Source organism: Scyliorhinus torazame, chromosome 4 (assembly GCF_047496885.1).
Source record: "Scyliorhinus torazame isolate Kashiwa2021f chromosome 4, sScyTor2.1, whole genome shotgun sequence".
Classification (NCBI taxonomy): Eukaryota; Metazoa; Chordata; class Chondrichthyes; order Carcharhiniformes; family Scyliorhinidae; genus Scyliorhinus; species Scyliorhinus torazame.
The window spans coordinates 85,223,754-85,367,932 of record NC_092710.1 but is presented as its reverse complement, the minus strand read 5'-3'; positions in this window follow the sequence as shown (position 1 = coordinate 85,367,932).

Below are 144,179 nucleotides of genomic sequence, written 5' to 3'. Positions count from 1 at the left end.
CTCTCACTCACTGTCTCTGTCCCTCACTCACTGTCTCTGTCTCTCACTCACTGTCTCTGTCTCTCACTCACTCACTGTCTCTCACTCACTGTCTCTCACTCACTGTCTCTGTCTCTCACTCACTGTCCCTCCCTCACTGTCTCTCACTCACTGTCTCTCACTCACTGTCTCTCACTCACTGTCTCAGTCTCTCACTCACTGTCTTTGCCTCTTACTCACTGTCTCCGTCTCTCACTCACTGTGTCCGTCTCTCACTCACTGTCTCTGTCTCTCACTCACTGTCTCCGTCTCTCACTCACTGTCTCTGTCTCTAACTGACTGTGTCTGTCACTCACTCACTGTCTCTGTCTCTCACTCACTGTCTCTGTCCCTCACTCACTGTCTCTGTCTCTCACTCACTGTCTCTGTCTCTCACTCACTGTCTCTCACCCACAGTCTCTCACTCACTGTCACTCACTCACTGTCTCTGTCTCACACTCACTGTCTCTCACTCACTGTCTCTCACTCACTGTCTCTCACTCACTGTCTGTCACTCACTGTCTGTCACTCACTGTCTGTCACTCACTGTCTCTCACTCACTGTCTCTCACTCACTGTCTCTCACTCACTCACTGTCTCTCTCTCTCTCACTCACTGTCTCTCTCTCTCACTCACTGTCTCTGTCTCTCACTCACTGTCTCTCACTCACTGTCTCTGTCTCTCACTCACTGTCTCTGTCTCTCACTCACTGCCTCTGTCTCTCACTCACTGTCTCTCTCTCTCACTCACTGTCTCTTTCCCTCACTCACTGTCTCTGTCTCTCACTCACTGTCTCTGTCTCTCACTCACTGTCTCTCACTCACTGACTCTGTCTCTCACTCACTGACTCTGTCCCTCACTCACTGTCTCTGTCTCTCACTCACTGTCTCTCACTCACTGTCTCTCACTCACTGTCTCTGTCTCTCACTCACTGTCTCTCACTCACTGTCTCTGTCTCTCACTCACTGTCTCTGTCTCTCACTCACTGTCTCTCACTCACTGTCTCTGTCTCTCACTCACTGTCTCTGTCTCTCACTCACTGTCTCTGTCTCTCTCTCACTGTCTCTGTCTCTCACTCACTGCCTCTGTCTCTCACTCACTGTCTCTGTCTCTCACTCACTGTCTCGGTCCCTCACTCACTGTCACTGTCTCTCACTCACTGTCTCTCACTCACTGTCTCTCACTCACTGTCTCTCACTCACTGTCTCTCACTCACTGTCTCTCACTCACTGTCTCTGCCTCTCACTCACTGTCTCTGTCTCTCACTCACTGTCTCTGTCTCTCACTCACTGACTCTGTCTCTCACTCACTGTCTCTGTCTCTCACTCACTGTCTCCGTCTCTCACTCACTGTCTCCGTCTCTCACTCACTGTCTCCGTCTCTCACTCACTGTCTCCGTCTCTCACTCACTGTCTCCGTCTCTCACTCACTGTGTCTGTCACTCACTCACTGTCTCTGTCTCTCACTCACTGTGTCTGTCACTCACTCACTGTCTCTGTCTCTCACTCACTGTCTCTGTCTCTCACTCACTGTCTCTGTCTCTCACTCACTGTCTCTGTCTCTCACTCACTGTCTCTGTCTCTCACTCACTGTCTCTCACTCACTGTCTCTGTCTCTCACTCACTGTCTCTGTCTCTCACTCACTGTCGCTGTCTCTCACTCACTGTCGCTGTCTCTCACTCACTGTCTCTCACTCACTGTCTCTGTCTCTCACTCACTGTCTCTCACTCACTGTCACTGTCTCTGTCTCTCACTCACTCTCTCTCACTCACTGTCTCTCACTCACTGTCTCTGTCTCTCACTCACTGTCTCTGTCTCTCACTCACTGTCTCTGACTCACTGTCTCTGTCTCTCACTCACTGTCTCTCACTCACTGTCTCTGTCTCTCACTCACTGTCTCTGTCTCACACTCACTGTCTCTCTCTCACTGTCTCCGTCTCTCACTGTCTCCGTCTCTCACTCACTGTCTCTGTCTCTCACTCACTGTCTCTGTCTCTCACTCACTGTCTCGGTCTCTCACTCACTGTCTCTGCCTCTTACTCACTGTCTCCGTCTCTCACTCACTGTGTCCGTCTCTCACTCACTGTCTCTGTCTCTCACTCACTGTCTCCGTCTCTCACTCACTGTCTCTGTCTCTCACTCACTGTCTCTGTCTCTCACTCACTGTCTCTCACACACTGTCACTCACTCACTGTCTCTAACTGACTGTGTCTGTCACTCACTCACTGTCTCTGTCTCTCACTCAGTGTCTCTGTCCCTCACTCACTGTCTCTGTCTCTCACTCACTGTCTCTGTCTCTCACTCACTGTCTCTCACCCACAGTCTCTCACTCACTGTCACTCACTCACTGTCTCTGTCTCTGTCTCACACTTACTGTCTCTCACTCACTGTCTCTCACTCACTGTCTCTCACTCACTGTCTCTCACTCACTGTCTCTGTCTCTCACTCACTGTCTCTCTCTCTCACTCACTGTCTCTCTCTCTCACTCACTGTCTCTGTCTCTCACTCACTGTCTCTGTCTCTCACTCACTGCCTCTGTCTCTCACTCACTGTCTCTCTCTCTCACTCACTGTCTCTTTCCCTCACTCACTGTCTCTGTCTCTCACTCACTGTCTCTGTCTCTCACTCACTGACTCTGTCTCACACTCACTGTCTCTGTCTTACACTCAGTGTCTCTGTGCCTCACTCACTGTCTCTGTCTCTCACTCACTGTCTCTCACTCACTGTCTCTGTCTCTCTCTCACTGTCTCTGTCTCTCACTCACTGTCTCTCACTCACTGTCTCTGTCTCTCACTCACTGTCTCTGTCTCTAACTCACTGTCTCTGTCTCTCTCTCACAGTCTCTGTCTCTCACTCACTGCCTCTGTCTCTCACTCACTGTCTCTGTCTCTCACTCACTGTCACGGTCCCTCACTCACTGTCTCTGTCTCACACTCACTGTCTCTCACTCACTGTCTCTCACTCACTGTCTCTCACTCACTGTCTCTCACTCACTGTCTCTCACTCACTGTATCTCACTCACTGTCTCTCACTCACTGTCTCTGCCTCTCACTCACTGTCTCTGTCTCTCACTCACTGTCTCTGTCTCTCACTCACTGTCTCTGTCTCTCACTCACTGTCTCTCACTCACTGACTCTGTCTCTCATTCACAGTATCTGTCTCTCATTCACTGTCTCTGTCTCTCACTCACTGTCTCCGTCTCTCACTCACTGTCTCCGTCTCTCACTCACTGTCTCTGTCTCTCACTCACTGTGTCTGTCACTCACTCACTGTCTCTGTCTCTCACTCACTGTCTCTGTCTCTCACTCACTGTCTCTGTCTCTCACTCACTGTCTCTCACTCACTGTCTCTGTCTCTCACTCACTGTCTCTGTCTCTCACTCACTGTCGCTGTCTCTCACTCACTGTCTCTCACTCACTGTCTCTGTCTCTCACTCACTGTCTCTCACTCACTGTCACTGTCTCTGTATCTCACTCACTCTCTCTCACTCACTGTCTCTCACTCACTGTCTCTCACTCACTGTCTCTCACTCTCACTCACTGTCTCTGTCTCTGACTCACTGCCTCTGTCTCTCACTCACTGACTCTCTCTCTCACTCACTGTCTCTGTCTCTCACTCACTGTCTCTCACTCACTGTCTCTGTCTCTCACTCACTGTCTCTGTCTCTCACTCACTGTCTCTGTCTCTCACTCACTGTCTCTCACTCACTGTCTCTGTCTCTCACTCACTGTCTCTGTCTCTCACTCACTGTCTCCGTCTCTCACTGTCTCCGTCTCTCACTCACTGCCTCTGTCTCTCACTCACTGTCTCTGTCTCTCACTCACTGTCTCGGTCCCTCACTCACTGTCTCTGTCTCTCACTCACTGTCTCTGTCTCTCACTCACTGTCTCTGTCTCTCTCTCACTGTCTCTGTCTCTCTCTCACTGTCTCCGTCTCTCACACACTGTCTCTGTCTCTCACTCACTGTCTCTGTCTCTCTCTCACTGTCTCTGTCTCTCTCTCACTGTCTCCGTCTCTCACTCACTGTCTCTCACTCACTGTCTCTGTCTCTCACTCACTGTCTCTCACTCACTGTCTCTCACTCACTGTCTCTGTCTCTCACTCACAGTCTCTCACTCACTGTCTGTCACTCGCTGTCTCTCACTCACTGTCTCTGACTCACTGTCTCTGTCTCTCACTCACTGTCTCCGTCTCTCACTCACTGTCTCTCACTCACTGTCTCCGTCTCTCACTCACTGTCTCTCACTCACTGTCTCTCACTCACTGTCTCTGTCTCTCACTCACTGTCTCTGTCTCTCACTCACTGTGTCTGTCACTCACTGTCTCTGTCTCTCACTCACTGTCACTGTCTCTGTCTCTCACTCACTGTCTCTCACTCACTGTCTCTCACTCACTGTCTCTCACTCACTGTCTCTCACTCACTGTCTCTCACTCACTGTCTCTGTCTCTCACTCACTGTCTCTGTCTCTCACTCACTGTCTCTGTCTCTCACTCACTGCCTCTGTCTCTCACTCACTGACTCTGTCTCTCACTCACTGTCTCTCACTCACTGTCTCTGTCTCTCACTCACTGTCTCTGACTCACACTCACTGTCTCTCACTCACTGTCTCTGTCTCTCACTCACACTCTCTGTCTCTCACTCACTGTCTCTCTCTCACTGTCTCCGTCTCTCACTGTCTCCGTCTCTCACTCACTGTCTCCGTCTCTCACTCACTGTCTCTGTCTCTCACTCACTGTCTCGGTCCCTCACTCACTGTCTCTGTCTCTCACTCACTGTCTCTGTCTCTCACTCACTGTCTCTGTCTCTCACTCACTGTCTCTGTCTCTCTCTCACTGTCTCCGTCCCTCACTCACTGTCTCTCACTCACTGTCTCTGTCTCTCACTCACTGTCTCTCACTCACTGTCTCTCACTCACTGTCTCTGTCTCTCACTCACAGTCTCTCACTCACTGTCTCTCACTCACTGTCTCTCACTCACTGTCTCTCACTCACTGTCTCTGACTCACTGTCTCTGTCTCTCACTCACTGTCTCCGTCTCTCACTCACTGTCTCCGTCTCTCACTCACTGTCTCTCACTCACTGTCTCCGTCTCTCACTCACTGTCTCTGTCTCTCACTCACTGCCTCTCACTCACTGTCTCTGTCTCTCACTCACTGTCTCTGTCTCTCACTCACTGTGTCTGTCACTCACTCACTGCCTCTCACTCACTGTCTCTGTCTCTCACTCACTGTCACTGTCTCTGTCTCTCACTCACTGTCTCTCACTCACTGTCTCTCACTCACTGTCTCTCACTCACTGTCTCTCACTCACTGTCTCTGTCTCTCACTCACTGTCTCTGTCTCTCACTCACTGTCTCTGTCTCTCACTCACTGTCTCTCACTCACTGCCTCTGTCTCTCACTCACTGACTCTGTCTCTCACTCACTGTCTCTCACTCACTGTCTCTCACTCACTGTCTCTGTCTGTCACTCACTGTCTCTGTCTCTCACTCACTGTCTCTGTCTCTCACTCACTGTCTCTCTCTCTCTCGCTCACTGTCTCTGTCTCTCACTCACTGTCTCTGTCTCTCACTCACTGTCTCTGCCTCTTACTCACTGTCTCTGTCTGTCACTCACTGTCTCTGTCTCTCACACACTGTCTCTGTCTCTCACACACTGTCTCTGTCTCTCACTCACTGTCTCTCACTCGCTGTCTCTGTCTCTCACTCACTGTCTCTCCCTCTCACTCACTGTCTCTCCCTCTCACTCACTGTCTCTGTCTCTCACTCACTGTCTCTCACTCACTGTCTCTGTCTCTCACTCACTGTCTCTCACTCACTGCCTCAGTCTCTCACTCACTGTCTCTGTCTCTCACTCACTGTCTCTGTCTCTCACTCACTGTCTCTGTCTCTCACTCACTGTCTCTGTCTCTCACTCACTGTCTCTCACTCACTGTCTCTGTCTCTCACTCACTGTCTCTCACTCACTGCCTCTGTCTCTCACTCACTGTCTCTCACTCACTTTCTCTCACTCACTGTCTCTGTCTCTCACTCACTGTCTCTGTCTCTCACTCACTGTCTCTCACTCACTGTCTCACACTCACTGACTCTCTCTCTCACTCACTGTCTCTGTCTCTCACTCACTGTCTCTGTCTCTCACTCACTGTCTCTGTCTCACACTCACTGACTCCATCTCTCAGTCACTGTCTCTCACTCACTCACTGTCTCTCACTCACTGTCTCTGTCTCTCACTCACTGTCTCTGTCTCTCACTCACTGTCTCTGTCTCTCACTCACTGTCTCTGTCTCTCACTCACTGTCTCTGTCTCTCCCTCACTGTCTCTCTCTCTCACTCACTGCCTCTGTCTCTCACTCACTGTCTCTCTCTCTCACTCACTGTCTCTGTCTCTCTCTCACTGTCTCTGTCTCTCACTCACTGTCTCTCACTCACTGTCTCTCACTCTCTGTCTCTCACTCTCTGCCTCTGTCTCTCACTCACTGTCTCTCTCTCTCACTCACTGACTTTGTCTCTCACTCACTGTCTCTCACTCACTGTCTCTCACTCACTGTCTCTGTCTCTCACTCACTGTCTCTCACTCACTGTCTCTCACTCACTGTCTCTCACTCTCTGTCTCTCACTCTCTGCCTCTGTCTCTCACTCACTGTCTCTCTCTCTCACTCACTGACTTTGTCTCTCACTCACTGTCTCTCACTCACTGTCTCTGTCTCTCACTCACTGTCTCTGTCTCTCACTCACTGTCTCTGTCTCTCACTCACTGTCTCTCTCTCTCACTCACTGTCTCTCTCTCTCACTCACTGTCTCTGTCCCTCACTCACTGTCTCTGTCCCTCGCTCACTGTCTCTGTCTCTCGCTCACTGTCTCTGTCTCTCGCTCACTGTCTCTGTCCCTCGCTCACTGTCTCTGTCTCTCACTCACTGTCTCTGTCCCTCGCTCACTGTCTCTGTCTCTCGCTCACTGTCTCTGTCTCTCGCTCACTGTCTCTGTCCCTCGCTCACTGTCTCTGTCTCTCACTCACTGTCTCTGTCCCTCACTCACTCTCTCTGTCTCTCACTCACTGTCTCTGTCTCTCACTCACTGTCTCTGTCCCTCACTCACTGTCTCTGTCTCTCACTCACTGTCTCTGTCTCTCACTCACTGTCTCTCACTCACTGCCTCTGTCTCTCACTCACTGTCTCTGTCCCTCACTCACTGTCTCTGTCTCTCACTCACTGTCTCTGTCTCTCACTCACTGTCTCTGTCTCTCACTCACTCACTGTCTCTCACTCACTGTCTCTCACTCACTGTCTCTGTCTCTCACTCACTGTCTCTCACTCACTGTCTCTCACTCACTGTCTCTCACTCACTGTCTCTCACTCACTGTCTCAGTCTCTCACTCACTGTCTCTGCCTCTTACTCACTGTCTCCGTCTCTCACTCACTGTGTCCGTCTCTCACTCACTGTCTCTGTCTCTCACTCACTGTCTCCGTCTCTCACTCACTGTCTCTGTCTCTCACTCACTGTCTCTGTCTCTCACTCACTGTCTCTCACTCACTGTCTCTCACACACTGTCACTCACACACTGTCTCTAACTGACTGTGTCTGTCACTCACTCACTGTCTCTGTCTCTCACTCACTGTCTCTGTCCCTCACTCACTGTCTCTGTCTCTCACTCACTGTCTCTGTCTCTCACTCACTTTCTCTCACCCACAGTCTCTCACTCACTGTCACTCACTCACTGTCTCTGTCTCTCACTCACTGTCTCTCACTCACTGTCTCTCACTCACTGTCTCTCACTCACTGTCTCTCACTCACTGTCTCTCACTCACTGTCTCTCTCTCTCACTCACTGTCTCTGTCTCTCACTCACTGTCTCTCACTCACTGTCTCTGTCTCTCACTCACTGTCTCTGTCTCTCACTCACTGCCTCTGTCTCACACTCACTGTCTCTCACTCACTGTCTCCGTCTCTCACTCACTGTCTCTGTCTCTCACTCACTGTCTCTGTCTCTCACTCACTGTCTCTGTCTCTCACTCACTGTCTCTGACTCTCACTCACTGTCTCTGTTTCTCACTCACTGTCTCTCACTCACTGTCTCTCTCTCTCACTCACTGTCTCTTTCCCTCACTCACTGTCTCTGTCTCTCACTCACTGTCTCTGTCTCTCACTCACTGTCTCTCACTCACTGACTCTGTCTCTCACTCACTGTCTCTGTCTCTCACTCACTGTCACTCACTCACTGTCTCTGTCACTCACTCACTGTCTCTCACTCACTGTCTCTGTCTCTCACTCACTGTCTCTGTCTCTCACTCACTGTCTCTCACTCACTGTCTCCGTCTCTCACTCACTGTCTCTGTCTCTCACTCACTGTCTCTGTCTCTCTCTCACTGTCTCGGTCCCTCACTCACTGTCTCTGTCTCACACTCACTGTCTCTCACTCACTGTCTCTCACTCACTGTCTCTCACTCACTGTCTCTCACTCACTGTCTCTCACTCACTGTCTCTGCCTCTCACTCACTGTCTCTCACTCACTGACTCTGTCTCTCACTCACAGTCTCTGTCTCACACTCAGTGTCTCTGTCCCTCACTCACTGTTTCTGTCTCTCACTCACTGTCTCTGTCTCTCACTCACTGTCTCCGTCTCTCACTCACTGTCTCCGTCTCTCACTCACTGTCTCTGTCTCTCACTCACTGTCTCCGTCTCTCACTCACTGTCTCTGTCTCTCACTCACTGTGTCTGTCACTCACTCACTGTCTCTGTCTCTCACTCACTGTCTCCGTCTCTCACTCACTGTCTCTGTCTCTCACTCACTGTCTCTGTCTCTCACTCACTGTCTCTCACCCACAGTCTCTCACTCACTGTCACTCACTCACTGTCTCTGTCTCACACTCACTGTCTCTCACTCACTGTCTCTCACTCACTGTCTCTCACTCACTGTCTCTCACTCACTGTCTCTCACTCACTGTCTCTCACTCACTGTCTCTGTCTCTCACTCACTGTCTCTCTCTCTCACTCACTGTCTCTCTCTCTCACTCACTGTATCTGTCTCTCACTCACTGTCTCTCACTCACTGTCTCTGTCTCTCACTCACTGTCTCTGTCTCTCACTCACTGCCTCTGTCTCTCACTCACTGTCCCTCACTCACTGACTCTGTCTCTCACTCACTGACTCTGTCCCTCACTCACTGTCTCTGTCTCTCACTCACTGTCTCTCACTCACTGTCTCTGTCTCTCACTCACTGTCTCTGTCTCTCACTCACTGTCTCTCACTCACTGTCTCTGTCTCTCACTCACTGTCTCTGTCTCTCACTCACTGTCTCTGTCTCTCTCTCACTGTCTCTGTCTCTCTCTCACTGTCTCTGTCTCACACTCACTGCCTCTGTCTCTCACTCACTGTCTCTCACTCACTGTCTCTCACTCACTGTCTCTCACTCACTGTCTCTCACTCACTGTCTGTCACTCACTGTCTGTCACTCACTGTCTCTCACTCACTGTCTCTGTCTCTCACTCACTGTCTCTGTCTCTCACTCACTGTCTCTGTCTCTCACTCACTGTCTCTCACTCACTGACTCTGTCTCTCACTCACAGTCTCTGTCTCACACTCAGTGTCTCTGTCCCTCACTCACTGTTTCTGTCTCTCACTCACTGTCTCCGTCTCTCACTCACTGTCTCCGTCTCTCACTCACTGTCTCTGTCTCTCACTCACTGTGTCTGTCACTCACTCACTGTCTCTGTCTCTCACTCACTGTCTCTGTCTCTCACTCACTGTCTCTGTCTCTCACTCACTGTCTCTCACTCACTGTCTCTGTCTCTCACTCACTGTCTCTGTCTCTCACTCACCGTCGCTGTCTCTCACTCACTGTCTCTCACTCACTGTCTCTGTATCTCACTCACTGTCTCTCACTCACTGTCACTGTCTCTGTCTCTCACTCACTCTCTCTCACTCACTGTCTCTCACTCACTGTCTCTGTCTCTCACTCACTGTCTCTGTCTCTCACTCACTGTCTCTGACTCACTGTCTCTGTCTCTCACTCACTGTCTCTCACTCACTGTCTCTGTCTCTCACTCACTGTCTCTGTCTCTCACTCACTGTCTCTCTCTCACTGTCTCCGTCTCTCACTGTCTCCGTCTCTCACTCACTGCCTCTGTCTCTCACTCACTGTCTCTGTCTCTCACTCACTGTCTCGGTCCCTCACTCACTGTCTCTGTCTCTCACTCACTGTCTCTGTCTCTCACTCACTGTCTCTGTCTCTCACTCACTGTCTCTGTCTCTCACTCACTGTCTCTCACTCACTGTCTCTCTCTCACTGTCTCCGTCTCTCACTGTCTCCGTCTCTCACTCACTGCCTCTGTCTCTCACTCACTGTCTCTGTCTCTCACTCACTGTCTCGGTCCCTCACTCCCAGTCTCTCACTCACTGTCTCTCACTCACTGTCTCTCACTCACTGTCTCTCACTCACTGTCTCTCACTCACTCACTGTCTCTCACTCACTGTCTCTGTCTCTCACTCACTGTCTCTGTCTCTCACTCACTGCCTCTGTCTCTCACTCACTGTCTTTCTCTCTCACTCACTGTCTCTGTCTCTCTCTCACTGTCTCTGTCTCTCACTCACTGTCTCTCACTCACTGTCTCTCACTCACTGTCTCTCACTCACTGTCTCTCACTCACTGTCTCTCACTCACTGTCTCTCACTCTCTGCCTCTGTCTCTGCCTCTGTCTCTCACTCACTGTCTCTCTCTCTCACTCACTGACTTTGTCTCTCACTCACTGTCTCTGTCTCTCACTCACTGTCTCTCTCTCTCACTCACTGTCTCTGTCCCTCACTCACTCTCTCTGTCTCTCACTCACTGTCTCTGTCTCTCACTCACTGTCTCTGTCCCTCACTCACTGTCTCTGTCTCTCACTCACTGTCTCTGTCTCTCACTCACTGTCTCTCACTCACTGCCTCTGTCTCTCACTCACTGTCTCTGTCCCTCACTCACTGTCTCTGTCTCTCACTCACTGTCTCTGTCTCTCACTCACTCACTGTCTCTCACTCACTGTCTCTCACTCACTGTCTCTGTCTCTCACTCACTGTCCCTCCCTCACTGTCTCTCACTCACTGTCTCTCACTCACTGTCTCTCACTCACTGTCTCAGTCTCTCACTCACTGTCTTTGCCTCTTACTCACTGTCTCCGTCTCTCACTCACTGTGTCCGTCTCTCACTCACTGTCTCTGTCTCTCACTCACTGTCTCCGTCTCTCACTCACTGTCTCTGTCTCTAACTGACTGTGTCTGTCACTCACTCACTGTCTCTGTCTCTCACTCACTGTCTCTGTCCCTCACTCACTGTCTCTGTCTCTCACTCACTGTCTCTGTCTCTCACTCACTGTCTCTCACCCACAGTCTCTCACTCACTGTCACTCACTCACTGTCTCTGTCTCACACTCACTGTCTCTCACTCACTGTCTCTCACTCACTGTCTCTCACTCACTGTCTGTCACTCACTGTCTGTCACTCACTGTCTGTCACTCACTGTCTCTCACTCACTGTCTCTCACTCACTGTCTCTCACTCACTCACTGTCTCTCTCTCTCACTCACTGTCTCTCTCTCTCACTCACTGTCTCTGTCTCTCACTCACTGTCTCTCACTCACTGTCTCTGTCTCTCACTCACTGTCTCTGTCTCTCACTCACTGCCTCTGTCTCTCACTCACTGTCTCTCTCTCTCACTCACTGTCTCTTTCCCTCACTCACTGTCTCTGTCTCTCACTCACTGTCTCTGTCTCTCACTCACTGTCTCTCACTCACTGACTCTGTCTCTCACTCACTGACTCTGTCCCTCACTCACTGTCTCTGTCTCTCACTCACTGTCTCTCACTCACTGTCTCTCACTCACTGTCTCTGTCTCTCACTCACTGTCTCTCACTCACTGTCTCTGTCTCTCACTCACTGTCTCTGTCTCTCACTCACTGTCTCTCACTCACTGTCTCTGTCTCTCACTCACTGTCTCTGTCTCTCACTCACTGTCTCTGTCTCTCTCTCACTGTCTCTGTCTCTCACTCACTGCCTCTGTCTCTCACTCACTGTCTCTGTCTCTCACTCACTGTCTCGGTCCCTCACTCACTGTCACTGTCTCTCACTCACTGTCTCTCACTCACTGTCTCTCACTCACTGTCTCTCACTCACTGTCTCTGCCTCTCACTCATTGTCTCTGTCTCTCACTCACTGTCTCTGTCTCTCACTCACTGACTCTGTCTCTCACTCACTGTCTCTGTCTCTCACTCACTGTCTCCGTCTCTCACTCACTGTCTCCGTCTCTCACTCACTGTCTCCGTCTCTCACTCACTGTCTCCGTCTCTCACTCACTGTCTCCGTCTCTCACTCACTGTGTCTGTCACTCACTCACTGTCTCTGTCTCTCACTCACTGTCTCTGTCTCTCACTCACTGTCTCTGTCTCTCACTCACTGTCTCTCACTCACTGTCTCTGTCTCTCACTCACTGTCTCTGTCTCTCACTCACTGTCGCTGTCTCTCACTCACTGTCGCTGTCTCTCACTCACTGTCTCTCACTCACTGTCTCTGTCTCTCACTCACTGTCTCTCACTCACTGTCACTGTCTCTGTCTCTCACTCACTCTCTCTCACTCACTGTCTCTCACTCACTGTCTCTGTCTCTCACTCACTGTCTCTGTCTCTCACTCACTGTCTCTGACTCACTGTCTCTGTCTCTCACTCACTGTCTCTCACTCACTGTCTCTGTCTCTCACTCACTGTCTCTGTCTCACACTCACTGTCTCTCTCTCACTGTCTCCGTCTCTCACTGTCTCCGTCTCTCACTCACTGTCTCTGTCTCTCACTCACTGTCTCTGTCTCTCACTCACTGTCTCGGTCCCTCACTCACTGTCTCTGTCTCTCACTCACTGTCTCTGTCTCTCACTCACTGTCTCTGTCTCTCTCTCACTGTCTCCATCTCTCATTCACTGTCTCTCACTCACTGTCTCTGTCTCTCACTCACTGTCTCTCACTCACTGTCTCTCACTCACTGTCTCTGTCTCTCACTCCCAGTCTCTCACTCACTGTCTCTCACTCACTGTCTCTCACTCACTGTCTCTGACTCACTGTCTCTGACTCACTGTCTCTGTCTCTGACTCACTGTCTCCGTCTCTCACTCACTGTCTCCGTCTCTCATTCACTATCTCTCACTCACTGTCTCCGTCTCTCACTCACTGTCTCTGTCTCTCACTCACTGTCTCTCACTCACTGTCTCTGTCTCTCACTCACTGTCTCTGTCTCTCACTCACTGTGTCTGTCACTCCCTCACTGTCTCGGTCTCTCACTCACTGTCTCTGTCTCTCACTCACTGTCTCTGTCTCTCACTCAGTGTCTCTCACTCACTGTCTCTGTCTCTCACTCACTGTCTCTGTCTCTCACTCACTGTCACTGTCTCTGTCTCTCACTCACTGTCTCTCACTCACTGACTCTCACTCACTGTCTCTCACTCACTGTCTCTGTCTCTCACTCACTGTCTCTCACTCGTTGTCTCTGTCTCTCACTCACTGTCTCTGTCCCTCACTCACTCTCTCTGTCTCTCACTCACTGTCTCTGTCTCTCACTCACTGTCTCTGTCCCTCACTCACTGTCTCTGTCTCTCACTCACTGTCTCTCACTCACTGTCTCTCACTCACTGCCTCTGTCTCTCACTCACTGTCTCTGTCCCTCACTCACTGTCTCTGTCTCTCACTCACTGTCTCTGTCTCTCACTCACTCACTGTCTCTCACTCACTGTCTCTCACTCACTGTCTCTCACTCACTGTCTCTCACTCACTGTCTCTCACTCACTCACTGTCTCTCACTCACTGTCTCTCACTCACTGTCTCTCACTCACTGTCTCTCACTCACTGTCTCTCACTCACTGTCTCAGTCTCTCACTCACTGTCTCTGCCTCTTACTCACTGTCTCCGTCTCTCACTCACTGTGTCCGTCTCTCACTCACTGTCTCTGTCTCTCACTCACTGTCTCCGTCTCTCACTCACTGTCTCTGTCTCTCACTCACTGTCTCTGTCTCTCACTCACTGTCTCTCACACACTGTCACTCACTCACTGTCTCTAACTGACTGTGTCTGTCACTCACTCACTGTCTCTGTCTCTCACTCAGTGTCTCTGTCCCTCACTCACTGTCTCTGTCTCTCACTCACTGTCTCTGTCTCTCACTCACTGTCTCTCACCCACAGTCTCTCACTCACTGTCACTCACTCACTGTCTCTGTCTCTGTCTCACACTTACTGTCTCTCACTCACTGTCTCTCACTCACTGTCTCTCACTCACTGTCTCTCACTCACTGTCTCTGTCTCTCACTCACTGTCTCTCTCTCTCACTCACTGTCTCTCTCTCTCACTCACTGTCTCTGTCTCTCACTCACTGTCTCTGTCTCTCACTCACTGCCTCTGTCTCTCACTCACTGTCTCTCTCTCTCACTCACTGTCTCTTTCCCTCACTCACTGTCTCTGTCTCTCACTCACTGTCTCTGTCTCTCACTCACTGACTCTGTCTCACACTCACTGTCTCTGTCTTACACTCAGTGTCTCTGTGCCTCACTCACTGTCTCTGTCTCTCACTCACTGTCTCTCACTCACTGTCTCTGTCTCTCTCTCACTGTCTCTGTCTCTCACTCACTGTCTCTAACTCACTGTCTCTGTCTCTCACTCACTGTCTCTGTCTCTAACTCACTGTCTCTGTCTCTCTCTCACAGTCTCTGTCTCTCACTCACTGCCTCTGTCTCTCACTCACTGTCTCTGTCTCTCACTCACTGTCACGGTCCCTCACTCACTGTCTCTGTCTCACACTCACTGTCTCTCACTCACTGTCTCTCACTCACTGTCTCTCACTCACTGTCTCTCACTCACTGTATCTCACTCACTGTATCTCACTCACTGTCTCTCACTCACTGTCTCTGCCTCTCACTCACTGTCTCTGTCTCTCACTCACTGTCTCTGTCTCTCACTCACTGTCTCTGTCTCTCACTCACTGTCTCTCACTCACTGACTCTGTCTCTCATTCACAGTATCTGTCTCTCATTCACTGTCTCTGTCTCTCACTCACTGTCTCCGTCTCTCACTCACTGTCTCCGTCTCTCACTCACTGTCTCTGTCTCTCACTCACTGTGTCTGTCACTCACTCACTGTCTCTGTCTCTCACTCACTGTCTCTGTCTCTCACTCACTGTCTCTGTCTCTCACTCACTGTCTCTCACTCACTGTCTCTGTCTCTCACTCACTGTCTCTGTCTCTCACTCACTGTCGCTGTCTCTCACTCACTGTCTCTCACTCACTGTCTCTGTCTCTCACTCACTGTCTCTCACTCACTGTCACTGTCTCTGTCTCTCACTCACTCTCTCTCACTCACTCTCTCTCACTCACTGTCTCTCACTCACTGTCTCTCACTCACTGTCTCTGTCTCTCACTCACTGTCTCTGTCTCTGACTCACTGCCTCTGTCTCTCACTCACTGACTCTCTCTCTCACTCACTGTCTCTGTCTCTCACTCACTGTCTCTCACTCACTGTCTCTGTCTCTCACTCACTGTCTCTGTCTCTCACTCACTGTCTCTGTCTCTCACTCACTGTCTCTCACTCACTGTCTCTCACTCACTGTCTCTGTCTCTCACTCACTGTCTCTGTCTCTCACTCACTGTCTCCGTCTCTCACTGTCTCCGTCTCTCACTCACTGCCTCTGTCTCTCACTCACTGTCTCTGTCTCTCACTCACTGTCTCGGTCCCTCACTCACTGTCTCTGTCTCTCACTCACTGTCTCTGTCTCTCACTCACTGTCTCTGTCTCTCTCTCACTGTCTCTGTCTCTCTCTCACTGTCTCCGTCTCTCACTCACTGTCTCTCACTCACTGTCTCTGTCTCTCACACACTGTCTCTGTCTCTCACTCACTGTCTCTGTCTCTCTCTCACTGTCTCTGTCTCTCTCTCACTGTCTCTCACTCACTGTCTCTGTCTCTCACTCACTGTCTCTCACTCACTGTCTCTCACTCACTGTCTCTCACTCACTGTCTCTCACTCACTGTCTCTGTCTCTCACTCACAGTCTCTCACTCACTGTCTGTCACTCGCTGTCTCTCACTCACTGTCTCTGACTCACTGTCTCTGTCTCTCACTCACTGTCTCCGTCTCTCACTCACTGTCTCTCACTCACTGTCTCCGTCTCTCACTCACTGTCTCTCACTCACTGTCTCTCACTCACTGTCTCTGTCTCTCACTCACTGTCTCTGTCTCTCACTCACTGTGTCTGTCACTCACTGTCTCTGTCTCTCACTCACTGTCACTGTCTCTGTCTCTCACTCACTGTCTCTCACTCACTGTCTCTCACTCACTGTCTCTCACTCACTGTCTCTCACTCACTGTCTCTGTCTCTCACTCACTGTCTCTGTCTCTCACTCACTGCCTCTGTCTCTCACTCACTGACTCTGTCTCTCACTCACTGTCTCTCACTCACTGTCTCTGTCTCTCACTCACTGTCTCTGACTCACACTCACTGTCTCTCACTCACTGTCTCTGTCTCTCACTCACTGTCTCTGTCTCTCACTCACTGTCTCTCTCTCACTGTCTCCGTCTCTCACTGTCTCCGTCTCTCACTCACTGTCTCCGTCTCTCACTCACTGTCTCTGTCTCTCACTCACTGTCTCGGTCCCTCACTCACTGTCTCTGTCTCTCACTCACTGTCTCTGTCTCTCACTCACTGTCTCTGTCTCTCACTCACTGTCTCTGTCTCTCTCTCACTGTCTCCGTCCCTCATTCACTGTCTCTCACTCACTGTCTCTGTCTCTCACTCACTGTCTCTCACTCACTGTCTCTCACTCACTGTCTCTGTCTCTCACTCACAGTCTCTCACTCACTGTCTCTCACTCACTGTCTCTCACTCACTGTCTCTGACTCACTGTCTCTGTCTCTCACTCACTGTCTCCGTCTCTCACTCACTGTCTCCGTCTCTCACTCACTGTCTCTCACTCACTGTCTCCGTCTCTCACTCACTGTCTCTGTCTCTCACTCACTGCCTCTCACTCACTGTCTCTGTCTCTCACTCACTGTCTCTGTCTCTCACTCACTGTGTCTGTCACTCACTCACTGCCTCTCACTCACTGTCTCTGTCTCTCACTCACTGTCACTGTCTCTGTCTCTCACTCACTGTCTCTCACTCACTGTCTCTCACTCACTGTCTCTCACTCACTGTCTCTCACTCACTGTCTCTGTCTCTCACTCACTGTCTCTGTCTCTCACTCACTGTCTCTGTCTCTCACTCACTGCCTCTGTCTCTCACTCACTGACTCTGTCTCTCACTCACTGTCTCTCACTCACTGTCTCTCACTCACTGTCTCTGTCTGTCACTCACTCTCTCTGTCTCTCACTCACTGTCTCTGTCTCTCACTCACTGTCTCTCTCTCTCTCGCTCACTGTCTCTGTCTCTCACTCACTGTCTCTGTCTCTCACTCACTGTCTCTGCCTCTTACTCACTGTGTCTGTCTGTCACTCACTGTCTCTGTCTCTCACACACTGTCTCTGTCTCTCACACACTGTCTCTGTCTCTCACTCACTGTCTCTCACTCGCTGTCTCTGTCTCTCACTCACTGTCTCTCCCTCTCACTCACTGTCTCTCCCTCTCACTCACTGTCTCTGTCTCTCACTCACTGTCTCTCACTCACTGTCTCTGTCTCTCACTCACTGTCTCTCACTCACTGCCTCAGTCTCTCACTCACTGTCTCTGTCTCTCACTCACTGTCTCTGTCTCTCACTCACTGTCTCTGTCTCTCACTCACTGTCTCTGTCTCTCACTCACTGTCTCTCACTCACTGCCTCTGTCTCTCACTCACTGTCTCTCACTCACTTTCTCTCACTCACTGTCTCTGTCTCTCACTCACTGTCTCTGTCTCTCACTCACTGTCTCTCACTCACTGTCTCACACTCACTGACTCTCTCTCTCACTCACTGTCTCTGTCTCTCACTCACTGTCTCTGTCTCTCACTCACTGTCTCTGTCTCACACTCACTGACTCCATCTCTCAGTCACTGTCTCTCACTCACTCACTGTCTCTCACTCACTGTCTCTGTCTCTCACTCACTGTCTCTGTCTCTCACTCACTGTCTCTGTCTCTCACTCACTGTCTCTGTCTCTCCCTCACTGTCTCTCTCTCTCACTCACTGCCTCTGTCTCTCACTCACTGTCTCTCTCTCTCACTCACTGTCTCTGTCTCTCTCTCACTGTCTCTGTCTCTCACTCACTGTCTCTCACTCACTGTCTCTCACTCTCTGTCTCTCACTCTCTGTCTCTCACTCTCTGCCTCTGTCTCTCACTCACTGTCTCTCTCTCTCACTCACTGACTTTGTCTCTCACTCACTGTCTCTCACTCACTGTCTCTCACTCACTGTCTCTGTCTCTCACTCACTGTCTCTCACTCACTGTCTCTCACTCACTGTCTCTCACTCACTGTCTCTCACTCTCTGTCTCTCACTCTCTGCCTCTGTCTCTCACTCACTGTCTCTCTCTCTCACTCACTGACTTTGTCTCTCACTCACTGTCTCTCACTCACTGTCTCTGTCTCTCACTCACTGTCTCTGTCTCTCACTCACTGTCTCTGTCTCTCACTCACTGTCTCTCTCTCTCACTCACTGTCTCTCTCTCTCACTCACTGTCTCTGTCCCTCACTCACTGTCTCTGTCCCTCGCTCACTGTCTCTGTCTCTCGCTCACTGTCTCTGTCTCTCGCTCACTGTCTCTGTCCCTCGCTCACTGTCTCTGTCTCTCACTCACTGTCGCTGTCTCTCACTCACTGTCTCTGTCTCTCACTCACTGTCTCTGTCCCTCACTCACTCTCTCTGTCTCTCACTCACTGTCTCTGTCTCTCACTCACTGTCTCTGTCCCTCACTCACTGTCTCTGTCTCTCACTCACTGTCTCTGTCTCTCACTCACTGTCTCTCACTCACTGCCTCTGTCTCTCACTCACTGTCTCTGTCCCTCACTCACTGTCTCTGTCTCTCACTCACTGTCTCTGTCTCTCACTCACTGTCTCTGTCTCTCACTCACTCACTGTCTCTCACTCACTGTCTCTCACTCACTGTCTCTCACTCACTGTCTCTGTCTCTCACTCACTGTCTCTCACTCACTGTCTCTCACTCACTGTCTCTCACTCACTGTCTCTCACTCACTGTCTCTCACTCACTGTCTCTCACTCACTGTCTCTCACTCACTGTCTCAGTCTCTCACTCACTGTCTCTGCCTCTTACTCACTGTCTCCGTCTCTCACTCACTGTGTCCGTCTCTCACTCACTGTCTCTGTCTCTCACTCACTGTCTCCGTCTCTCACTCACTGTCTCTGTCTCTCACTCACTGTCTCTGTCTCTCACTCACTGTCTCTCACTCACTGTCTCTCACACACTGTCACTCACACACTGTCTCTAACTGACTGTGTCTGTCACTCACTCACTGTCTCTGTCTCTCACTCACTGTCTCTGTCCCTCACTCACTGTCTCTGTCTCTCACTCACTGTCTCTGTCTCTCACTCACTTTCTCTCACCCACAGTCTCTCACTCACTGTCACTCACTCACTGTCTCTGTCTCTCACTCACTGTCTCTCACTCACTGTCTCTCACTCACTGTCTCTCACTCACTGTCTCTCACTCACTGTCTCTCACTCACTGTCTCTCTCTCTCACTCACTGTCTCTGTCTCTCACTCACTGTCTCTCACTCACTGTCTCTGTCTCTCACTCACTGTCTCTGTCTCTCACTCACTGCCTCTGTCTCTCACTCACTGTCTCTCACTCACTGTCTCCGTCTCTCACTCACTGTCTCTGTCTCTCACTCACTGTCTCTGTCTCTCACTCACTGTCTCTGTCTCTCACTCACTGTCTCTGACTCTCACTCACTGTCTCTGTTTCTCACTCACTGTCTCTCACTCACTGTCTCTCTCTCTCACTCACTGTCTCTTTCCCTCACTCACTGTCTCTGTCTCTCACTCACTGTCTCTGTCTCTCACTCACTGTCTCTCACTCACTGACTCTGTCTCTCACTCACTGTCTCTGTCTCTCACTCACTGTCACTCACTCACTGTCTCTGTCTCTCACTCACTGTCTCTCACTCACTGTCTCTGTCTCTCACTCACTGTCTCTGTCTCTCACTCACTGTCTCTCACTCACTGTCTCCGTCTCTCACTCACTGTCTCTGTCTCTCACTCACTGTCTCTGTCTCTCTCTCACTGTCTCTGTCTCTCACTCACTGCCTCTGTCTCTCACTCACTGTCTCTGTCTCTCACTCACTGTCTCTGTCTCTCACTCACTGTCTCGGTCCCTCACTCACTGTCTCTGTCTCACACTCACTGTCTCTCACTCACTGTCTCTCACTCACTGTCTCTCACTCACTGTCTCTCACTCACTGTCTCTCACTCACTGTCTCTGCCTCTCACTCACTGTCTCTCACTCACTGACTCTGTCTCTCACTCACAGTCTCTGTCTCACACTCAGTGTCTCTGTCCCTCACTCACTGTTTCTGTCTCTCACTCACTGTCTCTGTCTCTCACTCACTGTCTCCGTCTCTCACTCACTGTCTCCGTCTCTCACTCACTGTCTCTGTCTCTCACTCACTGTCTCCGTCTCTCACTCACTGTCTCTGTCTCTCACTCACTGTGTCTGTCACTCACTCACTGTCTCTGTCTCTCACTCACTGTCTCTGTCTCTCACTCACTGTCTCTGTCTCTCACTCACTGTCTCTCACTCACTGTCTCTGTCTCTCACTCACTGTCTCTGTCTCTCACTCACTGTCGCTGTCTCTCACTCACTGTCTCTCACTCACTGTCTCTCACTCACTGTCTCTCACTCACTGTCTCTCACTCACTGTCTCTCACTCACTGTCTCTGTCTCTCACTCACTGTCTCTGTCTCTCACTCACTGACTCTCTCTCTCACTCACTGACTCTCTCTCTCACTCACTGACTCTCTCTCTCACTCACTGTCTCTCACTCACTGTCTCTGTCTCTCACTCACTGTCTCTGTCTCTCACTCACTGTCTCTGTCTCTCACTCACTGCCTCGGTCTCTCACTCACTGTCTCTCTCTCTCACTCACTGTCCCTCACTCACTGTCTCTGTCTCTCACTCACTGTCTCTGTCTCTCACTCACTGTCTCTCTCTCTCGCTCACTGTCTCTGTCTCTCTCTCACTGTCTCTGTCTCTCACTCACTGTCTCTGCCTTTTACTCACTGTCTCTGTCTCTCACTCACTGTCTCTGTCTCTCACACACTGTCTCTGTCTCTCACACACTGTCTCTGTCTCTCACTCACTGTCTCTCACTCTCACTCACTGTCTCTCACTCACTGTCTCTATCTCTCACTCACAGTCTCTGTCTCTCACTCACTGTCTCTCACTCACTGTCTCTGTCTCTCACTCACTGTCTCTCACTCACTGCCTCAGTCTCTCACTCACTGTCTCTGTCTCTCACTCACTGTCTCTGTCTCTCACTCACTGTCTCTGTCTCTCACTCACTGTCTCTCACTCACTGCCTCTGTCTCTCACTCACATGTCTCTGTCTCTCACTCACTGTCTCTGTCTCTCACTCACTCTCTCTGTCTCTCACTCACTGTCTCTCACTCACTGCCTCTGTCTCTCACTCACTGTCTCTCACTCACTTTCTCTCACTCACTGTCTCTGTCTCTCACTCACTGTCTCTGTCTCTCACTCACTGCCTCTGTCTCTCACTCACTGTCTAACACTCACTGACTCTCTCTCTCACTCACTGTCTCTGTCTCTCACTCACTGTATCTGTCTCTCACTCACTGCCTCTGTCTCTCACTCACTGTCTCTGTCTCTCACTCACTGTCTCTGTCTCTCACTCACTGTCTCTCACTCACTGTCTCCGTCTCTCACTCACTGTCTCTGTCTCTCACTCACTGTCTCTGTCTCTCACTCACTGTCTCTGTCTCTCACTCACTGTCGCTGTCTCTCACTCACTGTCTCTCACTCACTGTCTCTGTCTCTCACTCACTGTCTCTCACTCACTGTCACTGTCTCTGTCTCTCACTCACTCTCTCTCACTCACTGTCTCTCACTCACTGTCTCTCACTCACTGTCTCTCACTCACTGTCTCTCACTCACTGTCTCTCACTCACTGTCTCTGTCTCTCACTCACTGTCTCTGTCTCTCACTCACTGACTCTCTCTCTCACTCACTGACTCTCTCTCTCACTCACTGACTCTCTCTCTCACTCACTGTCTCTCACTCACTGTCTCTGTCTCTCACTCACTGTCTCTGTCTCTCACTCACTGTCTCTGTCTCTCACTCACTGTCTCTGTCTCTCACTCACTGCCTCGGTCTCTCACTCACTGTCTCTCTCTCTCACTCACTGTCCCTCACTCACTGTCTCTGTCTCTCACTCACTGTCTCTGTCTCTCACTCACTGTCTCTCTCTCTCGCTCACTGTCTCTGTCTCTCTCTCACTGTCTCTGTCTCTCACTCACTGCCTCTGCCTTTTACTCACTGTCTCTGTCTCTCACTCACTGTCTCTGTCTCTCACACACTGTCTCTGTCTCTCACACACTGTCTCTGTCTCTCACTCACTGTCTCTCACTCTCACTCACTGTCTCTCACTCACTGTCTCTATCTCTCACTCACAGTCTCTGTCTCTCACTCACTGTCTCTCACTCACTGTCTCTGTCTCTCACTCACTGTCTCTCACTCACTGCCTCAGTCTCTCACTCACTGTCTCTGTCTCTCACTCACTGTCTCTGTCTCTCACTCACTGTCTCTGTCTCTCACTCACTGTCTCTCACTCACTGCCTCTGTCTCTCACTCACATGTCTCTGTCTCTCACTCACTGTCTCTGTCTCTCACTCACTGTCTCTGTCTCTCACTCACTGTCTCTCACTCACTGCCTCTGTCTCTCACTCACTGTCTCTCACTCACTTTCTCTCACTCACTGTCTCTGTCTCTCACTCACTGTCTCTGTCTCTCACTCACTGTCTAACACTCACTGACTCTCTCTCTCACTCACTGTCTCTGTCTCTCACTCACTGTATCTGTCTCTCACTCACTGCCTCTGTCTCTCACTCACTGTCTCTGTCTCTCACTCACTGTCTCTATCTCACACTCACTGACTCCATCTCTCACTCACTGTCTCTCACTCACTGTCTCTGTCTCTCACTCACTGTCTCTGTCTCTCACTCACTGTCTCTCACTCACTGTCTCCGTCTCTCACTCACTGTCTCTGTGTCTCTCTCACTGTCTCTGTCTCTCACTCACTGCCTCTGTCTCTCACTCACTGTCTCTGTCTCTCACTCACTGTCTCGGTCCCTCACTCACTGTCTCTGTCTCACACTCACTGTCTCTCACTCACTGTCTCTCACTCACTGTCTCTCACTCACTGTCTCTCACTCACTGTCTCTCACTCACTGTCTCTCACTCACTGTCTCTGCCTCTCACTCACTGTCTCTCACTCACTGACTCTGTCTCTCACTCACAGTCTCTGTCTCACACTCAGTGTCTCTGTCCCTCACTCACTGTTTCTGTCTCTCACTCACTGTCTCTGTCTCTCACTCACTGTCTCCGTCTCTCACTCACTGTCTCCGTCTCTCACTCACTGTCTCTGTCTCTCACTCACTGTCTCCGTCTCTCACTCACTGTCTCTGTCTCTCACTCACTGTGTCTGTCACTCACTCACTGTCTCTGTCTCTCACTCACTGTCTCTGTCTCTCACTCACTGTCTCTGTCTCTCACTCACTGTCTCTCACTCACTGTCTCTGTCTCTCACTCACTGTCTCTGTCTCTCACTCACTGTCGCTGTCTCTCACTCACTGTCTCTCACTCACTGTCTCTGTCTCTCACTCACTGTCTCTCACTCACTGTCACTGTCTCTGTCTCTCACTCACTCTCTCTCACTCACTGTCTCTCACTCACTGTCTCTCACTCACTGTCTCTCACTCACTGTCTCTCACTCACTGTCTCTGTCTCTCACTCACTGTCTCTGTCTCTGACTCACTGACTCTCTCTCTCACTCACTGACTCTCTCTCTCACTCACTGACTCTCTCTCTCACTCACTGTCTCTCACTCACTGTCTCTGTCTCTCACTCACTGTCTCTGTCTCTCACTCACTGTCTCTGTCTCTCACTCACTGCCTCGGTCTCTCACTCACTGTCTCTCTCTCTCACTCACTGTCCCTCACTCACTGTCTCTGTCTCTCACTCACTGTCTCTGTCTCTCACTCACTGTCTCTGTCTCTCACTCACTGTCTCTCTCTCTCGCTCACTGTCTCTGTCTCTCTCTCACTGTCTCTGTCTCTCACTCACTGTCTCTGCCTTTTACTCACTGTCTCTGTCTCTCACTCACTGTCTCTGTCTCTCACACACTGTCTCTGTCTCTCACACACTGTCTCTGTCTCTCACACACTGTCTCTGTCTCTCACTCACTGTCTCTCACTCTCACTCACTGTCTCTCACACACTGTCTCTATCTCTCACTCACAGTCTCTGTCTCTCACTCACTGTCTCTCACTCACTGTCTCTGTCTCTCACTCACTGTCTCTCACTCACTGCCTCAGTCTCTCACTCACTGTCTCTGTCTCTCACTCACTGTCTCTGTCTCTCACTCACTGTCTCTGTCTCTCACTCACTGTCTCTCACTCACTGCCTCTGTCTCTCACTCACATGTCTCTGTCTCTCACTCACTGTCTCTGTCTCTCACTCACTGTCTCTCACTCACTGCCTCTGTCTCTCACTCACTGTCTCTCACTCACTTTCTCTCACTCACTGTCTCTGTCTCTCACTCACTGTCTCTGTCTCTCACTCACTGCCTCTGTCTCTCACTCACTGTCTAACACTCACTGACTCTCTCTCTCACTCACTGTCTCTGTCTCTCACTCACTGTATCTGTCTCTCACTCACTGTCTCTGTCTCTCACTCACTGTCTCTGTCTCTCACTCACTGTCTCTGTCTCACACTCACTGACTCCATCTCTCACTCACTGTCTCTCACTCACTCACTGTCTCTCACTCACTGTCTCTGTCTCTCACTCACTGTCTCTGTCTCTCACTCACTGTCTCTGTCTCTCACTCACTGCCTCTGTCTCTCACTCACTGTCTCTCTCTCTCTCACTCACTGTCTCTGTCCCTCACTCACTGTCTCTGTCTCTCTCTCACTGTCTCTGTCTCTCACTCACTGTCTCTCACTCACTGTCTCTCAATCACTGTCTCTCACTCACTGTCTCTCACTCTCTGCCTCTGTCTCTCACTCACTGTCTCTCACTCACTGTCTTTGTCTCTCACTCACTGTCTCTCACTCACTGTCTTTGTCTCTCACTCACTGTCTCTCACTCACTGTCTCTGTCTCTCACTCACTGTCTCTGTCCCTCACTCACTGCCTCTGTCTCTCACTCACTGTCTCTGTCTCTCACTCACTGTCTCTGTCCTTCACTCACTGCCTCTGTCTCTCACTCACTGTCTCTGTCTCTCACTCACTGTCTCTGTCCCTCACTCACTGTCTCTGTCCCTCACTCACTGTCTCTGTCTCTCGCTCACTGTCTCTGTCTCTCGCTCACTGTCTCTGTCTCTCGCTCACTGTCTATGTCTCTCACTCACTGCCTCTGTCTCTCACTCACTGCCTCTGTCTCTCACTCACTGCCTCTGTCTCTCACTCACTGTCTCTGTCTCTCACTCACTGTCTCTGTCCCTCACTCACAGTCTCTGTCTCTCACTCACTGTCTCTGTCTCTCACTCACTGTCTCTATCCCTCACTCACTGTCTCTGTCTCTCACTCACTGTCTCTGTCTCTCACTCACTGTCTCTCACTCACTGCCTCTGTCTCTCACTCACTGTCTCTGTCCCTCACTCACTGTCTCTGTCTCTCACTCACTGTCTCTGTCTCTCTCTCACTCACTGTCTCTCACTCACTCACTGTCTCTCACTCACTGTCTCTCACTCACTGTCTCTCACTCACTGTCTCTCACTCACTGTCTCAGTCTCTCACTCACTGTCTCTGCCTCTTGCTCACTGTCTCCGTCTCTCACTCACTGTGTCCGTCTCTCACTCACTGTCTCTGTCTCTCACTCACTGTCTCTCACTCACTGTCTCCGTCTCTCACTCACTGTCTCTGTCTCTCACTCACTGTCTCTGTCTCTCACTCACTGTCTCTGTCTCTCACTCACTGTCTCTCACTCACTGTCTCTCACACACTGTCACTCACACACTGTCACTCACTCACTGTCTCTGTCTCTCACTCACCGTCTCTGTCCCTCACTCACTGTCTCTGTCTCTCACTCACTGTCCCTGTCTCTCACTCACTGTCTCTCACCCACAGTCTCTCACTCACTGTCACTCACTCACTGTCTCTGTCTCACACTCACTGTCTCACACTCACTGTCTCTCACTCACTGTCTCTCACTCACTGTCTCTCACTCACTGTCTCTCACTCACTGTCTCTGTCTCTCGCTCACTGTCTCTCACTCACTGTCTCTCACTCACTGTCTCTGTCTCTCACTCACTGTCTCTGTCCCTCACTCACAGTCTCTGTCTCTCACTCACTGTCTCTGTCTCTCACTCACTGTCTCTGTCTCTCACTCACTGTCGCTATCCCTCACTCACTGTCTCTGTCTCTCACTCACTGTCTCTGTCTCTCACTCACTGTCTCTCACTCACTGCCTCTGTCTCTCACTCACTGTCTCTGTCCCTCACTCACTGTCTCTGTCTCTCACTCACTGTCTCTGTCTCTCTTTCACTCACTGTCTCTCACTCACTGTCTCTCACTCACTGTCTCTCACTCACTGTCTCTCACTCACTGTCTCTCACTCACTGTCTCTCACTCACTGTCTCAGTCTCTCACTCACTGTCTCTGCCTCTTGCTCACTGTCTCCGTCTCTCACTCACTGTGTCCGTCTCTCACTCACTGTCTCTGTCTCTCACTCACTGTCTCTCACTCACTGTCTCTGTCTCTCACTCACCGTCTCTGTCCCTCACTCACTGTCTCTGTCTCTCACTCACTGTCCCTGTCTCTCACTCACTGTCTCTCACCCACAGTCTCTCACTCACTGTCACTCACTCACTGTCTCTGTCTCACACTCACTGTCTCACACTCACTGTCTCTCACTCACTGTCTCTCACTCACTGTCTCTCACTCACTGTCTCTGTCTCTCGCTCACTGTCTCTCTCTCTCACTCACTGTCTCTCACTCACTGTCTCTGTCTCTCGCTCACTGTCTCTGTCTCTCACTCACTGTCTCTCACTCACTGTCTCTTTCCCTCACTCACTGTCTCTGTCTCTCACTCACTGTCTCTGTCTCTCACTCACTGTCTCTCACTCACTGACTCTGTCTCTCACTCACTGTCTCTGTCCCTCACTCACTGTCTCTGTCTCTCACTCACTGTCTCTGACTCACTGTCTCTGTCTCTCACTCACTGTCTCTCACTCACTGTCTCTCACTCACTGTCTCTCACTCACTGTCTCTGTCTCTCACTCACTGTCTCTGTCTCTCACTCACTGTCTCTCTCTCACTGTCTCTGTCTTTCTCTCACTGTCTCCGTCTCTCACTCACTGTCTCTCACTCACTGCCTCTGTCTCTCACTCACTGTCTCTGTCTCTCACTCACTGTCTCTGTCTCTCTCTCACTGTCTCCGTCTCTCACTCACTGTCTCTCACTCACTGTCTCTGTCTCTCACTCACTGTCTCTCACTCACTGTCTCTCACTCACTGTCTCTCACTCACTGTCTCAGTCTCTCACTCACAGTCTCTCACTCACAGTCTCTCACTCACTGTCTCTCACTCACTGTCTCTGTCTCTCACTCACTGTCTCTGTCTCTCACTCACTGTCTCCGTCTCTCACTCACTGTCTCCGTCTCTCACTCACTGTCTCTCACTCACTGTCTCCGTCTCTCACTCACTGTCTCTGTCTCTCACTCACTGTCTCTCACTCACTGTCTCTCACTCACTGTCTCTGTCTCTCACTCACTGTCTCTGTCTCTCACTCACTGTGTCTGTCACTCACTCACTGTCTCTGTCTCTCACTCACTGTCTCTCACTCACTGTCTCTGTCTCTCACTCACTATCTCTGTCTCTCACTCACTGTCGCTGTCTCTCACTCACTGTCTCACTCACTGTCTCTGTCTCTCACTCACTGTCTATCACTCACTGTCACTGTCTCTGTCTCTCACTCACTGTCTCTCACTCACTATCTCTGTCTCTCACTCACTGTCTCTGTCTCTCACTCACTGCCTCTGTCTCTCACTCACTGACTCTCTCTCTCACTCACTGTCTCTGTCTCTCACTCACTGTCTCTCACTCACTGTCTCTGTCTGTCACTCACTGTATCTGTCTCTCACTCACTGTCTCTGTCTCTCACTCACTGCCTCTGTCTCTCACTCACTGTCTCTGTCCCTCACACACTGTCTCTGTCTCTCACTCACTGTCTCTCTCTCTCACTCACTGTCTCTCTCTCTCACTCACTGTCCCTCACTCACTGTCTCTGTCTCTCACTCACTGTCTCTGTCTCTCACTCACTGTATCTGTCTTTCACTCACTGTCTCTGTCTCTCACTCACTGTCTCCGTCTCTCACTCACTGTCTCCGTCTCTCACTCACTGTCTCCGTCTCTCACTCACTGTCTCCGTCTCTCACTCACTGTCTCTCACTCACTGTCTCTGTCTCTCACTCACTGTCTCTCACTCACTGTCTCTGTCTCTCACTCACTGTCTCTCACTCACTGTCTCTCACTCACGGTCTCTCACTCACTGTCTCTCACTCACTGTCTCTCACTCACTGTCTCTCACTCCCTGTCTCTCACTCCCTGTCTCTGTCTCTCACTCACTGTCTCTCACTCACTGTCTCTCACTCACTGTCTCTGTCTCTCACTCACTGTCTCTGTCTCTTCCTCACTGTCTCCGTCTCTCTGTCACTGTCTCCGTCTCTCACTCACTGTCTCTGTCTGTCACTCACTGTCTCTCACTCACTGTCTCCGTCTCTCACTCACTGTCTCTCACTCACTGTCTCTGTCCCTCACTCACTGTCTCTGTCTCTCACTCACTGTCTCTGTCTCTCACTCACTGTCTCTCACCCACAGTCTCTCACTCACTGTCACTCACTCACTGTCTCTGTCTCTCACTCACTGTCTCTCACTCACTGTCTCTCACTCACTGTCTCTCACTCACTGTCTCTGTCTCTCACTCACTGTCTCTGTCTCTCACTCACTGTCTCTGTCTCTCACTCACTGCCTCTGTCTCTCACTCACTGTCTCTCTGTCTCACTCACTGTCTCTCTCTCTCACTCACTGTCTCTGTCTCTCACTCACTGTCTCTGTCTCTCACTCACTGTCTCTGTCCCTCACTCACTGTCTCTGTCTCTCACTCACTGTCTCTGACTCACTGTCTCTGTCTCTCACTCACTGTCTCTCACTCACTGTCTCTCACTCACTGTCTCTCACTCACTGTCTCTGTCTCTCACTCACTGTCTCTGTCTCTCTCTCACTGTCTCTGTCTCTCTCTCACTGTCTCCGTCTCTCACTCACTGTCTCTCACTCACTGCCTCTGTCTCTCACTTACTGTCTCTGTCTCTCACTCACTGTCTCTGTCTCTCACTCACTGTCTCTGTCTCTCTCTCACTGTCTCCGTCTCTCACTCACTGTCTCTCACTCACTGTCTCTCACTCACTGTCTCTCACTCATTGTCTCTGTCTCTCACTCACAGTCTCTCACTCACAGTCTCTCACTCACTGTCTCTCACTCACTGTCTCTGTCTCTCACTCACTGTCTCCGTCTCTCACTCACTGTCTCCGTCTCTCACTCACTGTCTCCTTCTCTCACTCACTGTCTCTCACTCACTGTCTCCGTCTCTCACTCACTGTCTCTGTCTCTCACTCACTGTCTCTCACTCACTGTCTCTGTCTCTCACTCACTGTCTCTGTCTCTCACTCACTGTGTCTGTCTCTCACTCACTGTCTCTCACTCACTGTCTCTCACTCACTGTCACTGTCTCTGTCTCTCACTCACTGTCTCTCACTCACTGTCTCTGTCTCTCACTCACTGTCTCTGTCTCTCACTCACTGTCGCTGTCTCTGACTCACTGCCTCTCACTCACTGTCTCTGTCTCTCACTCACTGTCACTGTCTCTGTCTCTCACTCACTGTCTCTCACTCACTGTCTCTGACTCACTGTCTCTCACTCACTGTCTCTCACTCACTCACTGTCTCTCACTCACTGTCTCTGTCTCTCACTCACTGACTCTCTCTCTCACTCACTGGCTCTCACTCACTGTCACTGTCTCTGTCTCTCACTCACTCTCTCTCACTCACTGTCTCTCACTCACTGTCTCTGACTCACTGTCTCTGTCTCTCACTCACTGTCTCCGTCTCTCACTCACTGTCTCCGTCTCTCACTCACTATCTCTCACTCACTGTCTCCGTCTCTCACTCACTGTCTCTGTCTCTCACTCACTGTCTCTCACTCACTGTCTCTGTCTCTCACTCACTGTCTCTGTCTCTCACTCACTGTGTCTGTCACTCACTCACTGTCTCGGTCTCTCACTCACTGTCTCTGTCTCTCACTCACTGTCTCTGTCTCTCACTCACTGTCTCTGTCTCTCACTCACTGTCTCTCACTCACTGTCTCTCACTCACTGTCTCTGTCTCTCACTCACTGTCTCTGTCTCTCACTCACTGTCGCTGTCTCTGACTCACTGCCTCTCACTCACTGTCTCTGTCTCTCACTCACTGTCACTGTCTCTGTCTCTCACTCACTGTCTCTCACTCACTGTCTCTGACTCACTGTCTCTGACTCACTGTCTCTCACTCACTGTCTCTCACTCACTCACTGTCTCTCACTCACTGTCTCTGTCTCTCACTCACTGTCTCTGTCTCTCACTCACTGCCTCTGTCTCTCACTCACTGTCTCTCTCTCTCACTCACTGTCTCTGTCTCTCTCTCACTGTCTCTGTCTCTCACTCACTGTCTCTCACTCACTGTCTCTGTCTCTCACTCACTGTCTCTGTCTCTCTCTCACTGTCTCTGTCTCTCTCTCACTGTCTCTGTCTCTCACTCACTGTCGCTGTCTCTGACTCACTGCCTCTCACTCACTGTCTCTGTCTCTCACTCACTGTCACTGTCTCTGTCTCTCACTCACTGTCTCTCACTCACTGTCTCTGACTCACTGTCTCTCACTCACTGTCTCTCACTCACTCACTGTCTCTCACTCACTGTCTCTGTCTCTCACTCACTGTCTCTGTCTCTCACTCACTGCCTCTGTCTCTCACTCACTGTCTCTCTCTCTCACTCACTGTCTCTGTCTCTCTCTCACTGTCTCTGTCTCTCACTCACTGTCTCTCACTCACTGTCTCTGTCTCTCACTCACTGTCTCTGTCTCTCTCTCACTGTCTCTGTCTCTCTCTCACTGTCTCCGTCTCTCATTCACTGTCTCTCACTCACTGTCTCTGTCTCTCACTCGCTGTCTCTCACTCACTGTCTCTGTCTCTCACTCCCAGTCTCTCACTCCCTGTCTCTCACTCACTGTCTCTCACTCACTGTCTCTGACTCACTGTCTCTCACTCACTGTCTCTCACTCACTCACTGGCTCTCACTCACTGTCTCTGTCTCTCACTCACTGTCTCTGTCTCTCACTCACTGCCTCTGTCTCTCACTCACTGTCTCTCTCTCTCACTCACTGTCTCTGTCTCTCTCTCACTGTCTCTGTCTCTCACTCACTGTCTCTCACTCACTGTCTCTCACTCACTGTCTCTCACTCACTGTCTCTCACTCACTGTCTCTCACTCACTGTCTCTCACTCACTGTCTCTCACTCACTGTCTCTGTCTCTCACTCACTGTCTCTCTCTCTCACTCACTGTCTCTCTCTCTCACTCACTGTCTCTCTCTCTCACTCACTGTCTCTGTCTCTCACTCACTGTCTCTCACTCACTGTCTCTGTCTCTCACTCACTGTCTCTGTCTCTCACTCACTGCCTCTGTCTCTCACTCACTGTCTCTCTCTCTCACTCACTGTCTCTTTCCCTCACTCACGGTCTCTGTCTCTCACTCACTGTCTCTGTCTCTCACTCACTGTCTCTCACTCACTGACTCTGTCTCTCACTCACTGACTCTGTCCCTCACTCACTGTCTCTGTCTCTCACTCACTGTCTCTCACTCACTGTCTCTGTCTCTCACTCACTGTCTCTCACTCACTGTCTCTCACTCACTGTCTCTGTCTCTCACTCACTGTCTCTGTCTCTCACTCACTGTCTCTCACTCACTGTCTCTGTCTCTCACTCACTGTCTCTGTCTCTCACTCACTGTCTCTGTCTCTCTCTCACTGTCTCTGTCTCTCACTCACTGCCTCTGTCTCTCACTCACTGTCTCTGTCTCTCACTCACTGTCTCGGTCCCTCACTCACTGTCACTGTCTCTCACTCACTGTCTCTCACTCACTGTCTCTCACTCACTGTCTCTCACTCACTGTCTCTGCCTCTCACTCACTGTCTCTGTCTCTCACTCACTGTCTCTGTCTCTCACTCACAGTCTCTGTCTCACACTCAGTGTCTATGTCCCTCACTCACTGTTTCTGTCTCTCACTCACTGTCTCTGTCTCTCACTCACTGTCTCCGTCTCTCACTCACTGTCTCCGTCTCTCACTCACTGTCTCCGTCTCTCACTCACTGTCTCCGTCTCTCACTCATTGTGTCTGTCTCTCACTCACTGTCTCTGTCTCTCACTCACTGTCTCTGTCTCTCACTCACTGTCTCTGTCTCTCACTCACTGTCTCTCACTCACTGTCTCTGTCTCTCACTCACTGTCTCTGTCTCTCACTCACTGTCGCTGTCTCTCACTCACTGTCTCTCACTCACTGTCTCTCACTCACTGTCTCTCACTCACTGTCTCTGTCTCTCACTCACTGTCTCTCACTCACTGTCACTGTCTCTGTCTCTCACTCACTCTCTCTCACTCACTGTCTCTCACTCACTGTCTCTGTCTCTCACTCACTGTCTCTGTCTCTCACTCACTGTCTCTGACTCACTGTCTCTGTCTCTCACTCACTGTCTCTCACTCACTGTCTCTGTCTCTCACTCACTGTCTCTGTCTCTCACTCACTGTCTCTCTCTCACTGTCTCCGTCTCTCACTCACTGCCTCTGTCTCTCACTCACTGTCTCTGTCTCTCACTCACTGTCTCGGTCCCTCACTCACTGTCTCTGTCTCTCACTCACTGTCTCTGTCTCTCACTCACTGTCTCTGTCTCTCTCTCACTGTCTCCATCTCTCATTCACTGTCTCTCACTCACTGTCTCTCACTCACTGTCTCTCACTCACTGTCTCTCACTCACTGTCTCTGTCTCTCACTCCCAGTCTCTCACTCACTGTCTCTCACTCACTGTCTCTCACTCACTGTCTCTCACTCACTGTCTCTGACTCACTGTCTCTGTCTCTCACTCACTGTCTCCGTCTCTCACTCACTGTCTCCGTCTCTCACTCACTATCTCTCACTCACTGTCTCCGTCTCTCACTCACTGTCTCTGTCTCTCACTCACTGTCTCTCACTCACTGTCTCTGTCTCTCACTCACTGTCTCTGTCTCTCACTCACTGTGTCTGTCACTCACTCACTGTCTCGGTCTCTCACTCACTGTCTCTGTCTCTCACTCACTGTCTCTGTCTCTCACTCACTGTCTCTGTCTCTCACTCACTGTCTCTCACTCACTGTCTCTCACTCACTGTCTCTCACTCACTGTCTCTGTCTCTCACTCACTGTCTCTGTCTCTCACTCACTGTCGCTGTCTCTGACTCACTGCCTCTCACTCACTGTCTCTGTCTCTCACTCACTGTCACTGTCTCTGTCTCTCACTCACTGTCTCTCACTCACTGACTCTCACTCACTGTCTCTCACTCACTGTCTCTCACTCACTGTCTCTGTCTCTCACTCACTGTCTCTGTCTCTCACTCACTGTCTCTGTCTCTCACTCACTGTCTCTGTCTCTCACTCACTGCCTCTGTCTCTCACTCACTGACTCTGTCTCTCACTCACTGACTCTGTCTCTCACTCACTGTCTCTCACTCACTGTCTCTGTCTGTCACTCACTGTCTCTGTCTCTCACTCACTGTCTCTGTCTCTCACTCACTGTCTCTCTCTCTCTCGCTCACTGTCTCTGTCTCTCACTCACTGTCTCTGTCTCTCACTCACTGTCTCTGTCTCTCACTCACTGTCTCTGCCTCTTACTCACTGTCTCTGTCTCTCACACACTGTCTCTGTCTCTCACACACTGTCTCTGTCTCTCACACACTGTCTCTGTCTCTCACTCACTGTCTCTCACTCGTTGTCTCTGTCTCTCACTCACTGTCTCTGTCCCTCACTCACTCTCTCTGTCTCTCACTCACTGTCTCTGTCTCTCACTCACTGTCTCTGTCCCTCACTCACTGTCTCTGTCTCTCACTCACTGTCTCTCACTCACTGTCTCTCACTCACTGCCTCTGTCTCTCACTCACTGTCTCTGTCCCTCACTCACTGTCTCTGTCTCTCACTCACTGTCTCTGTCTCTCACTCACTCACTGTCTCTCACTCACTGTCTCTCACTCACTGTCTCTCACTCACTGTCTCTCACTCACTGTCTCTGTCTCTCACTCACTGTCTCTCACTCACTGTCTCTCACTCACTGTCTCTCACTCACTGTCTCAGTCTCTCACTCACTGTCTCTGCCTCTTACTCACTGTCTCCGTCTCTCACTCACTGTGTCCGTCTCTCACTCACTGTCTCTGTCTCTCACTCACTGTCTCTGTCTCTCACTCACTGTCTCTGTCTCTCACTCACTGTCTCTCACACACTGTCACTCACACACTGTCTCTAACTGACTGTGTCTGTCACTCACTCACTGTCTCTGTCTCTCACTCACTGTCTCTGTCCCTCACTCACTGTCTCTGTCTCTCACTCACTGTCTCTGTCTCTCACTCACTGTCTCTCACCCACAGTCTCTCACTCACTGTCACTCACTCACTGTCTCTGTCTCTGTCTCACACTTACTGTCTCTCACTCACTGTCTCTCACTCACTGTCTCTCACTCACTGTCTCTGTCTCTCACTCACTGTCTCTCTCTCTCACTCACTGTCTCTCTCTCTCACTCACTGTCTCTCTCTCTCACTCACTGTCTCTGTCTCTCACTCACTGTCTCTCACTCACTGTCTCTGTCTCTCACTCACTGTCTCTGTCTCTCACTCACTGCCTCTGTCTCTCACTCACTGTCTCTCTCTCTCACTCACTGTCTCTTTCTCTCACTCACTGTCTCTGTCTCTCACTCACTGTCTCTGTCTCTCACTCACTGACTCTGTCTCTCACTCACTGACTCTGTCTCTCACTCACTGTCTCTGTCTTACACTCAGTGTCTCTGTCCCTCACTCACTGTCTCTGTCTCTCACTCACTGTCTCTCACTCACTGTCTCTGTCTCTCACTCACTGTCACTGTCTCTGTCTCTCACTCACTGTGTCTGTCACTAACTCACTGTCTCTGTCTCTCTCTCACTGTCTCTGTCTCTCACTCACTGCCTCTGTCTCTCACTCACTGTCACGGTCCCTCACTCACTGTCTCTGTCTCACACTCACTGTCTCTCACTCACTGTCTCTCACTCACTGTCTCTCACTCACTGTCTCTCACTCACTGTATCTCACTCACTGTATCTCACTCACTGTATCTCACTCACTGTCTCTCACTCACTGTCTCTGCCTCTCACTCACTGTCTCTGTCTCTCACTCACTGTCTCTGTCTCTCACTCACTGTCTCTCACTCACTGACTCTGTCTCTCATTCACAGTCTCTGTCTCTCATTCACAGTCTCTGTCTCACACTCAGTGTCTCTGTCCCTCACTCACTGTTTCTGTCTCTCACTCACTGTCTCTGTCTCTCACTCACTGTCTCCGTCTCTCACTCACTGTCTCCGTCTCTCACTCACTGTCTCCGTCTCTCACTCACTGTCTCCGTCTCTCACTCACTGTCTCTGTCTCTCACTCACTGTGTCTGTCACTCACTCACTGTCTCTGTCTCTCACTCACTGTCTCTGTCTCTCACTCACTGTCTCTGTCTCTCACTCACTGTCTCTCACTCACTGTCTCTGTCTCTCACTCACTGTCTCTGTCTCTCACTCACTGTCGCTGTCTCTCACTCACTGTCTCTCACTCACTGTCTCTGTCTCTCACTCACTGTCTCTCACTCACTGTCACTGTCTCTGTCTCTCACTCACTCTCTCTCACTCACTGTCTCTCACTCACTGTCTCTCACTCACTGTCTCTCACTCACTGTCTCTGTCTCTCACTCACTGTCTCTGTCTCTGACTCACTGCCTCTGTCTCTCACTCACTGACTCTCTCTCTCACTCACTGTCTCTGTCTCTCACTCACTGTCTCTCACTCACTGTCTCTGTCTCTCACTCACTGTCTCTGTCTCTCACTCACTGTCTCTGACTCACTGTCTCTGTCTCTCACTCACTGTCTCTCACTCACTGTCTCTCACTCACTGTCTCTCACTCACTGTCTCTCACTCACTGTCTCTCACTCACTGCCTCTCACTCACTGTCTCTCACTCACTGTCTCTCACTCACTGTCTCAGTCTCTCACTCACTGTCTCTGCCTCTTACTCACTGTCTCCGTCTCTCACTCACTGTGTCCGTCTCTCACTCACTGTCTCTGTCTCTCACTCACTGTCTCCGTCTCTCACTCACTGTCTCTGTCTCTCACTCACTGTCTCTGTCTCTCACTCACTGTCTCTCACACACTGTCACTCACACACTGTCTCTAACTGACTGTGTCTGTCACTCACTCACTGTCTCTGTCTCTCACTCACTGTCTCTGTCCCTCACTCACTGTCTCTGTCTCTCACTCACTGTCTCTGTCTCTCACTCACTGTCTCTCACCCACAGTCTCTCACTCACTGTCACTCACTCACTGTCTCTGTCTCTGTCTCACACTTACTGTCTCTCACTCACTGTCTCTCACTCACTGTCTCTCACTCACTGTCTCTCACTCACTGTCTCTCACTCACTGTCTCTGTCTCTCACTCACTGTCTCTCTCTCTCACTCACTGTCTCTCTCTCTCACTCACTGTCTCTCTCTCTCACTCACTGTCTCTGTCTCTCACTCACTGTCTCTCACTCACTGTCTCTGTCTCTCACTCACTGTCTCTGTCTCTCACTCACTGCCTCTGTCTCTCACTCACTGTCTCTTTCTCTCACTCACTGTCTCTGTCTCTCACTCACTGTCTCTGTCTCTCACTCACTGACTCTGTCTCTCACTCACTGTCTCTGTCTTACACTCAGTGTCTCTGTCCCTCACTCACTGTCTCTGTCTCTCACTCACTGTCTCTCACTCACTGTCTCTGTCTCTCACTCACTGTCACTGTCTCTGTCTCTCACTCACTGTCTCTCACTCACTGACTCTCACTCACTGTCTCTCACTCACTGTCTCTGTCTCTCACTCACTGTCTCTGTCTCTAACTCACTGTCTCTGTCTCTCTCTCACTGTCTCTGTCTCTCACTCACTGCCTCTGTCTCTCACTCACTGTCACGGTCCCTCACTCACTGTCTCTGTCTCACACTCACTGTCTCTCACTCACTGTCTCTCACTCACTGTCTCTCACTCACTGTCTCTCACTCACTGTCTCTCACTCACTGTCTCTGCCTCTCACTCACTGTCTCTGTCTCTCACTCACTGTCTCTGTCTCTCACTCACTGTCTCTCACTCACTGACTCTGTCTCTCATTCACAGTCTCTGTCTCTCATTCACTGTCTCCGTCTCTCACTCACTGTCTCCGTCTCTCACTCACTGTCTCTGTCTCTCACTCACTGTCTCCGTCTCTCACTCACTGTCTCTGTCTCTCACTCACTGTCTCTCACTCACTGTCTCTGTCTCTCACTCACTGTCTCTGTCTCTCACTCACTGTCGCTGTCTCTCACTCACTGTCTCTCACTCACTGTCTCTGTCTCTCACTCACTGTCTCTCACTCACTGTCACTGTCTCTGTCTCTCACTCACTCTCTCTCACTCACTGTCTCTCACTCACTGTCTCTCACTCACTGTCTCTCACTCACTGTCTCTGTCTCTCACTCACTGTCTCTGTCTCTGACTCACTGCCTCTGTCTCTCACTCACTGACTCTCTCTCTCACTCACTGTCTCTCACTCACTGTCTCTGTCTCTCACTCACTGTCTCTGTCTCTCACTCACTGTCTCTGACTCACTGTCTCTGTCTCTCACTCACTGTCTCTCACTCACTGTCTCTGTCTCTCACTCACTGTCTCTGTCTCTCACTCACTGTCTCGGTACCTCACTCACTGTCTCTGTCTCTCACTCACTGTCTCTGTCTCTCACTCACTGTCTCTGTCTCTCACTCACTGTCTCTGTCTCTCTCTCACTGTCTCTGTCTCTCTCTCACTGTCTCCGTCTCTCACTCACTGTCTCTCACTCACTGTCTCTGTCTCTCACACACTGTCTCTGTCTCTCACTCACTGTCTCTGTCTCTCACTCACTGTCTCTGTCTCTCTCTCACTGTCTCTGTCTCTCTCTCACTGTCTCCGTCTCTCACTCACTGTCTCTCACTCACTGTCTCTGTCTCTCACTCACTGTCTCTCACTCACTGTCTCTCACTCACTGTCTCTGTCTCTCACTCACAGTCTCTCACTCACTGTCTGTCACTCACTGTCTCTCACTCACTGTCTCTGACTCACTGTCTCTGTCTCTGACTCACTGTCTCTGTCTCTCACTCACTGTCTCCGTCTCTCACTCACTGTCTCTCACTCACTGACTCCGTCTCTCACTCACTGTCTCTCACTCACTGTCTCTCACTCACTGTCTCTCACTCACTGTCTCTGTCTCTCACTCACTGTCTCTGTCTCTCACTCACTGTGTCTGTCACTCACTCACTGTCTCGGTCTCTCACTCACTGTCTCTGTCTCTCACTCACTGTCTCTGTCTCTCACTCACTGTCTCTGTCTCTCACTCACTGTCACTGTCTCTGACTCACTGCCTCTCACTCACTGTCTCTGTCTCTCACTCACTGTCACTGTCTCTGTCTCTCACTCACTGTCTCTCACTCACTGTCTCTGTCTCTCACTCACTGTCTCTGTCTCTCACTCACTGTCTCTGTCTCTCACTCACTGTCTCTGTCTCTCACTCACTGTCTCTGTCTCTCACTCACTGTCTCTCACTCACTGCCTCTGTCTCTCACTCACTGACTCTGTCTCTCACTCACTGTCTCTCACTCACTGTCTCTGTCTCTCACTCACTGTCTCTGACTCACACTCACTGTCTCTCACTCACTGTCTCTGTCTCTCACTCACTGTCTCTGTCTCTCACTCACTGTCTCTCTCTCACTGTCTCCGTCTCTCACTGTCTCCGTCTCTCACTCACTGTCTCCGTCTCTCACTCACTGTCTCTGTCTCTCACTCACTGTCTCGGTCCCTCACTCACTGTCTCTGTCTCTCACTCACTGTCTCTGTCTCTCACTCACTGTCTCTGTCTCTCACTCACTGTCTCTGTCTCTCTCTCACTGTCTCCGTCTCTCACTCACTGTCTCTCACTCACTGTCTCTGTCTCTCACTCACTGTCTCTCACTCACTGTCTCTCACTCACTGTCTCTGTCTCTCACTCACAGTCTCTCACTCACTGTCTCTCACTCACTGTCTCTCACTCACTGTCTCTGTCTCTCACTCACTGTCTCCGTCTCTCACTCACTGTCTCCGTCTCTCACTCACTGTCTCTCACTCACTGTCTCCGTCTCTCACTCACTGTCTCTGTCTCTCACTCACTGTGTCTGTCACTCACTCACTGTCTCTGTCTCTCACTCACTGTCTCTGTCTCTCACTCACTGTCTCTCACTCACTGTCTCTGTCTCTCACTCACTGTCTCTGTCTCTCACTCACTGTCTCTGTCTCTCACTCACTGTCGCTGTCTCTGACTCACTGCCTCTCACTCACTGTCTCTGTCTCTCACTCACTGTCACTGTCTCTGTCTCTCACTCACTGTCTCTCACTCACTGTCTCTCACTCACTGTCTCTGTCTCTCACTCACTGTCTCTGTCTCTCACTCACTGTCTCTGTCTCTCACTCACTGTCTCTGTCTCTCACTCACTGTCTCTGTCTCTCATTCACTGTCTCTGTCTCTCACTCACTGTCTCTGTCTCTCACTCACTGCCTCTGTCTCTCACTCACTGACTCTGTCTCTCACTCACTGTCTCTCACTCACTGTCTCTGTCTGTCACTCACTGTCTCTGTCTCTCACTCACTGTCTCTGTCTCTCACTCACTGTCTCTCTCTCTCTCGCTCACTGTCTCTGTCTCTCACTCACTGTCTCTGTCTCTCACTCACTGTCTCTGCCTCTTACTCACTGTCTCTGTCTGTCACTCACTGTCTCTGTCTCTCACACACTGTCTCTGTCTCTCACACACTGTCTCTGTCTCTCACTCACTGTCTCTCACTCGCTGTCTCTGTCTCTCACTCACTGTCTCTCCCTCTCACTCACTGTCTCTCACTCACTGTCTCTGTCTCTCACTCACTGTCTCTCACTCACTGTCTCTGTCTCTCACTCACTGTCTCTCACTCACTGCCTCAGTCTCTCACTCACTGTCTCTGTCTCTCACTCACTGTCTCTGTCTCTCACTCACTGTCTCTGTCTCTCACTCACTGTCTCTGTCTCTCACTCACTGTCTCTCACTCACTGTCTCTGTCTCCCACTCACTGCCTCTCACTCACTGCCTCTGTCTCTCACTCACTGTCTCTCACTCACTGTCTCTCACTCACTTTCTCTCACTCACTGTCTCTGTCCCTCACTCACTGTCTCTGTCTCTCACTCACTGCCTCTCACTCACTGTCTCTGTCTCTCACTCACTGTCTCTCACTCACTGTCTCACACTCACTGACTCTCTCTCTCACTCACTGTCTCTGTCTCTCACTCACTGTCTCTGTCTCTCACTCACTGTCTCTGTCTCACACTCACTGACTCCATCTCTCAGTCACTGTCTCTCACTCACTCACTGTCTCTCACTCACTCACTGTCTCTCACTCACTGTCTCTGTCTCTCACTCACTGTCTCTGTCTCTCACTCACTGTCTCTGTCTCTCACTCACTGTCTCTGTCTCTCCCTCACTGTCTCTCTCTCTCACTCACTGCCTCTGTCTCTCACTCACTGTCTCTCTCTCTCACTCACTGTCTCTGTCTCTCTCTCACTGTCTCTGTCTCTCACTCACTGTCTCTCACTCACTGTCTCTCACTCACTGTCTCTCACTCACTGTCTCTCACTCACTGTCTCTCACTCACTGTCTCTCACTCACTGTCTCTCACTCTCTGCCTCTGTCTCTCACTCACTGTCTCTCTCTCTCACTCACTGAGTTTGTCTCTCACTCACTGTCTCTCACTCACTGTCTCTGTCTCTCACTCACTGTCTCTGTCCCTCACTCACTGTCTCTGTCTCTCGCTCACTGTCTCTGTCTCTCGCTCACTGTCTCTGTCTCTCGCTCACCGTCTCTGTCTCTCACTCACTGTCTCTGTCTCTCACTCACTGTCTCTGTCCCTCACTCACTCTCTCTGTCTCTCACTCACTGTCTCTGTCTCTCACTCACTGTCTCTGTCCCTCACTCACTGTCTCTGTCTCTCACTCACTGTCTCTGTCTCTCACTCACTGTCTCTCACTCACTGCCTCTGTCTCTCACTCACTGTCTCTGTCCCTCACTCACTGTCTCTGTCTCTCACTCACTGTCTCTGTCTCTCACTCACTGTCTCTGTCTCTCACTCACTCACTTTCTCTCACTCAGTCTCTCACTCACTGTCTCTGTCTCTCACTCACTGTCTCTCACTCACTGTCTCTCACTCACTGTCTCTCACTCACTGTCTCTCACTCACTGTCTCTCACTCACTGTCTCTCACTCACTGTCTCTCACTCACTGTCTCAGTCTCTCACTCACTGTCTCTGCCTCTTACTCACTGTCTCCGTCTCTCACTCACTGTGTCCGTCTCTCACTCACTGTCTCTGTCTCTCACTCACTGTCTCCGTCTCTCACTCACTGTCTCTGTCTCTCACTCACTGTCTCTGTCTCTCACTCACTGTGTCTCACTCACTGTCTCTCACACACTGTCACTCACACACTGTCTCTAACTGACTGTGTCTGTCACTCACTCACTGTCTCTGTCTCTCACTCACTGTCTCTGTCCCTCACTCACTGTCTCTGTCTCTCACTCACTGTCTCTGTCTCTCACTCACTGTCTCTCACCCACAGTCTCTCACTCACTGTCACTCACTCACTGTCTCTGTCTCTCACTCACTGTCTCTCACTCACTGTCTCTCACTCACTGTCTCTCACTCACTGTCTCTCACTCACTGTCTCTCACTCACTGTCTCTCACTCACTGTCTCTCACTCACTGTCTCTCACTCACTGTCTCTGTCTCTCACTCACTGTCTCTCTCTCTCACTCACTGTCTCTCTCTCTCACTCACTGTCTCTGTCTCTCACTCACTGTCTCTCACTCACTGTCTCTCACTCACTGTCTCTGTCTCTCACTCACTGTCTCTGTCTCTCACTCACTGCCTCTGTCTCTCACTCACTGTCTCTCACTCACTGTCTCCGTCTCTCACTCACTGTATCTGTCTCTCACTCACTGTCTCTGTCTCTCACTCACTGTCTCTGTCTCTCACTCACTGTCTCTGTCTCTCACTCACTGTCTCTGTCTCTCACTCACTGTCTCTGTTTCTCACTCACTGTCTCTCACTCACTGTCTCTCTCTCTCACTCACTGTCTCTTTCCCTCACTCACTGTCTCTGTCTCTCACTCACTGTCTCTGTCTCTCACTCACTGTCTCTCACTCACTGACTCTGTCTCTCACTCACTGTCTCTGTCTCACACTCAGTGTCTCTGTCCCTCACTCACTGTCTCTGTCTCTCACTCACTGTCTCTCACTCACTGTCTCTGTCTCTCACTCACTGTCTCTCACTCACTGTCTCTGTCTCTCACTCACTGTCTCTGTCTCTCACTCACTGTCTCTCACTCACTGTCTCTGTCTCTCACTCACTGTCTCTGTCTCTCACTCACTGTCTCTGTCTCTCTCTCACTGTCTCTGTCTCTCACTCACTGCCTCTGTCCCTCACTCACTGTCTCTGTATCTCACTCACTGTCTCTCACTCACTGTCTCTCACTCACTGTCTCTCACTCACTGTCTCTCACTCACTGTCTCTGCCTCTCACTCACTGTCTCTCACTCACTGACTCTGTCTCTCACTCACAGTCTCTGTCTCACACTCAGTGTCTCTGTCCCTCACTCACTGTTTCTGTCTCTCACTCACTGTCTCTGTCTCTCACTCACTGTCTCCGTCTCTCACTCACTGTCTCCGTCTCTCACTCACTGTCTCTGTCTCTCACTCACTGTCTCCGTCTCTCACTCACTGTCTCTGTCTCTCACTCACTGTGTCTGTCACTCACTCACTGTCTCTGTCTCTCACTCACTGTCTCTGTCTCTCACTCACTGTCTCTGTCTCTCACTCACTGTCTCTCACTCACTGTCTCTGTCTCTCACTCATTGTCTCTGTCTCTCACTCACTGTCGCTGTCTCTCACTCACTGTCTCTCACTCACTGTCTCTGTCTCTCACTCACTGTCTCTCACTCACTGTCACTGTCTCTGTCTCTCACTCACTCTCTCTCACTCACTGTCTCTCACTCACTGTCTCTCACTCACTGTCTCTCACTCACTGTCTCTGTCTCTCACTCACTGTCTCTGTCTCTGACTCACTGACTCTCTCTCTCACTCACTGACTCTCTCTCTCACTCACTGACTCTCTCTCTCACTCACTGTCTCTCACTCACTGTCTCTGTCTCTCACTCACTATCTCTGTCTCTCACTCACTGCCTCGGTCTCTCACTCACTGTCTCTCTCTCTCACTCACTGTCCCTCACTCACTGTCTCTGTCTCTCACTCACTGTCTCTGTCTCTCACTCACTGTCTCTCTCTCTCGCTCACTGTCTCTGTCTCTCTCTCACTGTCTCTGTCTCTCACTCACTGTCTCTGTCTCTCACACACTGTCTCTGTCTCTCACACACTGTCTCTGTCTCTCACTCACTGTCTCTCACTCTCACTCACTGTCTCTCACTCACTGTCTCTATCTCTCACTCACAGTCTCTGTCTCTCACTCACTGTCTCTCACTCACTGTCTCTGTCTCTCACTCACTGTCTCTCACTCACTGCCTCAGTCTCTCACTCACTGTCTCTGTCTCTCACTCACTGTCTCTGTCTCTCACTCACTGTCTCTGTCTCTCACTCACTGTCTCTCACTCACTGCCTCTGTCTCTCACTCACATGTCTCTGTCTCTCACTCACTGTCTCTGTCTCTCACTCACTGTCTCTGTCTCTCACTCACTGTCTCTCACTCACTGCCTCTGTCTCTCACTCACTGTCTCTCACTCACTTTCTCTCACTCACTGTCTCTGTCTCTCACTCACTGTCTCTGTCTCTCACTCACTGCCTCTGTCTCTCACTCACTGTCTAACACTCACTGACTCTCTCTCTCACTCACTGTCTCTGTCTCTCACTCACTGTATCAGTCTCTCACTCACTGTCTCTGTCTCTCACTCACTGTCTCTGTCTCTCACTCACTGTCTCTGTCTCACACTCACTGACTCCATCTCTTACTCACTGTCTCTCACTCACTCACTGTCTCTCACTCACTGTCTCTGTCTCTCACTCACTGTCTCTGTCTCTCACTCACTGTCTCTGTCTCTCACTCACTGCCTCTGTCTCTCACTCACTGTCTCTCTCTCTCTCACTCACTGTCTCTGTCCCTCACTCACTGTCTCTGTCTCTCTCTCACTGTCTCTGTCTCTCACTCACTGTCTCTCACTCACTGTCTCTCAATCACTGTCTCTCAATCACTGTCTCTCACTCACTGTCTCTCACTCACTGTCTCTCACTCTCTGCCTCTGTCTCTCACTCACTGTCTCTCACTCACTGTCTCTCACTCACTGTCTTTGTCTCTCACTCACTGTCTCTCACTCACTGTCTCTGTCTCTCACTCACTGTCTCTGTCCCTCACTCACTGCCTCTGTCTCTCACTCACTGTCTCTCACTCACTGTCTCTGTCTCTCACTCACTGTCTCTGTCCCTCACTCACTGCCTCTGTCTCTCACTCACTGTCTCTCACTCACTGTCTCTGTCCCTCACTCACTGTCTCTGTCTCTGACTTACTGTCTCTGTCTCTCACTCACTGTCTCTGTCTCTCACTCACTGTCTCTCACTCACTGACTCTGTCTCTCACTCACTGTCTCTGTCTCACACTCAGTGTCTCTGTCCCTCACTCACTGTCTCTGTCTCTCACTCACTGTCTCTCACTCACTGTCTCTGTCTCTCACTCACTGTCTCTCACTCACTGTCTCTGTCTCTCACTCACTGTCTCTGTCTCTCACTCACTGTCTCTGTCTCTCACTCACTGTCTCTCACTCACTGTCTCTGTCTCTCACTCACTGTCTCTGTCTCTCACTCACTGTCTCTGTCTCTCTCTCACTGTCTCTGTCTCTCACTCACTGCCTCTGTCTCTCACTCACTGTCTCTGTCTCTCACTCACTGTCTCGGTCCCTCACTCACTGTCTCTGTCTCACACTCACTGTCTCTCACTCACTGTCTCTCACTCACTGTCTCTCACTCACTGTCTCTCACTCACTGTCTCTGCCTCTCACTCACTGTCTCTCACTCACTGACTCTGTCTCTCACTCACAGTCTCTGTCTCACACTCAGTGTCTCTGTCCCTCACTCACTGTTTCTGTCTCTCACTCACTGTCTCTGTCTCTCACTCACTTTCTCTCACTCACTGTCTCTGTCTCTCACTCACTGTCTCTGTCTCTCACTCACTGTCTCCGTCTCTCACTCACTGTCTCTGTCTCTCACTCACTGTGTCTGTCACTCACTCACTGTCTCTGTCTCTCACTCACTGTCTCTGTCTCTCACTCACTGTCTCTGTCTCTCACTCACTGTCTCTCACTCACTGTCTCTGTCTCTCACTCATTGTCTCTGTCTCTCACTCACTGTCGCTGTCTCTCACTCACTGTCTCTCACTCACTGTCTCTGTCTCTCACTCACTGTCTCTCACTCACTGTCACTGTCTCTGTCTCTCACTCACTCTCTCTCACTCACTGTCTCTCACTCACTGTCTCTCACTCACTGTCTCTCACTCACTGTCTCTGTCTCTCACTCACTGTCTCTGTCTCTGACTCACTGACTCTCTCTCTCACTCACTGACTCTCTCTCTCACTCACTGACTCTCTCTCTCACTCACTGTCTCTCACTCACTGTCTCTGTCTCTCACTCACTATCTCTGTCTCTCACTCACTGCCTCGGTCTCTCACTCACTGTCTCTCTCTCTCACTCACTGTCCCTCACTCACTGTCTCTGTCTCTCACTCACTGTCTCTGTCTCTCACTCACTGTCTCTCTCTCTCGCTCACTGTCTCTGTCTCTCTCTCACTGTCTCTGTCTCTCACTCACTGTCTCTGTCTCTCACACACTGTCTCTGTCTCTCACACACTGTCTCTGTCTCTCACTCACTGTCTCTCACTCTCACTCACTGTCTCTCACTCTCACTCACTGTCTCTCACTCACTGTCTCTATCTCTCACTCACAGTCTCTGTCTCTCACTCACTGTCTCTCACTCACTGTCTCTCACTCACTGTCTCTGTCTCTCACTCACTGTCTCTCACTCACTGCCTCAGTCTCTCACTCACTGTCTCTGTCTCTCACTCACTGTCTCTGTCTCTCACTCACTGTCTCTGTCTCTCACTCACTGTCTCTCACTCACTGCCTCTGTCTCTCACTCACATGTCTCTGTCTCTCACTCACTGTCTCTGTCTCTCACTCACTGTCTCTGTCTCTCACTCACTGTCTCTCACTCACTGCCTCTGTCTCTCACTCACTGTCTCTCACTCACTTTCTCTCACTCACTGTCTCTGTCTCTCACTCACTGTCTCTGTCTCTCACTCACTGCCTCTGTCTCTCACTCACTGTCTAACACTCACTGACTCTCTCTCTCACTCACTGTCTCTGTCTCTCACTCACTGTATCAGTCTCTCACTCACTGTCTCTGTCTCTCACTCACTGTCTCTGTCTCTCACTCACTGTCTCTGTCTCACACTCACTGACTCCATCTCTTACTCACTGTCTCTCACTCACTCACTGTCTCTCACTCACTGTCTCTGTCTCTCACTCACTGTCTCTGTCTCTCACTCACTGTCTCTGTCTCTCACTCACTGCCTCTGTCTCTCACTCACTGTCTCTCTCTCTCTCACTCACTGTCTCTGTCCCTCACTCACTGTCTCTGTCTCTCTCTCACTGTCTCTGTCTCTCACTCACTGTCTCTCACTCACTGTCTCTCAATCACTGTCTCTCAATCACTGTCTCTCACTCACTGTCTCTCACTCACTGTCTCTCACTCTCTGCCTCTGTCTCTCACTCACTGTCTCTCACTCACTGTCTTTGTCTCTCACTCACTGTCTCTCACTCACTGTCTTTGTCTCTCACTCACTGTCTCTCACTCACTGTCTCTGTCTCTCACTCACTGTCTCTGTCCCTCACTCACTGCCTCTGTCTCTCACTCACTGTCTCTCACTCACTGTCTCTGTCCTTCACTCACTGCCTCTGTCTCTCACTCACTGTCTCTGTCTCTCACTCACTGTCTCTGTCCCTCACTCACTGTCTCTGTCCCTCACTCACTGTCTCTGTCTCTCACTCACTGTCTCTGTCTCTCACTCACTGTCTCTGTCTCTCACTCACTGTCTCTGTCTCTCGCTCACTGTCTCTGTCTCTCACTCACTGTCTCTATCTCTCACTCACAGTCTCTGTCTCTCACTCACTGTCTCTCACTCACTGTCTCTGTCTCTCACTCACTGTCTCTCACTCACTGCCTCAGTCTCTCACTCACTGTCTCTGTCTCTCACTCACTGTCTCTGTCTCTCACTCACTGTCTCTGTCTCTCACTCACTGTCTCTCACTCACTGCCTCTGTCTCTCACTCACATGTCTCTGTCTCTCACTCACTGTCTCTGTCTCTCACTCACTGTCTCTGTCTCTCACTCACTGTCTCTCACTCACTGCCTCTGTCTCTCACTCACTGTCTCTCACTCACTTTCTCTCACTCACTGTCTCTGTCTCTCACTCACTGTCTCTGTCTCTCACTCACTGCCTCTGTCTCTCACTCACTGTCTAACACTCACTGACTCTCTCTCTCACTCACTGTCTCTGTCTCTCACTCACTGTATCAGTCTCTCACTCACTGTCTCTGTCTCTCACTCACTGTCTCTGTCTCTCACTCACTGTCTCTGTCTCACACTCACTGACTCCATCTCTCACTCACTGTCTCTCACTCACTCACTGTCTCTCACTCACTGTCTCTGTCTCTCACTCACTGTCTCTGTCTCTCACTCACTGTCTCTGTCTCTCACTCACTGTCTCTGTCTCTCACTCACTGCCTCTGTCTCTCACTCACTGTCTCTCTCTCTCTCTCACTGTCTCTGTCTCTCACTCACTGTCTCTCACTCACTGTCTCTCAATCACTGTCTCTCACTCACTGTCTCTCACTCACTGTCTCTCACTCACTGTCTCTCACTCTCTGCCTCTCACTCTCTGCCTCTGTCTCTCACTCACTGTCTTTGTCTCTCACTCACTGTCTCTCACTCACTGTCTTTGTCTCTCACTCACTGTCTCTCACTCACTGGTTCTGTCTCTCACTCACTGTCTCTCACTCACTGTCTCCGTCTCTCACTCACTGTCTCTGTCTCTCACTCACTGTCGCTCACTCACTGTCTCCGTCTCTCACTCACTGCCTCTGTCTCTCACTCACTGCCTCTGTCTCTCACTCACTGCCTCTCACTCACTGTCTCTCTCTCTCACTCACTGTCTCGGTCTCTCACTCACTGTCTCTGTCTCTCACTCACTGTCTCTCACTCACTGTCTCTCACTCACTGTCTCTCACTCACAGTCTCTGTCTCTCACTCACTGTCTCTGTCTCTCACTCACTGTCTCTGTCTCTCACTCACTGTCTCCGTCTCTCACTCACTGTCTCTCACTCACCGTCTCCGTCTCTCACTCACTGTCTCTGTCTCTCACTCACTGTCTCTCTCTCTCACTCACTGTCTCTCTCTCTCACTCACTGTCTCTATCTCTCACTCACTGTCTCGGTCTCTCACTCACTGTCTCGGTCTCTCACTCACTGTCTCTGTCTCTCACTCACTGTCTCTGTCTCTCACTCACTGTCTCTCACTCACAGTCTCTGTCTCTCACTCACTGTCTCTGTCTCTCACTCACTGTCTCTATCTCTCACTCACTGTCTCTGTCTCACTGTCTCTGTCCCTCACTCACTGTCTCTGTCTCTCACTCACTGTCTCTGTCTCTCACTCACTGTCTCTGTCTCTCACTCACTGTCTCTCACTCACTGTCTCTGTCTCTCACTCATTGTCTCTGTCTCTCACTCACTGTCGCTGTCTCTCACTCACTGTCTCTCACTCACTGTCTCTGTCTCTCACTCACTGTCTCTCACTCACTGTCACTGTCTCTGTCTCTCACTCACTCTCTCTCACTCACTGTCTCTCACTCACTGTCTCTCACTCACTGTCTCTCACTCACTGTCTCTGTCTCTCACTCACTGTCTCTGTCTCTGACTCACTGACTCTCTCTCTCACTCACTGACTCTCTCTCTCACTCACTGACTCTCTCTCTCACTCACTGTCTCTCACTCACTGTCTCTGTCTCTCACTCACTATCTCTGTCTCTCACTCACTGCCTCGGTCTCTCACTCACTGTCTCTCTCTCTCACTCACTGTCCCTCACTCACTGTCTCTGTCTCTCACTCACTGTCTCTGTCTCTCACTCACTGTCTCTCTCTCTCGCTCACTGTCTCTGTCTCTCTCTCACTGTCTCTGTCTCTCACTCACTGTCTCTGTCTCTCACACACTGTCTCTGTCTCTCACACACTGTCTCTGTCTCTCACTCACTGTCTCTCACTCTCACTCACTGTCTCTCACTCTCACTCACTGTCTCTCACTCACTGTCTCTATCTCTCACTCACAGTCTCTGTCTCTCACTCACTGTCTCTCACTCACTGTCTCTCACTCACTGTCTCTGTCTCTCACTCACTGTCTCTCACTCACTGCCTCAGTCTCTCACTCACTGTCTCTGTCTCTCACTCACTGTCTCTGTCTCTCACTCACTGTCTCTGTCTCTCACTCACTGTCTCTCACTCACTGCCTCTGTCTCTCACTCACATGTCTCTGTCTCTCACTCACTGTCTCTGTCTCTCACTCACTGTCTCTGTCTCTCACTCACTGTCTCTCACTCACTGCCTCTGTCTCTCACTCACTGTCTCTCACTCACTTTCTCTCACTCACTGTCTCTGTCTCTCACTCACTGTCTCTGTCTCTCACTCACTGCCTCTGTCTCTCACTCACTGTCTAACACTCACTGACTCTCTCTCTCACTCACTGTCTCTGTCTCTCACTCACTGTATCAGTCTCTCACTCACTGTCTCTGTCTCTCACTCACTGTCTCTGTCTCTCACTCACTGTCTCTGTCTCACACTCACTGACTCCATCTCTTACTCACTGTCTCTCACTCACTCACTGTCTCTCACTCACTGTCTCTGTCTCTCACTCACTGTCTCTGTCTCTCACTCACTGTCTCTGTCTCTCACTCACTGCCTCTGTCTCTCACTCACTGTCTCTCTCTCTCTCACTCACTGTCTCTGTCCCTCACTCACTGTCTCTGTCTCTCTCTCACTGTCTCTGTCTCTCACTCACTGTCTCTCACTCACTGTCTCTCAATCACTGTCTCTCAATCACTGTCTCTCAATCACTGTCTCTCACTCACTGTCTCTCACTCACTGTCTCTCACTCTCTGCCTCTGTCTCTCACTCACTGTCTCTCACTCACTGTCTTTGTCTCTCACTCACTGTCTCTCACTCACTGTCTTTGTCTCTCACTCACTGTCTCTCACTCACTGTCTCTGTCTCTCACTCACTGTCTCTGTCCCTCACTCACTGCCTCTGTCTCTCACTCACTGTCTCTCACTCACTGTCTCTGTCCTTCACTCACTGCCTCTGTCTCTCACTCACTGTCTCTGTCTCTCACTCACTGTCTCTGTCCCTCACTCACTGTCTCTGTCCCTCACTCACTGTCTCTGTCTCTCACTCACTGTCTCTGTCTCTCACTCACTGTCTCTGTCTCTCACTCACTGTCTCTGTCTCTCGCTCACTGTCTCTGTCTCTCACTCACTGTCTCTATCTCTCACTCACAGTCTCTGTCTCTCACTCACTGTCTCTCACTCACTGTCTCTGTCTCTCACTCACTGTCTCTCACTCACTGCCTCAGTCTCTCACTCACTGTCTCTGTCTCTCACTCACTGTCTCTGTCTCTCACTCACTGTCTCTGTCTCTCACTCACTGTCTCTCACTCACTGCCTCTGTCTCTCACTCACATGTCTCTGTCTCTCACTCACTGTCTCTGTCTCTCACTCACTGTCTCTGTCTCTCACTCACTGTCTCTCACTCACTGCCTCTGTCTCTCACTCACTGTCTCTCACTCACTTTCTCTCACTCACTGTCTCTGTCTCTCACTCACTGTCTCTGTCTCTCACTCACTGCCTCTGTCTCTCACTCACTGTCTAACACTCACTGACTCTCTCTCTCACTCACTGTCTCTGTCTCTCACTCACTGTATCAGTCTCTCACTCACTGTCTCTGTCTCTCACTCACTGTCTCTGTCTCTCACTCACTGTCTCTGTCTCACACTCACTGACTCCATCTCTCACTCACTGTCTCTCACTCACTCACTGTCTCTCACTCACTGTCTCTGTCTCTCACTCACTGTCTCTGTCTCTCACTCACTGTCTCTGTCTCTCACTCACTGTCTCTGTCTCTCACTCACTGCCTCTGTCTCTCACTCACTGTCTCTCTCTCTCTCACTCACTGTCTCTGTCCCTCACTCACTGTCTCTGTCTCTCTCTCACTGTCTCTGTCTCTCACTCACTGTCTCTCACTCACTGTCTCTCAATCACTGTCTCTCACTCACTGTCTCTCACTCACTGTCTCTCACTCACTGTCTCTCACTCTCTGCCTCTCACTCTCTGCCTCTGTCTCTCACTCACTGTCTTTGTCTCTCACTCACTGTCTCTCACTCACTGTCTTTGTCTCTCACTCACTGTCTCTCACTCACTGGTTCTGTCTCTCACTCACTGTCTCTCACTCACTGTCTCCGTCTCTCACTCACTGTCTCTGTCTCTCACTCACTGTCGCTCACTCACTGTCTCCGTCTCTCACTCACTGCCTCTGTCTCTCACTCACTGCCTCTGTCTCTCACTCACTGCCTCTCACTCACTGTCTCTCTCTCTCACTCACTGTCTCGGTCTCTCACTCACTGTCTCTGTCTCTCACTCACTGTCTCTCACTCACTGTCTCTCACTCACTGTCTCTCACTCACAGTCTCTGTCTCTCACTCACTGTCTCTGTCTCTCACTCACTGTCTCTGTCTCTCACTCACTGTCTCCGTCTCTCACTCACTGTCTCTCACTCACCGTCTCCGTCTCTCACTCACTGTCTCTGTCTCTCACTCACTGTCTCTCTCTCTCACTCACTGTCTCTCTCTCTCACTCACTGTCTCTATCTCTCACTCACTGTCTCGGTCTCTCACTCACTGTCTCGGTCTCTCACTCACTGTCTCTGTCTCTCACTCACTGTCTCTGTCTCTCACTCACTGTCTCTCACTCACAGTCTCTGTCTCTCACTCACTGTCTCTGTCTCTCACTCACTGTCTCTATCTCTCACTCACTGTCTCTGTCTCACTGTCTCTGTCCCTCACTCACTGTCTCTGTCTCTCACTCACTGTCTCTGTCTCTCACTCACTGTCTCTGTCCCTCACTCACTGTCTCTGTCCCTCTCTCACTGTCTCTGTCTCTCATTCACTGTCTCTCACTCACTGTCTCTGTCTCTCATTCACTGTCTCTGTCTCTCACTCACTGTCTCTCACTCTCTGTCTCTGTCTCTCACTCACTGTCTCTCACTCACTGTCTCTGTCTCTCACTCACTGCCTCTCACTCACTGTCTCTGTCTCTCACTCACTGTCTCTCACTCACTGTCTCTCACTCACTGTCTCTGTCTCTCACTCACTGTCTCTGTCTCTCACTCACTGTCTCTGTCTCTCACTCACTGTCTCTCACTCACTGCCTCTGTCTCTCACTCACTGTCTCTGTCTCTCACTCACTGTCTCGGTCTCTCACTCACTGTCTCTGTCTCTCACTCACTGTCTCTGTCTCTCACTCACTGTCTCTGTCTCTCACTCACTGTCTCTGTCTCTCACTCACTGTCTCCGTCTCTCACTCACTGTCTCTGTCTCACTGTCTCTGTCCCTCACTCACTGTCTCTGTCTCTCATTCACTGTCTCTGTCTCTCACTCACTGTCTCTGTCTCACTGTCTCTGTCCCTCACTCACTGTCTCCGTCTCTCACTCACTGTCTCTGTCTCACTGTCTCTGTCCCTCACTCACTGTCTCTGTCTCTCACTCACTGTCTCTGTCCCTCACTCACTGTCTCTGTCTCTCACTCACTGTCTCTGTCCCTCACTCACTGTCTCTGTCCCTCACTCACTGTCTCTGTCTCTCACTCACTGTCTCTGTCTCTCACTCACTGTCTCTCACTCACTGTCTCTGTCTCTCATTCACTGTCTCTGTCTCTCACTCACTGTCTCTCACTCACTGTCTCTGTCTCTCACTCACTGTCTCTGTCTCTCACTCACTGTCTCTGTCTCTCACTCACTGCCTCTGACTCTCACTCACTGTCTCTGTCTCTCACTCACTGTCTCTGTCTCTCACTCACTGTCTCTGTCTCTCACTCACTGTCTCTCACTCACAGTCTCTGTCTCTCACTCACTGTCTCTGTCTCTCACTCACTGTCTCTGTCTCTCACTCACTGTCTCACACTCACTGTCTCCGTCTCTCACTCACTGTCTCTCACTCACTGTCTCCGTCTCTCACTCACTGTCTCTCACTCTCACTCACTGTCTCCGTCTCTCACTCACTGTCTCATTCTCTCACTCACTGTCTCGGTCTCTCACTCACTGCCTCTGTCTCTCACTCACTGCCTCTGTCTCTCACTCACTGCCTCTCACTCACTGTCTCTGTCTCTCACTCACTGTCTCTGTCTTTCACTCACTGTCTCTGTCTCTCACTCACTGTCTCTGTCTCTCACTCACTGTCTCCGTCTCTCACTCACTGTCTCTGTCTCACTGTCTCTGTCCATCACTCACTGTCTCTGTCTCTGACTCACTGTCTCTGTCTCTCACTCACTGTCTCTGTCGCTCACTCACTGTCTCTGTCGCTCACGCACTGTCTCTGTCTCTTACTCACTGTCTCTCACTCACTGTCTCTGTCTCTCACTCACTGTCTCTCACTCACTGTCTCTGTCTCTCACTCACTGTCTCTCACTCACTGTCTCTGTCTCTCACTCACTGCCTCTCACTCACTGTCTCTGTCTCTCACTCACTGTCTCTCACTCACTGTCTCTGTCTCTCACTCACTGTCTCTGTCTCTCACTCACTGTCTCTGTCTCTCACTCACTGTCTCCGTCTCTCACTCGCTGTCTCTGACTCTCACTCACTGTCTCTGTCTCTCACTCACTGTCTCTCACTCACTGTCTCTGTCTCTCACTCACTGGTTCTGTCTCTCACTCACTGTTTCTCACTCACTGTCTCCGTCTCTCACTCACTGTCTCTCACTCACTGTCTCCGTCTCTCACTCACAGTCTCTCACTCACTGTCTGTCACTCACTGTCTCGGTCTCTCACTCACTGCCTCTGTCTCTCACTCACTGCCTCTGTCTCTCACTCACTGCCTCTGTCTCTCACTCACTGCCTCTGTCTCTCACTCACTGTCTCTCACTCACTGTCTCTCTCTCTCACTCACTGTCTCTGTCTCTCACTCACTGTCTCGGTCTCTCACTCACTGTCTCTGTCTCTCACTCACTGTCTCTCACTCACTGTCTCTCACTCACTGTCTCTCACTCACAGTCTCTGTCTCTCACTCACTGTCTCTGTCTCTCACTCACTGTCTCTGTCTCTCACTCACTGTCTCTGTCTCTCACTCACTGTCTCCGTCTCTCACTCACTGTCTCTCACTCACCGTCTCCGTCTCTCACTCACTGTCTCTGTCTCTCACTCACTGTCTCTCACTCACTGTCTCTCTCTCTCACTCACTGTCTCTATCTCTCACTCACTGTCTCGGTCTCTCACTCACTGTCTCTGTCTCTCACTCACTGTCTCTGTCTCTCACTCACTGTCTCTCACTCACAGTCTCTGTCTCTCACTCACTGTCTCTGTCTCTCACTCACTGTCTCTGTCTCTCACTCACTGTCTCTGTCTCACTGTCTCTGTCCCTCACTCACTGTCTCTGTCTCTCACTCACTGTCTCTGTCTCTCACTCACTGTCTCTGTCTCTCACTCACTGTCTCTCACTCACTGCCTCTGTCTCTCACTCACTGTCTCTGTCTCTCACTCACTGTCTCGGTCTCTCACTCACTGTCTCTGTCTCTCACTCACTGTCTCTGTCTCTCACTCACTGTCTCTGTCTCTCACTCACTGTCTCCGTCTCTCACTCACTGTCTCTGTCTCACTGTCTCTGTCCCTCACTCACTGTCTCTGTCTCTCATTCACTGTCTCTGTCTCTCACTCACTGTCTCTGTCTCACTGTCTCTGTCCCTCACTCACTGTCTCCGTCTCTCACTCACTGTCTCTGTCTCACTGTCTCTGTCCCTCACTCACTGTCTCTGTCTCTCACTCACTGTCTCTGTCCCTCACTCACTGTCTCTGTCTCTCACTCACTGTCTCTGTCCCTCACTCACTGTCTCTGTCCCTCACTCACTGTCTCTGTCTCTCACTCACTGTCTCTGTCTCTCACTCACTGTCTCTGTCTCTCACTCACTGTCTCTCACTCACTGTCTCTGTCTCTCATTCACTGTCTCTGTCTCTCACTCACTGTCTCTCACTCACTGTCTCTGTCTCTCACTCACTGTCTCTGTCTCTCACTCACTGTCTCTGTCTCTCACTCACTGCCTCTGACTCTCACTCACTGTCTCTGTCTCTCACTCACTGTCTCTGTCTCTCACTCACTGTCTCACACTCACTGTCTCCGTCTCTCACTCACTGTCTCTCACTCACTGTCTCCGTCTCTCACTCACTGTCTCTCACTCTCACTCACTGTCTCCGTCTCTCACTCACTGTCTCATTCTCTCACTCACTGTCTCTCACTCACTGTCTCCGTCTCTCACTCACTGTCTCTCACTCACTGTCTCCGTCTCTCACTCGCTGTCTCGGTCTCTCACTCACTGCCTCTGTCTCTCACTCACTGCCTCTGTCTCTCACTCACTGCCTCTCACTCACTGTCTCTGTCTCTCACTCACTGTCTCTGTCTTTCACTCACTGTCTCTGTCTCTCACTCACTGTCTCTGTCTCTCACTCACTGTCTCCGTCTCTCACTCACTGTCTCTGTCTCACTGTCTCTGTCCCTCACTCACTGTCTCTGTCTCTGACTCACTGTCTCTGTCTCTCACTCACTGTCTCTGTCGCTCACTCACTGTCTCTGTCGCTCACGCACTGTCTCCGTCTCTCACTCACTGTCTCTGTCTCTCACTCACTGTCTCTCACTCAGTGTCTCTGTCTCTCACTCACTGTCTCTCACTCACTGTCTCTGTCTCTCACTCACTGTCTCTCACTCACTGTCTCTGTCTCTCACTCACTGCCTCTCACTCACTGTCTCTGTCTCTCACTCACTGTCTCTCACTCACTGTCTCTGTCTCTCACTCACTGTCTCTGTCTCTCACTCTCTGTCTCTGTCTCTCACTCACTGTCTCTGTCTCTCACTCACTGTCTCCGTCTCTCACTCACTGTCTCCGTCTCTCACTCGCTGTCTCTGACTCTCACTCACTGTCTCTGTCTCTCACTCACTGGTTCTGTCTCTCACTCACTGTCTCTCACTCACTGTCTCCGTCTCTCACTCACTGTCTCTCACTCACTGTCTCCGTCTCTCACTCACAGTCTCTCACTCACTGTCTGTCACTCACTGTCTCGGTCTCTCACTCACTGCCTCTGTCTCTCACTCACTGCCTCTGTCTCTCACTCACTGCCTCTGTCTCTCACTCACTGTCTCTCACTCACTGTCTCTCTCTCTCACTCACTGTCTCTGTCTCTCACTCACTGTCTCGGTCTCTCACTCACTGTCTCTGTCTCTCACTCACTGTCTCTCACTCACTGTCTCTGTCTCTCACTCACTGTCTCTGACTCACACTCACTGTCTCTCACTCACTGTCTCTGTCTCTCACTCACTGTCTCTGTCTCTCACTCACTGTCTCTCTCTCACTGTCTCCGTCTCTCACTGTCTCTCACTCACTGTCTCTCACTCACTGTCTCTCACTCACTGTCTCTCACTCACTGTCTCTCACTCACTGTCTCTCACTCACTGTCTCTCACTCACTGTCTCTCACTCACTGTCTCTCACTCTCTGCCTCTGTCTCTCACTCACTGTCTCTCTCTCTCACTCACTGACTTTGTCTCTCACTCACTGTCTCTCACTCACTGTCTCTGTCTCTCACTCACTGTCTCTGTCTCTCACTCACTGTCTCTGTCTCTCACTCACTGTCTCTGTCTCTCACTCACAGTCTCTCACTCACTGTCTCTCACTCACTGTCTCTCACTCACTGTCTCTGACTCACTGTCTCTGTCTCTCACTCACTGTCTCCGTCTCTCACTCACTGTCTCCGTCTCTCACTCACTGTCTCTCACTCACTGTCTCCGGCTCTCACTCACTGTCTCTGTCTCTCACTCACTGTGTCTGTCACTCACTCACTGTCTCTGTCTCTCACTCACTGTCTCTGTCTCTCACTCACTGTCTCTGTCTCTCACTCACTGTCTCTGTCTCTCACTCACTGTCGCTGTCTCTGACTCACTGCCTCTCACTCACTGTCTCTGTCTCTCACTCACTGTCACTGTCTCTGTCTCTCACTCACTGTCTCTCACTCACTGTCTCTGTCTCTCACTCACTGTCTCTGTCTCTCACTCACTGTCTCTGTCTCTCACTCACTGTCTCTGTCTCTCACTCACTGTCTCTGTCTCTCACTCACTGTCTCTGTCTCTCATTCACTGTCTCTGTCTCTCACTCACTGTCTCTGTCTCTCACTCACTGCCTCTGTCTCTCACTCACTGACTCTGTCTCTCACTCACTGTCTCTCACTCACTGTCTCTGTCTGTCACTCACTGTCTCTGTCTCTCACTCACTGTCTCTGTCTCTCACTCACTGTCTCTCTCTCTCTCTCGCTCACTGTCTCTGTCTCTCACTCACTGTCTCTGTCTCTCACTCACTGTCTCTGCCTCTTACTCACTGTCTCTGTCTGTCACTCACTGTCTCTGTCTCTCACACACTGTCTCTGTCTCTCACACACTGTCTCTGTCTCTCACTCACTGTCTCTCACTCGCTGTCTCTGTCTCTCACTCACTGTCTCTCCCTCTCACTCACTGTCTCTCACTCACTGTCTCTGTCTCTCACTCACTGTCTCTCACTCACTGTCTCTGTCTCTCACTCACTGTCTCTCACTCACTGCCTCAGTCTCTCACTCACTGTCTCTGTCTCTCACTCACTGTCTCTGTCTCTCACTCACTGTCTCTGTCTCTCACTCACTGTCTCTGTCTCTCACTCACTGTCTCTCACTCACTGTCTCTGTCTCCCACTCACTGCCTCTCACTCACTGCCTCTGTCTCTCACTCACTGTCTCTCACTCACTGTCTCTCACTCACTTTCTCTCACTCACTGTCTCTGTCCCTCACTCACTGTCTCTGTCTCTCACTCACTGCCTCTCACTCACTGTCTCTGTCTCTCACTCACTGTCTCTCACTCACTGTCTCACACTCACTGACTCTCTCTCTCACTCACTGTCTCTGTCTCTCACTCACTGTCTCTGTCTCTCACTCACTGTCTCTGTCTCACACTCACTGACTCCATCTCTCAGTCACTGTCTCTCACTCACTCACTGTCTCTCACTCACTCACTGTCTCTCACTCACTCACTGTCTCTCACTCACTGTCTCTGTCTCTCACTCACTGTCTCTGTCTCTCACTCACTGTCTCTGTCTCTCACTCACTGTCTCTGTCTCTCCCTCACTGTCTCTCTCTCTCACTCACTGCCTCTGTCTCTCACTCACTGTCTCTCTCTCTCACTCACTGTCTCTGTCTCTCTCTCACTGTCTCTGTCTCTCACTCACTGTCTCTCACTCACTGTCTCTCACTCACTGTCTCTCACTCACTGTCTCTCACTCACTGTCTCTCACTCACTGTCTCTCACTCACTGTCTCTCACTCACTGTCTCTCACTCACTGTCTCTCACTCACTGTCTCTCACTCTCTGCCTCTGTCTCTCACTCACTGTCTCTCTCTCTCACTCACTGACTTTGTCTCTCACTCACTGTCTCTCACTCACTGTCTCTGTCTCTCACTCACTGTCTCTGTCCCTCACTCACTGTCTCTGTCTCTCGCTCACTGTCTCTGTCTCTCGCTCACTGTCTCTGTCTCTCGCTCACCGTCTCTGTCTCTCACTCACTGTCTCTGTCTCTCACTCACTGTCTCTGTCCCTCACTCACTCTCTCTGTCTCTCACTCACTGTCTCTGTCTCTCACTCACTGTCTCTGTCCCTCACTCACTGTCTCTGTCTCTCACTCACTGTCTCTGTCTCTCACTCACTGTCTCTCACTCACTGCCTCTGTCTCTCACTCACTGTCTCTGTCCCTCACTCACTGTCTCTGTCTCTCACTCACTGTCTCTGTCTCTCACTCACTGTCTCTGTCTCTCACTCACTCACTTTCTCTCACTCAGTCTCTCACTCACTGTCTCTGTCTCTCACTCACTGTCTCTCACTCACTGTCTCTCACTCACTGTCTCTCACTCACTGTCTCTCACTCACTGTCTCTCACTCACTGTCTCTCACTCACTGTCTCAGTCTCTCACTCACTGTCTCTGCCTCTTACTCACTGTCTCCGTCTCTCACTCACTGTGTCCGTCTCTCACTCACTGTCTCTGTCTCTCACTCACTGTCTCTGTCTCTCACTCACTGTCTCTGTCTCTCACTCACTGTCTCTCACTCACTGTCTCTCACACACTGTCACTCACACACTGTCACTCACACACTGTCTCTAACTGACTGTGTCTGTCACTCACTCACTGTCTCTGTCTCTCACTCACTGTCTCTGTCCCTCACTCACTGTCTCTGTCTCTCACTCACTGTCTCTGTCTCTCACTCACTGTCTCTCACCCACAGTCTCTCACTCACTGTCACTCACTCACTGTCTCTGTCTCTCACTCACTGTCTCTCACTCACTGTCTCTCACTCACTGTCTCTCACTCACTGTCTCTCACTCACTGTCTCTCACTCACTGTCTCTCACTCACTGTCTCTCACTCACTGTCTCTCACTCACTGTCTCTCACTCACTGTCTCTGTCTCTCACTCACTGTCTCTCTCTCTCACTCACTGTCTCTCTCTCTCACTCACTGTCTCTGTCTCTCACTCACTGTCTCTCACTCACTGTCTCTCACTCACTGTCTCTGTCTCTCACTCACTGTCTCTGTCTCTCACTCACTGCCTCTGTCTCTCACTCACTGCCTCTGTCTCTCACTCACTGTCTCTCACTCACTGTCTCCGTCTCTCACTCACTGTATCTGTCTCTCACTCACTGTCTCTGTCTCTCACTCACTGTCTCTGTCTCTCACTCACTGTCTCTGTTTCTCACTCACTGTCTCTCACTCACTGTCTCTCTCTCTCACTCACTGTCTCTTTCCCTCACTCACTGTCTCTGTCTCTCACTCACTGTCTCTGTCTCTCACTCACTGTCTCTCACTCACTGACTCTGTCTCTCACTCACTGTCTCTGTCTCACACTCAGTGTCTCTGTCCCTCACTCACTGTCTCTGTCTCTCACTCACTGTCTCTCACTCACTGTCTCTGTCTCTCACTCACTGTCTCTCACTCACTGTCTCTGTCTCTCACTCACTGTCTCTGTCTCTCACTCACTGTCTCTCACTCACTGTCTCTGTCTCTCACTCACTGTCTCTGTCTCTCACTCACTGTCTCTGTCTCTCTCTCACTGTCTCTGTCTCTCACTCACTGCCTCTGTCTCTCACTCACTGTCTCTGTCTCTCACTCACTGTCTCGGTCCCTCACTCACTGTCTCTGTCTCTCACTCACTGTCTCTCACTCACTGTCTCTCACTCACTGTCTCTCACTCACTGTCTCTCACTCACTGTCTCTGCCTCTCACTCACTGTCTCTCACTCACTGACTCTGTCTCTCACTCACAGTCTCTGTCTCACACTCAGTGTCTCTGTCCCTCACTCACTGTTTCTGTCTCTCACTCACTGTCTCTGTCTCTCACTCACTGTCTCCGTCTCTCACTCACTGTCTCCGTCTCTCACTCACTGTCTCTGTCTTTCACTCACTGTCTCCGTCTCTCACTCACTGTCTCTGTCTCTCACTCACTGTGTCTGTCACTCACTCACTGTCTCTGTCTCTCACTCACTGTCTCTGTCTCTCACTCACTGTCTCTGTCTCTCACTCACTGTCTCTCACTCACTGTCTCTGTCTCTCACTCATTGTCTCTGTCTCTCACTCACTGTCGCTGTCTCTCACTCACTGTCTCTCACTCACTGTCTCTGTCTCTCACTCACTGTCTCTCACTCACTGTCACTGTCTCTGTCTCTCACTCACTCTCTCTCACTCACTGTCTCTCACTCACTGTCTCTCACTCACTGTCTCTCACTCACTGTCTCTGTCTCTCACTCACTGTCTCTGTCTCTGACTCACTGACTCTCTCTCTCACTCACTGACTCTCTCTCTCACTCACTGACTCTCTCTCTCACTCACTGTCTCTCACTCACTGTCTGTGTCTCTCACTCACTATCTCTGTCTCTCACTCACTTCCTCGGTCTCTCACTCACTGTCTCTCTCTCTCACTCACTGTCCCTCACTCACTGTCTCTGTCTCTCACTCACTGTCTCTGTCTCTCACTCACTGTCTCTCTCTCTCGCTCACTGTCTCTGTCTCTCTCTCACTGTCTCTGTCTCTCACTCACTGTCTCTGTCTCTCACACACTGTCTCTGTCTCTCACACACTGTCTCTGTCTCTCACTCACTGTCTCTCACTCTCACTCACTGTCTCTCACTCACTGTCTCTATCTCTCACTCACAGTCTCTGTCTCTCACTCACTGTCTCTCACTCACTGTCTCTGTCTCTCACTCACTGTCTCTCACTCACTGCCTCAGTCTCTCACTCACTGTCTCTGTCTCTCACTCACTGTCTCTGTCTCTCACTCACTGTCTCTGTCTCTCACTCACTGTCTCTCACTCACTGCCTCTGTCTCTCACTCACATGTCTCTGTCTCTCACTCACTGTCTCTGTCTCTCACTCACTGTCTCTGTCTTTCACTCACTGTCTCTCACTCACTGCCTCTGTCTCTCACTCACTGTCTCTCACTCACTTTCTCTCACTCACTGTCTCTGTCTCTCACTCACTGTCTCTGTCTCTCACTCACTGCCTCTGTCTCTCACTCACTGTCTAACACTCACTGACTCTCTCTCTCACTCACTGTCTCTGTCTCTCACTCACTGTATCAGTCTCTCACTCACTGTCTCTGTCTCTCACTCACTGTCTCTGTCTCTCACTCACTGTCTCTGTCTCACACTCACTGACTCCATCTCTTACTCACTGTCTCTCACTCACTCACTGTCTCTCACTCACTGTCTCTGTCTCTCACTCACTGTCTCTGTCTCTCACTCACTGTCTCTGTCTCTCACTCACTGCCTCTGTCTCTCACTCACTGTCTCTCTCTCTCTCACTCACTGTCTCTGTCCCTCACTCACTGTCTCTGTCTCTCTCTCACTGTCTCTGTCTCTCACTCACTGTCTCTCACTCACTGTCTCTCAATCACTGTCTCTCAATCACTGTCTCTCACTCACTGTCTCTCACTCACTGTCTCTCACTCTCTGCCTCTGTCTCTCACTCACTGTCTCTCACTCACTGTCTCTCACTCACTGTCTTTGTCTCTCACTCACTGTCTCTCACTCACTGTCTCTGTCTCTCACTCACTGTCTCTGTCCCTCACTCACTGCCTCTGTCTCTCACTCACTGTCTCTCACTCACTGTCTCTGTCTCTCACTCACTGTCTCTGTCCCTCACTCACTGCCTCTGTCTCTCACTCACTGTCTCTCACTCACTGTCTCTGTCCCTCACTCACTGTCTCTGTCTCTGACTTACTGTCTCTGTCTCTCACTCACTGTCTCTGTCTCTCACTCACTGTCTCTCACTCACTGACTCTGTCTCTAACTCACTGTCTCTGTCTCACACTCAGTGTCTCTGTCCCTCACTCACTGTCTCTGTCTCTCACTCACTGTCTCTCACTCACTGTCTCTGTCTCTCACTCACTGTCTCTCACTCACTGTCTCTGTCTCTCTCTCACTGTCTCTGTCTCTCACTCACTGCCTCTGTCTCTCACTCACTGTCTCTGTCTCTCACTCACTGTCTCGGTCCCTCACTCACTGTCTCTGTCTCACACTCACTGTCTCTCACTCACTGTCTCTCACTCACTGTCTCTCACTCACTGTCTCTCACTCACTGTCTCTGCCTCTCACTCACTGTCTCTCACTCACTGACTCTGTCTCTCACTCACAGTCTCTGTCTCACACTCAGTGTCTCTGTCCCTCACTCACTGTTTCTGTCTCTCACTCACTGTCTCTGTCTCTCACTCACTGTCTCCGTCTCTCACTCACTGTCTCCGTCTCTCACTCACTGTCTCTGTCTCTCACTCACTGTCTCCGTCTCTCACTCACTGTCTCTGTCTCTCACTCACTGTGTCTGTCACTCACTCACTGTCTCTGTCTCTCACTCACTGTCTCTGTCTCTCACTCACTGTCTCTGTCTCTCACTCACTGTCTCTCACTCACTGTCTCTGTCTCTCACTCATTGTCTCTGTCTCTCACTCACTGTCGCTGTCTCTCACTCACTGTCTCTCACTCACTGTCTCTGTCTCTCACTCACTGTCTCTCACTCACTGTCACTGTCTCTGTCTCTCACTCACTCTCTCTCACTCACTGTCTCTCACTCACTGTCTCTCACTCACTGTCTCTCACTCACTGTCTCTCACTCACTGTCTCTGTCTCTCACTCACTGTCTCTGTCTCTGACTCACTGACTCTCTCTCTCACTCACTGACTCTCTCTCTCACTCACTGACTCTCTCTCTCACTCACTGTCTCTCACTCACTGTCTCTGTCTCTCACTCACTATCTCTGTCTCTCACTCACTGCCTCGGTCTCTCACTCACTGTCTCTCTCTCTCACTCACTGTCCCTCACTCACTGTCTCTGTCTCTCACTCACTGTCTCTGTCTCTCACTCACTGTCTCTCTCTCTCGCTCACTGTCTCTGTCTCTCTCTCACTGTCTCTGTCTCTCACTCACTGTCTCTGTCTCTCACTCACTGTCTCTGTCTCTCACACACTGTCTCTGTCTCTCACACACTGTCTCTGTCTCTCACTCACTGTCTCTCACTCTCACTCACTGTCTCTCACTCACTGTCTCTATCTCTCACTCACAGTCTCTGTCTCTCACTCACTGTCTCTCACTCACTGTCTCTGTCTCTCACTCACTGTCTCTCACTCACTGCCTCAGTCTCTCACTCACTGTCTCTGTCTCTCACTCACTGTCTCTGTCTCTCACTCACTGTCTCTGTCTCTCACTCACTGTCTCTCACTCACTGCCTCTGTCTCTCACTCACATGTCTCTGTCTCTCACTCACTGTCTCTGTCTCTCACTCACTGTCTCTGTCTCTCACTCACTGTCTCTCACTCACTGCCTCTGTCTCTCACTCACTGTCTCTCACTCACTTTCTCTCACTCACTGTCTCTGTCTCTCACTCACTGTCTCTGTCTCTCACTCACTGCCTCTGTCTCTCACTCACTGTCTAACACTCACTGACTCTCTCTCTCACTCACTGTCTCTGTCTCTCACTCACTGTATCAGTCTCTCACTCACTGTCTCTGTCTCTCACTCACTGTCTCTGTCTCTCACTCACTGTCTCTGTCTCACACTCACTGACTCCATCTCTTACTCACTGTCTCTCACTCACTCACTGTCTCTCACTCACTGTCTCTGTCTCTCACTCACTGTCTCTGTCTCTCACTCACTGTCTCTGTCTCTCACTCACTGCCTCTGTCTCTCACTCACTGTCTCTCTCTCTCTCACTCACTGTCTCTGTCCCTCACTCACTGTCTCTGTCTCTCTCTCACTGTCTCTGTCTCTCACTCACTGTCTCTCACTCACTGTCTCTCAATCACTGTCTCTCAATCACTGTCTCTCACTCACTGTCTCTCACTCACTGTCTCTCACTCTCTGCCTCTGTCTCTCACTCACTGTCTCTCACTCACTGTCTCTCACTCACTGTCTTTGTCTCTCACTCACTGTCTCTCACTCACTGTCTCTGTCTCTCACTCACTGTCTCTGTCCCTCACTCACTGCCTCTGTCTCTCACTCACTGTCTCTCACTCACTGTCTCTGTCCTTCACTCACTGCCTCTGTCTCTCACTCACTGTCTCTGTCTCTCACTCACTGTCTCTGTCCCTCACTCACTGTCTCTGTCCCTCACTCACTGTCTCTGTCTCTCACTCACTGTCTCTGTCTCTCACTCACTGTCTCTGTCTCTCACTCACTGTCTCTGTCTCTCGCTCACTGTCTCTGTCTCTCACTCACTGTCTCTATCTCTCACTCACAGTCTCTGTCTCTCACTCACTGTCTCTCACTCACTGTCTCTGTCTCTCACTCACTGTCTCTCACTCACTGCCTCAGTCTCTCACTCACTGTCTCTGTCTCTCACTCACTGTCTCTGTCTCTCACTCACTGTCTCTGTCTCTCACTCACTGTCTCTCACTCACTGCCTCTGTCTCTCACTCACATGTCTCTGTCTCTCACTCACTGTCTCTGTCTCTCACTCACTGTCTCTGTCTCTCACTCACTGTCTCTCACTCACTGCCTCTGTCTCTCACTCACTGTCTCTCACTCACTTTCTCTCACTCACTGTCTCTGTCTCTCACTCACTGTCTCTGTCTCTCACTCACTGCCTCTGTCTCTCACTCACTGTCTAACACTCACTGACTCTCTCTCTCACTCACTGTCTCTGTCTCTCACTCACTGTATCAGTCTCTCACTCACTGTCTCTGTCTCTCACTCACTGTCTCTGTCTCTCACTCACTGTCTCTGTCTCACACTCACTGACTCCATCTCTCACTCACTGTCTCTCACTCACTCACTGTCTCTCACTCACTGTCTCTGTCTCTCACTCACTGTCTCTGTCTCTCACTCACTGTCTCTGTCTCTCACTCACTGTCTCTGTCTCTCACTCACTGCCTCTGTCTCTCACTCACTGTCTCTCTCTCTCTCACTCACTGTCTCTGTCCCTCACTCACTGTCTCTGTCTCTCTCTCACTGTCTCTGTCTCTCACTCACTGTCTCTCACTCACTGTCTCTCAATCACTGTCTCTCACTCACTGTCTCTCACTCACTGTCTCTCACTCACTGTCTCTCACTCTCTGCCTCTCACTCTCTGCCTCTGTCTCTCACTCACTGTCTTTGTCTCTCACTCACTGTCTCTCACTCACTGTCTTTGTCTCTCACTCACTGTCTCTCACTCACTGGTTCTGTCTCTCACTCACTGTCTCTCACTCACTGTCTCCGTCTCTCACTCACTGTCTCTGTCTCTCACTCACTGTCGCTCACTCACTGTCTCCGTCTCTCACTCACTGCCTCTGTCTCTCACTCACTGCCTCTGTCTCTCACTCACTGCCTCTCACTCACATGTCTCTGTCTCTCACTCACTGTCTCTGTCTCTCACTCACTGTCTCTGTCTCTCACTCACTGTCTCTCACTCACTGCCTCTGTCTCTCACTCACTGTCTCTCACTCACTTTCTCTCACTCACTGTCTCTGTCTCTCACTCACTGTCTCTGTCTCTCACTCACTGCCTCTGTCTCTCACTCACTGTCTAACACTCACTGACTCTCTCTCTCACTCACTGTCTCTGTCTCTCACTCACTGTATCAGTCTCTCACTCACTGTCTCTGTCTCTCACTCACTGTCTCTGTCTCTCACTCACTGTCTCTGTCTCACACTCACTGACTCCATCTCTCACTCACTGTCTCTCACTCACTCACTGTCTCTCACTCACTGTCTCTGTCTCTCACTCACTGTCCCTGTCTCTCACTCACTGTCTCTGTCTCTCACTCACTGTCTCTGTCTCTCACTCACTGCCTCTGTCTCTCACTCACTGTCTCTCTCTCTCTCACTCACTGTCTCTGTCCCTCACTCACTGTCTCTGTCTCTCTCTCACTGTCTCTGTCTCTCACTCACTGTCTCTCACTCACTGTCTCTCAATCACTGTCTCTCACTCACTGTCTCTCACTCACTGTCTCTCACTCACTGTCTCTCACTCTCTGCCTCTCACTCTCTGCCTCTGTCTCTCACTCACTGTCTTTGTCTCTCACTCACTGTCTCTCACTCACTGTCTTTGTCTCTCACTCACTGTCTCTCACTCACTGGTTCTGTCTCTCACTCACTGTCTCTCACTCACTGTCTCCGTCTCTCACTCACTGTCTCTGTCTCTCACTCACTGTCGCTCACTCACTGTCTCCGTCTCTCACTCACTGCCTCTGTCTCTCACTCACTGCCTCTGTCTCTCACTCACTGCCTCTCACTCACTGTCTCTCTCTCTCACTCACTGTCTCGGTCTCTCACTCACTGTCTCTGTCTCTCACTCACTGTCTCTCACTCACTGTCTCTCACTCACTGTCTCTCACTCACTGTCTCTCACTCACAGTCTCTGTCTCTAACTCACTGTCTCTGTCTCTCACTCACTGTCTCTGTCTCTCACTCACTGTCTCCGTCTCTCACTCACTGTCTCTCACTCACCGTCTCCGTCTCTCACTCACTGTCTCTGTCTCTCACTCACTGTCTCTCTCTCTCACTCACTGTCTCTCTCTCTCACTCACTGTCTCTATCTCTCACTCACTGTCTCGGTCTCTCACTCACTGTCTCGGTCTCTCACTCACTGTCTCTGTCTCTCACTCACTGTCTCTGTCTCTCACTCACTGTCTCTGTCTCTCACTCACTGTCTCTGTCTCTCACTCACTGTCTCTATCTCTCACTCACTGTCTCTGTCTCACTGTCTCTGTCCCTCACTCACTGTCTCTGTCTCTCACTCACTGTCTCTGTCTCTCACTCACTGTCTCTGTCCCTCACTCACTGTCTCTGTCCCTCTCTCACTGTCTCTGTCTCTCATTCACTGTCTCTCACTCACTGTCTCTGTCTCTCATTCACTGTCTCTGTCTCTCACTCACTGTCTCTCACTCTCTGTCTCTGTCTCTCACTCACTGTCTCTCACTCACTGTCTCTGTCTCTCACTCACTGCCTCTCACTCACTGTCTCTGTCTCTCACTCACTGTCTCTCACTCACTGTCTCTCACTCACTGTCTCTGTCTCTCACTCACTGTCTCTGTCTCTCACTCACTGTCTCTGTCTCTCACTCACTGTCTCTCACTCACTGCCTCTGTCTCTCACTCACTGTCTCTGTCTCTCACTCACTGTCTCGGTCTCTCACTCACTGTCTCTGTCTCTCACTCACTGTCTCTGTCTCTCACTCACTGTCTCTGTCTCTCACTCACTGTCTCTGTCTCTCACTCACTGTCTCCGTCTCTCACTCACTGTCTCTGTCTCACTGTCTCTGTCCCTCACTCACTGTCTCTGTCTCTCATTCACTGTCTCTGTCTCTCACTCACTGTCTCTGTCTCACTGTCTCTGTCCCTCACTCACTGTCTCCGTCTCTCACTCACTGTCTCTGTCTCACTGTCTCTGTCCCTCACTCACTGTCTCTGTCTCTCACTCACTGTCTCTGTCCCTCACTCACTGTCTCTGTCCCTCACTCACTGTCTCTGTCTCTCACTCACTGTCTCTGTCTCTCACTCACTGTCTCTCACTCACTGTCTCTGTCTCTCATTCACTGTCTCTGTCTCTCACTCACTGTCTCTCACTCACTGTCTCTGTCTCTCACTCACTGTCTCTGTCTCTCACTCACTGTCTCTGTCTCTCACTCACTGCCTCTGACTCTCACTCACTGTCTCTGTCTCTCACTCACTGTCTCTGTCTCTCACTCACTGTCTCTCACTCACAGTCTCTGTCTCTCACTCACTGTCTCTGTCTCTCACTCACTGTCTCTGTCTCTCACTCACTGTCTCACACTCACTGTCTCCGTCTCTCACTCACTGTCTCTCACTCACTGTCTCCGTCTCTCACTCACTGTCTCTCACTCTCACTCACTGTCTCCGTCTCTCACTCACTGTCTCATTCTCTCACTCACTGTCTCGGTCTCTCACTCACTGCCTCTGTCTCTCACTCACTGCCTCTGTCTCTCACTCACTGCCTCTCACTCACTGTCTCTGTCTCTCACTCACTGTCTCTGTCTTTCACTCACTGTCTCTGTCTCTCACTCACTGTCTCTGTCTCTCACTCACTGTCTCCGTCTCTCACTCACTGTCTCTGTCTCACTGTCTCTGTCCCTCACTCACTGTCTCTGTCTCTGACTCACTGTCTCTGTCTCTCACTCACTGTCTCTGTCGCTCACTCACTGTCTCTGTCGCTCACGCACTGTCTCTGTCTCTCACTCACTGTCTCTCACTCACTGTCTCTGTCTCTCACTCACTGTCTCTCACTCACTGTCTCTGTCTCTCACTCACTGTCTCTCACTCACTGTCTCTGTCTCTCACTCACTGCCTCTCACTCACTGTCTCTGTCTCTCACTCACTGTCTCTCACTCACTGTCTCTGTCTCTCACTCACTGTCTCTGTCTCTCACTCACTGTCTCTGTCTCTCACTCACTGTCTCCGTCTCTCACTCGCTGTCTCTGACTCTCACTCACTGTCTCTGTCTCTCACTCACTGGTTCTGTCTCTCACTCACTGTTTCTCACTCACTGTCTCCGTCTCTCACTCACTGTCTCTCACTCACTGTCTCCGTCTCTCACTCACAGTCTCTCACTCACTGTCTGTCACTCACTGTCTCGGTCTCTCACTCACTGCCTCTGTCTCTCACTCACTGCCTCTGTCTCTCACTCACTGCCTCTGTCTCTCACTCACTGCCTCTGTCTCTCACTCACTGTCTCTCACTCACTGTCTCTCTCTCTCACTCACTGTCTCTGTCTCTCACTCACTGTCTCGGTCTCTCACTCACTGTCTCTGTCTCTCACTCACTGTCTCTCACTCACTGTCTCTCACTCACAGTCTCTGTCTCTCACTCACTGTCTCTGTCTCTCACTCACTGTCTCTGTCTCTCACTCACTGTCTCCGTCTCTCACTCACTGTCTCTCACTCACCGTCTCCGTCTCTCACTCACTGTCTCTGTCTCTCACTCACTGTCTCTCACTCACTGTCTCTCTCTCTCACTCACTGTCTCTATCTCTCACTCACTGTCTCGGTCTCTCACTCACTGTCTCTGTCTCTCACTCACTGTCTCTGTCTCTCACTCACTGTCACTGTCTCTCACTCACTGTCTCTCACTCACAGTCTCTGTCTCTCACTCACTGTCTCTGTCTCTCACTCACTGTCTCTGTCTCTCACTCACTGTCTCTGTCTCACTGTCTCTGTCCCTCACTCACTGTCTCTGTCTCTCACTCACTGTCTCTGTCTCTCACTCACTGTCTCTGTCTCTCACTCACTGTCTCTCACTCACTGCCTCTGTCTCTCACTCACTGTCTCTGTCTCTCACTCACTGTCTCGGTCTCTCACTCACTGTCTCTGTCTCTCACTCACTGTCTCTGTCTCTCACTCACTGTCTCTGTCTCTCACTCACTGTCTCCGTCTCTCACTCACTGTCTCTGTCTCACTGTCTCTGTCCCTCACTCACTGTCTCTGTCTCTCATTCACTGTCTCTGTCTCTCACTCACTGTCTCTGTCTCACTGTCTCTGTCCCTCACTCACTGTCTCCGTCTCTCACTCACTGTCTCTGTCTCACTGTCTCTGTCCCTCACTCACTGTCTCTGCCTCTCACTCACTGTCTCTGTCCCTCACTCACTGTCTCTGTCTCTCACTCACTGTCTCTGTCCCTCACTCACTGTCTCTGTCCCTCACTCACTGTCTCTGTCTCTCACTCACTGTCTCTGTCTCTCACTCACTGTCTCTGTCTCTCACTCACTGTCTCTCACTCACTGTCTCTGTCTCTCATTCACTGTCTCTGTCTCTCACTCACTGTCTCTCACTCACTGTCTCTGTCTCTCACTCACTGTCTCTGTCTCTCACTCACTGTCTCTGTCTCTCACTCACTGCCTCTGACTCTCACTCACTGTCTCTGTCTCTCACTCACTGTCTCTGTCTCTCACTCACTGTCTCACACTCACTGTCTCCGTCTCTCACTCACTGTCTCTCACTCACTGTCTCCGTCTCTCACTCACTGTCTCTCACTCTCACTCACTGTCTCCGTCTCTCACTCACTGTCTCATTCTCTCACTCACTGTCTCTCACTCACTGTCTCCGTCTCTCACTCACTGTCTCTCACTCACTGTCTCCGTCTCTCACTCGCTGTCTCGGTCTCTCACTCACTGCCTCTGTCTCTCACTCACTGCCTCTGTCTCTCACTCACTGCCTCTCACTCACTGTCTCTGTCTCTCACTCACTGTCTCTGTCTTTCACTCACTGTCTCTGTCTCTCACTCACTGTCTCTGTCTCTCACTCACTGTCTCCGTCTCTCACTCACTGTCTCTGTCTCACTGTCTCTGTCCCTCACTCACTGTCTCTGTCTCTGACTCACTGTCTCTGTCTCTCACTCACTGTCTCTGTCGCTCACTCACTGTCTCTGTCGCTCACGCACTGTCTCCGTCTCTCACTCACTGTCTCTGTCTCTCACTCACTGTCTCTCACTCAGTGTCTCTGTCTCTCACTCACTGTCTCTCACTCACTGTCTCTGTCTCTCACTCACTGTCTCTCACTCACTGTCTCTGTCTCTCACTCACTGCCTCTCACTCACTGTCTCTGTCTCTCACTCACTGTCTCTCACTCACTGTCTCTGTCTCTCACTCACTGTCTCTGTCTCTCACTCACTGTCTCTGTCTCTCACTCACTGTCTCTGTCTCTCACTCACTGTCTCCGTCTCTCACTCACTGTCTCCGTCTCTCACTCGCTGTCTCTGACTCTCACTCACTGTCTCTGTCTCTCACTCACTGGTTCTGTCTCTCACTCACTGTCTCTCACTCACTGTCTCCGTCTCTCACTCACTGTCTCTCACTCACTGTCTCCGTCTCTCACTCACAGTCTCTCACTCACTGTCTGTCACTCACTGTCTCGGTCTCTCACTCACTGCCTCTGTCTCTCACTCACTGCCTCTGTCTCTCACTCACTGCCTCTGTCTCTCACTCACTGCCTCTGTCTCTCACTCACTGTCTCTCACTCACTGTCTCTCTCTCTCACTCACTGTCTCTGTCTCTCACTCACTGTCTCGGTCTCTCACTCACTGTCTCTGTCTCTCACTCACTGTCTCTCACTCACTGTCTCTCACTCACAGTCTCTGTCTCTCACTCACTGTCTCTGTCTCTCACTCACTGTCTCTGTCTCTCACTCACTGTCTCTGTCTCTCACTCACTGTCTCCGTCTCTCACTCACTGTCTCTCACTCACCGTCTCCGTCTCTCACTCACTGTCTCTGTCTCTCACTCACTGTCTCTCACTCACTGTCTCTCTCTCTCACTCACTGTCTCTATCTCTCACTCACTGTCTCGGTCTCTCACTCACTGTCTCTGTCTCTCACTCACTGTCTCTGTCTCTCACTCACTGTCTCTCACTCACAGTCTCTGTCTCTCACTCACTGTCTCTGTCTCTCACTCACTGTCTCTGTCTCTCACTCACTGTCTCTGTCTCACTGTCTCTGTCCCTCACTCACTGTCTCTGTCTCTCACTCACTGTCTCTGTCTCTCACTCACTGTCTCTGTCCCTCACTCACTGTCTCTGTCCCTCTCTCACTGTCTCTGTCTCTCATTCACTGTCTCTCACTCACTGTCTCTGTCTCTCACTCACTGTCTCTGTCTCACTGTCTCTGTCCCTCACTCACTGTCTCCGTCTCTCACTCACTGTCTCTGTCTCACTGTCTCTGTCCCTCACTCACTGTCTCTGTCTCTCACTCACTGTCTCTGTCTCTCACTCACTGTCTCTGTCCCTCACTCACTGTCTCTGTCCCTCACTCACTGTCTCTGTCTCTCACTCACTGTCTCTGTCTCTCACTCACTGTCTCTGTCTCTCACTCACTGTCTCTCACTCACTGTCTCTGTCTCTCATTCACTGTCTCTGTCTCTCACTCACTGTCTCTCACTCACTGTCTCTGTCTCTCACTCACTGTCTCTGTCTCTCACTCACTGTCTCTGTCTCTCACTCACTGCCTCTGACTCTCACTCACTGTCTCTGTCTCTCACTCACTGTCTCTGTCTCTCACTCACTGTCTCTGTCTCTCACTCACTGTCTCTGTCTCTCACTCACTGTCTCACACTCACTGTCTCTGTCTCTCACTCACTGTCTCCGTCTCTCACTCACTGTCTCTCACTCTCACTCACTGTCTCCGTCTCTCACTCACTGTCTCATTCTCTCACTCACTGTCTCCGTCTCTCACTCGCTGTCTCGGTCTCTCACTCACTGCCTCTGTCTCTCACTCACTGCCTCTGTCTCTCACTCACTGCCTCTCACTCACTGTCTCTGTCTCTCACTCACTGTCTCTGTCTTTCACTCACTGTCTCTGTCTCTCACTCACTGTCTCTGTCTCTCACTCACTGTCTCCGTCTCTCACTCACTGTCTCTGTCTCACTGTCTCTGTCCCTCACTCACTGTCTCTGTCTCTGACTTACTGTCTCTGTCTCTCACTCACTGTCTCTGTCGCTCACTCACTGTCTCTGTCGCTCACGCAATGTCTCCGTCTCTCACTCACTGTCTCTGTCTCTCACTCACTGTCTCTCACTCACTGTCTCTGTCTCTCACTCACTGTCTCTCACTCACTGTCTCTGTCTCTCACTCACTGTCTCTCACTCACTGTCTCTGTCTCTCACTCACTGCCTCTCACTCACTGTCTCTGTCTCTCACTCACTGTCTCTCACTCACTGTCTCTGTCTCTCACTCACTGTCTCTGTCTCTCACTCACTGTCTCTGTCTCTCACTCACTGTCTCTGTCTCTCACTCACTGTCTCTGTCTCTCACTCACTGTCTCTGTCTCTCACTCACTGTCTCTCACTCACTGCCTCTGTCTCTCACTCACTGTCTCTGTCTCTCACTCACTGTCTCGGTCTCTCACTCACTGTCTCTGTCTCTCACTCACTGTCTCTGTCTCTCACTCACTGTCTCTGTCTCTCACTCACTGTCTCCGTCTCTCACTCACTGTCTCTGTCTCACTGTCTCTGTCCCTCACTCACTGTCTCTGTCTCTCATTCACTGTCTCTGTCTCTCACTCACTGTCTCTGTCTCACTGTCTCTGTCCCTCACTCACTGTCTCCGTCTCTCACTCACTGTCTCTGTCTCACTGTCTCTGTCCCTCACTCACTGTCTCTGCCTCTCACTCACTGTCTCTGTCCCTCACTCACTGTCTCTGTCTCTCACTCACTGTCTCTGTCCCTCACTCACTGTCTCTGTCCCTCACTCACTGTCTCTGTCTCTCACTCACTGTCTCTGTCTCTCACTCACTGTCTCTGTCTCTCACTCACTGTCTCTCACTCACTGTCTCTGTCTCTCATTCACTGTCTCTGTCTCTCACTCACTGTCTCTCACTCACTGTCTCTGTCTCTCACTCACTGTCTCTGTCTCTCACTCACTGTCTCTGTCTCTCACTCACTGCCTCTGACTCTCACTCACTGTCTCTGTCTCTCACTCACTGTCTCTGTCTCTCACTCACTGTCTCACACTCACTGTCTCCGTCTCTCACTCACTGTCTCTCACTCACTGTCTCCGTCTCTCACTCACTGTCTCTCACTCTCACTCACTGTCTCCGTCTCTCACTCACTGTCTCATTCTCTCACTCACTGTCTCTCACTCACTGTCTCCGTCTCTCACTCACTGTCTCTCACTCACTGTCTCCGTCTCTCACTCGCTGTCTCGGTCTCTCACTCACTGCCTCTGTCTCTCACTCACTGCCTCTGTCTCTCACTCACTGCCTCTCACTCACTGTCTCTGTCTCTCACTCACTGTCTCTGTCTTTCACTCACTGTCTCTGTCTCTCACTCACTGTCTCTGTCTCTCACTCACTGTCTCCGTCTCTCACTCACTGTCTCTGTCTCACTGTCTCTGTCCCTCACTCACTGTCTCTGTCTCTGACTCACTGTCTCTGTCTCTCACTCACTGTCTCTGTCGCTCACTCACTGTCTCTGTCGCTCACGCACTGTCTCCGTCTCTCACTCACTGTCTCTGTCTCTCACTCACTGTCTCTCACTCAGTGTCTCTGTCTCTCACTCACTGTCTCTCACTCACTGTCTCTGTCTCTCACTCACTGTCTCTCACTCACTGTCTCTGTCTCTCACTCACTGCCTCTCACTCACTGTCTCTGTCTCTCACTCACTGTCTCTCACTCACTGTCTCTGTCTCTCACTCACTGTCTCTGTCTCTCACTCACTGTCTCTGTCTCTCACTCACTGTCTCTGTCTCTCACTCACTGTCTCCGTCTCTCACTCACTGTCTCCGTCTCTCACTCGCTGTCTCTGACTCTCACTCACTGTCTCTGTCTCTCACTCACTGGTTCTGTCTCTCACTCACTGTCTCTCACTCACTGTCTCCGTCTCTCACTCACTGTCTCTCACTCACTGTCTCCGTCTCTCACTCACAGTCTCTCACTCACTGTCTGTCACTCACTGTCTCGGTCTCTCACTCACTGCCTCTGTCTCTCACTCACTGCCTCTGTCTCTCACTCACTGCCTCTGTCTCTCACTCACTGCCTCTGTCTCTCACTCACTGTCTCTCACTCACTGTCTCTCTCTCTCACTCACTGTCTCTGTCTCTCACTCACTGTCTCGGTCTCTCACTCACTGTCTCTGTCTCTCACTCACTGTCTCTCACTCACTGTCTCTCACTCACAGTCTCTGTCTCTCACTGACTGTCTCTGTCTCTCACTCACTGTCTCTGTCTCTCACTCACTGTCTCTGTCTCTCACTCACTGTCTCCGTCTCTCACTCACTGTCTCTCACTCACCGTCTCCGTCTCTCACTCACTGTCTCTGTCTCTCACTCACTGTCTCTCACTCACTGTCTCTCTCTCTCACTCACTGTCTCTATCTCTCACTCACTGTCTCGGTCTCTCACTCACTGTCTCTGTCTCTCACTCACTGTCTCTGTCTCTCACTCACTGTCTCTCACTCACAGTCTCTGTCTCTCACTCACTGTCTCTGTCTCTCACTCACTGTCTCTGTCTCACTGTCTCTGTCCCTCACTCACTGTCTCTGTCTCTCACTCACTGTCTCTGTCTCTCACTCACTGTCTCTGTCCCTCACTCACTGTCTCTGTCCCTCTCTCACTGTCTCTGTCTCTCATTCACTGTCTCTCACTCACTGTCTCTGTCTCTCACTCACTGTCTCTGTCTCACTGTCTCTGTCCCTCACTCACTGTCTCCGTCTCTCACTCACTGTCTCTGTCTCACTGTCTCTGTCCCTCACTCACTGTCTCTGTCTCTCACTCACTGTCTCTGTCTCTCACTCACTGTCTCTGTCCCTCACTCACTGTCTCTGTCCCTCACTCACTGTCTCTGTCTCTCACTCACTGTCTCTGTCTCTCACTCACTGTCTCTGTCTCTCACTCACTGTCTCTCACTCACTGTCTCTGTCTCTCATTCACTGTCTCTGTCTCTCACTCACTGTCTCTCACTCACTGTCTCTGTCTCTCACTCACTGTCTCTGTCTCTCACTCACTGTCTCTGTCTCTCACTCACTGCCTCTGACTCTCACTCACTGTCTCTGTCTCTCACTCACTGTCTCTGTCTCTCACTCACTGTCTCTGTCTCTCACTCACTGTCTCTGTCTCTCACTCACTGTCTCACACTCACTGTCTCTGTCTCTCACTCACTGTCTCCGTCTCTCACTCACTGTCTCTCACTCTCACTCACTGTCTCCGTCTCTCACTCACTGTCTCATTCTCTCACTCACTGTCTCCGTCTCTCACTCGCTGTCTCGGTCTCTCACTCACTGCCTCTGTCTCTCACTCACTGCCTCTGTCTCTCACTCACTGCCTCTCACTCACTGTCTCTGTCTCTCACTCACTGTCTCTGTCTTTCACTCACTGTCTCTGTCTCTCACTCACTGTCTCTGTCTCTCACTCACTGTCTCCGTCTCTCACTCACTGTCTCTGTCTCACTGTCTCTGTCCCTCACTCACTGTCTCTGTCTCTGACTTACTGTCTCTGTCTCTCACTCACTGTCTCTGTCGCTCACTCACTGTCTCTGTCGCTCACGCACTGTCTCCGTCTCTCACTCACTGTCTCTGTCTCTCACTCACTGTCTCTCACTCACTGTCTCTGTCTCTCACTCACTGTCTCTCACTCACTGTCTCTGTCTCTCACTCACTGTCTCTCACTCACTGTCTCTGTCTCTCACTCACTGCCTCTCACTCACTGTCTCTGTCTCTCACTCACTGTCTCTCACTCACTGTCTCTGTCTCTCACTCACTGTCTCTGTCTCTCACTCACTGTCTCTGTCTCTCACTCACTGTCTCCGTCTCTCACTCGCTGTCTCTGACTCTCACTCACTGTCTCTGTCTCTCACTCACTGTCTCTGACTCTCACTCACTGTCTCTGTCTCTCACTCACTGGTTCTGTCTCTCACTCACTGGTTCTGTCTCTCACTCACTGTCTCCGTCTCTCACTCACTGTCTCTCACTCACTGTCTCCGTCTCTCACTCACTGTCTCTCACTCACTGTCTCTCACTCACTGTCTCGGTCTCTCACTCACTGCCTCTGTCTCTCACTCACTGCCTCTGTCTCTTACTCACTGCCTCTGTCTCTCACTCACTGCCTCTCACTCACTGTCTCTCTCTCTCACTCACTGTCTCTGTCTCTCACTCACTGTCTCGGTCTCTCACTCACTGTCTCTGTCTCTCACTCACTGTCTCTCACTCACTGTCTCTCACTCACTGTCTCTGTCTCTCACTCACTGTCTCTGTCTCTCACTCACTGTCTCTGTCTCTCACTCACTGTCTCTGTCTCTCACTCACTGTCTCCGTCTCTCACTCACTGTCTCTCACTCACCGTCTCCGTCTCTCACTCACTGTCTCTGTCTCTCACTCACTGTCTCTCACTCACTGTCTCTCTCTCTCACTCACTGTCTCTATCTCTCACTCACTGTCTCGGTCTCTCATTCACTGTCTCTGTCTCTCACTCACTGTCTCTGTCTCTCACTCACTGTCTCTCACTCACAGTCTCTGTCTCTCACTCACTGTCTCTGTCTCTCACTCACTGTCTCTGTCTCACTGTCTCTGTCCCTCACTCACTGTCTCTGTCTCTCACTCACTGTCTCTGTCTCTCACTCACTGTCTCTGTCCCTCACTCACTGTCTCTGTCCCTCTCTCACTGTCTCTGTCTCTCATTCACTGTCTCTCACTCACTGCCTCTGTCTCTCACTCACTGTCTCTCACTCACTGTCTCTGTCTCTCACTCACTGCCTCTCACTCACTGTCTCTGTCTCTCACTCACTGTCTCTCACTCACTGTCTCTGTCTCTCACTCACTGTCTCTGTCTCACACTCACTGTCTCTGTCTCTCACTCACTGTCTCCGTCTCTCACTCACTGTCTCTGTCTCTCACTCACTATCTCTGTCTCTCACTCACTGTCTCTGTCTCTCACTCAGTCTCTGTCTCTCACTCACTGTCTCCGTCTCTCACTCACTGTCTCTGTCTCTCACTCACTATCTCTGTCTTTCACTCACTGTCTCCACCTCTCACTCACTGTCTCTGTCTCACTGTCTCTGTCTCTCACTCACTGTCTCTGTCTCTCACTCACTGTCTCTCACTCACTGTCTCTGTCTCTCACTCACCGTCTCTGTCCCTCATTCACTGTCTCTGTCTCTCACTCACTGCCTCTGTCTCTCACTCACTGTCTCTCACTCACTGTCTCTGTCTCTCACTCACTGTCTCTCACTCACTGTCTCTGTCTCTCACTCACTGTCTCTTACCCACTGTCTCTGTCTCTCACTCACTGTCTCTGTCTCTGACTCCCTGTCCCACACACTCTCCCCTTTCCTCACACTCTCCCTGTCCCACACACTCTCCCTGTCCCACACACTCTCCCTGTCCCACACACTCTCCCTGTCCCACACACTCTCCCTGTCCCATACACTCTCCCTGTCCTACACACTCTCCCTGTCCCACACACTCTCCCTGTTCCACAGAGTCTCCCTGTTCCACACACTCTCCCTGTTGCACGCACTCTCCCTGTCCCTGCAAAGTCTCCCTTTCCCACACATTCCCCCTGTCCCACACACTCTCCCTGTCCCACACATTCCCCCTGTCCCACACATTCCCCCTGTCCCACACATTCCTTGTCCCACACACTCTCCCTGTCCCACACACTCTCCCTGTCCCACACACTCTCACTGTCCCACACACTCTCACTGTCACACACATTCCTTGTCCCACACATGCCTTGTCCCACACACTCTCCCTGTCCCAGACATTCCCACTGTCCCACACATTCCTTGTCCCACACACTCTCCCTGTCCCACACACTCTCCCTGTCACACACACTCCCCCTGTCACACACACTCCCCCTGTCACACACACTCCACCTGTCCCACACAATCTCACTGTCCCACACACTCTCCCTGTCCCACCCCCCCCCCTGTTTCACACACTCTCCCTGTCCCACACCCCCCCCCTGTTTCACACACTCTCCCTGTCCCACACACTCCCCCTGTCCCACACACTCTCACTGTCACACACACACACCCTGTCCCACACACACACCCTGTCCCACACACACACCCTGTCCCACACACCCACCCTGTCCCACACACTCTCCCTGTCCCACATACTCTCACTGTCCCACTCACTCTCCCTGTCCCACACACTGACTCTCACACACCCTCTCACTGTGTCCCACTCTCTCCCTGTCCCACACACTCTCCCTGCCCCACACAATCACCCCGTCCCACACACGCCCCCGGTCCCACACACTCTCACTGTCCTACACACTTTCCCTGTCCCACACATTCCCCCTGTCCCAGACACGCCCCCTCGTCCCACACACTCCCCCTGTCACACACACACTCCCTGCCCCACCACACTCCCTGTCCTACACATTCTCCCTGTCCCACACAGTCTCCCTGTCCCACACGCTCTCCCTGTCCCACACGCTCTCCCTGACACACACACGCCCCCGTTCCCACACACGCCCCCGTTCCCACACACTCCCCCTCTCCCACACACTCCCGCTGTCCCACACACTCTCACTGTCTCACACACTCCCCCTGTCCCACACACTCGCTGTCCCACACTCTCCCTGACCCACACACTCCCCCTGTCCCACACACTCTCCCTGTCCCACACACTCACTACCGCACACAATCTCCCTGTCCCACACACTCTCCCTGTCCCACACACTCTCCCTGTCCCACACATTCTCCCTGACCCACATGCTCCCCCTGTCCCACACACTCCCCCTGTCCCACACACTCTCAATGTCCCACAAACATTCCCTGTCCCACACACTCCCCCTGTCCCACACACTCTCCCTGTCCCACACACACTCCCTGTCCCACACACTCCCTGTCCGTCACACACTCTCCCTGTCCCACACACTCACCCTGTCCCCCACACTCTCCCTGTCCCTGCAATACCTCCCTGTCCCACACACTCTCCCTGTCCCACACACTCTCCCTGTTCCACACAGTCTCCCGGTTCCACACACTCTCCCTGTCCCACACACTCTCCCTGTCCCTGCAAAGTCTCCCTGTCCCACACACTCCCCCTGTCCCACACAATCTCCCTCTCCCACACACTCTCCCTCTCCCACACACTCTCCCTATCACACACACTCTCCCTGTCCCACACACTCTCCCTGTCCCACACACTCCCCCTGTCCCACACACTCTCCCTGTCCCACACCCCGCCCCCTGTTTCTCACACTCTCCCTGTCCCACACACTCTCCCTGTCCCACACCCCGCCCCCTGTTTCTCACAATCTCCCTGTCACACACACCCCCCTGTCCCACACACTCTCCCTGTCCCACACACTCTCCCTGTCACACCCCCCTCTGTCCCACACACTCTCCCTGTCCCACACACTCTCCCTGTCCCGCACACCCTCACTGTCACATACAGTCCCCCTGTTCCACACACTCTCCCTGTCCCACATACTCTCACTGTCCCACACACACTCCCTGTCCCACACACACTCCCTGTCCCACACACACTCCCTGTCCCACACACCCTCACTGTCACACACAGTCCCCCTGTTCCACACACTCTCCCTGTCCCACATACTCTCACTGTCCCACACACTCTCCCTGTCCTACACACTTCCCCTGTCCCACACATTCCCCCTGTCCCACACAGGCCCCCGGTCCCACGCACGCCCCCTCTCCCACACACGCCCCCTCTCCCACACATGCCCCCTGTCCCACACACTCTCCCTGTCCCACACACTCCCCCTGTCCCACACACACTCACTGTCACACACACACCCCCTGTCCCACACACCCTCCCTGTCCCACACACTCTCTCTGTCCCACACACTCTCACTGTCCCACACACTCTCACTGTCCCACACACTGTACCACACACTCTCCCTGTCCCACACACTCTCCCTGTCCCACACACTCATTGTCCCACACTCTCCCCCTGTCCCACACACTCTCCCTGTCCCACACACTCTCCCTGTCCCACACACTCTCCCTGTCCCACACACACATTGTCCCACACTCTCCCCCTGTCCCACACACTCCCCCTGTCCCACACACTCTCACTGTCCCACACACTCTCCCTGTCCAACACATTCTCCCTGTCCCACACTCTCACCCTGTCCCACACTCTCACCCTGTCCCACACTCTCACCCTGTCCCACACTCTCCCCCTGTCCCACACACTCCCCCTGTACCACACACTCACTACCGCACACTCTCCCTGCCCCACACACTCCCCCTGTCCCGCTCACTCCCCCTGTCCCGCACACTCCCCCTATCCCGCACACTGTCCCACACATTCCCCCTGTCCCACACACTGTCCCACACATTCCCCCTGTCCCACACACTGTCCCACACATTCCCCCTGTCCCACAACTCTGCCTGTTCCAAACACTGACTCTCACACACCCTCTCACTGTCCCACACACTCTCACCGTCCCACACACTCTCACCGTCCCACACACTTTCCTTGTCCCACACACTCCCCCTGTCCCACACACTCACCCTGTCCCAGACACTCACCGTTCCACACACTCTCCCGGTCCCACACACTTTCCCTGTTCCACACACTCTCCTTTTCCCTGCAATATCTCCCTGTCCCACACACTCTCCCTGTTCCACACGCTCTCCCTGTCCCACATACTCCCCCTGTCCCACAGACTCTCCCTGTCCGACAGACTCACCCTGTCCGACAGACTCTCCCTGTCCCACACACTCTCCCTGTCCCACACACTCTCCCACTCCCTGCAATATCTCCCTGTCCCACACACTCTCCCTGTTCCACACACTCTCCATTGTCCCACACAATCTCCCTGTCCCACACACGCCCACTCTCCCACACACTCTCCCTGTCACACACACTCTCCCGGTCCCACACACTCTCCCTGTCCCACACACTCTCCCATTCCCTGCAATATCTCCCTGTCCCACACACTCTCCCTGTCCCACGCACTCCCCCTGTCCCACACCAACTCCATGCCCCACACAGTCTCCCTGTCCTACACACACTCCCTGTCCCCCACACTCTCCCTCTCCTACACACTCTCCCTGTCCCACACACTTTTTCCTGTCCAACACACTCTCCCTGTCCAACACACTCTCCCTGTCCAACACACTCACCCTGCCCCTGCAAAGTCTCCCTGTCCCACACACTCCCCCTGTCCCACACACTCCCCCCGTTCCACACACTCCCCCTGTCCCACACATTCCCCCTGTCCCACACATTCCTTGTCCCACACACTCTCCCTGTCCCACACACTCTCACTGTCACACTCACTCCCTCTGTCCCACACACTCTCCCTGTCCCACACCCCCCCCCCCTGTTTCACATACTCCCGCTGTCTCACACACACTCCATGCCCCACACAGTCTCCCTGTCCTACACACTATCCCTGTCCTACACACTCTCCCTGTCCCACACACTCTCCCTGTCCCACACACCCTCCCTGTCCCACACACTCTCCCTGTCCCTGCAAAGTCTCCCTGTCCCACACACTCCCCCTGTCCCACACACTCCCCCTGTCCCACACACTCCCCCTGTCCCACATACGCCCCCTGTCCCACAGACTCTCCCAGTCCCACAGACTCTCCCAGTCCCACACACTCTCCCTGTCCCACACATTCCCCCTGTCCCACACATTCCTTGTCCCACACATTCCTTGTCCCATACATTCCTTGTCCCACACACTCTCCCTGTCCCACACACTCTCACTGTCACACTCACTCCCCCTGTCCCACACACTCTCACTGTCCCACACACTCTCCCTGTCCCACACCCCCCCCTGTTTCACACACTCCCCCTGTCACACACACTCCCCCTGTCCCACACACCCTCACTGTCACACACAGTCACCCTGTTCCCCACACACTCCCTCTCCCACACACTCTCACTGTCCCACAAACTCTCACTGTCCCACACACTGTCCCACACACTCTCCCTGACCCACACACTGACTCTCGCACACCCTCTATCTGTGTCCCACTCTCTCCCTGTCCCACACACTCTCCCTGTCCCACACACTCTCCCTGACCCACACACTGACTCTCACACACCCTCTCACTGTGTCCCACTCTCTCCCTGTCCCACACACTCTCCCTGACCCACACACTGACTCTCGCACACCCTCTATCTGTGTCCCACTCTCTCCCTGTCCCACACACTCTCCCTGTCCCACACACTCTCCCTGACCCACACACTGACTCTCGCACACCCTCTATCTGTGTCCCACTCTCTCCCTGTCCCACACACTCTCCCTGTCCCACACACTCTCCCTGACCCACACACTGACTCTCACACACCCTCTCACTGTGTCCCACTCTCTCCCTGTCCCACACACTCTCCCTGACCCACACACTGACTCTCGCACACCCTCTATCTGTGTCCCACTCTCTCCCTGTCCCACACACTCTCCCTGTCCCGCACACTCTCACTGTCACACACTCTCCCTGTCCTACACACTTTCCCGGTCCCACACATTCCCCCGGTCCCACACACGCCCCCTCTCCCACACACGCCCCCTCTCCCACACACGCCCCCTCTCCCACACACGCCCCCTCTCCCACACACGCCCCCTGACCCACACACGCCCCCTGACCCACACACGCCCCCTGACCCACACACGCCCCCTGACCCACACACGCCCCCTGACCCACACACTCCCCCTGTCCCACACATCTCCCTGTCCCACACACTCTCCCTGACCCACACACTCCCCCTGTCCCACACACTCCCCCTGTCCCACACACTCACTGTCCCACACACTCACTGTCCCACACACTCCCCCTGTCCCACACACTCCCCCTGTCCCGCACACTCCCCCTGTCCCGCACACTCCCCCTGTCCCGCACACTCCCCCTGTCCCGCACACTCTCCCTGTCCCACACACTGTCCCACACATTCCCCCTCTCCAACACACTGTCCCACACATTCCCCCTGTCCCACACACTGTCCCACACATTCCCCCTGTCCCACAAACTCTGCCTGTTCCAAACACTGACTCTCACACACCCTCTCACTGTGTCACACTCTCTCCCTGTCCCACACACTCTCACCGTCCCACACACTCTCACCGTCCCACACACTTTCCTTGTCCCACACACTCCCCCTGTCCCACACACTCACCGTTCCACACACTCTCACCGTCCCACACACTTTCCTTGTCCCACACACTCTCCTTGTCCCACACACTCCCTGTTCCACACACTCCCCCTGTCCCACACACTCTCCCGGTCCCACACACTTTCCCTGTTCCACACACTCTCCCTGTACCACACACTCTCCCTGTCCCACACGCTCTCCCTGTCCCACATTCTCCCCCTGTCCCACAGACTCTCCCTGTCCGACAGACTCACCCTGTCCGACAGACTCTCCCTGTCCCACACTCTCTCCCTGTCCCACACACTCTCCCACTCCCTGCAATATCTCCCTGTCCCACACACTCTCCCTGTTCCACACACTCTCCCTGTCCCACACACGCCCACTCTCCCACACACTCTCCCTGTCACACACACTCTCCCGGTCCCACACACGCTCCCTGTCCCACACACTCTCCCATTCCCTGCAATATCTCCCTGTCCCACACACTCTCCCTGTCCCACACACTCTCCCTGTCCCACACACGCCCACTCTCCCACACACTCTCACTGTTCCACGCACTCCCCCTGTCCCACACACACTCCATGCCCCACACAGTCTCCCTGTCCGACACACACTCCCTGTCCCCCACACTCTCCCTGTCCCACACACTCCCCCTGTCCCACACACTCTCCCTGTCCCACACACTCTCCCTGTCCCACACACTCTCCCTGTCCCACACACCCCCCCCCCCGTTTCACACACTCCCCCTGTCACACACACTCCCCCTGTCACACACACTCCCCCTGTCCCACACACTCCCACTGACCCACACACTCCCTGTCCCACACACTCTCCCTGTCCCACACACTCTCCCTGTCCCACACACCCTCACTGTCACACACAGTCACCCTGTTCCACACACTCTCCCTGTCCCACACACTCTCACTGTCCCACACTCTCACTGACCCACACACTCTCACTGTCCCACACACTCTCCCTGTCCCCCACACTGACTCTCACACACCCTCTCATGTGTCCGACTCTCCCCCTGCCCCACACACTCCCCCTGTCCCACACACTCCCACGTCCCACACACTCTCCCTGTCCAACACACTCACCCTGCCCCTGCAAAGTCTCCCTGTCCCACACACTCCCCCTGTCCCACACACTCCCCCGTTCCACACACTCCCCCTGTCCCACACATTCCCCCTGTCCCACACATTCCTTGTCCCACACATTCCTTGTCCCACACACTCTCCCTGTCCCACACACTCTCCCTGTCGCACACACTCTCACTGCCACACTCACTCCCTCTGTACCACACACTCTCCCTGTCCCACACACCCCCCCTGTTTCACATACTCCCTCTGTCTCACACACACTCCATGCCCCACACTGTCTCCCTGTCCTACACATTATCCCTGTCCTACACACTCTCCCTGTCCCACACACTCTCCCTGTCCCACACACTCTCCCTGTCCCCGCAAAGTCTCCCTGTCCCACACACTCCCCATGTCCCACACACTCCCCCAGTCCCACACACTCCCCCTGTCCCACACACTCTCCCTGCCCCACATACGCCCCCTATCCCACAGACTCTCCCTGTCCCACACGCTCCCCCTGTCCCACACACTCTCCCTGTCCCACATACGCCCCCTGTCCCACAGACTCTCCCTGTCCCACACACTCTCCCTGTCCCACACACTCTCCCCGTCCCACACATTCCCCCTGTCCCACACATTCCTTGTCCCACACATTCCTTGTCCCATACATTCCTTGTCCCACACACTCTCCCTGTCCCACACACTCTCACTGTCACACTCACTCCCCCTGTCCCACACACTCTCACTGTCCCACACACTCTCCCTGTCCCACACAGTCACCCTGTTCCCCACACACTCCCTCTCCCACACACTCTCACTGTCCCACACACTCTCCCTGTCCCCCACACTGACTCTCACACACCCTCTCATGTGTCCGACTCTCCCCCTGCCCCACACACTCCCCCTGTCCCACACACTCCCACGTCCCACACACTCTCCCTGTCCAACACACTCACCCTGCCCCTGCAAAGTCTCCCTGTCCCACACACTCCCCCTGTCCCACACACTCCCCCCGTTCCACACACTCCCCCTGTCCCACACATTCCCCCTGTCCCACACATTCCTTGTCCCACACATTCCTTGTCCCACACACTCTCCCTGTCCCACACACTCTCCCTGTCGCACACACTCTCACTGCCACACTCACTCCCTCTGTACCACACACTCTCCCTGTCCCACACACCCCCCCTGTTTCACATACTCCCTCTGTCTCACACACACTCCATGCCCCACACTGTCTCCCTGTCCTACACATTATCCCTGTCCTACACACTCTCCCTGTCCCACACACTCTCCCTGTCCCACACACTCTCCCTGTCCCCGCAAAGTCTCCCTGTCCCACACACTCCCCATGTCCCACACACTCCCCCAGTCCCACACACTCCCCCTGTCCCACACACTCTCACTGCCCCACATACGCCCCCTATCCCACAGACTCTCCCTGTCCCACACGCTCCCCCTGTCCCACACACTCTCCCTGTCCCACATACGACCCCTGTCCCACAGACTCTCCCTGTCCCACACACTCTCCCTGTCCCACACACTCTCCCCGTCCCACACATTCCCCCTGTCCCACACATTCCTTGTCCCACACATTCCTTGTCCCATACATTCCTTGTCCCACACACTCTCCCTGTCCCACACACTCTCACTGTCACACTCACTCCCCCTGTCCCACACACTCTCACTGTCCCACACACTCTCCCTGTCCCACACAGTCACCCTGTTCCCCACACACTCCCTCTCCCACACACTCTCACTGTCCCACAAACTCTCACTGTCCCACACACTGTTCCTGTCCCACACACTGTCCCTGTCCCACACACTCTCCCTGACCCACACACTGACTCTCACACACCCTCTCACTGTGTCCCACTCTCTCCCTGTCCCACACACTCTCCCTGTCCCGGACACTCTGTCACACACTCTCCCTGTCCTACACACTTTCCCGGTCCCACACATTCCCCCTGTCCCACACATTCCTTGTCCCACACATTCCTTGTCCCATACATTCCTTGTCCCACACACTCTCCCTGCCCCACACACTCCCCCTGTCCCACGTACTCTCCCTGTCCAGCACACTCCCCCTGTCCCGCACACTCCCCCTGTCCCGCACACTGTCCCACACATTCCCCCTGTCCCACACACTGTCCCACACATTCCCCCTGTCCCACACACTGTCCCACACATTCCCCCTGTCCCACAACTCTGCCTGTTCCAAACACTGACTCTCACACACCCTCTCACTGTCCCACACACTCTCACAGTCCCACACACTCTCACCGTCCCACACACTTTCCTTGTCCCACACACTCCCCCTGTCCCACACACTCCCCCTGACCCACACACTCCCCCTGTCCCACACACTCCCCCTGTCCCACACATCTCCCTGTCCCACACACTCCCCCTGTCACACACACACACTGTCCCACAAACTCTCCCTGACCCACACACTCTCCCTGACGCACACACTCCCCCTGTCCCACACACTCCCCCTGTCCCACACACTCCCCCTGTCCCACACACTCACTGTCCCACACACTCTCCCTGACCCACACACGCCCCCTGACCCACACACTCCCCCTGTCCCACACACTCCCCCTGTCCCACACACTCTCCCTGTCCCACACTCTCCCTGTCCCACACACCCCCCCCCCGTTTCAAACACTCCCCCTGTCACACACACTCCCCCTGTCCCACACGCTCCCCCTGTCCCACACACCCTCACTGTCACACACAGTCACCCTGTTCCACACACTCTCCCTGTCCCACACACTCTCACTGTCCCACACACTCTCACTGTCCCACACACTCTCCCTGTCCCCCACACTCTCCCTGTCCCCCACACTCTCCCTGTCCCCCACACTGACTCTCACACACCCTCTCACTGTGTCCGACTCTCCCCCTGCCCCACACACTCCCCGTGTCCCACACACTCCCACGTCCCACACACTCTCACTGTCCCACACACTCCCCCATCCCACACACTCCCCCTGTCCCACACATTCTCCCTCTCCCACACACTCCCCCTGTCCCACACACTCCCCCTGTCCCACACACTCTCCCTGTCCCACACACGCTCCCTGTACCACACCCCCCCCTGTTTCACACACTCCCCCTGTCACACACACTCCCCCTGTCCCACACACTCTCCCTGTCCCACACACTCTCCCTGTCCCACACACTCTCCCTGTCCCACACACTCTCCCTGTCCCACACACACATTGTCCCACACTCTCCCCCTGTCCCACACACTCCCCCTGTCCCACACACTCTCACTGTCCCACACATTCTCCCTGTCCCACACTCTCCCCCGCCCCACACTCTCCCCCTGTCCCACACACTCCCCCTGTCCCACACACTCCCCCTGTCACACACACTCCCCCTCTCCCACACACCCTCATTGTCACACACAGTCACCCTGTTCCCCACACACTCCCTCTCCCACACACTCTCACTGTCCCACAAACTCTCACTGTCCCACACACTGTCCCACACACTCTCCCTGACCCACACACTGACTCTCGCACACCCTCTCACTGTGTCCCACTCTCTCCCTGTCCCACACACTCTCCCTGTCCCACACACTCTCCCTGACCCACACACTGACTCTCACACACCCTCTCACTGTGTCCCACTCTCTCCCTGTCCCACACACTCTCCCTGTCCCACACACTCTCCCTGTCCCACACACTCTCCCTGTCCCACACACTTTCCCGGTCTCACACATTCCCCCGGTCCCACACACGCCCCCTCTCCCACACACGCCCCCTCTCCCACACACGCCTCCTCTCCCACACACGCCCCCTCTCCCACACACGCCCCCTCTCCCCCACACGCCCCCTCTCCCACACACTCCCCCTGACCCACACACTCCCCCTGACCCACACACTCCCCCTGTCCCACACACTCCCCCTGTCCCACACATCTCCCTGTCCCACACACTCCCCCTGTCACACACACTCACTGTCCCACAAACTCTCCCTGACCCACACACTCTCCCTGACCCACACACTCCCCCTGTCCCACACACTCACTGTCCCACACACTCACTGTCCCACACACTCTCCCTGACCCACACACGCCCCCTGACCCACACACTCGCCCTGTCCCACACACTCCCCCTGTCCCACACACTCTCCCTGTCCCACACACTCTCCCTGTCCCACACACACACCCCCGTTTCAAACACTCCCCCTGTCACACACACTCCCCCTGTCCCACACACTCTCACTGTCTCACACACTCTCCCTGTCCCACACATTCCCCCGGTCCCACACACGCCCCCTCTCCCACACACGCCCCCTCTCCCACACACGCCTCCTCTCCCACACACGCCCCCTCTCCCACACACGCCCCCTCTCCCACACACGCCCCCTCTCCCACACACTCCCCCTGACCCACACACTCCCCCTGACCCACACACTCCCCCTGTCCCACACACTCCCCCTGTCCCACACATCTCCCTGTCCCACACATCTCCCTGTCCCACACACTCCCCCTGTCACACACACTCACTGTCCCACAAACTCTCCCTGACCCACACACTCTCCCTGACCCACACACTCCCCCTGTCCCACACACTCCCCCTGTCCCACACACTCCCCCTGTCCCACACACTCACTGTCCCACACACTCATTGTCCCACACTCTCCCCCTGTCCCACACACTCTCCCTGTCCCACACACTCTCCCTGTCCCACACACTCTCCCTGTCCCACACACACATTGTCCCACACTCTCCCCCTGTCCCACACACTCCCCCTGTCCCACACACTCTCACTGTCCCACACACTCTCCCTGTCCAACACATTCTCCCTGTCCCACACTCTCCCCCGTCCCACACTCTCCCCCTGTCCCACACATTCCCCTATCCCACACACTCCCCCTATCCCACACACTCCCCCTATCCCACACACTCACTACCGCACACTCTCCCTGCCCCACACACTCCCCCTGTCCCACGTACTCTCCCTGTCCCACACACTCACCCTGTCCCACACACTCCCCCTGTCCAGCACACTCCCCCTGTCCCGCACACTTCCCCTGTCCCGCACACTCCCCCTGTCCCGCACACTCCCCCTGTCCCGCACACTCCCCCTGTCCCGCACACTCCCCCTGTCCCGCACAATCTCCCTGTCCCACACACTGTCCCACACATTCCCCCTGTCCCACACACTGTCCCACACATTCCCCCTGTCCCACACACTGTCCCACACATTCCCCCTGTCCCACAAACTCTGCCTGTTCCAAACACTGACTCTCACACACCCTCTCACTGTGTCACACTCTCTCCCTGTCCCACACACTCTCACCGTCCCACACACTTTCCTTGTCCCACACACTTTCCTTGTCCCACACACTTTCCTTGTCCCACACACTCCCCCTGTCCCACACACTCCCCCTGTTCCACACACTACCCCTGTTCCACACACTCCCCCTGTCCCACACACTCTCCCTGTCCGACACACCCTCACTGTCACACACAGTCACCCTGTTCCACACACTCTCCCTGTCCCACACACTCTCACTGTCCCACACACTCTCACTGTCCCACACACTGTCCCACACACTCTCCCTGTCTCCCACACTGACTCTCACACACACTCTCCCTGACCCACACACTCCCCCTGTCCCACACACTCCCCCTGTCCCACACACTCCCCCTGTCCCACACACTCACTGTCCCACACACTCTCCCTGACCCACACACGCCCCCTGACCCACACACGCCCCCTGACCCACACAATCCCCCTGTCCCACACACTCTCCCTGTCCCACACACTCTCCCTGTCCCACACACCGCCCCCCCCCGTTTCAAACACTTCCCCTGTCACACACACTCCCCCTGTCCCACACACTCTCCCTGTCCCACACACCCTCACTGTCACACACAGTCACCCTGTTCCACACACTCTCCCTGTCCCACACACTCTCACTGTCCCACACACTGTCCCACACACTCTCCCTGTCCCCCACACTGACTCTCACACACCCTCTCACTGTGTCCGACTCTCCCCCTGCCCCACACACTCCCCCTGTCCCACACACTCCCACGTCCCACACACTCTCACTGTCCCACACACTCCCCCATCCCACACACTCCCCCTGTCCCACACACTCTCCCTCTCCCACACACTCTCCCTCTCCCACACACTCTCCCTCTCCCACACACTCTCCCTCTCCCACACACTCCCTCTGTCCCACACACTCCCCCTGTCCCACAAACTCTCCCTGTCCCACACACGCTCCCTGTCCCACACCCCCCCTGTTTCACACACTCCCCCTGTCACACACACTCCCCCTGTCCCACACACTCCCCCTGTCCCACACACTCATTGTCCCACACCCTCACCTTGTCCCACACACTTCCCCTGTCCCACACACTTCCCCTGTCACACACACTCCCTGCCCCACACACTCCCCCTGTCCCACGTACTCTCCCTGTCCCACACACTCCCCCTGTCCCACACACTCCCCCTGTCCCACACACACTCCCTGCCCCACACACACTCCCTGCCCCACACACACTCCCTGCCCCACACACACTCCCTGCCCCACACACTCTTCCTGTCCCACACACTTTCCCTGTCCCACACAGTCTCCCTGTCCCACACACTCTCCCTGTCCCACACACTCCCCCTGTAACAGAAACTTTCCCCGTTCCCACACACGCCCCCGTTCCCATACACGCCCCCGTTCCCACACACGCCCCCGTTCCCACACACGCCCCCGTTCCCACACACGCCCCCGTTCCCACACAGGACCCCGGTCCCACACAGGACCCTGGTCCCAAACACTCTCCCTCTCCCACACACTCCCCCTTTCCCACACACTCCCCCTGTCCCACACACTCTCCCTGTCCCACACACTCTCCCCGTCCCACACACTCTCGCCGTCCGACACACTCTCCCCGTCCCGCACACTCTCCCTGCCCCGCACACTCCCCCTGTCCCGCACACTCCCCCTGTCCAGCACCCTCCCCCTGTCCCGCACACTCCCCCTGTCCCGCACACTCCCCCTGTCCCGCACACTCTCCCTGTCCCGCACACTCTCCCTGTCCCACACACTGTCCCACATTCCCCGTCCCACACACTGTCCTACATATTCCCCCTGTCCCACACTCTCTCCCCGTCGCACTCATTCTCACCGTCCCACACACTCATTGTCCCACATACTGTCCTTGTCCCACACACTCCCCCTGTCCCACACACTCCCCCTGTCCCACACACTCCCCCTGTCCCACACACTCATTGTCCCACACCCTCACCTTGTCCCACACACTTCCCCTGTCCCACACACTTCCCCTGTCCCACACACTTCCCCTGTCCCACACACTCCCCCTGTCCCACACACTCATTGTCCCACACCCTCACCTTGTCCCACACACTCCCCCTGTCCCACACACTCCCCCTGTCCCACACACTCCCCCTGTCCCACACACTCCCCCTGTCCCACACACTCTACCTATCCCACACACTCTACCTGTCCCACACATCTCCCTGTCCCACACTCTCCCCCTGTGCCACACACTTTCCCTGTTCCACACAGTCTCCCTGTTCCACACACTCTCCCTGTCCCACACACTCTCCCTGTCCCTGCAATATCTCCCTGTCCCACACACTCTCCCTGTCCCAAACACTCTCCCTGTTCCACACACTCTCCCTGTCCCACACTCTCTCCTGTCCCACACACTCTCCCTGTCCCTACAATATCTCCCTGTCCCACACACTCTCATTGTTCCACACACTCCCCCTGTCCCACAGATTCTCCCTGTCCCACAGACTCTCCCTGTCCCACACACTCTGCCTGTCCCACACATCTCCCTGTCCCACACTCTCCCCCTGTGCCACACACTTTCCCTGTTCCACACAGTCTCCCTGTTCCACACACTCTCCCTGTCCCACACACTCTCCCTGTCCCTGCAATATCTCCCTGTCCCACACACTCTCCCTGTCCCAAACACTCTCCCTGTTCCACACACTCTCCCTGTCCCACACTCTCTCCTGTCCCACACACTCTCCCTGTCCCTACAATATCTCCCTGTCCCACACACTCTCCCTGTCCCACACACTCTCATTGTTCCACACACTCCCCCTGTCCCACAGATTCTCCCTGTCCCACAGACTCTCCCTGTCCCACACACTCTGCCTGTCCCACACACTCTCCCACTCCCTGCAATATCTCCCTGTCCCACACACTCTCCCTGTCCCACACACTCTCCCTGTTCCACACACTCTCCCTGTCCCACACACTCTCCCTGTCCCACACACGCCCACTCTCCCACACACTCTCCCTGTCCGACACACTCTCCCATTCCCTGCAATATCTCCCTGTCCCACACACTCTCCCTGTCCCACACACTCTCCCTGTCCCACACACGCCCACTCTCCCACACACTCTCACTGTTCCACACACTCCCCCTGTCCCGCACACTCTCCCTGCCCCGCACACTCCCCCTGTCCCGCACACTCCCCCTGTCCAGCACCCTCTCCCTGTCCCACACACTCTCCCTGTCCCACACACTCTCCCTGTCCCGCACACTCTCCCTGTCCCACACACTGTCCCTGTCCCACACACTGTCCCACATTCCCCGTCCCACACACTGTCCTACATATTCCCCCTGTCCCACACTCTCTCCCCGTCGCACTCATTCTCACCGTCCCACACACTCATTGTCCCACATACTGTCCTTGTCCCACACACTCCCCCTGTCCCACACACTCCCCCTGTCCCACACACTCATTGTCCCACACCCTCACCTTGTCCCACACACTTCCCCTGTCCCACACACTTCCCTGTCCCACACACTTCCCCTGTCCCACACACTCCCCCTGTCCCACACACACCCCCTGTCCCACACACTCCCCCTGTCCCACACACTCATTGTCCCACACCCTCACCTTGTCCCACACACTTCCCCTGTCCCACACACTCCCCCTGTCCCACACACTCCCCCTGTCCCACACACTCCCCCTGTCCCACACACTCTCCCGGTCCCACACATCTCCCTGTCCCACACTCTCCCCCTGTGCCACACACTTTCCCTGTTCCACACAGTCTCCCTGTTCCACACACTCTCCCTGTCCCACACACTCTCCCTGTCCCTGCAATATCTCCCTGTCCCACACACTCTCCCTGTCCCAAACACTCTCCCTGTTCCACACACTCTCCCTGTCCCACACTCTCTCCTGTCCCACACACTCTCCCTGTCCCTACAATATCTCCCTGTCCCACACACTCTCATTGTTCCACACACTCCCCCTGTCCCACAGATTCTCCCTGTCCCACAGACTCTCCCTGTCCCACACACTCTGCCTGTCCCACACACTCTCCCACTCCCTGCAATATCTCCCTGTCCCACACACTCTCCCTGTCCCACACACTCTCCCTGTTCCACACACTCTCCCTGTCCCACACACTCTCCTTGTCCCACACACGCCCACTCTCCCACACACTCTCCCTGTCCGACACACTCTCCCATTCCCTGCAATATCTCCCTGTCCCACACACTCTCCCTGTCCCACACACTCTCCCTGTCCCACACACTCTCCCTGTCCCACACACGCCCACTCTCCCACACACTCTCACTGTTCCACACACTCCCCCTGTCCCACACACACTCCATGCCCCACACAGTCTCCCTGTCCTACACACACTCCCTGTCCTACACACTCTCCCTGTCCCACACACTCTCCCTGTCCCACACACTCTCCCTGTCCCACACACTCTCCCTGTCCCACACACTCACCCTGCCCCTGCAAAGTCCCCCTGTCCCACACTCTCGCCCTGTCCCACACACTCCCCCTGTCCCACACACTCCCCCTGTCCCACACACTCCCCCTGTCCCACACACTCCCCCTGTCCCAATCATTCCCCCTGTCCCACACATTCCCTGTCACACACATTCCTTGTCCCACACACTCTCCCTGTCCCACACACCCCCCCTTGTTTCACATACTCCCGCTGTCTCACACACACTCCATGCCCCAAACAGTCTCCCTGTCCTACACACTATCCCTGTCCTACACACTCTCCCTGTCCCATACACCCTCCATGTCCCACACACTCTCCCTGTCCCACACACTCTCCCTGTCCCTGCAAAGTCTCCCTGCCCACACACTCCCCCTGTCCCACACACTCTCCCTGTCCCACACACTCTCCCTGTCCCACACACTCTCCCCGTCCCACACACTCTCCCCGTCCCACACACTCCCCCTGTCCCGCACACTCTCCCTGCCCCGCACACTCCCCCTGTCCCGCACACTCCCCCTGTCCCGCACACTCCCCCTGTCCAGCACCCTCCCCCTGTCCCGCACACTCCCCCTGTCCCGCACACTCCCCCTGTCCCGCACACTGTCCCACATTCCCCGTCCCACGCACTGTCCTACATATTCCCCCTGTCCCACACTCTCTCCCCGTCGCACTCATTCTCACCGTCCCACACACTCATTGTCCCACATACTGTCCTTGTCCCACACACTCCCCCTGTCCCACACACTTCCCCTGTCCCACACACTCATTGTCCCACACCCTCACCTTGTCCCACACACTTCCCCTGTCCCACACACTTCCCCTGTCCCACACACTCCCCCTGTCTAAAACACTCCCCCTGTCCCACACACACCCCCTGTCCCACACACACCCCCTGTCCCACACACTCATTGTCCCACACCCTCACCTTGTCCCACACACTCCCCCTGTCCCACACACTCCCCCTGTCCCACACACTCCCCCTGTCCCACACACTCCCCCTGTCCCACACACTCTCCCGGTCCCACACATCTCCCTGTCCCACACTCTCCCCCTGTGCCACACACTTTCCCTGTTCCACACAGTCTCCCTGTTCCACACACTCTCCCTGTCCCTGCAATATATCCCTGTCCCACACACTCTCCCTGTCCCAAACACTCACCCTGTTCCACACACTCTCCCTGTCCCACACTCTCTCCTGTCCCACACACTCTCCCTGTCCCTACAATATCTCCCTGTCCCACACACTCTCATTGTTCCACACACTCCCCCTGTCCCACAGATTCTCCCTGTCCCACAGACTCTCCCTGTCCCACACACTCTGCCTGTCCCACACACTCTGCCTGTCCCACACACTCTCCCACTCCCTGCAATATCTCCCTGTCCCACACACTCTCCCTGTCCCACACACTCTCCCTGTTCCACACACTCTCCCTGTCCCACACACTCTCCCTGTCCCACACACGCCCACTCTCCCACACACTCTCCCTGTCCGACACACTCTCCCATTCCCTGCAATATCTCCCTGTCCCACACACTCTCCCTGTCCCATACACTCTCCCTGTCCCACACACTCTCCCTGTCCCACACACGCCCACTCTCCCACACACTCTCACTGTTCCACACACTCCCCCTGTCCCACACACACTCCATGCCCCACACAGTCTCCCTGTCCTACACACACTCCCTGTCCCACACACTCACCCTGCCCCTGCAAAGTCCCCCTGTCCCACACTCTCGCCCTGTCCCACACACTCCCCCTGTCCCAATCATTCCCCCTGTCCCACACATTCCCTGTCACACACATTCCTTGTCCCACACACTCTCCCTGTCCCACACCCCCCCCCTTGTTTCACATACTCCCGCTGTCTCACACACACTCCATGCCCCACACAGTCTCCCTGTCCTACACACTATCCCTGTCCTACACACTCTCCCTGTCCCATACACCCTCCCTGTCCCATACACCCTCCATGTCCCACACACTCTCCCTGTCCCACACACTCTCCCTGTCCCTGCAAAGTCTCCCTGTCCCACACACTCCCCCTGTCCCACACACTCATTGTCCCACACCCTCACCTTGTCCCACACACTTCCCCTGTCCCACACACTTCCCCTGTCCCACACACTTCCCCTGTCCCACACACACCCCCTGTCCCACACACACCCCCTGTCCCACACACTCATTGTCCCACACCCTCACCTTGTCCCACACACTCCCCCTGTCCCACACACTCCCCCTGTCCCACACACTCCCCCTGTCCCACACACTCTCCCGGTCCCTCACATCTCCCTGTCCCACACTCTCCCCCTGTGCCACACACTTTCCCTGTTCCACACAGTCTCCCTGTTCCACACACTCTCCCTGTCCCACACACTCTCCCTGTCCCTGCAATATCTCCCTGTCCCACACACTCTCCCTGTCCCAAACACTCTCCCTGTTCCACACACTCTCCCTGTCCCACACTCTCTCCTGTCCCACACACTCTCCCTGTCCCTACAATATCTCCCTGTCCCACACACTCTCATTGTTCCACACACTCCCCCTGTCCCACAGATTCTCCCTGTCCCACAGACTCTCCCTGTCCCACACACTCTCCCTGTCCCACACACTCTCCCTGTTCCACACACTCTCCCTGTCCCACACACGCCCACTCTCCCACACACTCTCCCTGTCCGACACACTCTCCCATTCCCTGCAATATCTCCCTGTCCCACACACTCTCCCTGTCCTACACACACTCCCTGTCCCACACACTCACCCTGCCCCTGCAAAGTCCCCCTGTCCCACACTCTCGCCCTGTCCCACACACTCCCCCTGTCCCACACACTCCCCCTGTCCCACACATTCCCCCTGTCCCACACATTCCTTGTCCCACACACTCTCCCTGTCCCACACACCCCCCCTTGTTTCACATACTCCCGCTGTCTCACACACACTCCATGCCCCACACAGTCTCCCTGTCCTACACACTATCCCTGTCCTACACACTCTCCCTGTCCCATACACCCTCCCTGTCCCATACACCCTCCATGTCCCACACACTCTCCCTGTCCCACACACTCTCCCTGTCCCTGCAAAGTCTCCCTGTCCCACACACTCTCCCTGTCACACAGACTCTCCCTGTCCCACACACTCTTCCTGTCCCACACACTCTCCCTGTCCCACACATTCCTTGTCCCACACATTCCTTGTCCCACACACTCTCCCTGTCCCACACACTCTCACTGTCACACTCACTCCCCCTGTCCCACACACTCTCACTGTCCCACACACTCTCCCTGTCCCACCCCCCCCCACCATCTGTTTCACACACACTCCCTGTCCCACACACTCCCCCTGTCCCACACACTCTCCCTGTCCCACCGCCCCCCCCTGTTTCACACACTCCCCCTGTCACACACACACCCCCTGTCCCACACACCCTCACTGTCACACACAGTCACCCTGTTCCCCACACACTCCCTCTCCCACACACTCTCACTGTCCCACACACTCTCACTGTCCCGCACACTCTCCCTGTCCCGCACACTCTCCCTGTCCCGCACACTCTCCCTGTCCCGCACACTCTCCCTGTCCCGCACACTCTCCCTGTCCTACACACTTTCCTGGTCCCACACATTCCCCCGGTCCCACACACGCCCCCTCTCCCACACGCGCCCCCTCTCCCACACGCCCCCTCTCCCACACACGCCCCCTCTCCCACACACGCCCCCTCTCCCACACACGCCCCCTCTCCCACACACGCCCCCTCTCCCACACACGCCCCCTCTCCCACACACGCCCCCTCTCCCACACACGCCCCCTCTCCCACACACACCACCTGACCCACACACACCACCTGACCCACACAAGCCCCCTGACCCACACACGCCCCCTGATCCACACACTCTCCCTGACCCACACACTCTCCCTGACCCACACACTCCCCCTGTCCCACACACTCCCCTTGTCCCACACACTCCCCCTGTCCCACACAACTCCCTGTCCCACACACTCCCCCTGTCACACACACTCACTGTCCCACAAACTCTCCCTGACCCACACACTCCCCCTGTCCCACACACTCCCCCTGTCCCACACACTCCCCCTGTCCCACACACTCACTGTCCCACACACTCTCCCTGACCCACACACTCTCCCTGAACCACACACTCCCCCTGTCCCACACACTCCCCCTGTCCCACACACTCCCCCTGTCCCACACACACACCCTGCCCCACACACTCTCCCTGTCCCACACACTCTCCCTGACCCACACACTCTCCCTGTCCCACACCCTCATTGTCCCACACTCTCCCCGTCCCACACACTCTCCCTGTCCCACACACTCTCCCTGTCCCACACACTCCCCCTGTCCCACACACTCCCCCTGTCCCACACACTCCCCCTGTCCCACACACACTCCCTGCCCCACACACACTCCCTGTCCTACACACTCTCCCTGTCCCACACAGTCTCCCTGTCTCACACACTTTCCCTGTCCCACACAGTCTCCCTGTCCCACACACTCATTGTCCCACACGCTCCCCCTGTCCCACACACTCTCACTGTCCCACACACTCTCCCATGTCCCACACACTCATTGTCCCACACTCTCCCCCTGTCCCACACACTCTCACTGTCCCACACACTCTCCCTGTCCCACACACTCTCCCTGTCCCACACTCTCCCCCTGCCCCACACACTCCCCCTGTCACACACACACACTACCGCACACACACTCCCTGCCCCACACACTCCCCCTGTCCCACGTACTCTCCCTGTCCCACACACTCCCCCTGTCCCACACACTCCCCCTGTCCCACACACTCCCCCTGTCCCACACACTCCCCCTGTCCCACACACTCCCCCTGTCCCACACACTCCCCCTGCCCCACACACACTCCCTGTCCTACACACTCTCCCTGTCCCACACAGTCTCCCTGTCTCACACACTTTCCCTGTCCCACACAGTCTCCCTGTCCGACACACTCCCCCTGTAACACAAACTTTCCCTGACCCACACACGCCCCCGTTCCCAGACACGCCCCCGGACCCACACACAGGACCCTGGTCCCACACACACTCCCTCTCCCACACACTCCCCCTTTCCCACACACTCCCCCTGTCCCACACACTCTCCCTGTCCCACACACTCTCCCTGTCCCACACACTCTCCCTGTCCCACACACTCTCCCCGTCCCACACACTCTCCCCGTCCCACACACTCTCCCCGTCCCACACACTCCCCCTATCCCACGTACTCTCCCTGTCCCACACACTCCCCCTGTCCCACACAGACTCCCTGCCCCACACACACTCTATGCCCCACACACTCCCCCTGTCCCACACACTCCCCCTGTCCCACACACTCCCCCTGTCCCACACACTCCCCCTGTCCCACACACTCATTGTCCCACACCCTCTCCTTGTCCCACACACTCCCCCTGTCCCACACACTCCCCCTGTCCCACACACTCCCCCTGTCCCACACACTCCCCCTGTCCCACACACTCTCCCGGTCCCACACACTCTCCCAGTCCCACACACTCTCCCTGTCCCTGCAATATCTCCCTGGCCCACACACTCTCCCTGTCCCAAACACTCTCCCTGTTCCACACAGTCTCCCTGTCCCTACAATATCTCCCTGTCCCACACACTCTCCCTGTCCCACACACTCTCATTGTTCCACACACTCCCCCTGTCCCACAGATTCTCCCTGTCCCACACACTCTCCCATTCCCTGCAATATCTCCCTGTCCCACACACTCTCCCTGTCCCACACTCTCACTGTTCCACACACTCTCCCTGTCCCACACACTCTCCCTGTCCCTGCAATATCTCCCTGTCCCACACACTCTCCCTGTCCCACACACTCTCCCTGTCCCTGCAATATCTCCCTGTCCCACACACTCTCCCTGTCCCACACACTCTCACTGTTCCACACACTCTCCCTGTCCCACACATTCTCCCTGTCCCTGCAATATCTCCCTGTCACACACACTCCCCCTGTCCCACACACTCATTGTCCCACACTCGCTCCCTGTCCCACACACTCTCCCTGTCCCACACACTCTCCTTGTTCCACACACTCTCCTTGTTCCACACACTCTCCCTATTCCACACACACTCCCGGCCCCCCACACGCTCCCTGCCCCACACACACTCCCTGTCCCACACACACTCCCTGCCCCACACACACTCCATGCCCCACACACACTCCATGCCCCACACACACTCCATGCCCCACACAGTCTCCCTGTCCCACACACTTTCCCTGTCCCACACACTCATTGTCCGACACTCTCTCCCTGTCCCACAATCTCTCCCTGTCCCACACACTCTCCCTGTCCCACACACTCTCCCTGTTCCACAGTCTCCCTGTTCCACACACTCTCCCTGTCCTACACTCTCCCCCTGTCCCACACACTTTCCCTGTCCCACGCACTTTCCCTGTCCCACACACGCCCGCTGTCCCACACACTCCCCCTCTCCCACACACTCCCCCTCTCCCACAAACTCTCCCTATCCCACACACCCACCCTGTCCCACACACCCTCCCTGTCCCACACACCCTCCCTGTCCCACACACTCGCCCTGTCCTACACACTCGCCCTGTCCCACACACTCCCCTGTCCCACACACGCCCCCTGTCCCACACACTCCCCCTGTCCCACAGGCTCCCCCTGTCCCACACACTCTCCCTGTCCAACACACTTTCCCTGCACCACACACTCCCCCTGTCCCACAAATCTTCCCTGTCCCTGCAATATCTCCGTCCCACACACTCTCCCTGTCCCACACACTCCCCCTGTCCAACAGGATCTCCCTGTCCCACACACTCTCTCTGTCCCACACACTCTCCCTGTCCCACACACTCTCCCTGTTCCACACACTCCCCCTGTCCCACACACACTCCATGCCTCACACACACTCCATGCCCCATACCGTCTCCCTGTCCCTGCAAAGTCTCCCTGTCCCACACACTCTCCCTGTCCCACACACTCTCCCTGTCCCACACACTCTCCCTGTCCCTGCAATATCTCCCTGTCCCACACACTCTCCCTGTCCCACACACTCTCCCTGTCCCAAACACTCTCCCTGTCCCTGCAATATCTCCCTGTCCCACACACTCTCCCTGTCCCACACACTCTCCCTGTCCCACACACTCATTGTCCAACACTCTCCCCCTGCCCCACACACACACTACCGCACACACACTCCCTGCCCCACACACTCCCCCTGTCCCACGTACTCTCCCTGTCCCACACACTCCCCCTGTCCCACACACACTCCCTGCCCCACACACACTCCCTGCCCCACACACACTCCCTGCCCACACACACTCCCTGTCCTACACACTCTCCCTGTCCGACACACTCTCCCTGTCCGACACACTCCCCCTGTAACACAACCTTTCCCTGACCCACACACGCCCCCGTTCCCACACACGCCCCCGGACCCACAAACGCCCGCGGACCCACACAGGACCCTGGTCCCACACACACTCCCTCTCCCACACACTCCCCCTTTCCCACACACACCCCCTGTCCCACACACTCTCCCTGTCCCACACACTCTCCCTGTCCCACACACTCTCCCCGTCCCACACACTCTCCCCGTCCCACACACTCTCCCTGTCCCACACACTCTCCCTGTCCCACACACTCTCCGAGTCCCACACACTCTCCCCGTCCCACGTACTCCCCCTGTCCCACGTACTCTCCCTGTCCCACACACTCCCCCTGTCCCACACAGACTCCCTGCCCCACACACACTCCCTGCCCCACACACACTCCCTGCCCCACACACACTCCCTGGCCTACACACTCTCCCTGTCACACACACTCTCCCTGCCCCACACACACTCCCTGGCCTACACACTCTCCCTGTCACACACACACTCCCTGGCCTACACACTCTCCCTGTCCCACACACTCCCCCTGTAACACAAACTTTCCCTGACCCACACACGCCCCCGTTCCCACACACGCCCCCGGACCCACACACGCCCCCGTTCCCCCACACGCCCCCGTTCCCCCACACGCCCCCGGACCCACACAGGACCCCGGACCCACACACGCCCCCGGACCCACACACGCCCCCGTTCCCCCACACGCCCCCGTTCCCCCACACGCCCCCGGACCCACACAGGACCCCGGTACCACACAGGACCCTGGTCCCACACACTCTCCCTCTCCCACACACTCCCCCTATCCCACACACTCCCCCTGTCCCACACACTCTGCCTGTCCCACACACTGACTCTCACACACCCTCTCACTGTGTCACACTCTCTCCCTGTCCCACACTCTCTCCCCGTCGCACTCAATCTCACCGTCCCACACACTCATTGTCCCACATACTGTCCTTGTCCCACACACTCCCCCGTCCCACACACTCATTGTCCCACAGACTCTTTGTCCCACACACTGTCCCTGTTCCACACACTGTCCCTGTTCCACACACTCCCCCAGTCCCACACACTCCCCCTGTCCCACACACTCATTGTCCCACACCCTCTCCTTGTCCCACACACTTCCCCTGTCCCACACACTCCCCCTGTCCCACACACTCCCCCTGTCCCACACACTCCCCCTGTCCCACACACTCTCCCTGTCCCACACACTCTCCCGGTCCCACACACTCTCCCGGTCCCACACATCTCCCTGTCCCACACTCTCCCCCTGTGCCACACACTTTCCCTGTTCCACACAGTCTCCCTGTTCCACACACTCTCCCAGTCCCACACACTCTCCCTGTCCCACACACTCTCCCTGTCCCTGCAATATCTCCCTGTCCCACACACTCTCCCTGTCCCAAACACTCTCCCTGTTCCACACAGTCTCCCTGTCCCTACAATATCTCCCTGTCCCACACACTCTCCCTGTCCCACACACTCTCATTGTTCCACACACTCCCCCTGTCCCACAGATTCTCCCTGTCCCACACACTCTCCCTGTCCCACACACTCTCCCATTCCCTGCAATATCTCCCTGTCCCACACACTCTCCCTGTCCCACACTCTCACTGTTCCACACACTCTCCCTGTCCCACACACTCTCCCTGTCCCTGCAATATCTCCCTGTCCCACACACTCTCCCTGTCCCACACACTCTCACTGTTCCACACACACTCCCTGTCCCACACACTCTCCCTGTCCCTGCAATATCTCCCTGTCACACACACTCCCCCTGTCCCACACACTCTGACTGTTCCACACACTTTCCCTGTCCCACACACTCTCCCTGCCCCACACATACTCCCTGCCCCACACACACTCCCTGTCGCTGCAAAGTCTCCCTGTCCCACACACTCTCACTGTCCCACACACTCTCCCTGTTCCACACACACTCCTTGCCCCACACACACTCCCTGCCCCACACATACTCCCTGCCCCACACACACTCCCTGCCCCACACACACTCCCTGCCCCACACACACTCCCTGCCCCACACACACTCCCTGCCCCACACACACTCCCTGCCCCACACACACTCCCTGCCCCACACACACTCCATGCCCCACACACACTCCATGCCCCACACACACTCCATGCCCCACACTGTCTCCCTGTCACACACACTCTCCCTCTCCCACACACTCCCCCTATCCCACACACTCCCCCTGTCCCACACACTCTGCCTGTCCCACACACTGACTCTCACACACCCTCTCACTGTGTCACACTCTCTCCCTGTCCCACACTCTCTCCCCGTCGCACTCAATCTCACCGTCCCACACACTCATTGTCCCACATACTGTCCTTGTCCCACACACTCCCCCGTCCCACACACTCATTGTCCCACAGACTCTTTGTCCCACACACTGTCCCTGTTCCACACACTATCCCTGTTCCACACACTCCCCCAGTCCCACACACTCCCCCTGTCCCACACACTCATTGTCCCACACCCTCTCCTTGTCCCACACACTTCCCCTGTCCCACACACTCCCCCTGTCCCACACACTCCCCCTGTCCCACACACTCCCCCTGTCCCACACACTCTCCCTGTCCCACACACTCTCCCGGTCCCACACATCTCCCTGTCCCACACTCTTTCCCTGTTCCACACAGTCTCCCTGTTCCACACACTCTCCCAGTCCCACACACTCTCCCTGTCCCACACACTCTCCCTGTCCCTGCAATATCTCCCTGTCCCACACACTCTCCCTGTCCCAAACACTCTCCCTGTTCCACACAGTCTCCCTGTCCCTACAATATCTCCCTGTCCCACACACTCTCCCTGTCCCACACACTCTCATTGTTCCACACACTCCCCCTGTCCCACAGATTCTCCCTGTCCCACACACTCTCCCTGTCCCACACACTCTCCCATTCCCTGCAATATCTCCCTGTCCCACACACTCTCCCTGTCCCACACTCTCACTGTTCCACACACTCTCCCTGTCCCACACACTCTCCCTGTCCCTGCAATATCTCCCTGTCCCACACACTCTCCCTGTCCCACACACTCTCACTGTTCCACACACACTCCCTGTCCCACACACTCTCCCTGTCCCTGCAATATCTCCCTGTCACACACACTCCCCCTGTCCCACACACTCTGACTGTTCCACACACTTTCCCTGTCCCACACACTCTCCCTGCCCCACACATCTCCCTGTCCCACACTCTTTCCCTGTTCCACACAGTCTCCCTGTTCCACACACTCTCCCAATCCCACACACTCTCCCTGTTCCACACAGTCTCCCTGTCCCTACAATATCTCCCTGTCCCACACACTCTCCCTGTCCCACACACTCTCATTGTTCCACACACTCCCCCTGTCCCACAGATTCTCCCTGTCCCACACACTCTCCCTGTCCCACACACTCTCCCATTCCCTGCAATATCTCCCTGTCCCACACACTCTCCCTGTCCCACACTCTCACTGTTCCACACACTCTCCCTGTCCCACACACTCTCCCTGTCCCTGCAATATCTCCCTGTCCCACACACTCTCCCTGTCCCACACACTCTCACTGTTCCACACACACTCCCTGTCCCACACACTCTCCCTGTCCCTGCAATATCTCCCTGTCACACACACTCCCCCTGTCCCACACACTCTGACTGTTCCACACACTTTCCCTGTCCCACACACTCTCCCTGCCCCACACACTCATTGTCCCACACTCGCTCCCTGTCCCACACACTCTCCCTGTTCCACACACTCTCCCTGTTCCACACACTCTCCCTGTTCCACACACACTCCTTGCCCCACACACACTCCCTGTCCCACACACACTCCCTGCCCCACACACACTCCCTGCCCCACACACACTCCCTGCCCCACACACACTCCATGCCCCACACACACTCCATGCCCCACACACACTCCATGCCCCACACTGTCTCCCTGTCCCACACACTTTCCCTGTCCCACACACTCATTGTCCGACACTCTCTCCCTGTCCCACACACTCTCCCTGTCTCACACACTCTCCCTGATCCACACAGTCTCCCTGTTCCACACACTCTCCCTGTCCTACACACTCCCCCTGTCCCACACACTTTCCCTGTCACACACACTTTCCCTGTCCCACACACTTTCCCTGTCCCACACACTCTCCCTGTCCCACACACTTTCCCTGTCCCACACACTTTCCCTGTCCCACACACACTCCCTGTCCCACACACACACCATGCCCCACACACTCTCCCTGTCCCACACACTCTCCCTCTCCCACACACTCCCCCTGTCCCACACACTTTCCCTGTCCCACACACTTTCCCTGTCCCACACACTTTCCCTGTCCCCAACGCTCTCCCTGCCCCACAGACTCTCCCTGTCCAACACACTTTCCCTGTCCCACACACTCTCCCTGTCCCACAAATCTTCCCTGTCCCACACACTCTCCCTGTCCCTGCAATATCTCCGTCCCACACACTCTCCCTGTCTCACACACTCTCCCTGTTCCACACACTCTCCCTGTCCCACACACTCTCCCTGTCCCTGCAATATCTCCCTGTCCCACACACTCTCCCTGTCCCACACACTCTTTGTCCCACACACTCTTTGTCCCACACACTGTCCCTGTACCACACACTCCCCCTGTTCCACACACTCCCCCTGTCCCACACACTCATTGTCCCATACCCTCTCCTTGTCCCACACACTTCCCCTGTCCCACACACTCCCCCTGTCCCACACACTCCCCCTGTTCCACACACTCCCCCTGTCCCACACACTGTCCCTGTCCCACACACTCTCCCGGTCCCACACATCTCCCTGTCCCACACTCTCTCCCTGTTCCACACACTCTCCCTGTCCCACACACTCTCCCTCTCCCTGCAATATCTCCCTGTCCCACACACTCTCCCTGTCCCAATCACTCTCCCTGTTCCACACACTCTCCCTGTCCCACACACTCTCCCTGTCCCTACAATATCTCCCTGTCCCACACACTCTCCCTGTTCCACACACTCCCCCTGTCCCACAGATTCTCCCTGTCCCACACACTCTCCCTGTCCCACACACTCTCCCTGTCCCACACACTCTCCCATTCCCTGCAATATCTCCCTGTCCCACACACTCTCGCTGTCCCACACTCTCACTGTTCCACACACTCTCCCTGTCCCACACACTCTCCCTGTCCCTGCAATATCTCCCTGTCCCACACACTCTCCCTGTCCCACAAACTCTCCCTGTCCCACACACTCTCCCTGTCCCACACACTCTCCCTGTCCCACACACTCTCCCTGTCCCACACACTCTCCCTGTCCCACACACTCTCCCTGTCCCACACACTCTCCCTGTCCCACACACTCTCCCATTCCCTGCAATATCTCCCTGTCCCACACACTCTCGCTGTCCCACACTCTCACTGTTCCACACACTCTCCCTGTCCCACACACTCTCCCTGTCCCTGCAATATCTCCCTGTCACACACACTCCCCCTGTCCCACAAACTCTGACTGTTCCACTCACTTTCCCTGTCCCACCCACTCTCCCTGCCCCACACACTCTCCCTGTCCCACACACTCCCCCTGTCCCACAGATTCTCCCTGTCCCACACACTCTCCCTGTCCCACACACTCTCCCTGTCCCACACACTCTCCCATTCCCTGCAATATCTCCCTGTCCCACACACTCTCCCTGTCCCACACTCTCACTGTTCCACACACCCCTCCCTGTCCCACACACTCTCCCTGTCCCTGCAATATCTCCCTGTCCCACACACTCTCCCTGTCCCACACACTCTCACTGTTCCACACACACTCCCTGTCCCACACACTCTCCCTGTCCCTGCAATATCTCCCTGTCACACACACTCCCCCTGTCCCACACACTCTGACTGTTCCACACACTTTCCCTGTCCCACACACTCTCCCTGCCCCACACACTCATTGTCCCACACTCGCTCCCTGTCCCACACACTCTCCCTGTTCCACACACTCTCCCTATTCCACACACTCTCCCTATTCCACACACTCTCCCGGTCCCACACATGTCCCTGTCCCACACATCTCCCTGTCCCACACACTCCCCCTGTCCCAAACACTCTCCCTGTCGCTGCAAAGTCTCCCTGTCCCACACACACTCCCTGCCCCACACACACTCCCTGCCCCACACACACTTCCTGCCCCACACACACTCCCTGCCCCACACACACTCTATGCCCCACACACACTCCATGCCCCACACTGTCTCCCTGTCCCACACACTTTCCCTGTCCCACACACTCATTGTCCGACACTCTCTCCCTGTCCCACACACTCTCCCTGTCCCACACACTCTCCCTGATCCACACAGTCTCCCTGTTCCACACACTCTCCCTGTCCTACACACTCCCCCTGTCCCACACACTTTCCCTGTCACACACACTTTCTCTGTCCCACACACTTTCCCTGTCCCACACACTCTCCCTGTCCCACACACTTTCCCTGTCCCACACACTTTCCCTGTCCCACACACTTTCCCTGTCCCACACACACACCATGCCCCACACACTCTCCCTGTCCCACACACTCTCCCTGTCCCACACACTTTCCCTGTCCCACACACTTTCCCTGTCCCACACACTTCCCCTGTCCCACACACTTTCCCTGTCCCACACACTTTCCCTGTCCCACACACTTTCCCTGTCCCCAACGCTCTCCCTGCGCCACAGACTCTCCCTGTCCAACACACTTTCCCTGTCCCACACACTCTCCCTGTCCCACAAATCTTCCCTGTCCCACACACTCTCCCTGTCCCTGCAATATCTCCGTCCCACACACTCTCCCTGTCTCACACACTCTCCCTGTTCCACACACTCTCCCTGTCCCACACACTCTCCCTGTCCCTGCAATATCTCCCTGTCCCACACACTCTCCCTGTCCCACACAGTCTCCCTGTCCCACACACTCTTTGTCCCACACACTCTTTGTCCCACACACTCTTTGTCCCACACACTGTCCCTGTAACACACACTCCCCCTGTTCCACACACTCCCCCTGTCCCACACACTCATTGTCCCATACCCTCTCCTTCTCCCACACACTTCCCCTGTCCCACACACTCCCCCTGTCCCACACACTCCCCCTGTCCCACACACTGTCCCTGTCCCACACACTCTCCCGGTCCCACACATCTCCCTGTCCCACACTCTCTCCCTGTTCCACACACTCTCCCTGTCCCAATCACTCTCCCTGTTCCACACACTCTCCCTGTCCCACACACTCTCCCTGTCCCTACAATATCTCCCTGTCCCACACACTCTCCCTGTTCCACACACTCCCCCTGTCCCACAGATTCTCCCTGTCCCACACACTCTCCCTGTCCCACACACTCTCCCTGTCCCACACACTCTCCCATTCCCTGCAATATCTCCCTGTCCCACACACTCTCGCTGTCCCACACTCTCACTGTTCCACACACTCTCCCTGTCCCACACACTCTCCCTGTCCCTGCAATATCTCCCTGTCCCACACACTCTCCCTGTCCCACAAACTCTCCCTGTCCCACACACTCTCCCATTCCCTGCAATATCTCCCTGTCCCACACACTCTCGCTGTCCCACACTCTCACTGTTCCACACACTCTCCCTGTCCCACACACTCTCCCTGTCCCTGCAATATCTCCCTGTCACACACACTCCCCCTGTCCCACACACTCTGACTGTTCCACTCACTTTCCCTGTCCCACCCACTCTCCCTGCCCCACACACTCATTGTCCCACACTCGCTCCCTGTCCCACACACTCTCCCTGTTCCACACACTCTCCCTATTCCACACACTCTCCCTATTCCACACACTCTCCCTATTCCACACACTCATTGTCCCTCACACTCTCCCTGTCCCACACACTCTCCCTGTTCCACACACTCTCCCTGTCCCTGCAAAGTCTCCCTGTCCCACACACTCTCACTGTCCCACAGATCTCCCTGTCCCACACATCTGCCTGTCCCACACATCTGCCTGTCCCACACACTCTCACTGTCCCACACACTCTCACTGTCCCACACACTCTCACTGTCCCACACACTTTCCCTGTCCCACACACTCATTGTCCCATACCCTCTCCTTGTCCCACACACTTCCCCTGTCCCACACACTCCCCCTGTCCCACACACTCCCCCTGTCCCACACACTCCCCCTGTCCCACACACTGTCCCTGTCCCACACACTCTCCCGGTCCCACACATCTCCCTGTCCCACACATCTCCCTGTCCCACACTCTCTCCCTGTCCCACACTCTCTCCCTGTCCCACACACTCTCCCTGTCCCACACTCTCTCCCTGTCCCACACACTTTCCCTGTCCCACACACTCATTGTCCCATACCCTCTCCTTGTCCCACACACTTCCCCTGTCCCACACACTCCCCCTGTCCCACACACTCCCCCTGTCCCACACACTGTCCCTGTCCCACACACTCTCCCTGTCCCACACACTCTTTGTCCCACACACTCTTTGTCCCACACACTGTCCCTGTACCACACACTCCCCCTGTTCCACCCACTCCCCCTGTCCCACACACTCATTGTCCCATACCCTCTCCTTGTCCCACACACTTCCCCTGTCCCACACACTCCCCCTGTCCCACACACTCCCCCTGTCCCACACACTCCCCCTGTCCCACACACTGTCCCTGTCCCAAACACTCTCCCTGTTCCACACAGTCTCCCTGTCCCTACAATATCTCCCTGTCCCACACACTGTCCCTGTCCCACACACTCTCCCTGTCCCACACACTCTTTGTCCCACACACTCTTTGTCCCACACACTGTCCCTGTACCACACACTCCCCCTGTTCCACCCACTCCCCCTGTCCCACACACTCATTGTCCCATACCCTCTCCTTGTCCCACACACTTCCCCTGTCCCACACACTCCCCCTGTCCCACACACTCCCCCTGTCCCACACACTCCCCCTGTCCCACACACTCCCCCTGTCCCACACACTCTCCCTGTTCCACACAGTCTCCCTGTCCCTACAATATCTCCCTGTCCCACACACTCTCCCTGTCCCACACACTCTCATTGTTCCACACACTCCCCCTGTCCCACAGATTCTCCCTGTCCCACACACTCTCCCTGTCCCACACACTCTCCCTGTCCCACACACTCTCCCATTCCCTGCAATATCTCCCTGTCCCACACACTCTCCCTGTCCCACACTCTCACTGTTCCACACACCCCTCCCTGTCCCACACACTCTCCCTGTCCCTGCAATATCTCCCTGTCCCACACACTCTCCCTGTCCCACACACTCTCACTGTTCCACACACACTCCCTGTCCCACACACTCTCCCTGTCCCTGCAATATCTCCCTGTCACACACACTCCCCCTGTCCCACACACTCTGACTGTTCCACACACTTTCCCTGTCCCACACACTCTCCCTGCCCCACACACTCATTGTCCCACACTCGCTCCCTGTCCCACACACTCTCCCTGTTCCACACACTCTCCCTATTCCACACAGTCTCCCTGTCCCACACACTCTCCCGGTCCCACACATGTCCCTGTCCCACACATCTCCCTGTCCCAAACACTCTCCCTGTCGCTGCAAAGTCTCCCTGCCCCACACACACTCCCTGCCCCACACACACTCCCTGCCCCACACACACTCCCTGCCCCACACACACTCCATGCCCCACACACACTCTATGCCCCACACACACTCCATGCCCCACACTGTCTCCCTGTCCCACACACTTTCCCTGTCCCACACACTCATTGTCCGACACTCTCTCCCTGTCCCACACACTCTCCCTGTCCCACACACTCTCCCTGATCCACACAGTCTCCCTGTTCCACACACTCTTCCTGTCCTACACACTCCCCCTGTCCCACACACTTTCCCTGTCACACACACTTTCTCTGTCCCACACACTTTCCCTGTCCCACACACTTTCCCTGTCCCACACACTTTCCCTGTCCCACACACACTCCCTGTCCCACACACACACCATGCCCCACACACTCTCCCTGTCCCACACACTCTCCCTGTCCCACACACTCTCCCTGTCCTACACACTCCCCCTGTCCCACACACTTTCCCTGTCCCACACACTTTCCCTGTCCCACACACTTTCCCTGTCCCCAACGCTCTCCCTGCGCCACAGACTCTCCCTGTCCAACACACTTTCCCTGTCCCACACACTCTCCCTGTCCCACAAATCTTCCCTGTCCCACACACTCTCCCTGTCCCTGCAATATCTCCGTCCCACACACTCTCCCTGTCTCACACACTCTCCCTGTTCCACACACTCTCCCTGTCCCACACACTCTCCCTGTCCCTGCAATATCTCCCTGTCCCACACACTCTCCCTGTCCCACACACTCTCCCTGTCCCACACACTCTTTGTCCCACACACTCTTTGTCCCACACACTCTTTGTCCCACACACTGTCCCTGTACCACACACTCCCCCTGTTCCACACACTCCCCCTGTCCCACACACTCATTGTCCCATACCCTCTCCTTGTCCCACACACTTCCCCTGTCCCACACACTCCCCCTGTCCCACACACTCCCCCTGTCCCACACACTGTCCCTGTCCCACACACTCTCCCGGTCCCACACATCTCCCTGTCCCACACACTCTCCCTGTCCCACACTCTCTCCCTGTTCCACACACTCTCCCTGTCCCACACACTCTCCCTCTCCCTGCAATATCTCCCTGTCCCACACACTCTCCCTGTCCCAATCACTCTCCCTGTTCCACACACTCTCCCTGTCCCACACACTCTCCCTGTCCCTACAATATCTCCCTGTCCCACACACTCTCCCTGTTCCACACACTCCCCCTGTCCCACAGATTCTCCCTGTCCCACACACTCTCCCTGTCCCACACACTCTCCCTGTCCCACACACTCTCCCATTCCCTGCAATATCTCCCTGTCCCACACACTCTCGCTGTCCCACACTCTCACTGTTCCACACACTCTCCCTGTCCCACACACTCTCCCTGTCCCTGCAATATCTCCCTGTCCCACACACTCTCCCTGTCCCACAAACTCTCCCTGTCCCACACACTCTCCCTGTCCCACACACTCTCCCTGTCCCACACACTCTCCCTGTCCCACAGATTCTCCCTGTCCCACACACTCTCCCTGTCCCACACACTCTCCCTGTCCCACACACTCTCCCATTCCCTGCAATATCTCCCTGTTCCACACTCTCTCGCTGTCCCACACACTCTCCCTGTCCCTGCAATATCTCCCTGTCACACACACTCCCCCTGTCCCACACACTCTGACTGTTCCACTCACTTTCCCTGTCCCACCCACTCTCCCTGCCCCACACACTCATTGTCCCACACTCGCTCCCTGTCCCACACACTCTCCCTGTTCCACACACTCTCCCTATTCCACACACTCTCCCTATTCCACACACTCTCCCTATTCCACACACTCATTGTCCCACACACTCTCCCTGTCCCACACACTCTCCCTGTCCCACACACTCTCCCTGTCCCTGCAAAGTCTCCCTGTCCCACACACTCTCACTGTCCCACAGATCTCCCTGTCCCACACATCTGCCTGTCCCACACAGCTGCCTGTCCCACACATCTGCCTGTCCCACACATCTCCCTGTCCCACACACTCTCCCTGTCCCTGCAAAGTCTCCCTGTCCCACACACTCTCCCTGTCCCACACACTCTCCCTGTCCCACACACTCTCACTGTTCCACACTCTCTCCCTGTTCCACACACTCCCCTTGTCCCACACACACTCCCGGCCCCCCACACACTCCCTGCCCCCCACACACTCCTTGCCGCACACACACTCCCTGCCCCACACACACTCCCTGCCCCACACACACTCCCTGCCCCACACACACTCCCTGTCCCACACACACTCCCTGCCCCACACACATTCCCTGCCCCACACACACTCCCTGCCCCACACACACTCCCTGCCCCACACACACTCCCTGCCCCACACACACTCCCTGCCCCACACACACTCCCTGCCCCACACACACTCCCTGCCCCACACACACTCCCTGCCCCACACACACTCCCTGCCCCACACACACTCCCTGCCCCACACACACTCCATGCCCCACACACACTCCATGCCCCACACACACTCCATGCCCCACACACACTCCATGCCCCACACAGTCTCCCTGCCCCACACACTTTCCCTGTCCCACACACTCATTGTCCGACACTCTCTCCCTGTCCCACACACTCTCCCTGTCCCACACACTCTCCCTGTTCCACACACTCTCCCTGTCCTACACACTCCCCCTGTCCCACACACTTTCCCTGTCCCACAAACTTTCCCTGTCCCACACACGCCCGCGGTCCCACACACGCCGCCGGTCCCACACACTCCCCCTCTCCCACACACTCCCCCTCTCCCCCACACATTCCCCCTCTCCCACAAACTCTCCCTGTCCCACACACCCACCCTGTCCCACACACCCACCCTGTCCCACACACCCTCCCTGTCCCACACACACTCCCCCTGTCCCACACACCCACCCTGTCCCACACAACCTCCCTGTCCCACACACTCTCCCTGTCCCACACACTCTCCCTGTCCCACACACTCCCCCTGTCCCACACACTCCCCCTGACCGACACACTCCCCCTGTCCCACACACACTCCATGCCCCACACACACTCCATGCCCCACACACTCTCCCTGTCCCACACACTCTCCCTGTCCCACACACTCTCCCTGTCCTACACACACCCCCTGTCCCACACACTTTCCCTGTCCCACACACTTTCCCTGTCCCACACACTTTCCCTGTCCCCAACACTCTCCCTGCCCCACAGAATCTCCCTGTCCAACACACTTTCCCTGCCCCACACACTCCCCCTGTCCCACACACTCTCCCTGTCCCACAAACTCTCCCTGTCCCACGCACTCTCCCTGTCCCTGCAATATCTCCGTCCCACACACTCTCCCTGTTCCACACACTCTCCCTGTCCCACAAACTCTCCCTGTCCCTTCAATATCTCCCTGTCCCACACAGTCTCCCTGTCCCACACACTCTTTGTCCCACACACTGTCCCTGTCCCACACACTCCCCCTGTCCCACACACTCTCCCGGTCCCACACATCTCCCTGTCCCACACTCTCCCCCTGTGCCACACACTTTCAATGTTCCACACACTCTCCCTGTCCCACACATTCTCCCTCTCCCTTCAATATCTCCCTGTCCCACACACTCTCCCTGTCCCAAACACTCTCCCTCTTCCACACACTCTCCCTGTCCCTACAATATCTCCCTGTCCCACACACTCTCACTGTTCCACACACTCTCCCTGTCCCACACACTCTCCCTGTCCCTGCAATATCTCCCTGTCCCACACACTCTCCCTGCCCCACACACTCATTGTCCCCCACACGCTCCCTGTCCCACACACTCTCCCTGTCCCACACACTCTCCCTGTCCCACACACTCTCCCTGTTCCACACACTCTCCCTGTTCCACACACTCTCCCTATTCCACACAGTCTCCCTGTCCCACACACTCTCCCGGTCCCACACATCTCCCGGTCCCACACATCTCCCTGTCCCACACACTCTCCCTGTCCCACACACTCTCCCTGTTCCACACACTCCCCTTGTCCCACACACACTCCCGGCCCCCCACACACTCCCTGCCCCACACAGTCTCCCTGCCCCACACACTTTCCCTGTCCCACACACTCTCCCATTCCCTGCAATATCTCCCTGTCCCACACACTCTCCCTGTCCCACACACTTTCCCTGTCCCACACACTTTCCCTGTCCCACACACGCCGCCGGTCCCACACACGCCGCCGGTCCCACACACTCCCCCTCTCCCACACACTCCCCCTCTCCCACACACTCCCCCTCTCCCACACACTCCCCCTCTCCCACACACTCCCCCTCTCCCACACACTCCCCCTCTCCCACACACTCCCCCTCTCCCACAAACTCTACCTGTCCCACACACCCACCCTGTCCCACACACCCACCCTGTCCCACACACCCTCCCTGTCGCACACACCCTCCCTGTCCCACAACCCTCCCTGTCCCACACATACTCCCCCTGACCCACACACCCACCCTGTCCCACACACCCTCCCTGTCCCACACATTCTCCCTGTCCCACACACTCTCCCTGTCCCACACACTCCCCCTGTCCCACACACTCCCCCTGTCCCACACACTCTCCCTGTCCCACACACTCTCCCTGTCCCACACACTCTCCCTGTTCCACACACTCTCCCTGTTCCACACACACTCCCGGCCCCCCACACACTCCCTGCCCCCCACACACTCCCTGCCCCACACACACTCCCTGCCCCACACACACTCCCTGCCCCACACACACTCCCTGCCCCACACACACTCCATGCCCCACACACACTCCATGCCCCACACACACTCCCTGCCCCACACAGACTCCCTGCCCCACACAGACTCCCTGCCCCACACAGTCTCCCTGCCCCACACACTTTCCCTGTCCCACACACTCTTCCATTCCCTGCAATATCTCCCTGTCCCACACACTCTCCCTGTCCCACACACTTTCCCTGTCCCACACACTTTCCCTGTCCCACACACTTTCCCTGTCCCACACACGCCGCCGGTCCCACACACTCCCCCTCTCCCACACACTCCCCCTCTCCCACACACTCCCCCTCTCCCACAAACTCTACCTGTCCCACACACCCACCCTGTCCCACACACCCACCCTGTCCCACACACCCTCCCTGTCCCACACACCCTCCCTGTCCCACACACACTCCCCCTGACCCACACACCCACCCTGTCCCACACACCCTCCCTGTCCCACACATTCTCCCTGTCCCACACACTCTCCCTGTCCCACACACTCCCCCTGTCCCACACACTCCCCCTGTCCCACACAGTCTCCCTGCCCCACAGACTCCCCCTGTCCCACACACTCTCCCTGTCCCACACACTCTCCCTGCCCCACACACTCTCCCTGCCCCACACACTCTCCCTGCCCCACACACGCCCCCTGTCCCACACACTCTCCCTGTTCCACACACTCTCCCTGTTCCACACACTCCCCCTGCCTCACACACACTCCATGCCCCACACAGTCTCCCTGTCCTACACAATCTCCCTGTCCCACACAGTCTCCCTGTCCCACACACTCTCCCTCTCCCACACACTCTCCCTGTCCCACACACTCTCCCTGTCCCTGCAAAGTCTCCCTGTCCCACACACTCTCCCTGTCCCACACACTCTCCCTGTCCCACACACTCTCCCTGTCCCTGCAATATCTCCCTGTCCCACTCACTCTCACTGTCCCACACACTCTCCCTGTCCCACACACTCTCCCTGTCCCACACACTCTCCCTGTCCCACACACTCTCCCTGTCCCTGCAGTATCTCCCTGTCCCACACACTCTCCCTGTCCCACACACTCTCCCTGTCCCACACACTCTCCCTGTCCCACACACTCTCCCTGTCCCACACACTCTCCCTGTCCCACACACTCTCCCTGTCCCACAAACTTTCCCTGTCTGATAAAGTCTACCTGTCCCACACACTCATTGTCCCACACTCTCTCCCTGTCCCACACACTCTCCCTGTCCCACACACACTCCCTGTTCCACACAGTCTCCCTGTCCACACACTCTCCCGGTCCCACACATCTCCCTGTCCCACACACTCCCCCTGCCCCACACACACTCCCTGCCCCACACACACTCCCTGCCCCACACACACTCCCCTGCCCCACACACACTCCCCTGCCCCACACACACTCCCCTGCCCCACACACACTCCCCTGCCCCACACACACTCCCTGTCCCACACACACACTCCATGCCCAACACACACTCCATGCCCCACACAGTCTCCCTGTTCCACACACTCTCCCATTCCCTGCAATATCTCCCTGTCCCACAAACTCTCTCTGTCCCACACACTCTCCCTGTCCCACACACTCTCCCATTCCCTGCAATATCTCCCTGTCCCACACACTCTCTCTGTCCCACACACTCTCCCTGTCCCACACACTCTCCCTGTTCCACACACTCTCCCTGTTCCACACACTCTCCCTGTTCCACACACTCCCCTTGTCCCACACACACTCCATGCCTAACACACACTCCATGCCCCACACAGTCTCCCTGTCCTACACAATCTCCCTGTCCCACACAGTCTCCCTGTCCCACACACTCTCCCTCTCCCACACACTCTCCCTGTCCCACACACTCTCCCTGCCCCTGCAAAGTCTCCCTGTCCCACACACTCTCCCTGTCCCACACACTCTCCCTGTCCCACACACTCTCCCTGTCCCTGCAATATCTCCCTGTCCCACACACTCTCCCTGTCCCACACACTCTCCCTGTCCCACACACTTTCCCTGTCCGACAAACTCTACCTGCCCCACACACTCATTGTCCCACACTCTCTCCCTGTCCCACACACTCTCCCTGTCCCACACACACTCCCTGTTCCACACAGTCTCCCTGTCCACACACTCTCCCGGTCCCACACATCTACCTGTCCCACACACTCCCCCTGCTGCACACACACTCCCTGCCCCACACACACTCCCTGTCCCACACACACTCCATGTCCCACACACACTCCATGCCCCACACACACTCCATGCCCCACACACACTCCATGCCCCACACACTCTCCCTGTCCCACACACTCGCCCTGTCCCACACAGTCTCCCTGTCCTACACACTCCCCCTGTCCCACACACTTTCCCTGTCCCACACACTTTCCCTGTCCCCAACACTCTCCCTGCCCCACAGACTCCCCCTGTCCCACACACTCTCCCTGCCCCACACAGTCTCCCTGCCCCACACCGTCTCCCTGCCCCACACACTTTCCCTGTCCCACACACTCTCCCATTCCCTGCAATATCTCCCTGTCCCACACACTCTCCCTGTCCCACACACTTTCCCTGTCCCACACACTTTCCCTGTCCCACACACTCCCCCTCTCCCACACACTCCCCCTCTCCCACACACTCCCCCTCTCCCACAAACTCTACCTGTCCCACACACCCACCCTGTCCCACACACCCACCCTGTCCCACACACCCACCCTGTCGCACACACCCTCCCTGTCCCACACACCCTCCCTGTCCCACACACACTCCCCCAGACCCACACACCCACCCTGTCCCACACACCCTCCATGTCCCACACACTCCCCCTGTCCCACACACTCCCCCTGTCCCACACAGTCTCCCTGCCCCACAGACTCCCCCTGTCCCACACACTCTCCCTGTCCCACACACTCTCCCTGCCCCACACACTCCCCCTGCCTCACACACACTCCATGCCCCACACAGTCTCCCTGTCCTACACAAACTCCCTGTCCCACACAGTCTCCCTGTCCCACACACTCTCCCTCTCCCACACACTCTCCCTGTCCCACACACTCTCCCTTTCCCTGCAAAGTCTCCCTGTCCCACACACTCTCCCTGTCCCACACACTCTCCCTGTCCCACACACTCTCCCTGTCCCTGCAATATCTCCCTGTCCGACACACTCTCCCTGTCCCACACACTCTCCCTGTCCCACACACTCTCCCTGTCCCTGCAGTATCTCCCTGTCCCACACACTCTCCCTGTCCCACACACTCTCCCTGTCCCACACACTCTCCCTGTCCCACAAACTTTCCCTGTCTGATAAAGTCTACCTGCCCCACACACTCATTGTCCCACACTCTCTCCCTGTCCCACACACTCTCCCTGTCCCACACACACTCCCTGTTCCACACAGTCTCCCTGTCCACACACTCTCCCGGTCACACACATCTCCCTGTCCCACACACTCCCCCTGCCCCACACACACTCCCTGCCCCACACACACTCCCTGCCCCACACACACTCCCCTGCCCCACACACACTCCCTGTCCCACACACACTCCGTGCCCCACACACACTCCATGCCCAACACACACTCCATGCCCCACACAGTCTCCCTGTTCCACACACTCTTCCTGTCCTACACACTCCCCCTGTCCCACACACTCTCCCTGTCCAACACACTTTCCCTGTCCCACACACTCTCCCTGTCCCACACACTCTCCCTGCCCCACACACTCACTGTCCCACACACTCTCCCTGTCCCATCCACTCTCCCTGTCCCTGCAAATTCTCCCTGTCCCACACACTCACTGTCCCACACACTCATTGTCCCACACTCTCTCCCTGTCTCACACACTCTCCCTGTCCCACACACTCTCCCTGTCCCACACACTCTCCCTGTCCCACACACTCTCCCTGTCGCACACTCTCTCCCTGTCCCACACACGCTCACTGTTCCACACACTCTCACTGTCCCACACACTCTCCCTGTCCCTGCAAAGTCTCCCTGTCCCACACACTCTCCCTGTCCCACACACTCTCGCTGTCCCACACACCCCTTGTCCCACACACACTCCCTGCCCCACACACACTCCCTGCCCCACACACACTCCCTGCCCCACACACACTCCATGCCCCACACACACTCCATGCCCCACACACACTCCATGCCCCACACAGTCTCCCTGTCCTGCACACTCTCCCTGTCCCACACACTCTCCCATTCCCTGCAATATCTCCCTGTCCCACACACTCTCCCTGTCCCACACACTCTCCCATTCCCTGCAATATCTCCCTGTCCCACACACTCTCTCTGTCCCACACACTCTCCCTGTCCCACACACTCTCCCTGTTCCACACACTCCCCTTGTCCCACACACACTCCATGCCTAACACACACACCATGCCCCACACAGTCTCCCTGTCCTACACAGTCTCCCTGCCCCTGCAAAGTCTCCCTGTCCCACACACTCTCCCTGTCCCACACACTCTCCCTGTCCCTGCAATATCTCCCTGTCCCACACACTCTCCCTGTCCCACACACTCTCCCTGTCCCACACACTTTCCCTGTCCGACAAACTCTACCTGCCCCACACACTCATTGTCCCACACTCTCTCCCTGTCCCACACACTCTCCCTGTCCCACACACACTCCCTGTTCCACACAGTCTCCCTGTCCACACACTCTCCCGGTCCCACACATCTCCCTGTCCCACACACTCCCCCTGCTGCACACACACTCCCTGCCCCACACACACTCCCTGCCCCACACACACTCCCTGCCCCACACACACTCCCTGTCCCACACACACTCCCTGTCCCACACACACTCCATGTCCCACACACACTCCATGCCCCACACACACTCCATGCCCCACACACTCTCCCTGTCCCACACACTCGCCCTGTCCCACACAGTCACCCTGTCCCACACAGTCTCCCTATTCCACACACTCTTCCTGTCCTACACACTCCCCCTGTCCCACACACTTTCCCTGTTCCACACACTTTCCCTGTCCCCAACACTCTCCCTGCCCCACAGACTCCCCCTGTCCCACACACTCTCCCTGCCCCACACAGTCTCCCTGCCCCACACAGTCTCCCTGCCCCACACACTTTCCCTGTCCCACACACTCTCCCATTCCCTGCAATATCTCCCTGTCCCACACACTCTCCCTGTCCCACACACTTTCCCTGTCCCACACACTTTCCCTGTCCCACACACGCCGCCGGTCCCACACACGCCGCCGGTCCCACACACTCCCCCTCTCCCACACACTCCCCCTCTCCCACACACTCCCCCTCTCCCACACACTCCCCCTCTCCCACACACTCCCCCTCTCCCACACACTCCCCCTCTCCCACACACTCCCCCTCTCCCACAAACTCTACCTGTCCCACACACCCACCCTGTCCCACACACCCACCCTGTCCCACACACCCTCCCTGTCGCACACACCCTCCCTGTCCCACAACCCTCCCTGTCCCACACATACTCCCCCTGACCCACACACCCACCCTGTCCCACACACCCTCCCTGTCCCACACATTCTCCCTGTCCCACACACTCTCCCTGTCCCACACACTCCCCCTGTCCCACACACTCCCCCTGTCCCACACACTCTCCCTGTCCCACACACTCTCCCTGTTCCACACACTCTCCCTGTTCCACACACTCTCCCTGTTCCACACACACTCCCGGCCCCCCACACACTCCCTGCCCCCCACACACTCCCTGCCCCACACACACTCCCTGCCCCACACACACTCCCTGCCCCACACACACTCCCTGCCCCACACACACTCCCTGCCCCACACACACTCCATGCCCCACACACACTCCATGCCCCACACACACTCCCTGCCCCACACAGACTCCCTGCCCCACACAGACTCCCTGCCCCACACAGTCTCCCTGCCCCACACACTTTCCCTGTCCCACACACTCTTCCATTCCCTGCAATATCTCCCTGTCCCACACACTCTCCCTGTCCCACACACTTTCCCTGTCCCACACACTTTCCCTGTCCCACACACTTTCCCTGTCCCACACACGCCGCCGGTCCCACACACTCCCCCTCTCCCACACACTCCCCCTCTCCCACACACACCCCCTCTCCCACAAACTCTACCTGTCCCACACACCCACCCTGTCCCACACACCCACCCTGTCCCACACACCCTCCCTGTCCCACACACCCTCCCTGTCCCACACACACTCCCCCTGACCCACACACCCACCCTGTCCCACACACCCTCCCTGTCCCACACATTCTCCCTGTCCCACACACTCTCCCTGTCCCACACACTCCCCCTGTCCCACACACTCCCCCTGTCCCACACAGTCTCCCTGCCCCACAGACTCCCCCTGTCCCACACACTCTCCCTGTCCCACACACTCTCCCTGCCCCACACACTCTCCCTGCCCCACACACTCTCCCTGCCCCACACACTCTCCCTGCCCCACACACGCCCCCTGTCCCACACACTCTCCCTGTTCCACACACTCTCCCTGTTCCACACACTCCCCCTGCCTCACACACACTCCATGCCCCACACAGTCTCCCTGTCCTACACAATCTCCCTGTCCCACACAGTCTCCCTGTCCCACACACTCTCCCTCTCCCACACACTCTCCCTGTCCCACACACTCTCCCTGTCCCTGCAAAGTCTCCCTGTCCCACACACTCTCCCTGTCCCACACACTCTCCCTGTCCCACACACTCTCCCTGTCCCTGCAATATCTCCCTGTCCCACTCACTCTCACTGTCCCACACACTCTCCCTGTCCCACACACTCTCCCTGTCCCACACACTCTCCCTGTCCCACACACTCTCCCTGTCCCTGCAGTATCTCCCTGTCCCACACACTCTCCCTGTCCCACACACTCTCCCTGTCCCACACACTCTCCCTGTCCCACACACTCTCCCTGTCCCACACACTCTCCCTGTCCCACAAACTTTCCCTGTCCCACACACACTCCCTGTTCCACACAGTCTCCCTGTCCACACACTCTCCCGGTCCCACACATCTCCCTGTCCCACACACTCCCCCTGCCCCACACACACTCCCTGCCCCACACACACTCCCTGCCCCACACACACTCCCCTGCCCCACACACACTCCCCTGCCCCACACACACTCCCCTGCCCCACACACACTCCCTGTCCCACACACACACTCCATGCCCAACACACACTCCATGCCCCACACAGTCTCCCTGTTCCACACACTCTCCCATTCCCTGCAATATCTCCCTGTCCCACAAACTCTCTCTGTCCCACACACTCTCCCTGTCCCACACACTCTCCCATTCCCTGCAATATCTCCCTGTCCCACACACTCTCTCTGTCCCACACACTCTCCCTGTCCCACACACTCTCCCTGTTCCACACACTCTCCCTGTTCCACACACTCTCCCTGTTCCACACACTCCCCTTGTCCCACACACACTCCATGCCTAACACACACTCCATGCCCCACACAGTCTCCCTGTCCTACACAATCTCCCTGTCCCACACAGTCTCCCTGTCCCACACACTCTCCCTCTCCCACACACTCTCCCTGTCCCACACACTCTCCCTGCCCCTGCAAAGTCTCCCTGTCCCACACACTCTCCCTGTCCCACACACTCTCCCTGTCCCACACACTCTCCCTGTCCCTGCAATATCTCCCTGTCCCACACACTCTCCCTGTCCCACACACTCTCCCTGTCCCACACACTTTCCCTGTCCGACAAACTCTACCTGCCCCACACACTCATTGTCCCACACTCTCTCCCTGTCCCACACACTCTCCCTGTCCCACACACACTCCCTGTTCCACACAGTCTCCCTGTCCACACACTCTCCCGGTCCCACACATCTACCTGTCCCACACACTCCCCCTGCTGCACACACACTCCCTGCCCCACACACACTCCCTGTCCCACACACACTCCATGTCCCACACACACTCCATGCCCCACACACACTCCATGCCCCACACACACTCCATGCCCCACACACTCTCCCTGTCCCACACACTCGCCCTGTCCCACACAGTCTCCCTGTCCCACACAGTCTCCCTGTCCTACACACTCCCCCTGTCCCACACACTTTCCCTGTCCCACACACTTTCCCTGTCCCCAACACTCTCCCTGCCCCACAGACTCCCCCTGTCCCACACACTCTCCCTGCCCCACACAGTCTCCCTGCCCCACACCGTCTCCCTGCCCCACACACTTTCCCTGTCCCACACACTCTCCCATTCCCTGCAATATCTCCCTGTCCCACACACTCTCCCTGTCCCACACACTTTCCCTGTCCCACACACTTTCCCTGTCCCACACACTCCCCCTCTCCCACACACTCCCCCTCTCCCACACACTCCCCCTCTCCCACAAACTCTACCTGTCCCACACACCCACCCTGTCCCACACACCCACCCTGTCCCACACACCCACCCTGTCGCACACACCCTCCCTGTCCCACACACCCTCCCTGTCCCACACACACTCCCCCAGACCCACACACCCACCCTGTCCCACACACCCTCCATGTCCCACACACTCCCCCTGTCCCACACACTCCCCCTGTCCCACACAGTCTCCCTGCCCCACAGACTCCCCCTGTCCCACACACTCTCCCTGTCCCACACACTCTCCCTGCCCCACACACTCCCCCTGCCTCACACACACTCCATGCCCCACACAGTCTCCCTGTCCTACACAAACTCCCTGTCCCACACAGTCTCCCTGTCCCACACACTCTCCCTCTCCCACACACTCTCCCTGTCCCACACACTCTCCCTTTCCCTGCAAAGTCTCCCTGTCCCACACACTCTCCCTGTCCCACACACTCTCCCTGTCCCACACACTCTCCCTGTCCCTGCAATATCTCCCTGTCCGACACACTCTCCCTGTCCCACACACTCTCCCTGTCCCACACACTCTCCCTGTCCCTGCAGTATCTCCCTGTCCCACACACTCTCCCTGTCCCACACACTCTCCCTGTCCCACACACTCTCCCTGTCCCACAAACTTTCCCTGTCTGATAAAGTCTACCTGCCCCACACACTCATTGTCCCACACTCTCTCCCTGTCCCACACACTCTCCCTGTCCCACACACACTCCCTGTTCCACACAGTCTCCCTGTCCACACACTCTCCCGGTCCCACACATCTCCCTGTCCCACACACTCCCCCTGCCCCACACACACTCCCTGCCCCACACACACTCCCTGCCCCACACACACTCCCCTGCCCCACACACACTCCCTGTCCCACACACGCTCCGTGCCCCACACACACTCCATGCCCAACACACACTCCATGCCCCACACAGTCTCCCTGTTCCACACACTCTTCCTGTCCTACACACTCCCCCTGTCCCACACACTCTCCCTGTCCAACACACTTTCCCTGTCCCACACACTCTCCCTGTCCCACACACTCTCCCTGCCCCACACACTCACTGTCCCACACACTCTCCCTGTCCCATCCACTCTCCCTGTCCCTGCAAATTCTCCCTGTCCCACACACTCACTGTCCCACACACTCATTGTCCCACACTCTCTCCCTGTCTCACACACTCTCCCTGTCCCACACACTCTCCCTGTCCCACACACTCTCCCTGTCCCACACACTCTCCCTGTCGCACACACTCTCCCTGTCGCACACTCTCTCCCTGTCCCACACACGCTCACTGTTCCACACACTCTCACTGTCCCACACACTCTCCCTGTCCCTGCAAAGTCTCCCTGTCCCACACACTCTCCCTGTCCCACACACTCTCGCTGTCCCACACACCCCTTGTCCCACACACACTCCCTGCCCCACACACACTCCCTGCCCCACACACACTCCCTGCCCCACACACACTCCATGCCCCACACACACTCCATGCCCCACACACACTCCATGCCCCACACAGTCTCCCTGTCCTGCACACTCTCCCTGTCCCACACACTCTCCCATTCCCTGCAATATCTCCCTGTCCCACACACTCTCCCTGTCCCACACACTCTCCCATTCCCTGCAATATCTCCCTGTCCCACACACTCTCTCTGTCCCACACACTCTCCCTGTCCCACACACTCTCCCTGTTCCACACACTCTCCCTGTTCCACACACTCCCCTTGTCCCACACACACTCCATGCCTAACACACACACCATGCCCCACACAGTCTCCCTGTCCTACACAGTCTCCCTGCCCCTGCAAAGTCTCCCTGTCCCACACACTCTCCCTGTCCCACACACTCTCCCTGTCCCACACACTCTCCCTGTCCCTGCAATATCTCCCTGTCCCACACACTCTCCCTGTCCCACACACTCTCCCTGTCCCACACACTTTCCCTGTCCGACAAACTCTACCTGCCCCACACACTCATTGTCCCACACTCTCTCCCTGTCCCACACACTCTCCCTGTCCCACACACACTCCCTGTTCCACACAGTCTCCCTGTCCACACACTCTCCCGGTCCCACACATCTCCCTGCCCCACACACTCCCCCTGCTGCACACACACTCCCTGCCCCACACACACTCCCTGCCCCACACACACTCCCTGCCCCACACACACTCCCTGTCCCACACACACTCCCTGTCCCACACACACTCCCTGTCCCACACACACTCCATGCCCCACACACACTCCATGCCCCACACACTCTCCCTGTCCCACACACTCGCCCTGTCCCACACAGTCACCCTGTCCCACACAGTCTCCCTATTCCACACACTCTTCCTGTCCTACACACTCCCCCTGTCCCACACACTTTCCCTGTTCCACACACTTTCCCTGTCCCCAACACTCTCCCTGCCCCACAGACTCCCCCTGTCCCACACACTCTCCCTGCCCCACACAGTCTCCCTGCCCCACACAGTCTCCCTGCCCCACACACTTTCCCTGTCCCACACACTCTCCCATTCCCTGCAATATCTCCCTGTCCCACACACTCTCCCTGTCCCACACACTTTCCCTGTCCCACACACTTGCCCTGTCCCCAACACTCTCCCTGCCCCACAGACTCCCCCTGTCCCACACACGCTCCCTGTCCAACACACTTTCCCTGCCCCACACACTCTCCCTGTCCCACACACTCTCCCTGTCCCACAAATCTTCCCTGTCCCACACACTCTCCCTGTCCCACACACTCTCCCTATCCCTGCAGTATCTCCGTCCCACACACTCTCCCTGTCTCACACACTCTCCCTGTTCCACACACTCTCCCTGTCCCACACACTCTCCCTGTCCCTGCAATATCTCCCTGTCCCACACACTCTCACTGTTCCACACACTCCCCCTGTCCCACAGAATCTCACTGTCCCACACACTCTCCCTGTCCCACACACTCTCCCATTCCCTGCAATATCTCCCTGTCCCACACACTCTCCCTGTCCCACACACTCTCCCTCTCCCACACACTCTCCCTGTTCCACAAAGTCTCCCTGTTCCACACACTCTCACTGTCCCTGCAAAGTCGCCCTGTCCCACACACTCATCCTGTCCCACACACTCTTCCTGTCCCACACACTCTCCCTGCCCCACACACTCTCCCTACCCCACACACTCATTGTCCCACACACTCATTGTCCCACACACTCTCCCTGTCCCACACACTCTCCCTGTCCCACACACGCTCAGTGTTCCACACACTCTCCCTGTCCCACACACTCTCCCTGTCCCACACACTCCCCTTGTCCCACACCCACTCCCGGTCCCACACACTCTCCCTGTCCCACACACTCCCCCTGCTGCGCACACACTCCCTGCCCCACACACACTCCCTGCCCCACACACACTCCCTGCACCACACACACTCCCTGCACCACACACACTCCCTGCACCACACACACTCCCTGTCCCACACACACTCCCTGTCCCACACACACTCCCTGCCCCACACACACTCCCTGCCCCACACACACTCCCTGCCCCACACACACTCCCTGCCCCACACACACTCCCTGCCGCACACACACTCCCTGCCCCACACACACTCCCTGCCCCACACACACTCCCTGCCCCACACACACTCCATGCCCCACACACTCGCCCTGTCCCACACAGTCTCCCTGTCCCACACAGTCTCCCTGTTCCACACACTCTCCCTGTCCTACACACTCCCCCTGTCCCACACACTTTCCCTGTCCCACACACTTTCCCTGTCCCCAACACTCTCCCTGCCCCACAGACTCCCCCTGTCCCACACACTCTCCCTGTCCAACACACTTTCCCTGCCCCACACACTCCCCTTGTCCCACACACACTCCCGGTCCCACACACACTCCCGGTCCCACACACACTCCCGGTCCCACACAGTCCCCCTGCTGCACACACACTCCCTGCCCCACACACACTCCCTGCCGCACACACACTCCCTGTCCCACACACACTCCCTGTCCCACACACACTCCCTGTCCCACACACACTCCCTGTCCCACACACACTCCATGCCCCACACACACTCCATGCCCCACACACACTCCATGCCCCACACACTCGCCCTGTCCCACACAGTCTCCCTGTCCCACACAGTCTCACTGTTCCACACACTCTCCCTGTCCTACACACTCCCCCTGTCCCACACACTTTCCCTGTCCCACACACTTTCCCTGTCCCCAACACTCTCCCTGCCCCACAGACTCCCCCTGTCCCACACACTCTCCCTGTCCAACACACTTTCCCTGCCCCACACACTCCCCCTGTCCCACACACTCTCCCTGTCCCACAAATCTTCCCTGTCCCACACACTCTCCCTGTCCCACACACTCTCCCTATCCCTGCAGTATCTCCGTCCCACACACTCTCCCTGTCTCACACACTCTCCCTGTTCCACACACTCTCCCTGTCCCTGCAATATCTCCCTGTCCCACACACTCTCCCTGTCCCACACACTCTCACTGTTCCACACACTCCCCCTGTCCCACAGAATCTCACTGTCCCACACACTCTCCCTGTCCCACACACTCTCCCATTCCCTGCAATATCTCCCTGTCCCACACACTCTCCCTGTCCCACACACTCTCCCTGTCCCTGCAAATTCTCCCTGTCGCACACACTCATTGTCCCACACTCTCTCCCTGTCTCACACACTCTCCCTGTCCCACACACTCTCCCTGTCCCACACACTCTCCCTGTCCCACACACTCTCCCTGTCCCACACACGCTCACTGTTCCACACACTCTCCCTGTCCCACACACTCTCCCTGTCCCACACACTCTCCCTGTCCCACACACGCTCACTGTTCCACACACTTTCCGTGTCCCACACACTTTCCCTGTCCCACACACTTTCCCTGTCCCACACACTCCCCCTGTCCCACACACTTTCCCTGTCCCACACACATTCCCTGTCCCACACACATTCCCTGTCCCACACACGCCCCCGGTCCCACACACTCCACCTCGCCCACACATTCTCCCTGTCCCACACACTCTCCCTGTCACACAAACTTTCCCTGTCCGACAAACTCTACCTGCCCCACACACTCATTGTCCCACACTCTCTCCCTGCCCCACACACTCTCCCTGTCCCACACACTCTCCCTGTCCCACACACACTCCCTGTTCCACACAGTCTCCCTGTCCACACACTCTCCCGGTCCCACACATCTCCCAGTCCCACACACTCCCCCTGCCCCACGTACACTCCATGCCCCACACACACTCCCTGCCCCACACACTCTCCCGGTCCCACACATCTCCCTGTCCCACACACTCTCCCTGTCCCTGCAAAGTCACCCTGTCCCACACACTCTCCCTGTCCCACACACACTCCCTGCCCCACACACACTCCATGCCCCACACACACTCCATGCCCCACACACAATCCATGCCCCACGTACACTCCATGCCCCACACACACTCCCTGCCCCACACACACTCCCGGTCCCACACATCTCCCTGTCCCACACACTCTCCCTGTCCCTGCAAAGTCACCCTGTCCCACACACTCTCCCTGTCCCACACACACTCCCTGCCCCACACACACTCCATGCCCCACACACACTCCATGCCCCACACACAATCCATGCCCCACACACAATCCATGCCCCACACACACTCCATGCCCCACACAGTCTCCCTGTCCCACACACTCTCCCATTCCCTGCAATATCTCCCTGTCCCACACACTCTCCCTGTCCCACACACTCTCCCTGTTCCACACAGTCTCCCTGTTCCACACACTCTCCCTGTCCTACACACTCCCCCTGTCCCACACACTTTCCCTGTCCCACACACTTTCCCTGTCCCACACACTTTCCCTGTCCCAAACACTTTCCCTGTCCCACACACTTTCCCTGTCCCACACACGCCCGCGGTCCCACACACGCCGCCGGTCCCACACACTCCCCCTCTCCCATACACACCCCCTCTCCCACACACCCCCTCTCCCACAAACTCTCCCTGTCCCACACACCCACCCTGTCCCACACACCCACCCTGTCCCACACACCCTCCCTGTCCCACACACCCTCCCTGTCCCACACACACTCCCCCTGACCCACACACCCACCCTGTCCCACACACCCTCCCTGTCCCACACATCCTCCCTGTCCCACACACTCTCCCTGTCCCACACACTCCCCCTGTCCCACACACTCCCCATGTCCCACAGTCTCCCTGCCGAACAGACTCCCCCTGTCCCACACACTCTCCCTGTCCCACACACTCTCCCTGCCCCACACACTCTCCCTGCCCCACACACTCTCCCTGCCCCACACACGCCCCCTGCCCCACACACGCCCCCTGCCCCACACACTCTCCCTGTCCAACACACTTTCCCTGCCCCACACACTCCCCCTGTCCCACACAATCTCCCTGTCCCACACACTCTCCCTGTCCCATCCACTCTCCCTCTCCCTGCAAATTCTCCCTGTCGCACACACTCACTGTCCCACACACTCATTGTCCCACACACTCTCCCTGTCCCACACACGCTCAGTGTTCAACACACTCTCCCTGTCCCACACACTCTCCCTGTCCCTGCAAAGTCTCCCTGTCCAACACACTCTCCCTGCCCCACACACACTCCCTGCCCCACACACACTCCATGCCCCACACACACTCCATGCCCCACACACACTCCATGCCCCACACAGTCTCCCTGTCCTACACAGTCTCCCTGTCCCACACAGTCTCCCTGTCCCACACAGTCTCCCTGTCCCACACACTTTCCCTGTTCCACACACTCTCCCTGTTCCACACACACTCATTGTCCCACACTATCTCCCTGTCCCACATACTCGCCCTGTCCCACACACTCTCCCTGTCCCAGACAGTCTCCCTGTCCGACACACTTTCCCTGTCCCACACACTCCCCCTGTCCCACACACTTTCCCTGTCCCACACACATTCCCTGTCCCACACACGCCCCCGGTCCCACACACGCCCCCGGTCCCACACACGCCCCCGGTCCCACACACTCCACCTCGCCCACACATTCTCCCTGTCCCACACACTCTCCCTGTCACACAAACTTTCCCTGTCCGACAAACTCTACCTGGCCCACACACTCATTGCCCCACACACTCTCCCTGTCCCACACACTCTCCCTGTCCCACACACACTCCCTGTTCCACACAGTCTCCCTGTCCACACACTCTCCCGGTCCCACACACTCACTACCGCACACACTCTCCCTGCCCCGCACACTCTCCCTGTCCCACACAGAGTCCCACACATCCTCCCTGTCACACACAGTCCCCCTGTTCCACACACTCTCCCTGTCCCACACACTCTCCCTGTCGCACACACTCTCCCTGTCACACACTTTCCCTGTCCCGCACATTCCACCTGTCCCACACACGCCCCCGGTCCGACACACGCCCCCGGTCCCACAAACCTTCCCTGTCCCACACACTCTCCCTGTCCCACACACTCTCCCTGTCCCTGCAATATCTCCCTGTCCCACACACTCTCCCTGTTCCACACACTCTCCCTGTCCCTGCAATATCTCCCTGTCCCACACACTCTCCCTGTCCCACACACTCTCCCATTCCGTGCAATATCTCCCTGTCCCACACAATCTCCCTGCCCCACACAGTCTCCCTGTCCTACACACACTCCCTGTCCCACATACTCTCCCTGTCCCACACACACTCCCTGTCCCACACACACTCCCTGCCCCACACACACTCCATGTCCCACACACACTCCAGGTCCCACACACACTACATGCCCCACACACACTACATGCCCCACACAGTCTCCCTGTCCCTGCAAAGTCTCCCTGTCGCAGACACTCTCACTGTCCCACACACTCTCACTGTCCCACACACTCTCAATGTCCCACACACCCTCCCTGTCACACACAGTCCCCCTGTTCCACACACTCTCCCTGTCCCACACACTCTCCCTGTCCCGCACACTCTCCCTGTCCCGCACACTCTCCCTGTCCCGCACACTCTCCCTGTCCCGCACACTCTCACTGTCACACACTTTCCCTGTCCCGCACATTCCCCCTGTCCCACACACGCCCCTGGTCCCACACACGCTCCCGGTCCCACAAACCTTCCCTGTCCCACACACTCTCCCTGTCCCACACACTCTCCCTGTCACTGCAATATCTCCCTGTCCCACACACACTCCCTGTCCCACACACTCTCACTGTCCCACACACTCTCCCTGTTCCACACACTCTCCCTGTTCCACACACTCTCCCTGTCCCTGCAATATCTCCCTGTCCCACACACTCTCCATGCCCCACACAGTCTCCCTGTCCTACACACTCTCCCTGTCCCACACAGTCTCCCTGTCCCACACTCTCTCCCTGTCCCACACTCTCTCCCTGTCCCACACTCTCTCCCTGTCCCACACACTATCCCTGTCCCACACACTCTCCCTGTCCCACACACTCTCCCTGTCCCACACACTATCCATGTCCCACACACTCTCCCTGTCCTACACACTCTCCCTGTCCCACACACTCACTACCGCACACACTCTCCCTGCCCCGCACACTCTCCCTGTCCCACACAGAGTCCCACACATCCTCCCTGTCACACACAGTCCCCCTGTTCCACACACTCTCCCTGTCCCACACACTCTCCCTGTCGCACACACTCTCCCTGTCACACACTTTCCCTGTCCCGCACATTCCACCTGTCCCACACACGCCCCCGGTCCGACACACGCCCCCGGTCCCACAAACCTTCCCTGTCCCACACACTCTCCCTGTCCCACACACTCTCCCTGTCCCTGCAATATCTCCCTGTCCCACACACTCTCCCTGTTCCACACACTCTCCCTGTCCCTGCAATATCTCCCTGTCCCACACACTCTCCCTGTCCCACACAATCTCCCTGTCCCACACAATCTCCCTGTCCCACACACTCTCACTGTACCACACACTCTCACTGTACCACACACTCTCACTGTACCACACACTCCCTGTCCCACACACTCTCCCTGTCCCACACACTCTCCCTGTCCCACACACACTCCATGCCCCACACACACTCCATGCCCCACACACACTCCATGCCCCACACACACTCCATGCCCCACACACACTCCATGCCCCACACACACTCCATGCCCCACACAGTCTCCCTGTCCTACACACACTCCCTGTCCCACACACTCTCCCTGTCCCACATACTCTCCCTGTCCCACACACACTCCCTGTCCCACACACACTCCCTGCCCCACACACACTCCATGTCCCACACACACTCCAGGTCCCACACACACTACATGCCCCACACACACTACATGCCCCACACAGTCTCCCTGTCCCTGCAAAGTCTCCCTGTCGCAGACACTCTCACTGTCCCACACACTCTCACTGTCCCGCACACTCTCCCTGTCCCGCACACTCTCCCTGTCCCGCACACTCTCCCTGTCACACACTTTCCCTGTCCCACACACTCCCCCTGTCCCACACACTCCCCCTGTCCCAAACATTCCCCCTGTCCCAAACATTCCCCCTGTCCCACACACACTCCCTGCCCCACACACTCTCCCTGTCCCACACACTCTCCCCGTCCCACACACTCATTGTCCCACACTCTCCCTGTCCCACACACTCTCCCTGTCCCACACACTCTCCCTGTCCCTGCAGTCTCCCTGTCCCACACACACACTGTCCCACACACTCTCACTGTTCCACACACTCTCCCTGCCCCTCACACTCTCCCTGTCTCACACACTCTCCCTGTCCCACACACTCTCACTGTCCCACACACTCTCACTGTCCCACACACTCTCCCTGTCCCACACACTCTCCCTGTCCCTGCAAAGTCTCCCTGTCCCACACACTCTCCATGCCCCACACAGTCTCCCTGTCCTACACACTCTCCCTGTCCCACACAGTCTTCCTGTCCCACACTCTCTCCCTGTCCCACACTCTCTCCCTGTCCCACACTCTCTCCCTGTCCCACACACTCTCCCTGTCCCACACACTCTCCCTGTCCCACACACTCTCCCTGTCCTACACACTCTCCCTGTCCCACACACTCACTACCGCACACACTCTCCCTGCCCCGCACACTCTCCCTGTCCCACACAGAGTCCCACACATCCTCCCTGTCACACACAGTCCCCCTGTTCCACACACTCTCCCTGTCCCACACACTCTCCCTGTCGCACACACTCTCCCTGTCACACACTTTCCCTGTCCCGCACATTCCACCTGTCCCACACACGCCCCCGGTCCGACACACGCCCCCGGTCCCACAAACCTTCCCTGTCCCACACACTCTCCCTGTCCCACACACTCTCCCTGTCCCTGCAATATCTCCCTGTCCCACACACTCTCCCTGTTCCACACACTCTCCCTGTCCCTGCAATATCTCCCTGTCCCACACACTCTCCCTGTCCCACACACTCTCCCATTCCGTGCAATATCTCCCTGTCCCACACAATCTCCCTGTCCCACACACTCTCACTGTACCACACACTCCCTGTCCCACACACTCTCCCTGTCCCACACACTCTCCCTGTCCCACACACACTCCATGCCCCACACACACTCCATGCCCCACACACACTCCATGCCCCACACACACTCCATGCCCCACACACACTCCATGCCCCACACACACTCCATGCCCCACACAGTCTCCCTGTCCTACACACACTCCCTGTCCCACACACTCTCCCTGTCCCACATACTCTCCCTGTCCCACACACACTCCATGTCCCACACACACTCCAGGTCCCACACACACTACATGCCCCACACACACTACATGCCCCACACAGTCTCCCTGTCCCTGCAAAGTCTCCCTGTCGCAGACACTCTCACTGTCCCACACACTCTCACTGTCCCACACACTCTCACTGTCCCACACACCCTCCCTGTCACACACAGTCCCCCTGTTCCACACACTCTCCCTGTCCCACACACTCTCCCTGTCCCGCACACTCTCCCTGTCCCGCACACTCTCCCTGTCCCGCACACTCTCCCTGTCCCGCACACTCTCCCTGTCCCGCACACTCTCACTGTCACACACTTTCCCTGTCCCGCACATTCCCCCTGTCCCACACACGCCCCTGGTCCCACACACGCTCCCGGTCCCACAAACCTTCCCTGTCCCACACACTCTCCCTGTCCCACACACTCTCCCTGTCACTGCAATATCTCCCTGTCCCACACACACTCCCTGTCCCACACACTCTCACTGTCCCACACACTCTCACTGTCCCACACACTCTCACTGTTCCACACACTCTCCCTGTTCCACACACTCTCCCTGTCCCTGCAATATCTCCCTGTCCCACACACTCTCCCTGTCCCACACACTCTCACTGTTCCACACACTCCCCCTGTCCCACAGGCTCTCCCTGTCCCACAAAATCTCCCTGTCCCACACACTCTCCCTGTCCCACACACTCTCCCTGTCCCTGCAATATCTCCCTGTCCCACACACACTCCCTGTCCCACACACTCTCACTGTCCCACACACTCTCACTGTCCCACACCCCCCCCCCGTTTCACACACTCTCCCTGTCACACACACTCCCCTGTCCCACACACTCTCACTGTCCCACGCACTCTCACTGTCCCACACACACTCACTGTCCCACACACTCTGACTGTCCCACACACTCCCCCTGCCCCACACACTCCCCCTGCCCCACACACTCCCCCTGTCCCACACAACCTCCTGTCCCACACAATCTCCCTGTCCCACAAACTCCCCCTGTCCCACACACTCTCACTGTCCCACATACTGTCCCACACACTCTCCCTGTCCCGCACACTCTCCCTGTCACACACAGTCCCCCTGTTCCGCACACTCTCCCTGTCCCGCACACTCTCCCTGTCCCGCACACTCTCCCTGTCCCGCACACTCTCCCTGTCCCGCACACTCTCCCTGTCCCACACACTCTCCCTGTCCCTCACACTCTCCCTGTCCCACACACTCTCCCTGTCCCACACACTCTCCCTGTCCCACACACTCTCCCTGTCACACACAGTCCCCCTGTTCCACACACTCTCCCTGTCCCACACACTCTCCCTGTCCCACACACTCTCCCTGTCCCACACACTCTCCCTGTCACACACACTCTCCCTGTCACACACACTCTCCCTGTCACACACAGTCCCCCTGTTCCACACACTCTCCCTGTCCCACACACTCTCCCTGTCCCGCACACTCTCACTGTCACACACTTTCCCTGTCCCACACATGCCCCCGGTCCCACACACGCCCCCGGTCCCACACACGCCCCCTCTCCCACACACTCCCCCTGTCCCACACACGCCCCCTCTCCCACACACGCCCCCTCTCCCACACACGCCCCCTCTCCCACACACGCCATCTCTCCCACACACGCCCCCTGACCCACACACTCCCCCTGTCCCACACACTCCCCCTGTCCCACACACTCTCCCTGTCCCACACACTCTTCCTGTCCCACACATCTCCCTGTCCCACACACTCCCCCTGTCCCACACACTCACTGTCCCACGCACTCTTCCTGACCCACACGCTCTCGCTGACCCACACGCTCCCCCTGTCCCACACACTCCCCCTGTCCCACACACTCCCCCTGTCCCACACACACTCCCTGCCCCACACACTCTCCCTGTCCCACACACTCTCCCTGTCCCACACACTCCCCCTGTCCCACACACACTCCCTGCCCCACACACTCTCCCTGTCCCACACACTCTCCCTGTCCCACACACTCCCCCTGCCCCACACACTCTCCCTGTCCCACACACTCTCCCGGTCCCACACACTCTCCCTGTCCCACACATTCTCCCTGTCCCACTGTCCCACACACTCCCCCTATCCCACACTCTCCCCCTGTCCCGCACACTCCCCCTGTCCCGCACACACTCCCTGCCCCGCACACACTCCCTGTCCTGCACACTCCCCCTGTCCCGCACACTCCGCCTGTCCCGCACACTCCCCCTGTCCAGCACACTCCGCCTGTCCCGCACACTCTCCCTGTCCCACACACTCTCCCTGTCCCACACACTCTCCCTGTCCCACACACTCTCCATGCCCCACACAGTCTCCCTGTCCCACACACTCTCCCTGTCCCACACACTCTCCCTGTCCCACACAGTCTCCCTGTCCCACACAGTCTCCCTGTCCCACACACACTCATTGTCCCACACACTCTCCCTGTCCCACACACTCTCCCTGTCCCACACACTCTCCCTGTCCGACACACTTGCCCTGTCCCACACACTTTCCCTGTCCCACAAACTTTCCCTGTCCCACACACGCCCCCGGTCCCACACACGCCCCCGGTCCCACACACTCCCCCTCTCCCACAAACTCCCCCTCTCCCACACACTCTCCCTGTCCCACACACTCTCCCTGTCCCACACACTCTCCCTGTCCCACACACTCTCTCTGTCCCTGCAAAGTCTCCCTGTCCCACACACTCTCCATGCCCCACACAGTCTCCCTGTCCCACACACTCTCCCTGTCCCACACACTCTCCCTGTCCCACACACTCTCCCTGTCCCACACGCGCCCCCGGTCCCACACACGCCCCCGGTCCCACACACTCCCCCTCTCCCACACTCTCACTGTCCCACACACTCTCCCTGCCCCACATTCTCCCCCTGCCCCACACACTCTCCCTGTTCCACACACTCTCACTGTCCCACACACTCTCCCTGTCCCACCCACCCCCCCGTTTCACACACTCTCCCTGTCCCACACACTCTCCCTGTCCCACACACTCTCCCTGTCCCACACACTTTCCCTGTCCCACCCACCCCCCCGTTTCACACACTCTCCCTGTCCCACACACTCTCCCTGTCCCACACACACTCACTGTCCCACACACTCCCCCTGTCCCACACAACCTCCTGTCCCACACAATCTCCCTGTCCCACAAACTCCCCCTGTCCCACACACTCTCACTGTCCCACATACTGTCCCACACACTCTCCCTGTCCCGCACACTCTCCCTGTCACACACAGTCCCCCTGTTCCGCACACTCTCCCTGTCCCGCACACTCTCCCTGTCCCGCACACTCTCCCTGTCCCGCACACTCTCCCTGTCCCACACACTCTCCCTGTCCCTCACACTCTCCCTGTCCCACACACTCTCCCTGTCCCACACACTCTCCCTGTCACACACAGTCCCCCTGTTCCACACACTCTCCCTGTCCCACACACTCTCCCTGTCCCACACACTCTCCCTGTCCCACACACTCTCCCTGTCACACACACTCTCCCTGTCACACACACTCTCCCTGTCACACACAGTCCCCCTGTTCCACACACTCTCCCTGTCCCACACACTCTCCCTGTCCCGCACACTCTCACTGTCACACACTTTCCCTGTCCCACACATGCCCCCGGTCCCACACACGCCCCCGGTCCCACACACGCCCCCTCTCCCACACACTCCCCCTGTCCCACACACGCCCCCTCTCCCACACACGCCCCCTCTCCCACACACGCCCCCTCTCCCACACACGCCATCTCTCCCACACACGCCCCCTGACCCACACACTCCCCCTGTCCCACACACTCCCCCTGTCCCACACACTCTCCCTGTCCCACACACTCTTCCTGTCCCACACATCTCCCTGTCCCACACACTCCCCCTGTCCCACACACTCACTGTCCCACGCACTCTTCCTGACCCACACGCTCTCGCTGACCCACACGCTCCCCCTGTCCCACATACTCCCCCTGTCCCACACACTCCCCCTGTCCCACACACACTCCCTGCCCCACACACTCTCCCTGTCCCACACACTCTCCCTGTCCCACACACTCCCCCTGTCCCACACACACTCCCTGCCCCACACACTCTCCCTGTCCCACACACTCTCCCTGTCCCACACACTCCCCCTGCCCCACACACTCTCCCTGTCCCACACACTCTCCCGGTCCCACACACTCTCCCTGTCCCACACATTCTCCCTGTCCCACTGTCCCACACACTCCCCCTATCCCACACTCTCCCCCTGTCCCGCACACTCCCCCTGTCCCGCACACACTCCCTGCCCCGCACACACTCCCTGTCCTGCACACTCCCCCTGTCCCGCACACTCCCCCTGTCCAGCACACTCCGCCTGTCCCGCACACTCTCCCTGTCCCGCACACTCTCCCTGTCCCACACACTCTCCCTGTCCCACACACTCTCCCTGTCCCACACACTCTCCCTGTCCCACACACTCTCCATGCCCCACACAGTCTCCCTGTCCCACACACTCTCCCTGTCCCACACACTCTCCCTGTCCCACACAGTCTCCCTGTCCCACACAGTCTCCCTGTCCCACACACTCTCCCTGTTCCACACACACTCATTGTCCCACACACTCTCCCTGTCCCACACACTCTCCCTGTCCCACACACTCTCCCTGTCCCACACACTCTCCCTGTCCGACACACTTGCCCTGTCCCACACACTTTCCCTGTCCCACAAACTTTCCCTGTCCCACACACGCCCCCGGTCCCACACACTCCCCCTCTCCCACAAACTCCCCCTCTCCCACACACTCTCCCTGTCCCACACACTCTCCCTGTCCCACACACTCTCCCTGTCCCACACACTCTCTCTGTCCCTGCAAAGTCTCCCTGTCCCACACACTCTCCATGCCCCACACAGTCTCCCTGTCCCACACACTCTCCCTGTCCCACACACTCTCCCTGTCCCACACACTCTCCCTGTCCCACACGCGCCCCCGGTCCCACACGCGCCCCCGGTCCCACACACGCCCCCGGTCCCACACACTCCCCCTCTCCCACACACTCACTGTCCCACACACTCTCCCTGCCCCACATTCTCCCCCTGCCCCACACACTCTCCCTGTTCCACACACTCTCACTGTCCCACACACTCTCCCTGTCCCACCACCCCCCCCGTTTCACACACTCTCCCTGTCCCACACACTCTCCCTGTCCCACACACTCTCCCTGTCCCACACACTTTCCCTGTCCCACCCACCCCCCCGTTTCACACACTCTCCCTGTCCCACACACTCTCCCTGTCCCACACACTCTCCCTGTCCCACACACTCTCCCTGTCCCACACACTCTCACCGTCCCACACACTCTCACCGTCCCACACACTCTCACCGTCCCACACACTCTCACCGTCCCACACACTCTCACCGTCCCACACAATCTCACTGTCCCACACAATCCCCCTGCCCCACACACTCCCCCTGCCCCACACACTCCCCCTGTCCCACACACTCCCCCTGTCCCACACACTCCCCCTGTCCCACACACTCCCCCTGTCCCACACACTCTCCCTGTCCCACACACTCCCCCTGTCCCACACATTCTCCCTGTCCCACACATTCCCCCTGTCCCACACACTGTCCCACACACCCTCCCTGTCACACACAGTCCCCCTGTTCCACACACTCTCCCTGTCCCACACACTCTCCCTGTCCCGCACACTCTCCCTGTCCCGCACACTCTCCCTGTCCCGCACACTCTCCCTGTCCCGCACACTCTCACTGTCACACACTTTCCCTGTCCCGCACATTCCCCCTGTCCCACACTCGCCCCTGGTCCCACACACGCTCCCGGTCCCACAAACCTTCCCTGTCCAACACACTCTCCCTGTCCCACACACTCTCCCTGTCACTGCAATATCTCCCTGTCCCACACACTCTCCCTGTCCCACACACTCTCCCTGTTCCACACACTCTCCCTGTCCCTGCAATATCTCCCTGTCCCACACACTCTCCCTGTCCCACACACTCTCACTGTTCCACACACTCCCCCTGTCCCACAGGCTCTCCCTGTCCCACAAAATCTCCCTGTCCCACACACTCTCCCTGTCCCACACACTCTCCCTGTCCCTGCAATATCTCCCTGTCCCACACACACTCCCTGTCCCACACACTCTCACTGTCCCACACACTCTCACTGTCCCACACCCCCCCCCCCCCCGTTTCACACACTCTCCCTGTCACACACACTCCCCTGTCCCACACACTCTCACTGTCCCACACACTCATTGTCCCACACCACTCTCCTTGTCCCACACACTCTCCTTGTCCCACAGACTCCCCCTGTCCCACAGACTCCCACTGTCCCACAGACTCTCCCTGTCCCACACACTCTCCCTGTCCCACACACTCCAATTGCCCCCCACACACTCCCTGTCCCACACACACTCCCTGTCACACACAGTCTCCCTGTCCCACACACTTTCCCTGCCCCACACACTCATTGTCCCACACACTCATTGTCCCACACACTCTCCCTGTCCCACACACTCTCCCTGTCCCACACACTCTCCCTGTCCCACACACTCATTGTCCCACACACTCTCCTTGTCCCACACACTCTCCTTGTCCCACAGACTCCCCCTGTCCCACAGACTCCCACTGTCCCACAGACTCTCCCTGTCCCACACACTCTCCCTGTCCCACACACTCTCCCTGTCCCACACACTCCAATTGCCCCCCACACACTCCCTGTCCCACACACACTCCCTGTCACACACAGTCTCCCTGTCCCACACACTTTCCCTGCCCCACACACTCATTGTCCCACACACTCATTGTCCCACACACTCATTGTCCCACACACTCTCCCTGTCCCACACACTCTCCCTGTCCCACACACTCTCCCCCTGTCCTACACACTCTCCCCCTGTCCTACACACTCTCCGTGTCCCACACTCTCTCACTGTCCCACACACTCTCCCTGTCCCACACACTCTCCCTGTCCCACACTCTCTCACTGTCCCACACTCTCTCACTGTCCCACACACACTCCCTGTCTCACACACTCTCCCTGTCCCACACATTTTCCCTGTCCCACACACATTCCCTGTCCCACACACATTCCCTGTCCCACACACTCTCCCTGTCCCACACACTATCCCTGTCCCACACACTCTCCCTGTCCCACACACTCTCCCTGTCCCACACACTCTCCCTGTCCCACACAATCTCACTGTCTCACACACTGTCCCAACCACTCTCCCTGTCCCACACACTCATTGTCCCACAATCTACCCCTGCCCCACACACTCTCCCTGTCCCACACACTCTCCCTGTCCCACACACTCTCCCTGTCCCACACACTCTCCCTGTCCCACACACCCCCTCTGTGCCACACACTCCCCATGTCCCACAAAATGTTCCTGTCCCACACACTCTCCCTGTCCCACACACTCTCCCTGTCCCACACACTCCCCCTCTCCCACAC